Raw genomic sequence first — 113,592 nt, forward strand, 5'->3', positions numbered from 1 at the left:
CACTGAAACAGCAATGTGATAGATTGTGAGCAGACTTATAGCGCAATGGCTTACATGTGATTGGCTAGGAGTTACCTAGCTAATGGTGCGATGATGTGCAGCTGCTAGTCTTCCCGCTAGAACTATGTTGTGCTTACATTTCTGAAACGTCATGTAAACAAGAACACAGATATCCTTATGCCTTTTAAGCAACTAAGAAAAAGCAGTTTAACACATCCAGGTTTTTCCTGGAGAACACAGCTTATTTGGTCATGTAAACACACAAGCGGCAGGCTAAAAGGTTTTTGAGGTGTGCGCAACTGTGCATGTGCATGAACAGACCGAATATAACAGATATCACATAATGGTTGACACACAACAATTCAACAAAGCAGAAAAAATTCTACATTTCTGGGAGTACAGTGGGAGAAGAATGCACACTATAATTGTTCGATTCCCAAACATATGACTCATATGACATATGAGTCGGTTCTTTTGAATCTACACCACAAATCATACAGCGCTTCATACATTTAGCAGATGCTGTTATCCAAAGCGACTTACAAATGAGGAGTACAATAGAAGCTATTAATCCTGAGGAGGCAGTAATAAGAGAAGTGCTGTGATATAAGGTTGCAAATTGCTGAGAGAAGAAACAGAATACTCAACGAATGACTGTAATCAGCCAGTTATTTTAAATGAATCAAAAACTTACTAAATAGCAAGTTATTCATTTCATCATGTCCATCTTGAAATTAACCAAGAATGTAGAGTAATACTGGATGGTTGTTGATATGACAATGTGTAGTAAAAAATACACATTATGAGTTGTAGTAATTAGTAGGATTATATATAAATGAATGAATTAATAAAATATCTGTGTAAACACACCATTTGCAAAAATCTGTTCTGTTATTAGACCACACTGAAAATCTAGGGATTTTTTATTATTATTATTTAAACCTTGAAATAAACAAAGTTTTTGAATTGTGAAAAATGTAAAACAAAGCAAAGAGAGTTATGGCATAAAATTCTGACATTAACATTTTGCATTATTTCTTGATCTCTAATCAAATTTAAGAAAATATGTGATTTTGATAATCAAGGGATCCTTTCATTTAAACCTGGAAATAAGTTTTAGGAATGTGAAAAAATCAAAACAAAGAAAAGATAGGACATAAAATGAAGAAATATTTAAGATTATGCACTATTTCTAGGTCACTAATCAAATGTAATAAAAATTGTGACACTGACCATGTTAACTCCTTTGTACAAAAGGTCAGATTTCCTTGCTTCCTTTGAAGCACTGTTCTCAAATCATGCTGTAATAACATGAATCAGGTTTTGTACAAACTTATGGAGTTATTCCAGCTCAAGTGCATGCTGTCATAAAGCATAAGGGTGACGTATGAAATACTAAGAAATTCATGTAAATTATTCAATTCTTTACACTCAAATTCTTATGCCACATATTGGGTTTGGATTGGTGAAAATCCAGTCTGAATGACTCAGGGAGCAAAAACATTCTCAGCGGAGAGGAGAGGAGAGTCCGTTCGGCAAGCCATGAGTATTTTTTGAGAAGCAGTCATACAATATCAATGTCAAACCACAAGCTCCCTCTCTCGCTTTGACACACTGAAGACAGCTGCAAGTGTCTCAAATGCAATATTTCTCAGTTCTCAGTTACATTATTTGATCTAATACATAAGCTTAAATTCAAAAACAGGGTTTCACACTCTGTCATCCCTGTGCTGTCCTTGCAGGACCGCTCTAATTATTCAAGAGAGGGGAGTTCAAGCTAGCACTACTACCTACAGCGTAATTCAAAATTGCAGCCGTTTGACTGCTGATTTAGAGCAAAAACTCTATTGAAACATTATGCAGCAGGTGATTAGGTCTCAATTGAATTACAACCATAACTGCAAACTGAAGTTTTACCTAGCAAGCTAGAAGCCAGACGGCATGAAATGTGTTTTGCTGAAGCCCACATCTCTCGTCTTTCGCAAAGTTTAACAAAACATTCCAAACTTTTCTTACTTTGGAAAAGCAGTGAAAGCAATTTATTGTGTAATGTAATGTGTAATGTACTGTATACCGTAGATGCTGTAATATTCATACCATTTTGATGAGGGGGAAGGGCTTTTCTTGAATGGCTGCTTTGGAATGGCCTTGCTGAGTTTTGTCTCCAATCCCAAGGTTCATCAGCTATGTTCACACACAGTCATTTTTAAAATCTTAATTAACCAACAGCGGCTTTGAATACTTTTTTTATTATTATTTATTAGTTTTAGCAGAGTGTAAAAATATGTACCTTTATAGTACCATATGAATTATATACATTTTCGTGATTGTTTTGCATACCGCACGGTTGAATGTAGCACACAAACAGACATAAAAAATACATTAATGTGTGGAAAGGATAACATATGTAATACCACATTGTGAAAAAATTTGCCAGAGAGATTATTTACAGTAACAAATACTTTGGTAACACTTTACAATAAGGTTCTATTCGTTAACATTATTAAATGTGTTAGATATCATGAACTAATGATGAACAATGTATTTGTACAGCATTTGTTAATATTTATTCATGTTAATTTATGAAAATACAGTTGTTTATTGTTAATGTTCATAATGTATCAACAAATGTTAACACATACAACTTTTAATTTAAAAATGTATGTTGAAATTAAAATGAACCAATATTAACATGTGCTGTAAATGTATTGTTCATTGTTAGTTTTTGTTAATAAATGTTAACTAACGTTAACAAATACAACCTCATTGTAAAGTGTTACCAATACTTTTAATTCTTTCAAAAATACAATCAAATCAAGCAAAGACACCTGAAAATAGCCTAGGGTTAATGTAATTCTCTAAAAGAAGTTTTGAGGATAACCAGGGTCCGGATTCATGAAACATTTTTTATAAATACAATTATTATTATTATTATTATTATTATTATTATTTTTATGTACTTTTTTATTATTATTTTCCATAAAACAAATACATTTAAAAAAAAAAGTATATTTTCCATTTAATAATTTATCCTAAGAACTATAATTTTTTCTTACGATTTTCACGAATCCAGGCTGATGGCTTTACGGAATCCTCTTAAATGAGGTAAAATGTTACCATAGCGAAGTTTTAAAGGTTTAGTTAATCAATAGTTGATGTTTTCTTGTGAGGGTGTGTTAATCATGCCAGTTTCCAGCTCAACCTGACTAGTCTTGCCACTGATAGGCCCTGATGAAATGCTGTTATAATTAAAACCACTCATGTGTTCAAAACGAAATGTCGGCCCATGTCTCTTGGCTGGGTACCGACACCACTGGGAGGTGATGGCAATTATAGTCAATATTTCTCATTTCCACTAAGCTATAGCGGCAGGATAGACTCCTCTATGTTTCCCAATGGGCTATCGGTAATTTGGTACAATGAAATACATTTCCAACACACACATACCAGAGCATCACTGTTTTCAGCAATGCTGTGACTAACCGTTATTATATGATAAAAGCCGTGATCTAAAGGGAATCACCAACAAAATATGTTACAATCAGGGTGTAGCAACGAAGATTTTTTGAAAAATATCTCAGCTCTCTTCAATGCAAGTGAATAGTGTCCAGAAATTTGAAGGTCCAAAATGCACATAAAGGCAGCATAAAAGTACTTCATACAACTCCAGGGGTTAAATCCATATCTTCAGAAGAGATATGATAGGCTTAGATAAGAAAAAAATCAATATTTAAGTATTTTTTTACTATAAATTCTCCTCCCTGCCCAGCCCAGTAGGTGGCGATGTGCTCGAAGAATGCGAATCGCCAAAAATAATAAACAAAAGAAGAAGAATGTGGAAGTGAAAATGAAAGTGGAGAATTATTGTAAATATATAAATATTGTTATTATTAAAATATAATTGTTATTAAATATTGATCTGTTTCTCACTCACACCCATCATATTACTTCTGAAGATGTTAATTTAACCACTGGAGTCGTATCGATTACTTTAAGGCTGCCTTTTATATGCTTTTTGGACATTCAAAGTTCTGGCCACCATTCACTTGCATTGTATGGACCTACATAGCTGAGATATTCTTCTAAGAATCTTCATTTGTGTTCTTCAGAAGAAAGTAAGTCATATACATCTGAAATGTCGTGCGTAAATGATGAGAGAATTTTTATTTTTGAACTGTTAAAAGTTAAAGGTGAACTATCCCTTTAAGGTTTAGGTTAGGGAGGCTGGTTTTGTTGATTTAAAACTTGACAGAGCACTAACTTTTAAAAACTCATGATTGGGAGAAAATGTACCTGCTTTTAGCACCACACAGTGGACATTTTACCTTGGAACTTCCATGATACAGTGCATGTAAAGAGCCATGTAATGTAATTTTGCAAAAATGCCACCACAGTCATGTAAGTGTCATGAGATCAGGCTGGAAATCTCATTGGATTCTACTATTCCACATAACTGTGTATTAAATATCAAATACACCACTTGGCCCAAACAAAAGTTGCATACACTAATATTGCGTAGGACCACCTTTAGCTTTGATTACAGCTCGCATTAGTTGCGGCATTGTTTTGAAAACCTTATGCAATGTCACAACATTTATTTCTGTCCAAGGTTGCATGTATTTTTGGGAGAGATGAATCATTCTGTAAAGTCATCTTCAGCACATCTCAAAGACTTTCAATGGGGTTAAGTTCAAGACTCTATGGTGACCAATTTATGTGTGAAAATGATTCCTCATGCTCCCTGAACCACTCTTTCACAATTAGAGCCTGATGAATCTTGGCATTGTCATCCTTGAAAAAATCAATTTATGGGATAACCTGGTCATTCAGTACATTCAGATAGTCAGCTGAATTAATTTTATTGTCACATAATGTTGCTGAGCCTAGACCTGACCAATTGAAGCAACCCCAGCTCATAACGCTGTCTCCAGAGGCTTGTACAGTGGACATTATGCATGACGGGTGCATCGCTTCATGCTCTTCCCTTCTTACCCTGACGCACCCAACACTTTGGAATAGGGTAAATAAGGACTCATCAGACCATATGACCTTTTTCCATTGCTCCACAGTCCAATTTTTATGCTCCCTTGCAAACTGAAGTAGTTTTTTCCCCGATTAGCCTCACTACCAAGTGGCTTTCTTGTGGCCACACGGCTGTTTAGTCCCAATTCTGTTAAGTTCTCTTCGCACTGTGCATGTGGAAATGCTCTTACTTTCACTATTAAACATAGCCGTGTGTTCTACTGTCAATATTTTTATGATGTGACTTCAAGCGTTTTAGTGATCTCCGATCACGATCATTCAAGATTTTTTTCTGAATACATGTCTTCTGTGAAGCTGACTGTTCACCACTAACCTTCCAGGTTTTAATAATGCGTTGGACAGTTCTTAACCTAATTCCAATGAATTCAGCAATCTCCTTAGTTATTTTCTTTGCTTAATGCAGGGCAGTGGTGGCTCAGTGGTTAAGGCTCTGGGTTACTGATCAGAAGGTTGGGGGTTCAAGCCCCAGCACTGCCAAGATGCCACTGTTGGGCCCTTGAGCAAGGCCCTTGACCCTATCTGCTCCAGGGACACTGTATCATGGCTGACTCTGACCCCAGCTTAGCTGGAATATGTGTAAAAAAAGAATTTCGCTGTATATGTGCTAATGTGTGATAAATAAATATAATTATATAAATTATAATTTGCCCCTTCTGAAACACAGTAACATCTTTTCCACAACCACGGGATACATATTCCAACATGGTTGTTTAAGAAATGAGAAGCTACACACTGCATCAGTTAGGGTTAAAATAATTGCTGCCAGCTGAAACATATTAATTACTGCAATAATGATCTAATCACAGGCTCTTATGTATCTGCTTAAATCCAAATGGCGACTTTTTTTTTGGCCAGGCAGTGTATGTTCTGAATGGCTGTGATGGTGTGGCATTGTGCAGCAGTTTTACATTTGTTGCGGAGAGACTAATTGCTTGTCATTTTGTGTCTGTTATCAAGCACTGCCAAAATCAATATGATTCAGAAATATATCCATTCACAGGCTAGAAAACACATTTCATAAATACACATTGCCCTTTAAATTGCAGATAAACAAGATGCTGAATTAGGGCAGGCGTTATAATCCCCTGTGGCGCGCCTTGACTCTGTGATCGTCTAATTAGGCCTTAATACATAATGAGGAGAGGTACTAATAACACCACACTTTTGCATATTTTCTGCCTCGTCTCACCATCTTTGGCTTCGGGCGTCTCTGAGGAGGGTGTACTGTAAGGACACAAGGAATGTAGGTGAATTATATAATCATTTGGCTTTCATGAGTTTATTCAATATTAATTGCAGAGATTTTTTCTTTTTCTCAATGGATACGGGACTGTTAATAAAACAAGAGTCCAGACAGATGCAGACACAATGAGAAAGAGAGAGAGACTCCATTTAATGATTCTCTGAATTGTGAAACTCCAGCGGATCGCTCTTGTGCAGAATCCAGGTCAAAGCTACAGAGTTCTCTGGCTGGCACACGGAAAACTGGGGCAAACTCAGACTTTCCCTACTTTTTTTTTTCCAGTGAGTAAGCAGTATGACACACTCCCTCACAAAACACTTCACTACCAATCATACCGAAACGAGAAGCAAGAGGGGAAGTAAACATTTAAGAGAGAAATAAACAGGAAAAGTTGTTAATGAGGCAAGAAGGAAAGCAGGAAAATGGGGAAGAAATGAATAAATGATGAAACTGAGCAATGAAAAACAGAAACAGGCAGTTAGGGAAACTTTTCTGTCCCCTAGGGTGATTTAAAAAAAATTATTTTGTTTTTAAAGACCCCATGAAATGGCTTGATGAGCCCAGTTTCCTGTGTTGGTACTGTACCAAAGGGCTTGTCCCTTTTATTAAAAATGAATGACTCATTCATGAAACTTTCCTAAATACATGAATAAATTCAGAGTAATTTGTTCGTAAAATGGACCTTTCCGAAAACTTTCTGCCGGATTTACAAATGCTTCGTACTCCCCAGATTTGTTAGTAAAATTTGTGTATGTTAGTGAATTCCAAACATTCGTAAATATGTGGCGTGTGCACGTTCATTCACAATTAACATAATCCATGCCCAAGAAAACGCCATATAAGGAAGGCACCAGACTCGCTAGTAAATGCTTTTAACATGTATGAGGAACGGTAATTCAATTTTATGAATGAAGTGCATTCACATCGTAAAATTTTGATTTAGCCATCACAATAGCGTGTTAAAGAAAGTGAGGACTTACTGTCGTCGCATGTTTTTGCTGTCACAGGAGGCTCTTTTGTGAATAAAACAGTTTAAGAAATCAATACAAATGGTTTTACATGAATGTAAAAAATGTTCAGTTCATGCCAGAAGGAGGATGTCAAACATCATTAAACTTCTCCCGTTCAGCTGAGCGCATGGCCAGCACCATTATTGAAACTTCTCGGGTAAATCATGATGGTAACAGTGATATACTTGCAACTGGAAGAATTTTCAGAGAAATTAATAGAATGCCTGAAGAAGATCTTTGAACGAAACACTGTAAGATATTACAGATTTGCAAGCTATATATATAACAATGTGCAGGCTTTTTCAATTTTTCCCCCATTGTATTGTATATGCAAATGACCGCGATGTACTTTTTTATATGTTTTTAACAGAATGAGCACTGACCTTACGTTATCAACTGAACGCAATTTACAGATTTACCAACCTATACTGAATTATGAAATCTAAATTATAGAGCTCAAATCAAATAAAGAAAAACTGTCCAACCACTCGCAGTGGTGGCTCAGCGGTTAAGGTTCTGGGTTACTGATCAGAAGGTTGGGGGTTCAAGCCCCAGCACTGTTGGGCCCTTGAGCAAGGCCCTTGACCCTATCTGCTCCAGGGCTGTATCATGGCTGACCCTGCACTCTGACCCCAGCTTAGCTGGGATATGTGAAAAAAAAAAAAAGAATTTCACTGTATATGTGCAAACATATAATGTGTGATAAATAATTATAATTCATTTGTTCTAAAAAAATCAAATGTAAACTATGTCTTTCCATTAACTTTTCACCCCATGTCAAGTACTTCTGCTGTAAAAATAACAAGCAGGGTTGGGAAAAAATATTCTTTGAAAAAATAAATGCAATCAGCAAAGAAACATTTCTAAATAAGCAGTGTTTAATTTGTAAATGAAGAATTGCCGGATCAAAAGCAATGACATCACTAAACGCTGACCCATGAACCACATAGGGATGCCGTGGTGTGAGTTTTTGACGGTTAGATTACAGTCTGAGAAAACACATTTGCAATTTACATTTTCTTATTATGTAACAGAACTGAGGCAAAAAAAAAGTAATTTCATATCACAATTGAACATGTTAGTGGATGCATTTCTTAGGGATATATGGACTCTAAATTCAGCCATACAATAGAAAAACTGATAAATATACAAAATATAAATAGGAGGTATATAATAATAGATGCTCCAACATAGGGCACAACACCACTTCTATGCATCCCGGGCATGCTTGAACATTATAAAAAGTTGCATCTCTTAATTTATCCTTTTTAGGGACCAGAGTAAAAATATTAAACTCACTAATTTGTTGTGAGATGACTTGTGAAACATCCTGTCCCATTTGTAGGATGTGCATCTTTATATGATTTCTGTCCTTTGATTTCTTTACGTCCGTTGTCTTCAGTAACCCTCGGTCATTCAGATGCTCCTAAACAGATGATTAAAGTCACTTTTTTAACGGATATGAGTCTGGTAAGATGGATAAAATTCTTCTGTTATATTTTGGAGTTTGTGTGTTTAAGCCTATATATATAAAATTTTCATTGGCTTTTTGACATTTTCGCTGAAATTAGCCTACTTTTATAAGAACATTTCGCCAGTTAGACGCGCTCGCTCACCACTTTCCTGTGCTCACTGTGCATGCAAATGTAAGCACCAACCAATAAGAGAGATCTTGTACTAATTAAGAAAGCTGGCACACCTGCTCTCTCTCTCTCTCTCACTCTCCCTCAGAAACACACACACACATGTTGGTGCGGCTATCCTTATGAGGACTCTCCATAGACATAATGATTTTTATACTGTGCAAACTATAGATTCTATTCCCTAAACCTAACACTCACAAAAAACTTTCTGCATTTTTACATTTTCAAAAAAACATTGTTTAGTATGTTTAAGCGATTTGAATTATGGGGACACTAGAAATGTCCTCATCAACTACATTTATAGCATAATACCCTAATAATTACCTGTTTGTAACCTAAAAAAAAAATGTCCTCGTAAACCACCCAAACCCAACAACACACACACACACACACACACAGAGGGAGAGACTGTCGCAATTTGACAACGCTCTGGTTAATGCCGGATCGTCTAAAACAAATACCGGAAAGCAAGTATCCCAAATCGTACATTTTCCAGAACAGGATCCGGTAGGATCCGGCTCAAATTAAGCACTGTAAATAAGTATAGGCTATGGTTTAAAAGTTTTTTTTGTTTGTTTTTTTTTTTGACTAATTTGTTATTTTTTTAAAGTCACACTGAAGTGCCTTGACGAGCGCTGTTCAATTAGCTGTTTTGACCTATTTCCTACTGAAACAGGAATTGGGGGCGGGCAGAGTTGGGGAGTAACGGAATACACAAAAATTAGTAACTGTATTCTACTACAGTTACAATTTAAATCATTGGTAATTAGAATACAGTTACATTCAAAAAGTATTTTGATTACTGAAGAGATTACTTTGCATTTTATTGTCATTTGTTTTATTTCATATTTAATCCTTTCAGATGGAAAACATTTATACATATAAATGATGCGATCCAAAGTGCATTTGAACAGCAGTGAAACACTTTCTTATGATGTGTTACATTCATACAAGCAGACAGAGAAATAAGTTTGAAGTAAGTTTGGAGCAGAAGAAATAGAAATAAACCTTGTGTAAATTGTCAGCTTTACGCTAAGCTAAAATGCTATTTCTAGCCATTTTACATGCACGTTACCAGGCACGGTCATATTTTTTTTTATCAAGAAAATTCACATTGGATCATAGTTTCTTTTTTTCTAGTAAGACATTTGATATTAGGGCAAAAATAATTTTGTATTGTTTTCCTGTAAAAATATAAAAAAATTCTTAAACCAAGATCAGTTTGATTTATCTTGTTTTAGAAACAACACTGCATAAGATATTTAGGTTTTTCAGAGAATGTATTTTTAACATGTGTATTTTGTCTTACTGTACTGGCAGAGTTTTTATAGTCAAAACAAGTGAAAAAATCTACCAGTGCTGAAGAAGTAATCCAAAGTATTTAGAATACATTACTGACCTTGAGTAATGTAACGGAATACATTACAAATTACATTTTACAGCATGTATTCTGTAATCTGTTGTGGAATACGTATCAAAAATAACCCTCCCAACCCTGGGGGCGGGACATGTCGAACGACGACTCCCATTTTTAAAAATAGCCAACAGGGGGGCCTGGGTAGCTCAGCAAGTAAAGACGCTGACTACTATACCTGGAGTAGCAAGTTCAGGGTGTGCTGAGTGACTCCAGTCAGGCTTCCTAAGCAACCAATTGGCCTGGTTGCTAAGGTGGGTAAAGTCATGTTGGTCACTATAATGTGGTTCTCACTCTCGGTGGGGCGCATGGTGAGTTGTGCTTGGATGCCGTGGAGAATAGTGTGAGCCTCCACACACACTAGGTCTAAGTGGTAACGCGCTCAACAAGCCACGTGATAAGATGCGCGGATTGACTGTCTCAGACTCGGAGGCAACTGAGATTCGTCCTCCACCACCCGGATTGAGGTGAGTCACTACGCCACCACGAGAACCTAGAGAGCATTGGGAATTGGACATGCCAAATTGGGGAGAAAAGGGGAGAAAATCCAAAAAAAATAACAAATTAGCCAAATGGATTAAGTTTACAGCCACACACACACAACAACCCCCCCCCCCCCCCTTCCACTGCGGGAAATGGATAAATCATTTTTAATAACAACAGCAACATCCAATAAGAAAATAAGAGGAGTCAATTTTGAATTCATGGTGACTTTAAGGTTATTTTCATTCATTTCATTTTTAGATAATTTTTTCAACTTATCAAAATTTAGTCATGTTAGTTTGCCTGAAAGAACACAGCAGGTTCTGATGTCTTATGCACGATTTAGACGTGGTCCGGAGCTCTCATTATGTTCATACCAACTTACTATTTGAAAATATGAAAACTTTTTTTAATATTTACGTCAGTATGGCTTTACAAACTATTTACACAAAAACTGGTTCTGCTCGTGTTTCATGAATGAGGCCCAGTGAGTGCAAGATCAGTCATCAATATTTTTGGCAGACTTATCTTGGAATTCAGAAATAGTAGGTTGACATTTCTTGAGCAAACTTGATCTGTGCTTAATGAAATTTGAAGCTCTGCCCCCAGTGGCCAAAGCGGGAAGTGTTTTTTTAAAACCTAAAGTCACCTGTGAGCTCCAGTTTCTGGGTGAAGTGCCCACAGAGGTGCGACAAAAGCATGTTGTAAAGCGAGATGTTTTTAGCTGTAAAGGATGTAATACAGTAAAGAGGAATGTATATTTTATTCACACTACCCCAAACCTGAAACCTAACCATCATTTGAGTAAAAATGCATTCTTAGTGGGAAAATGGAACCCGCTGAATCATGGTCATCACTAATTATGCAAACAGGATTACCTCCTGGTTTTAACATGGGGAATGAGATCTCTGGTCTCTCACACGGCTGAAACAACACGTTTGCGGTCATTATAACATTTACTGGCCAGAATTGCAAATTATTTGACCTCTAAGGATTGATATTTTATGTGTGGATCGATCCTCTCAATACAAAATCATACTTTCGGATCGATCTGCCCACCCCTAACTAGAAGATAGATGGACTCACAGCTAATAAACACGGACTATAACTCACAAAAGTGGTGGTGGCGTAGTGGACTACAGCACATAACTGGTAATCAGAAGACTGCTGGTTCAATCCCCACAGCCACCACCATTGTGTCTTTGAGCAAGGCACGTTGCTCCAGGGGGATTGTCCCTGTAATAAGTATACTGTAAGTCGCTTAGGATAAAAGCGTCTGCCAAATGCATAAATGTAAATTATACTAGTTTTAAAGTTAGATTTTTAGACTGCCAAGCAAAGGCAAAACGCAGTAACTACAGAGGTTGTCAAACTGAATTATGACAGGTCTCTTAGACTACGATCTGTTCTTTGACAGAAAGGTTTGGCTAAGCTATGCTCAGATTCAGAGAAATTTGAGTGTCAAAAAATGCATCTACAAAATCCACACTAAAACCAAAAAAACTTTTTTCAAAAACCAGTTTCAGTTAGTGTAGCTTTAAACTTTGTCTCTTTAATGACTTATTCCCAATTTTTAATACTGTTGAAATGTTAAAGGTCAAGAGTGTCATTGCTGCACTACTAGCATCATCAAAATGAATCTACTTGAACATTGATCAAGGTCATGATCAGATCTTTATTACAGATCATGTGACTAATATTTTGTTTAATTGAAATACTGCTTTATTTTTCAAGATTTCAAGTAGTCACAAGTGTCCCTAATTGAAGAATCACCGAAATACAGAAAAGAAAATGACACTCTTCCCTCAACATGGTTTGAAGGAAGTCAAGGAGTCATGGTGAACACAGACGGACAAAAGAAGGGTGGGAACAGACAGAGAGAGAGGGAACACAAGGGACAAAAGAAAAAAATGTGACAGAAAACAGGTTAGCTGAGGTTGAAAGGAGGGACTGAGAAGGGAGAGAGAAGCTTTTGAAGAAAATAAGACAGTGCCGAAAAGAGCAGGAGAGACTCTCAGTGGATTTTTTAAAACTTGCTGTTGGTTTCTCTAAAAATAGAGAGGTGAAAATACTGACAAGTAGTGACACCATGAGCTCTGTTTCATGCATTGATGAGACAAGTGCATATGTGGTGGACAAACCACCTTTTGGGGCTGTTCAGAGAGAGAGAGTGAAACAGAAACAATAGCTTGCAATTTTGATTAGCCTTCTTTTCTACATGCTTATCTATTGATCAGGCAGCCATGGTTTTGGACATGTGAATTCTGGAAGACAAAATTAAGACTATAAACTGACTGGAAATCAAACATGGGCCTTTCAGTGTCCCACTTTTCAAAAAGCAACTACACATTATCAGTGTAAAGAAAGAAATCACGGCATGTCAAACATTTCAAAGTTTTGTTTAGGGCAGTGATTGTCAACTGACGGGTCGTGACCAAAAAATGAGTTGCAGGTCTGTTCTGATAGGCTCACGCACAGCACGGAAAAAACAATGCTAAATGCAGATAAGAAAATGCAACATATCATAAGCGTGTGGTCTAGTCAAAAAAGAGTTAATAATGTTGACAAATTATACAGATGTATAATTTGTCAACATTATGAACAATTTTGAACAACACACTATATAGTATATGTGAACTTGTTTAAGTAAAGTCATACCCATGGGTGGGGTCAATGAGCATCAACAGGTTAAACCCTCCAACAATTGGCCCCATTGACTTCCATTGCAAGTGCCTTATTGTGACCTCAATTTTTGCTTTTTTAAAGGGTAATCAATATTATGCCACAAATGCTGTCGAATGAATGTTTGTATTTTGCAGCAAACTCAACATGATCACAGGAAATCGACATGCTGCTTCTGAAAGTTCATATACCCTGTAATCAACCCCATTCTGCAGAATTACTGACAAGCGCCATTCCCCATCAGACATTTTTGCATCAATTCATATGTGATCTCCTTTCCTTGTGGCGCGACTAATAGCACATTGTGCGAGTAACCACTGATACACAGGTCGTTATTGCGTTTACCAAAAAAATTCAGAGGGTGCATTTTTGCTCAAAATGTACATTTCACTGACGGTTAAATTTAAGGTTTGGGTTTGGGTAAGGGGGTATAGGGATTATAGGGTTTATAAAATATGCATTCCTTTTGACTGTATAACATCCTTAACAACTAAAAATACAACTCACTTTTGGCGCCACTCTGTGAACATTTCACCCGAAAACTGGAGCTCATGGGGCGATAGGTTCAACAACACTTCCATCTTCAAAGTGTGATTGCCAAATTAGGCAGATACCAAGATGGACAGGTCACGTGACATGGCGTCATCCTCGAAAACAAGAATGAAACTACACACGGTAAATAGTACCACCCCGCCCTCAGACTACATTAAAGCACTCAGTAATTTTTTATGCATATAGTCTTGGACTTACACTGACACCTAGGGGCATGGATGCAGCATCATTCAAACGCAAACGTTTTCAGTTACCGACGCCATTGTATAAATTCACTATTAACAGTAAGCCATGATTAATTTAATCCACAAGTGAAAGTGTCCAATATCAGAGCGGTTACTGAGATTAAGCTAGCAGTATTCAGCTGGTCATGTGATCCTAAGATGGCGGCCCCCATGAGGGGACCCTCTCCATGTACATATTTTTTAAGGTTACTGATATGACTGGAGTCTTCGTCTCATGTGAGTGGTCATGATTTTATACACATTTCAAAATTGCTGTTTATTTCTTAGGAGTACAACTTTTTTAATGAGAAAAAAAAATTACTGCGTGCACCTTTAAATACGGCTTCTCTTGCAGTGAGGATAAACATAGGCTATTTTGTGCCAACCACAATGTGTTTTGTGCTGTGAAATATGACTACATAATTCAGATTCATATTTTAATTGTATGATAGAAATGCTGGTACTGTGTTGGGTCGCCACTTGATGTCAAATATAAAAACTGTGTCCTAATGCAAAACAGGTTGAAAACCACTGATTTAGGGCATTGCATCTGTTTGCACTTATTAGCCAGGAAAATCATTAGACTAAAGAATAAGACACTGGACCAAACCCTCTGGGTAAACACTAATACCCAAACTATGTAATCTCTTTCTTTGCCTCTAACAATGTCACGGAAGGTTGCACATGCTGACATATATTCCAGCACGAATGTTACAAAGGGCTGACCGTTTTTTTAAGCTTCTGAAATGCAGTCTTCAGAGCTGTTCTGCAAAAAACAAGTTGACCTTTACAGTGATCTGTGACCCAGTGTAGTTTGCTGTGCTAATGTAAAAATAATAATTTAAAAGGGTTAAGCTCACCTAAAAGGAATGTTACAGGTTCAATACAAGCAATAGTAAATCGACAACACTTGTGATACAATGTTGTTTTGTACACACAATTTTTTGACTCGTCTCTCGGTTATTTTTATAAAATTGCGATTACAGTAAGGAACTTCCAATGGAAGTGAATGGGGCCAGTCCATTAAAATTTAAAATATACACTGTTTCAAAAGTATAGCCACAAGACATAAAAATTATGTGTTAAAATGTTTTTAGTGTGATAAAAATCAGAGATTTCCCGGCATTTATAGTGTTAACCAGATTACAGGGTTTACTGGCGTTGCGTCGTTTTCACAAAGTTGTAATACTGGATGTACCTTTACATAGATAAAGTTAGTAAGCAAATATTTATTTAAGAACAATTTGAAATAGACGCACAGAGAACATGAACTAATACAGATATCAGCTTAAAGGGATAGTTAGCCCCGAAATGAAAATTCTGTCATCGTTTTCTCACCCTCATGCCATCCCAGATGTGTATGACTTTCTTTCTTCTGCTGAACACAAAGAAAGATTTTTAGAAGAATATTTCAGCTCTGTAGGTCGATACAATGGAAGTGAATGGTGGCCAGAATGAAGAAGGTCCAAAAACCACATAACGGCAGCATAAAAGTAATCCATAGTGGTTAAATCCATGTCTTCAGAAGTGATATGATAGTTGTGGGTAGGAAACAGATACATTTTTAAGTCCTTTTTTACTATAAATTCTCCTCGCCGCCCAGTAGGTGGCGATATGCAGAAGAATGTGAATCGCAAAAAACAAAAGAAGAAGAATGTGAAAGTGAAAGTGGAGCTTTATCATGATTACATTTTTTTACTGAAACTCAGATTCTAAACCATAATTTCTTATGGTTTCTAGTAGTAACAATTACTTTAGTAACTATGTTTCATTCCGGATCCAACATAACTTCCTTTTGTAACTATTTTCATTGGAAGAAAATAATAATAAACAGCAGGCCATATTGTGTTTGAAATGTCAGTTATTTTATATTAAAACTAATGTGCGTAACTTTTTCGGTGTTAAACTACTTTCTCCTACGCAGCTTCTTATGCAGGAACAACCATAAGTAAGCCATTTGTAGGTTACTTTTCATGAAAACAGTAAACACTGTCTCTGTGGTGTAATAAAAATGTTTGCTTTGAGCGACCCGTCTAGCTTGACACAACAACATTGAGTCAGCGAATGGCGTGAGTTTGGGGCAGGACTATCTGTTTACTCAATCAATGCTTTCTTATTAAACTGCAGCCTTGTGCCTATGGCTGGATCACAGCCATGCTTATAATCAGTCCAAAAAGCACTTTTGCTATTGATTGAATTATTTTATTTTTTTAAAACTGCAGGAACCTTACTGAGCTAAATAGTGTGCCTGATATTTTAAGTTCTCCTTTGCAAAATGAAATCATTTGTTTTATGCTGATAAACTAGCAGATCCTACAAAGTTAAAGTTGATGAGACTGTCAATGTGCTTCATTCTAATTCATGTCACTTCTCAAGTTTCAGTAAAAATGCCTGCATGAGCCACGTCCACGTTTGACTGATGGCCTGGAATGCAAAACTACGGGCTAAAAAAGACTGGTTGAATGGCAACCCTGCTGTGATTGGACAGTCTAATGAGTGCAGTGTGATTTCGCTCAGGTATTTCTCCCCCTGGTCCAACACCCATCTGCGGATAGACACTAATCTAGGTGGGAAGGACAAGACAAAAGGGGAACAAAGAAACTTTTATAATACTTAGCTTGTGTGTGATTGCTTCACTGATTGGATGCTGTCAAAGTGTTTCAAATGCTCGTTTATACTCTCACACTCATTTAAACACACAGCAGTCCTGGGTTAAATCCAATCACATGGAATCTCTGAGAACTCATTTCTTAAGATCAGCTGTTCTAAAAGGGATGAGCTCACGCAGGTTCCAAAAAACATCTGAATTCGCACACAAACACACACTGCATATTAATACGGGAGTGACAACATTCCAGAAATATTCTGAATGTACTCCTGAAAATCGGAAAAATAATAATTTATTATAACAAAGTGTTTCTTGGAGGCAACATTGTGCAACAGCAGAAAGAAAAAATCAAGACAGGTTTTTTTCTATTTAAAAAATTTTAAAGTGAAAATTAGAGACTAAACATTTGTCCCTAAAGCACTTGTTTGTAAAACTACATTCTCAAATAGTCACTGGATTAAGTTCTGTGAGAGTCAATTTAAAATGGATTTTTGATGATCAGTTGGGATTTTGGTAAGAGTTTTGAAGATTACTTGTTAAAATGGTATACCAGAGCAAAAAAATTAATAAATATATATATTTTTTAATTATTATTATTATTATTTTTGCTGTGATTAGGCATTATGGCTTTTTAAATACATTTGAAGCAGTTCAGAAAGATTGCGGCAAAGTCAAATAGAACTGTATTTTGGCCAACGAACCTGGAAATACTTCATAGTCATGCAGTTATCAAAAATAACACCTTGGAACATCTGTCAACCAATCAGAATCAAGTATTTAACCATGCCATGGTATAATGGTAAAACAAACAGGAAGAGAGAGAGCGAGGAAATGAGAAAGACAGAACAAAAGAGTCCAACTGATTATACACCCCCTGACATTTCAGCACACACGCCACATTCAAACATATTCTGTCACACTCATAAATGTATGGAGTGTGTGAGTGTATGCGCCTGAGCTTGATGCTCTCCATTGATCACCATCTGAGAGGCTCACAGTGATTTCAGTAGGCAGTCCTTTGAGATAACAGTTCCCTACTGTTATGTCCGATGACGCAAATACAGAAAGAAAGAAAAAAGCAGAAGTTGTATGGACGTGAGGGCAAAGCATAATTAAAGTAGAGTGTGAAGTTCTACCACACACACACACACACAAACTCCCCCAGAGCAGTCTTTCTTCCTGTCAAGGGGTATTTGTAAGTCACCTGAAGCTTATTAAAACAATTGAAGCAGAGAAACAACTGACTGAACTCAATGTCAAGCATTAGTGTCTCAGGTAAGGAGGAGAACTTAACGAGCTATGTGAAAACAAGCGCTGGCATCCAATCAGCAAACCATCCAGCATCAGCGTACAGCATTTCACCGCTTGTCATTGAGGTTTCAGCTTGTTTGTTGACTGACTGTTTGAAGTGGCTATTTGTTCACTAACATGTATTTTTTGTGAGGATTCAAGGTGAAGTGTGTAATTACGGCACCACTAGCAGCCTCAGATGGAATTGCAAAAATAACTATGGTTTTAAAAATCATACATGTACCACAAATTAACCATGGTGTTACTATAGTAAAACTGTAATAACCATGTAATGTTGGTTGTTTTTGGCAGAATTGTCATATTACCATAGTTTTGGTTTTCCTGTGTAATTACTATGGTTTTACTACAAATACCATGGTTAAAATACAGTTGTGCTCAAAAGTTTGCATACCCTTGGAGAATTGGATATATATGTACCATTTTTAAAGAAAACATGAGTGAGCAGGCAAAACACATTTCTTTTATTTCTTATGGGATTCATATTCAACTGTAAGTTATAACAGAATGGCACAATCATAAAACAAAGCATGGCAACAGAGAAAAAAATGAAGTGACCCCTGTTCAAAAGTCTGCATACCCTTAGTTCTTAATACTGTGTATTGCCCCCTTTAGCATCAATGACAGTGTGCAGTCTTTTGTAATAGTTGTCTATGAGGCCCCAAATTCTTGCAGGTGGTATAGCTGCCCATTCGTCTTGGCAAAATGCCTCCAGGTCATGCAGAGTCTTTGTTCATCTTGCATGAACCGCATGTTTGAGATCTCCCCAGAGTGGCTCGATGATATTAAGGTCAGGAGACTGTGATGGCCACTCAGAATCTTCACCTTTTTCTGCTGTAACCATTGGAGGGTCAACTTGGCCTTGTGCTTAGGGTCATTGTCATGCTGGAAAGTCCAAGAGCGTCCCATGCGCAGCTTTCGTGCAGAAGAATGCAAATTGTCTGCCAGTATTTTCTGATAACATGCTGCATTCATCTTGCCATCAATTTTCACAAGATTCCCCGTGCCTTTAGAACTCACACACCCCCAAAACATCAGTGAGCCACAACTATACGTCACACTGAGGATGGTATTCTTTTCACTATAGGCCTTGTTGACCCCTCTCCAAACACAGCACTTATGGTTGTGACCATAAAGCTCTATTTTGGTCTCGTCACTCCATATTACAGTGTGCCAGAAGCTGAGGCGTGTCAAGGTGTTGTCGAGCATTTTATAACCGGGCTTTTTTGTGGCATTGGCGCAGTAAAGGCTTCTTTCTGGCAACGCGACCATGCAGCTAATTTTTGTTTGAGTATCGTCATATTGTGCTGCTTTAAACAACCACACTGTCTTTTTCCAGAGCAGCCTGTATTTCTCCTGAAGTTACCTGTGAGTTTTTCTTTGTATCCCGAACAATTCTTCTGGCAGTTGTGGCTGAAATCTTTCTTGGTCTACCTGACCTTGGCTTGGTATCAAGAGATCCCCGAATTTTCCACTTCTTAATAAGTGACTGAACAGTACTGACTGGTATTTTCAAGGCTTTGGATATCTTTTGATATCCTTTTCCATCTTTATAAAGTTCCATTACCTTGTTACGCAGGTCTTTTGACAGTTCTTTTCTGCTCCACATGGCTCAGTATCTAGCCTGCTCGGTGCATCCACGTGAGAGCTAACAAACTCATTGACTATTTTTATACAGACACTAATTACAATTTAAAAAGCCACAGGTGTGGGAAATGTGTGTGTCACCTTGTGTGTCTGTAACAAGGCCAAATATTCAAGGGTATGTATACTTTTGATCAGGGCCATTTGGGCCTGTTATCATTATGATTTAAAAAGGAGCCAAACAACTATGTGATAATAAATGGCTTCATATGATCACTATCCTTAAACAAAACTTCTTTTGCATGATCAGTCATATTTTCAAAATCAGTGTCAAAATTGCCAGGGTATGCAAACTTTTGAGCACAACTGTTTGGTTATTGTAGAAAACCCATGGTAAATTGTGTGGTTATTATGGTTAGTGTACTAAAACCATAAGCTATTGCAAGGGACTGCAAAACTTTGTGAGAGAACACAAAACTATTGTGAGGGAAAGCAAAACTTATTGCAAAGTAACGCAAACTATTGCAAGTGAACACAAACTATTGCAAGGGAACAAACTCTTATGAGGCAACGCAACATTTTCTGTGAGAAAACGAAAAACTATTGTAAGGGAATGCAAACTATTGTGAGGCAACACAAAACTTTTTGTAAGAGAATGCAAAACTATTGCGAGGGAACGCAAAACTTATTGCGAGGGAACACAAACTATTATGAGGGAATGCAAAATGTTTCTTGAGAGAACTCAAAACTTTTTGTAAGAGAATGCAAAACTATTGCAAGGGAATGCAAAAATGATTGCGATGGAACGGCAACTATTGTGAGGTAACAAAACTTACTGCGAAGGTACAAACTATTGTGAGGGAACACAAAACTTATTGTGAAGATACACACACTATTAAGAAGGAACACAAAACTTTCTGTGAGACAACAAAAAAACTATTGTGAGGGAACAAAAAACGAATTGTGTAGGAACACAAACTATTAAGGAACGCAAAACTTTCTGTGAGAGAACAAAAAAACTATTGTGAGGGAACACAAAACTAATTGCGAAGGAAGACAAACTATTAAGAAGGAACGTAAAACTTTCTATGAGAGAACAAAAAACTATTGTGAGGGAACACAAAACTAATTGTGAAGGAACACAAACTATTAAGGAATGCAAAACTTTCTGTGAGAGAACAAAAAACTATTGTGAGGGAACACAAAACTAATTGTGAAAGAAGACAAACTATTATGAAGGAACGTAAAACGTTCCATGAGAGAATAAAAAACTATTGTGAGGGAACATAAAACTAATTGTGAAGGGACACAAACTACTAAGAAGGAACGCAAAACGTTGCGAGAGAACAAAAAACTATTGTGAGGGAACATAAAACTAATTGTGAAAGAACACAAACTATTAAGAAGGAACGTAAAACTTTCTATGAGAGAACAAAAAACTATTGTGAGGGAACACAAAACTAATTGTGAAGGAACACAAACTATTAAGGAATGCAAAACTTTGTGAGAGAACACAAAACGAATTGTGAAGGAACACAAACTATTAAGAAGGAACGTAAAACTTTCTATGAGAGAACAAAAAACTATTGTGAGGGAACACAAAACGAATTGTGAAGGAACACAAACTATTAAGAAGGAACGTAAAACTCTATGAGAGAACAAAAAAACTATTGTGAGGGAACACAAAACTAATTGTGTAGGAACACAAACTATTAAGGAATGCAAAACTTTCTGTGAGAGAACAAAAAACTATTGTGAGGGAACAAAACTAATTGTGAAGGAAGACAAACTATTAAGAAGGAACGTAAAACTTTCTATGAGAGAACAAAAAACTATTGTGAGGGAACACAAAACTAATTGTGAAGGGACACAAACTACTAAGAAGGAATGCAAAACGTTGTGAGAGAACAAAAAACTATTGTGAGGGAACACAAAACTAATTGTGAAAGAACAAACTATTAAGAAGGAACGTAAAACTTTCTATGAGAGAACAAAAAACTATTGTGAGGGAACACAAAACTAATTGTGAAGGAACACAAACTATTAAGGAACGCAAAACTTTCTGTGAGAGAACAAAAAACTCTTGTGAGGGAACACAAAACTAATTGTGAAAGAAGACAAACTATTATGAAGGAACGTAAAACGTTCCATGAGAGAATAAAAAACTATTGTGAGGGAAAACAAAACTAATTGTGAAGGAACACAAACTACTAAGAAGGAACGCAAAACGTTGTGAGAGAAAAAACTATTGTGAGGGAACATAAAACTAATTGTGAAAGAACACAAACTATTAAGGAACACAAAACTTTCTGTGAGAGAACACAAAACGAATTGTGAAGGAACACAAACTATTAAGAAGGAATGTAAAACTTTCTATGAGAGAACAAAAAACTATTGTGAGGGAACAAAACGAATTGTGAAGGAACACAAAACTAATTGTGAAGGAACACAAACTATTAAGAAGGAACGTAAAACTTTTGCAAGGGAACACATACTATTGTGAGACAACACAAACCATTACAAGGGAACACAATACTTTCTTTGAGAGAACGCAAACCTGTTGCAAAAGAATGTAAAACTTTCAGAAAATAATTTCCCTCACTTTCCTCTAAGGGGCTCTGTACATATTCCATAGTTCGGCAAAAAGTTAGTCTTGCCACAAACTCACGCCACTATATCACTCAACAGAACAATGTTTTTTAAAAGAGCCACAGAATTTACACTCTTCAGGAAGTCAGCTCACAAATGGCTTTCATATACAGGTGCATCTCAATAAATTAGAATGTCGTGGAAAAGTTCATTTATTTCAGTAATTCAACTCAAATTGTGAAACTCGTGTATTAAATAAATTCAGTGCACACAGACTGAAGTAGTTTAAGTCTTTGGTTCTTTTAATTGTGATGATTTTGCTCACATTTAACAAAAACCCACCAATTCACTATCTCAAAAAATTAGAATATGGTGACATGCCAATCAGCTAATCAACTCAAAACACCTGCAAAGGTTTCCTGAGCCTTCAAAATGGTCTCTCAGTTTGGTTCACTAGGCTACACAATCATGGGGAAGACTGCTGATCTGACAGTTGTCCAGAAGACAATAATTGACAACCTTCACAAGGAGGGTAAGCCACAAACATTCATTGCCAAAGAAGCTGGCTGTTCACAGAGTGCTGTATCCAAGCATGTTAACAGAAAGTTGAGTGGAAGGAAAAAGTGTGGAAGAAAAAGATGCACAACCAACCGAGAGAACCGCAGCCTTATGATTGTCAAGCAAAATCGATTCAAGAATTTGGGTGAACTTCACAAGGAATGGACTGAGGCTGGGGTCAAGGCATCAAGAGCCACCACACACAGACGTGTCAAGGAATTTGGCTACAGTTGTCGTATTCCTCTTGTTAAGCCACTCTTGAACCACAGACAACGTCAGAGGCGTCTTACCTGGGCTAAGGAGTAGAAGAACTGGACTGTTGCCCAGTGGTCCAAAGTCCTCTTTTCAGATGAGAGCAAGTTTTGTATTTCATTTGGAAACCAAGGTCCTAGAGTCTGGAGGAAGGGTGGAGAAGCTCATAGCCCAAGTTGCTTGAAGTCCAGTGTTAAGTTTCCACAGTCTGTGACGATTTGGGGTGCAATGTCATCTGCTGGTGTTGGTCCATTGTGTTTTTTGAAAACCAAAGTCACTGCACTCGTTTACCAAGAAATTTTGGAGCATTTCATGCTTCCTTCTGCTGAAAGATGCTGATTTCATTTTCCAGCAGGATTTGGCACCTGCCCACACTGCCAAAAGCACCAAAAGTTGGTTAAATGACCATGGTGTTGGTGTGCTTGACTGGCCAGCAGACTCACCAGACCTGAACCCCATAGAGAATCTATAGGGTATTGTCAAGAGGAAAATGAGAAACAAGAGACCAAAAAATGCAGATGAGCTGAAGGCCACTGTCAAAGAAACCTGGGCTTCCATACCACCTCAGCAGTGCCACAAACTGATCACCTCCATGCCACGCCAAATTGAGGCAGTAATTAAAGCAAAAGGAGCCCCTATCAAGTATTGAGTACATATACAGTAAATGAACATACTTTCCAGAAGGCCAACAATTCACTAAAAATGTTTTTTTTTTATTGGTCTTATGATGTATTCTAATTTCTTGAGATAGTGAATTGGTGGGTTTTCGTTAAATGTGAGCCAAAATCATCACAATTAAAAGAACCAAAGACTTAAACTACTTCAGTCTGTGTGCATTGAATTTAATACATGAGTTTCACAATTTGAGTTGAATTACTTAAATAAATGAACTTTTCCACGACATTCTAATTTATTGAGATGCACCTGTAGTTACAGTTAGCATTTAAAAAATAAATCAAATCTAAACACTTTGCCTTTAAAGTGCGGGTATCCTTAGATCAAGGACAAAGCTTGCCTGGAGAGAACAGTACGGATAATCAAACAACTTGCAAGCTGTGCTATCTACTACTGTAAGTGAGCTCTAATCAAACTATTTAAATTCCTAAAGTGAAAATCTGACATTAATTATCACTGTCAATGTGTTTCACACACTTAGTAAAGTATGTATTCATCTATTCACCTTGGTTCCTCCTATAGAAGCATTTTTATCTTCCAGGGCCCCTGACTGCCACCCCAAGGATTGATGGGACACATAGTGACACAGTCGCTTCTGAAGGCACATCCCTCACTTGATTGTGACAGCCTGTCAATATGCCTCAAACCAGTTGTCAATCATTCTGCCACTCGTCCAGACGTGTATTGAGGAAGGGCAGAAACTGATGAGTGATGATGGGTGTATGGGTTTCGAGCCGTGATGGAATATCATATGAAAATTATGGGAAGTATGACACTTGAAGATGGCAGTATAGACATCTGCCAACCAAAATTAGCCTTGATTTATATTAAATATAGTAAAATATACAAATATTATGTCAAATACTGTTGAACCAATAAGAATAATTAGGTTTAAATTTACTGCAATTCAGGGCCGTAGCAAGGAATTCTGCACCCCCTGACTGTATATTGCTCTGGCCCCTTTCATATTAAAAAATACTGTTTAAAATATTTTGTGAGCCCCCCTGAACATGTGGGCCCCTAGAATCGTTATCACCTTTCACCCCATTACCAACGGCCCAGCTGCAATTCAAACAAATTTACAGTGGGGTCAAGTCACCCTTTACTGGACCGAAACATTGCGTTGGGTCAAAAGCAAAGTTGGAAACGTCCGTTGCAGTGCATCACATCATGCCGACAGTGGACAGATACCACATTTAATTTCTGACGGACTGCAGTACTTGTCCAGCCACTATAATGATTTTACCAAATATTATAAGTGTGACTCTTTGCCATGTATTTTTATTTTTTGCATATTTAATACATTTTGACTGCCAAGCCATCTTGAGATGTTTCTGGTCTCTGGACTACTAATAGGCCAATTTAAATAATCTTTTGTCTCTAACCAAGTTTACACAGTTTTAGCAACAATAACATTATAATAATAATTATATGAAAAGTAAAAGGTTTATACCAGTGGATTTCCATTAAAAATAGTTTGTTGAGATTAATCTGATGATTGGAATCATAAAATTAATCAAGTAATCCTTCATAGTATAAATTAGAAAGTATTAGCACTCACGTAGCATAATAACTGTTAATTTGTAGCCTCTTTAAGGATGATTAATTTACCTATAGTTTAATATTCTGTCAGGGCAGGAATATAAACATCAATGGACTTCTGTGATCATTGCACTAAATTCACCCCAGTCCTTTTAAACATATCAACACATGAACACTATCACATGCAGTAAATGGATAAAAATTTAATCCATCCAAAGCTGAATAGAGCCAATGCACGTTTAACAGTACTAGCAACTAGATTTTTCGATTTTCTGAAGAAAAAGTTAGTGGTGCTTGCCTGTGCAAAAGAAGCCGCTACGATGTTAGGGTGTTGTGGGTGGTTGCCAGGGCACTTCTATGTGGTTGCTAGGGTGTTCCGGATAGTTGTTTAGTGATTCAAGTCGGTTGTGTAATTGTACACCAGGCTAAAATTTTAAGTACCCTCAAAAAGCTGCATAATTTCATACGAGTTACGTGCGAGTTTACATTAAAGATAAATTCTAGGGTTAGGGGTGTGTTTAAATCTCTAACCTACTAAAAATTATGTCTGCAAGCACTAATCATTTATACAATTAAAACAAACACATAGACAAAGAACATCTTAAGCGAATTTCAATTCCTTTATTCCTCTGCATGAACACACAATTTCAAAAATATATTCAAGTCCTTTAAAACAGTCTACAACATTTCAAGAAAAGTAAACAATTAAAAAAAAAATCAATCCCAAACCTTTCATTTTTAAGTGTTTCAAATGGTATACTTGCTACGGTTTTTTTCTTTCCCTAAAATATCCTGTACTAAATCTATACTTCCACATAAGTATACCAGCTTTTAAACTGTAACACAATGAGGTTTAGTTCAAACTTCACAAAGGCCCAGTCATTTCCAAATTGGACCAAAAAATGAACACCAAACCTAATACCACACAAGGGTGCAATAAGACTACTTTAAGCCAATTATTCGGACACATATTGATTGAGAGAGACAGAGAAATCTGCAGTGCAATTGGGAAGATGCACAGTGGAGATACAGGTAGGCTGTGTTTATACGTTACTTAATGCCCACTTAACCGTAGTGTCTTCGTAATGGGTTTACAACCTCATGCAGGCAAAGGGATACTGGGAAACAGCATGTAGTTTGACTCACAGAATGAGCGAGTGAGTTTGAGTAGTGTGTCTGAGAGAGAAAGACCATGCTCCCTCTTTAGTTTAGTGTTTGCATGAGGCCACACCGAGGCCCTGGTCTTCTAGCTGTAATGTAAACTTTAAATCACATATAAATTCTTCATCAGTGGAATGTGCTAGTGGCAAACAGGAATGGATCACAGCCTGTTAGGAACGTTATGAAATCAAGACATTATTCACAAATACAAACACTATAGTCTAGTCCGTGTGGACGGCTATAGCTCCTGGAAGGCGGCCACTCTGGATTTGGTGCTCTGTAGAGTAAGCTGTGGAGACAGATCGAATAAGATTCAGCGATTGAAACCACAAAGTTTTAAACTGATCATTTCATATTAAATGACAATTACTAAATATGCTTTAATTTGGTCTGTCAATAGATTAAAATATTTAATTGTGATTAAACATTTTTAAGTGAACACAGTTAATCTTATCTTATTAAAATTGTTAAATATTTAATGTGTATGAGACAGATAGACAGACAGACAGACAGATAGATAGAATATACTGTATATATACACATACACACACAAATGCATATAAATCATTATGTTTCTTGGCAAAGTTAATATGTAGGAACAACTATGATCTTACAGCTCTTTAAGATCATGAGAAACAAAATGTAATGCAATCAGTTTTGATGCATTTGCCAAGCTTCAGTGATAATTAAGTTCCACCTTACAAAGAATGCAAATTACATTTATTGCTTTTGTTCACAGAAGAAATTAAATTAATGCATCAACTGTGTGTTAAATTTACGTTGTTAAACATAATTAATCTAACAAGTCAATGTGTTAACTTTGGCAGCCCTAGTATTTAATGCATTTATATTCATAGTAACAAGACATGTATGATAAATTCATGTCCAGTGCCTCCTACTAGGTAAATTATTGTCCGACCTCTTCCGAATTAGCGCATAAATGGCACTGTCACATGGCACCTGTTACTTTTCTTAGCGCTGTTTTGGATGCACCAATTACAGTCGTTTGTCATTACTGCAGAATACGGCATAAACATTTTTCAAACTAATTTTCTGGAGGTTTCATGGGCAGATTTTGTTGGGCCTGATGTATTCAGACAGAAGACAAAGGCAGGCCTGATACAGTCGTAAAAACTTAACTCAAGCCCCCACCTTCCAAGTCGTAAATCTTACTGATAAAAATCGCACCAAAATCAAACAAAGGGAGTCCAAAACAGACTACAAATCCATGAAGCCTTGCTCACTAAAGGATCGAACTCTCAACTCCTATTGGATGAGGCACACAACAGAAAGTCCCTCAAACATGACATCATCAGGAGTTGAAATACCTCTGAAATGCTTCCAGAATTCGCTTCCAGCGACTTTGTTTGCAGCGTGTGGACGCAGCTCTTCGCTGCTCTCCGGTGCAACCTCGTGGCACAAGGAAGTAACGTCCGACTTGAAACTGTGGCCATACAATCTCCATCTCGCTGGACGAGTTGAGATTACTATGTTCAACCAAACACTCTAATGGATCCGAAGGAGACCGCCGAGCAATTCGCATCTTCATCCGTTTGCCTACAGAAGTGAAGAGATTAAAGATTTCTCTTCCATCTTCAATCAAGTAGACATTTCTGAGTTCTCCGCCAGCCCGCCGAGAATCAACAGCCGTACCGCCCGCCGACAGAGCGAGGAAACGGCCTCCCGTCATCACCCGAGCCTCAAGGAACCGGGTCAGAGTTAAAGGACAGAGGAAAACACATTCTACCTGTGTCTTCATGCGATTCAAGTAAGAGGTTTACATCTGGGCAGAGATAGAATATTATTGTGTGTTATTCTTGTGTTTCAAGGTTTTTGCTTGTACAGTTTACGGACCGCCATGTCCGCTCATTATTAATACTCGGGGTATTAATGATCACGAATTTGTTTTGCTGTATTGTGGTCCAACCAAATTGGATTGCAATTTCGCCATCACGGGTGAGACAGCAACTGAGTTCATCCATTAAAGAGTCAAATAACGCGGGACTTTTACGAGCCGTCCACCGCGTCTCTGAGTGATAAACTGACAGCTGTTTTCTCTCCCACTATCGCGAAATCGGCTCTAGGGCTGTCACTTAATCATCTCTCTCTCTCTCTCTCATACTAACCACACACCCACACACCCACACACCCACACACACACACACACCTTATGTGTTATAGGATTATTTTATTTCCATATCTAATCATATCACTGTTTAGTTTGTAGTTGTAAGTCGGAAGTTTATTGACTGCATTTTATTAATTATTAATTGATATTACTGCATAAATAAACTTTGTTTATATTACAAAGAGAAGTGTTTTGGTTTGTTTTGCATACACCTGTGTCATGCTGACGGGATGTCAGTGCTCGGATTCAAACCTTCATTCATTGTTTTTTTTTCCGGAAAATCGATATTCTTCGGATGTCGATTTTCCTAAGAAAACAATCTAACATTGAGACTGTTTTACTATCTGGTTATTAGTCCCTAATTCCAGGGTGGTGCCCCATCAATGTTAATCCTTATTAATATTCTATTGATTTTTGATAATTGATAATTATCTTTGATGATTGAATTTTAATGATCAATAAGCTAGTGTTAATTTTAATTAATGTTTCATCGATGTTAACAATTAACGATTATCTTTGATAACTGTTGATTTAAAGGATTTTAAAAAGCTAACATTGATTCTCATCAATGTTCTATTGATTTTAATAATTAATAATTAACTTTGATAATTATTAATTATTGCTAATAACCAAACTTGCTCCTAAACGTAGCACACTACATTTACTGGAGCCCCATATGAGGTTTTAATGAGTTAGATCCAATTAATTAATTTAAATATTAATTAATAACTACATAAATAATTATTAATTATTTCTGACAGTAACACTGATCTAAACAACCAGTAAAGCCCTACAATTTTCATTTTTTTCCTCAGGTAAAATCCTCAGAATTAATAGATTTAAACTTTGTGTACACACATTATTTTTCTGTGTGAATTAGAAAACTTCTCGAGATTATTATACGAAGCAATTAATGGAGGATTCTGCTTTTATGGCCGGTGAGTGTCCACTTCAAGGAAGACAACTTTGATAGTGAGTAGTGAGGTGAATTTGAGGTGTTAGATGTGATATTAGATTGCCTTTCATCATGTTAGTGATTCCCAGTAGTAATCCTGCACTTGTTTATTATCGCTAAGATGGTCTAAAGAACTCTTCCCATCACGAATAATTTGCATTGGAATGCTGTACTATTCATCTGGTTCTATAAACTTCACCATTTCTCCTTTTTTAGAAACCTTGTAACTCTTAGCCAACACTTAAGGTGAAATTTTACTACACTTAAGGTTTACTTAGGAAAATGGCAATTAAGGGGCTTTATGCAACACTTAAGGGAATATTTAAAGAGCACCTATTATGGTTTTTAAACATGCCTAATTTTGTTTTAAAGGTCTCATACAATAGATTTACAAGCATCCAAGGTCAAAAAACACTTTAATTTGTTCATAATTTAAATTGCAGCATTACCTTTTTTTCTCAGTGTCAAAAACGTTCTAAAGGATTCATTCTAAACTCCTGCTTTCAGAGAGCCTACTCTGCTCTGATTGGTCAAATGTCCCAGTCTGTTGTGGAGTGGTGGTGGCGTAGTGGGCTAAAGCACATAACTGGTAATCAATCCCCACAGCCATCACCATTGTGTCGTTGAGCAAGGCACTTAACTCCAGGTTGCTCCAGGGGGATTGTCCCTGTAATAAGCACATTGAAAGTCGCTTTGGATAAAAGTGTCTGCCAAATGCATAAATGTAAATTTCATGATTGGTCTACCGCATAGTGTTATGTTTGAGGGTGGGTCAAAGCTGTTCGCGAGCAGCCAATGAAGACCAGAGGCGGGTTTTCTGTTACCAAATTACATAGGTTAGTACATGTAGCAAATCTGGAATTACTAACGACTCGTTTCAGGTGTTCAGAATCGGTTCTTTCTTTTGGGAGTCAATAACTCCATTTGTCGTGCACTTAGATTTTTGAAACTTTGCAGAATTTTACATTCACAAACAGCTATATAACACACTACATGAAAGGTAATATTTGAAAAACCATAATAGGTGCTCTTTAAGTAAAAAATAAATATTTGAGGGAAATTGTAGGGGATTATGACATTTTACCTATAAAGTCCCTTAAGTAAAGCTTAAGGCTTGTTTTCTGAAACACCATTAAATTTAAGGGAAACTTTAGGGTGATCTTAAGGGAAAATTTAACTTAAGGTGTTTTATGCAACCAGGCACAAGCTTATACTTTACTGAAAGTTGCTTTTAGTGTCTTCATAAAAAGCTCCTACTCTCCAATGCTCCTAAGCTCCAACTTTTTGCTAAGAATTTTTTAACACTTCAGTCAAAGTTTAAGACTATTCTGAAGAGCATTTCTGAGAAGATTTATGCATACGGCCCCTGATTTGTCTGCAAATTTCAAAGCACTTTATCAGTTTTGGTCATAATGCCTACATGCATTGTAAAGTAGAGCTTCTAAGCTTTCAAATGATACCTATTTTGTGTTGGTCAAGACTGTAGTTATTAATATTTTGATTAAAAAAAAATTCACACGGGCCTGCCGGCAGAGCTTAAGGGGTTAACAAGCAGCAAAATAGCCATAAATAGCTAATAACCAATAGCTACCAACACCTCACATAACCAATATTAAAGAAAGAAATATGAAGTCTTAATGTAGCTTAATAACTTCGTAGTTGTGACCAAGTGTGGCACACATGGATGGTGCAAGATCGAATCCAGCTTGCAACATTTTCCAAAACCCCCTGCAGTTGTATTGATAAAGGTCTTGCTAAATGCACTGTTTCTCTACGAAATATGTCACATTACAATGTTGACTTTTGACAAAAACTGTTTAGTCCACGGACAACCTATTTTAAAATGAATTGGAGAAATTGGAATGTCCAATATGGTGGATGCAGAAAAGAAAGTCCTGCTTTACAGGTAAAAGAGACTATCACCTTTTAGATACAGATATCGCCTGTAAATCAACTCCAGAACACGCATGTGCATTAGCTAGACCAGCCGGGAAAATAGCATTTATTTTAGCAAGATCCGAGGTAAAGAAGCACAATGTATTATACCACAATTGTTAGATTTTGTTGCCGATATAAAAATGTTCTTTGATCGTAATCTTGGCCAACCGTTTTAGAGATTTCATTCTTTCTGCATTCAAATAGATAGGAGCTGTACATTCATGCCTCTTGTATCCATACAAAATAGCTGCCCAGGAGCTATCCCAAAGATGGCCACCAAGTGGACTGACTTGCCTTGAAAATGACTTTGCTTGTGACCATAACAGTGGTGAAATTTCATAACGTGAAAAAGCAACATATGCATAACTATCATACATTTTATAACAAGTGGCTTCCTAAAAATACTTACAAGGAGAAAAAAGAAAATACATCAATATCAGTGTTTGGGTCTCTGAGGGTTCATTGACTTTTTACTTCTTATTACCTACAATTCAATTCAATAAACAAAAGGAACACTTTGACATTTTAGGACACTCCATGCAACTTCTTTGATGTGGATTTTGATAGATTACCACATAAACACGTTCAGGGAACAGGTGAGACTGTCAGTGTATTAAGAGACTTCCACTACATCTCCAACCTCAGGCTATAGCTAGCAGCAGGACACACCATGGTATGAAGAAAGCACAGACACGGATATTAATCATTCCACCGACATGACCTGAAAAGCCATTGACCCATGTCACTTTGCTCCAAGGTCCAGTGCTTAACTTACCTGGCCAATAGTGATTTACAAGGAGTCAGACAGTGTCCCAATACAGGCTTCCAAGATGCCCAATGGGGGCTCAACATCGGCTAGGAAAACATTTGCTGTCAAAGAATCGAAACAGAGTGGATTTTCTTGGTGCTGCTGAGGTTTGCTCAAGCTCTACTTCAATTACACAATCACATCAAGACAGACTGACTGAACACAGAGAGGACACTCCATCTATCCAAACAACCAATCACAAGACAGGAATCAATTAGCGTGGCCCTAATGAGACAATTTCACACAGAGGCTGAGGCAAGGGATTCTACGGCTAAATGCAGCTTTTAATCTACCATTTCATAAGGTTTGATGAAAACCTTTCAGAAAGAAGATAAATGAATTCATTTTGGCTTATCGGTGCACGGCAGTATGACTAACCGTATGATTAGAATCATATTTCAAAGGATCAAGTCTTTTTGAGAAATTGCATTACAATGCACAGACATTCAGAAGTGTTTTAAGTGCTTAGTGTTTAAGAGTTTAGGGAGTCTGTACTACTACTGTATTTGCAATCTGAAACATCCCTGCAGGTCACTTCCTACATTATTCAGCATGGATATGGAATAAAAACATTAAACAATGGGTTTGACTATCTATGATCATCTGTGGTAAACTGCAATCAAAACCAGCTTGATTCCCTCAATAGGGTGTAATAAAAATGAGCAACTAGGCTGCTTCTTCATTACTTGATTTAATAGAATGGTATTTATGAATAGAATGATGCTTTAATGGTATTTGTTATTTAGGAGCTTTTATCTAAAGCAACTAACACCACAAAATCTACAGCAGGGGTGTCAAACCCTGCTTCTTTTATTTATTTGGCAAGTCGGGGTCCTGATAACCGTGTGAGGGTTTATTTTGTCATAAAGGTTCAATCTGTGTCAGCTCATACAGGCTCAAAGTAGTTTTTGATCTTTTTTTAACTGGTGAAATAAACACATTAATGATGATCAAAGGCAAAATATTACATGCCATGATCAATATTTCCGGAGTAATCCATTATTTTGTAGAGGGGGGTCAAAATTACAATCTTTACCTATGATTTCAGCAAAACTACAGATGAAAAGCTAACATCAGAAAGGTTAATTATTCAATTTTTACACACAGATGAGTAGGAATTTTACTAAAAATCAACTGACTTCAGCACCCTCGTTGCATTATATGCCAGTGGCATTAGTCCAAAAATTGGAGAGAGAATTTTTATTATATATATATATATATATATATATACGTATATATATCTTAATATCCTTTTATTTTCTGGTTCAGACCAAACCTTCCTTTTGGAATCTTCATATTTAAGGCCCTACATGTTTAAATCTCAGATTTGAGGCTGGCTCTACATTAGCAAAACAACTAGTTTCAGCTGGCTTTCACAAGGTTATATTTAAAAATGCACCAAAACTGTAAAATGTCCATCAAGGTTATTTTGTATCTGTCATAAGTTGCTTTTGCATTATTTCTGCAGAATGACAGAATCACTATGGATTTTAAACAGCATTTCTGATGATATACAGCTGAGTGTGATAAAAACAAAAGTTCCGATCAGCTTGTCATCTTGTCAGTTCTTCTCAGTGACAGAATGATTTTTTCAAACAAAATGTGTTTTTTCAGTGCTTGAAGCTATTAACTCAGGGAGTCCCGATGGCACTCCCGATTAACTCGGAAGTCCCGATGGTCAAGTGATTAACACCTCCCGCTGAGTGGTGCTAATGGGCGCTCTGTCTCCCTCTGCCTGGCCGGTGATTATGTTAATGAAGCTAACACCTGAAAATCATTGGAAAAATCAGCTAGTGTAGAGCCAGCTTTAGTAAATGTTAAATTTGACACATTTTCAATAGCTAAAAACCACATGTGGGTCACATGGTATGAAGCAATTTTTCTTGTCCATCAAAACAAAGTTCTAAACTACAAATTCTGTTGAAACTAGAAATGTCCCTTTATTTATTCACATAAAAACAATAGTTTAACAATATTGTCAAACCCAGCTCCTGGAGTGCCACAGTCCTACAGAGTTTCATTCAAGCCATGCTCCAACAAACCCGTCTGTAATTTTAAAGTTATCCTGAACACCTTGATTGGCTAGATTGTGTTTACTTGGGGTTGGAGCTGAAATGTTAAGCTCCCTTCAGGAGCAGGGTTTGACACCCCAAATCTATAGGGACAGTCCTCCACAAAGGAACTTGGAATTAAGTAAGTGCCTTGCACATTTCAGCTCAAACTCTTTTACTCTCCAGTTTATACAGGTCCCCTTCCAGGATTAAAACCAAAGACCTCTAAAGCACAGTCCTAGATCTACTGTATAACCACTATACTACCATCACCCAATAACCATTGTGAAAAGGAATACTGTACTGTATGTAGTCTTAATGAAGCTTTATAAGGTCAGAGTTATGGCCAAGTGGTTAGCACACATGTAGATGATGTGAGTTCTAATCCAGCAAAAGATGCAAAAAGGCAAAACATAAAGCTCAAAAATACAATACATATTGCATGAGTCAATATATCCCGATGCATTACAATATCATATACATGGATTGCGATTTAACCTGCAGCAAATATGTGAGAGAGAGCCAGCAGCAGATACAGTGAATTTGCGCCTCAGAGTTTATAATTTAGGCGATCTGCTTCTTCGTTATTGAGCTGTTGTTAATGATATGAATACACAAATATATGATTAAAAAGATTGTAAGAAGGGTCTAAAGTTTGATACAATATTGTCAGAAAACTTATCATGATGTATCAATACACGATTGCATCAGCACAGCTCTATTTCTAAGTATTTATTAGTATAAAGCATTTAATTTAATATTTTAAAATACTGCACCATACTTTGTCAGGCTGTGTGCAAGATTTATGAGTTGATTTTAGTCTTGTGGGTCTGAACAACTTCAGTTGCATTTAACCCACCTTTTTAAAGTTGCTCTGCTTGCTGTTGCCTTTCTCAGCGTTCACATTATGCAGGATGTCTAGCTGTGTTTCTCGCTCCTTTAGCTTTAATGATTCAATCTCTGTCTTCAGTTCATTCAGCTGATCCTGTAGGTGTTTGCTCTTTTCCATATACTCTACCCTGACAAACAGGAGACACATTGTGAAGGCTGGTTTCAAGTTCTCCATCATTTTTGAAGCATTTTCATAGCTTTATATGAAACAAAAAGATTAGATTTAGATTTTGTATAATGCACAAAAAGATTAAAACTAAACAAATCCTCTATGAACTCCTTCACACGGAGTTGGAAATATTGAACTGAGATTTACATGAACGTTTTGCAGATGCTTTTATAGAATGCAACTCACAAATGAGGAACATCACAAGCAATTTATCACACAAGAGCTAACAATATTTCAAATGCCAAGTTTTAAAAGTAAGCTGTAGTAGAATGCAGTAAAAGAAAAAAGTGTTTTTTTGTTTTTGTTTTCTGAGCTGGGCCGAAAGCTAAATTGTACGGGTGTCGAACCATTAATTTAAATATTCAAACATTTTCAGAAATTGACGAAACTTCGGCATAAAACTCTGTGTTGATAGTTTTGTTGCAAAAAATGATTAGCAATTATTATAATTAATCAAATAAATATATATATATATATATATAGGTTAAGTTGGGGTCCTGACTACCACGTAAGGTTCCTGATCTACCTTCCAGTATTATTTTGCGATAATGACCTGTTGATTGTACATTATTCATTACATATTTTATGCTTTTGTGTCATTTAGACACTTCTGACAAAGTCTGAACAGGCCCAAAATAATAATAATCATAAATAATAAAACAATATTTGGTGAAACTGAATTGGGTCATGCCACTTCAACTGTCCAAACAAAAGGAAGTATGCCAGGAGGTTTTATCACTGAAGAACAAATCTGTCATTGAGTTGAGCATCAGCAGAGCGGACACGCTCCAGTACAGTTGATGAAACTGCTTCAAAAAGAGTGGACAGAAGTGAAGATAGCAGAGAGACTGTGATGATGAAAAACTGAAGCCTGAAATGGGCTGCACTCACTTCTCCTTTTCGATCTCCATGGACAACCTTTTCATGTCCGTGTCTTTGAAGTCAAAACTCAGGTTTTCCGTGCTGAAGCTGAAGTTCGGGCCGTCAGGAGGAAGAGCGTTGGCAGACAACCGTGCAGGCTAGGGAGCGAAAGAGTACAATTTAGCTATATAAAAGGTCAATGTGCATGAAATATTAAAATAATAATGCTAGATTTATGATGCGATAATTAGACAAATGTGAACGCATACAAAATATACAGTATTTCAACGATCTACATCAGTGTTTCCCAACCTTTTTTCAGTCACGGCACCCTTTGAGAATTCCTGTGGCACCACACTGGGGGGGGTGGGGTGTTGGGGGGAATAATAATCTAATCTAAAATTTACAAGGGACTACTTCTTACCTCAATTCTTACCTCTAGTTTTATTCGAATGGAATGATTTTTATAGTGTACAACCTACATTATAGCCATTCTCTTCAGTCATTTGTTTTCCAGCAAGACATGCAACCATGTGCTGACTATAGGCAGAGAATATATCTGTATACGTCAGATGACAGGATGAAGTAGTCTGTTTTAAGCTTATCTCCTCATCCTGCAGCTGTTCTAGTGGTAAAAGCATTTTTGCTATTTCTGCCTTTGTTATCAAAGGAGCTGTGATATGAACGAGCCACATGATGTGACGAGGCAAAACTAGACCGCTCTAATGTTGCGCGTTTGCAATGTAGACAGCTTTGTTGATTATAAACAGGAGCGATTGTTTTTTGTCGCTCACTTGCAGTGATACAGCATAGCAACGTGCTTCCTTGGCTCACTCACTGCGGGCCTGTCAAGCGTCTAATGAGCTGCGGAATGCATTAATATGGCATTCATTCATATGTAATATGTTATTATATATTAATGAAAAATGACAAACATTTTTCTATTTGGTATAATGTGCACTGATGAATCGGGTGCAATAAGACCAGGAACATGTATTAAAGGGATAGTTAACCCAAAAAACGTAACTTCCTTAACCCCATGTTGTTCCAAACCTGTATGCTCTTGTTTTTGGAAGAAAACAAAAGGCAGTATGTTAGTCTCAGTCACCATACACTTTAATTGCATCTTTTTTTCCAACAACAAAAGTGAATGGTGACTGAGACTGTCATTCTGCCTAACATCTCCTTTTGTGTTCCACAAAAGAAAGTCACATCAGTTCGGAACAACATGACCAACAAACCATTTTTGGGATGAAGGTTCTATTTTGATTTCACGTTGACTTTTAAGTCCAATTAAGTATCTGTAGAGGAATGGTACTCACTCAGTGGACTAGTGAGCAAAGTGCTTAGTTCACTTTAATTTATTTGATTGCTAAACTAAACTTGACATGGTCACTGTAGTGACTATGGATTTAAGCACCTAGTATGAGCTTCACAGTGTGTTCTTTTTCCTCAGGCAGGATGGTTTATCTAAACAAATCCAACCTCAGGTTTGCTTTTGCTACCCACAGCAGGAATTTGTCAAAAGAGCAAGTGAGGCTTCAGGGTAAAAAAACACTTCAAAATTCTCTGTAAGACATCAATGCCAGGACAGCGGCAATGCTTTGAATTGCTTTCTGGATTTTTAAGTACTCGAATCGATCTAACATTAACCCACCGTACAGAGAGCTAATGTTTAAAATGATACGCTGACCTCTGGTCACCGCTTAACTCTCCGTGCATGTAAAGTGTGTGGATGAGCTACCCATGGGATTTCAAGAGAATCCAGAATGTTTTTAAAGCAAGAAAAAGCAGAGCTCCCAAGTGCTTAGCAATCAAGAACCTCATTGTAATTTAACTGAAATGCAGTTTCCAGGTTGAAAACTGTCCTCTCTCTCTCTCTCTTTCCAAAAAAAAAAAAAAAGAATTTTCTGACCTCTGTTATGTTTATTATCCCTATACGAGGCTTATTACAATTCCTCAATAGCCGTGCATTTGAATCAGATATGAAGTGCACTCAGTCATCATGTGCATTCGACCCCGGTGAATTTTCACAATGTATTTAATGAAGGTACTCTGACGAGACATTACGCACCTATTTGTTATCCAATTCTGAAAAGCATTAGGATGGTGCCATGCTATTGCTGGCACCCTACATGAAATAGCGAACCATTTTTTAAGCTGGACAGCTAAATATGAATATAAAAATTCCTTCTCGATTGTATTAGGGTGGTTATTGCAAGGCTGAAATACTCTCGATGATTCTCTGGACGAGGAAAAGTTTTTTTGTAATGTAATGGTTGTCCGATGCAACTTTTGTTTAAATAAATTATCCTGACATTGACGAATGGCCAAAAGGCTAAATCAGACCATTGTAAAAACCAATAACTGTGTAGAGTTTAAAGCCTTTTTTTCCACTTGGATATAAAATTGGACTTGCTTCGGAATCTCGGATGATTAAGGAAGACAAGCGCTGATGTAACTTCATTGGTGGAGATGTTCGAATGTTATGGGGCCCTGTGGTGAGAGAGTCGGGCCCCTGCTAAGGTGCGCTATGGTAAAGGATAGGTGAATACCGAGTAGGGCGATTTGCTGGTAATCTCCAGCAGTTTGTTTTTGGCTCTGCGTTCAGATTCTCTCGCCTCCTGCAGGTCCTGTTTCAGTTGGTCAGACTCTTTTGCCCTGCATAGAATAGATACATGAGTTATTTACTTAAGGTTTGAACCTTCTGAAGTGGACACACTACTGAAATCTTCACAGCACAAATTCAGCAAGAAATGGAAAAATGGAATTCTCAGCTCAGCAGAAAATTGTTACTTTCACAGGTATCAAATCAAACAACTATTCCAGCATCACTCTGACACCATCACAGAGTTGCACACTAACTAGGTGCCCAAAGATGGGATTGAGAAGGGCCATCAGCATAGTTCCAACTGTAAGAATATGATTTAAACAGTCTATTATAATGTCTGAAATTGACAGAGTTACTTGCTTTTAGCAATATTGTTTTTTTAATCCAACATGACTTTAAATTGACTTTTTAATCGACTTAAGTGTTAAGAAAATAATGACACTGTAAAAATAAGGCTTAAATATGCACAAGCATGAAGGAGACTTGGGAGCAAACAGATGGCTTAAATTTTGCCTCGCTCCTCACACAACACTATCGTATAGCTTTAAAAGACATAAAATATAGCACACAAATTGTATGGATCACTTTTATGGGACTTTTTGGTGATTATTTGTCCTTTTTGAAGCTTTCTTTGGTAGGGAAAGGGCTTAAAAATTTTCCTTTTTGTTTTTCTCAAAGAAAGTCAAGTTGGGTGAACTACCCCTTTGAAATCAATCATTTTTAAATAAACCTGTTTGAAGCAGCTAAAAGCTCAAATTCAGCTGTAGTCGAAGTTTTGGCTTTATGGCTTTTATATGCAGAAAAGAATGATACACATGAAAAATGTAAAATTCAACATTCCCCATAAGGCGGTTAAAAATGCGAAACAGATGGCAGAAGACATTAGATAATAATAGAGTTTTAACTTTTCAAACTCAATCTAATTCTCTTTCATTATCGGGCCATTGGTCAACCACTAAATCACTAAGTCATCCACTTCATACTGTTAAAATAGCAGCATGCCAAGAAGCCATATGACAAAAGAATGTCCAGACTTTAGCCAGAATGTATGTGTATTTTTTAGGCTTGGCAGTTACAAATTTTTTCTAACCATATTCTATCAATACTTTAGATCCTTGTATCAATATTGTCCAATAGTTAAATAATGAAGCAGCAGATTGTCTTAACCACAAACAGACTTTTCTATGGGCGGTCAGAACTAATTCTATGAGGCACAAGAAAGATGGAAACCTAACTTGAAAGTTCACTCTTTCTATCGTGGACACTCAGGGTCTCTTTTGTGCAGTTTCAGTCGTGATCCAATTATGATACTATGATGAACTGCAATGTATTGAATCATGACATATATATCTCAATATATATTGTATCATAAGGTAGTTGGCGACATCCAGCCCTTGTGTGTTTGTATGTGGTACCTCCTTTCGGACTCTTCTGCCATCTTCAGTGCAAGCATCTCAGCCTCTAACATCTTCTGCTCCATGAGTCTCTTCTCCTCTTCTGTACGAATCGCTGTCACCTTTTAATAACAATTTAGTGCATGATCAGTGCTCAACACGTCTTGAAGAATCTTCTTTGCAAAGCTAGCGAGTCACTAGGTAAATGCCCTATAACCTTAATGCGCTGAATCTCCTTTTCTGCCTCAGCTGCTTTCTGAGCCAACAGCTTGGCCTCCTCCTCAGCAATCTGTGCCTTCTCTGCCAGAAGATCTGCAGTCTCCTCTGAGCATAACTGAGAGCAGAGAGACCACAAAACTAAAATGCAACATTTTTGAAAATAAATAAATAAATCTGGCATAGTTGGAAAAAATTAACTACATTAAAATACATGTCGATGACTTCAAAACTAAAATCAAATAATTTATTTTTTTGTTTACTTTCTGATACAGTATATTATTACATTTGATACATTCAACCTGCCTTAATTCAAAATAAAAATGCCCCTAGATAACGAGAACACTAGACAGACCTGAGATATTTAACGCCGTTAAACATTTGAATTTTAATCAGATGAATTACAACTGAATGACATACTGTACATAATTGTAACACATGATGTCCAAGGAATTGTTATAAAATGTTTGAGTTGTTTTTTGAATTGCTTCTGTTTATGGAGATTGTAATCTTTTTTTAACCTCATATTTAAACTCATGCAGTCTTGTCGTCATTTGGTTAGACCACAAATCATGCTGTGTAAACAATTATGGCACTAAAAATATAAAATTTAAAAATATATATTTCATTTCTGTGTCTGAAATATTAATCACTAATACAATATGCTAAAGTAGATTGTTTTGTTATACTTTTTCCATAAATTTTATGGGTTTAAATGAAAATGTTTTTTTTTTTTTTTTGTTGTTTTTTTTTCATAATACAAATATGCATTTTTTTTTTGTTTGGAAGGTGAGGCACCTGCATCTAAGCATAAACTTTCCCACAGTGGAAAAGGTATACTTTCGTAAATTGGGGTCACTCAGAATTTTTTCTTTGATCTTTGTTCTCGGTGTATGTGTGTGTTCTGCGTTCTCCCTTCTGGCTATGTTAGTCTCACACATTTATTTCTGTGTGTGTGTGTGTGTTCTGTATTGTGGGTGTATGGGGTTATTTTTGTTTCATATTAACATACAAATGGAAAGAGTTTTGCAAAAATGAAATTAATTCACAAATAAATAGAATGAGATCCACAAATATACAGTATGTTAGGCGTTTCACAAAAATAAAAGTGAATTCACAACTTAATAAAATGAGATTTGCAAATAAAAATAAAATTTTTTTTACAAATGATTTTTTTAACTAACAAACACAACACTACCCAGCATTCATTTATGAATTGTGCGCATTCATTTGCGGATCGCAGCACACATTTGTGGATTCTGAAACATTTCTAGCTGCAAGATTTTCACACAAATCCACAAATAGTTGCACTCCACCCACTGTCTACTCAAGCCAATCAGATAATGGCCATATTACTCTGACCAATCATAGCACTTTCTAGCTTCAACAAATCACGTTTTGTTTTAGAATCAGGGCGGGATATAGCCCTCTTTTCAACATGGTCTCTTGACAAGTAAAGAACTTCAAAACAAGCAGACGCAATCAGTGGAATAAATCACACTGCGACTTAAGGTTTGCGTAATGTCTAAACATGTTAAATGTTGAAAGTTGCAAATAGCTCATTTTTATTGTGAAAGTCCTGATAATTAGCTTTCTAGCTAGGTGTGGTGTTCGGTGTTCCAGAGATCAGTTTTCAGAGTCTGCTATTTTAATCTTAACTAAGTTTCTAGACTGAAACTCCTAGCTACATGATGGGAAATATGTTTGTGTCACCAAATCCTTGATTCTTACACATTATGTTAATGTATTTAATAAAGCACATTTTGTTCATAATGGTAATAATTATTTTAAAGGCATTATATTTTGTATTTTTAGCACTTTTATGTGTTATGGCAGACCAGTCCAGTGTTGCTCAGAAGGAATACTTTTGTTAACTCTGTAAATAATGTGTATTCCTCTTATTTACTCAGGAAGTATATGGGGCTGTGAGGTACAGGAGGACCAAAGAGTTGCAAGGATATTGGATACTTGCCCTGACTAGAGGTATCCACCCCAGACAACTGACATGACACCATGCAGTGGCAAAGGGGAAGTTTCAAACTCAAGCAAAATGACAAAGAGCTCCAGCTGTTTTGTCCAATTCCAGCGTTTGTGTGTGCATAAAATATACCTACATTTATTGTCTTTTGTAGTAAAATGCATGACAATTTATCATCTTTTTCACCAAAATAAATAAATATCTTTAGCCAACAGACTTGCTTTGAGTATTTTTTTATTTTTTTTCAAAATAGTTATGCTCCCTAACAATTATTTACCTAAAATGCCTTGATAAAAATGAATAAAACAATATACTGAATAGATATGTCAAATGTCAAATTGTCATTTACTATTCTTCATGTTGTTCCAAACCTGCATGACTTCCGTGGAACAGAAAAGGTGATGTCAGGAATAATGTTAGGGACTGACCTCACTTTCTTTGGATGGGAAAAAGCAGCAGCATCAAAATTTCAATGTACCCTCGTATTCCATTAAATCACTAAATCATGTGGGTTTTGAACAACATGAGGGTGATTAAATGACAGAATTTGTATTGAGTGAGCTAAAGTAGCCAAAAGATGATAGTGTTAATTATTTAGTCATTTTTATTGGACTTTCGTTTGAAGACATTACAATATTACTAAAAAAAAGATTTTAAAAAGACTCATTTTAAAACACATTCTGTATTGGATCTGGAACCCATGAGCTTGTGAGCAGGTGAGTGAAGTGCTCAAATGTGATGGGCATTACACAGAAGAAACATCTGAAAAAGATTGCATCATTGAGTCAAGCATCATTGTCTGAACATGAAATATTATTCCATTAAGAGAATACATTGAACTAGTCTCCTAACAACATTAACACAAACGTGCTAAAAAATGTATGTACGCTTCTGAAATACTACCATATTGAACAAAAATTGTGTCTGCTTCTTTTCAAGTTTTGAAGTTCTTGTCAAGAGACTATTATTCTAAAACAAAACGTGATTGGTTGAAGCTAGAAAGTGCTATGATTGGTCAGAGTAATATGGCCTTAATCTGACTGGCTTGAGTAGACAGTAGGTGGAGTCCACCAATTTGTGGATGTGTGTGAACATCTTGCAGTTAGAAATGTTTCAGAATCCACAAATGTGTGCTGCAACCCACAAATGCACAGGAATCGATCCACAAATAAATGTGCATGATTCACAAATGAATGCTAGGCAGTGATGTTTTTGTGAGTTCAAACTATTATTTGTAAATCTTTTTTTATTTGAAAATCTCATTCAATTTTTTTGTGAATTCATTTCATTTTTGCAAAACTCCTTACATTTATTTGTGGATCTCATTCAATTTATTTGTGAACTAACTTTTTATTTGTAAATCTCTTTCCATTTGTATGTTAATATGAAACAAATATAACCCCATATGGGTGTGTTATTGTCTCACCCCCTCATTTCTGAGTGTTTGTTTAGCATTGTGGCTGATTTAATGGCTTTATTTGACAGATTTTAAAAAAAATGGCTCTGTGTTACAGTCTTTCCCATTCATTTTAAATGGTTGGTCAATTTTGACCGTGAAGACAAAAGGTACAGATAGGATAAAGGAGATAGTTCTTTCTTTCTTACAAGAAACTGTTACATAATACTCAGTCTAGCACATTTGCTCCACAGAAATTGTGTCACTGTGCCATTCTTTCTTCCCAGATATATCTTACAAATAATATTTACTTTCTGAAAGGAAAGTGAACAAAATACATAATTTAGACAAGAGAAAAAAGCAGTTATTTTGGGGAACTACAGCCAGATATGAACTGAACTGTACCATATGGATATGGAATTCTCTGATGGTGGTCCTCAACTGGCTAAAAGCAAGTTAATCGAATCTACAATTTATTGTGAACATGGAGTCTGCAAGTCAAGTTCACTATAAAAGTGCATCTCGATGTATCCCAATGGTAATGCTTATTTTCCAAATCTATCATTATTTGGAATTATTGCTGTAACCTTATACACATTAATGTCACCTTTTAATTGCTGCCTTAAATCGCACAATTTCAGAAGGGCAACATTCCCTAAAACAGTAGCCTAAAACAATACCTGTACAGCTATTTGGTGGCTACACAGAACACGTTTTGCGTTGTTTTTTGCTCTTTTTTTTTTCCATGTAAGCATGCGCTAAATTGATGTATTTGACCGTAACACCACACCTCGCTGTATTTTTAACTTTTACAAAATGAGACTTTAAGCCACAAGACCATTAAATAACTTCTTGAGGCTCACAAGCCGCAAGTACCAAGATCATAGATGCAAAGATACTGAAATGAAGTCTTCCTGCAAGCATGGAAGCTATTATGGGAAGTATATTGCATGTGGGTGATGTTTTAGTTTCTCACCAGTGCTTCACTGGCTATGCGAGCTTCATCCTGTAACTGAATCAGTCGCCTCTCCAGCTCATCACGAGCTCTCTCTACCTCTTCTCGCAACTGTTTCTCTCTCTCCAATCTCTGACGCGCCATCTACAGAGAGAAGGTGCAAAAACCTCATCCATATTTCATTAGAAATGATGCACTGCTAAATGGGTTTAGTGGATCACAAATTCAACACGTGGTTAGAGGATTTCCTAGTGAAGGAGTGAGGACTTGGGCTTGGCACTTCCCAAGCTCTTTAAAGCAAGATGATGGCATTTCAAATGTGCAATCCTTTCTTGGAATACTTGAACACATGTTACTTATTGCAAAGAAAGCCACCATCAGGGTTGTACAAATATAATATGGGTGCTTATTCCTCTATTGTGTTGCACCTTTTGCCATCTAAAATGTTGAAGAAAATAACAAAAACACAATATTCTCTCTTTGTTGCACTTAATCATTGTGCAATCATTCACTTTCTCTCTGACCTGTTTACGAGCTCTCTCTTCTCTAGCTTGTGTCTTCATTTGTTGGACTTCCACCGAGTCCACTCTGCGTCTTCTAATGAAGAGGGCGTGGTTCCCGATGCACAGCTGAAGAATCTTTGAATAAACAGGGATTGTTCCCCCCCAAAAAATTATTTACTTACCCAAATGTTGTTCCAAACCAAAATGATGTTTTTCGTGGTTTGAACCTTCAACCTTCTGGCCCTCATCTTTAACTACTACGTCACACCACAAGTTTGTGGTTAGCAATTTAAAATTGATCCAGGAATTACATCATGAAATGCTCACCAGTTTATTGACTCTGAGTTTCAAAGAGTTGAACTTGAAGATATCTGCCTTCTTATCCAAGGGCTTAATAGTAAACTGAAGACATAGAGAATGAAAAAAGAAATTAGTGAATACACAACTTTAAACCATTCTTTAAGTAAAATAAGGGGTTTAAGAATGTACAGAAATAGTTTCCAAAACGAGTACCTCTTTATCACTGTAAGAGATATTTCTGATCTCATTCCAGGGAAAAGAGATTTTGGGCGTTAGTTTGTTCTCTGGGTCATAAATGTGGAGGCCCAAAGCATCAACACCCAGCAGTAAACTCGTTCCTTTTTTATTCTTAAAAAAAAGAAAAAGGACTTTAATTCCATTTGATTGTTCTGTCATAACACTGTTACGGTCATTTAGAATCAAACAGATGTCACACGGCTGGCAGAAGTGATATTTCAAACAAAAATGCAAAAATAATTAGTCTATGTCTCAAGCGGGGTAGACACAAAAAGAAAAGTGCTATATACACACACACACACACACACACACAGTCTTAATCATTTCTAACTGTGTCATGGTGTGAGAGAAGGGTGATTAGGTCAACATCAATAAAAGGTTCATTCAAGCTTTTGGAAATAATATCTTTAGCTGTCCAAACCCAGAGAGAGTGCTGGCTCATATCATTACTGTCGTACAGCAGCAGATAAATTTCTTACCCTAATGGAAAAGTAATTGACCCCATACATCTCCAGATCCTGAGCTATTTTTAAATACTCCATCTCTGCATCATCTCTGCAGAATACAATAATAAACAGAAAGGCATGAGGGAGAGGGAGAGAGGAGGAGAGGGAGAATAAATTAGACACAAAAATAAAATCTATACCTCTGCAGGGCTTTAATGAGACTTGACTAACTTGCGGAGGTACATGAATTAGAGGTCACGGCTTAAAGTAAGTGATTCTTGCAATGAACACAAACACTCATAGCTACAATTAAAATGACAATAGTAAATGAAATAATAGCACAAGGCTAGATTTACATAAATGCTTATTTAACACTCACTGCTACTGTTACTCATTTCACATGTGAAAAGGTTAGCGAATCATAACAGTCATACTGTAATTTAAATATAGAAAGAAATATTGTATAAAGTAAAATTAGTAGAGCGTTGCATATAGCATAGCTGCATATTTTTATTTCTTATTTTTATTTCTTAAGTGATTTTAAAATTGATTGTATGTACTTTTATTTTATTTGCATCATTACTATGCAAAGCATTTCAAATTTGTATAAAATGTGCTGTCTAAATAATCTTGCATTGCCTAGAATACATACAGTTAGTGCCCGACCGATATATCGGCTGGCCGATATTATCGGCCGATATTAGCCTTTCACCGATTATATCGGTATCTGCATATATATTTACCATTATGCGCCGCTATGAAAACTTTTTTTCAGAACATAATGCAGAAAATAATGCTTTAGAATTGGTGTCATAGCGTAGTTTAATAAATAGTATATTTGCCCTGTATAAATAATAATATATAGGAACTGTATCTAAAATAAATGAGGGGTGATAAATACTAATACAACAGGCTGGAAAAATAGACATTTATTCATTTTTATATTCTATATATATATATATATATATATATTTAGAATGTGTTGAAACTTGACACCGGCGACGCACCCTAAAAACTGCACTGTTAGAAAGGTTTCATGCTGAAGAGCCGCTTAAGTTTTTTTTTTTCTCTCTCTCATAAATGTAAATGAGTGTAAATGCCAACATCATCATATATGTCGAAAGGACTGATGCCTGTTATGCAAACATGAGCTCACTGATGTCATGAAGCGAGTCTGATTTTTTTATTCCATCAGTTACTCCTGGTCAGAGGCTGCCTTAAATATTTAGTTTATACATAGGTTTACGTCCTACATAAATTTAATGGTGCAACCCTCAAATATTTTGTAGAGTGTAAATTGTGACTTAGTGCCCATTTATGCCACAACTAGGCTAAGTTGTAATGTACGTATAGCTGTTGCAACCGGCCCGTGATGTTTATTTAGCCATTTATTTTAATTTATTCTTTATTTAAATGGTCAGCCATTGACTGATACTAAACAGTACTGATGTTAAGCCATTTATAATATTTTTATTTATTCTTTATTTAATGGTCAGCATTTGACTGATACTAAACAGTAATACTGATGTTTATTTATCTATTTATTTTATTGGTCAGCCATTGACTGATACTAAACAGTACTGATGTTAAGCTATTTATTTTATTTTTTCTTTATTTTAATGGTCAGCATTTGACTGATACTAAACATACAGTACTGATTTTTATTTAGCTATTTATTGTATTTTTATTCTTTATTTAAATGGTCAGCAATTGACTGATACTAAACATACAGTACTGATATTTATTTTATTTTATTAATTTTATTTATTCTTTATTTTAATGGGTCAGCAATTGACTTATACTAACAGTTTATTAAGCTATTTATTGTAATTTTATTTATTCTTTATTTTCTAAGTGTTCATTTCTAGAATTTGTTGACAATGTATAATAACGTCAAATGTTCTTTGATAAAAATATTTGTTTAAGAAAGCAGCTTTCTGAGTACCTTTGCATAGTCATATCGGTGCAAAATCGGTGCACAATCCACATAGAAAAGGTCTGTTTTCATTCCAGCTCAAAAATTAGCTATATCGGTCACCATATCGGTAAATTTTCCCTCTCTAAAATTGGTATCAGTCTCAGTAAAGATCCAGTAGCAAAAACAACTTGTTCATTCTAGAGAAGGGTGCCAGTAATATTTGACATTTTTAAACATAGAACTATTTTTAACATAACACAATAGTAGTAGAATTGTAACAATTGTCTTAAAAATGAGATGCTTAAAAAAAGTGAGACTCTCGAATCCAGGGCGTGCCGAGTGATTCAGTCAGGCTTCCTAACCAACCAATTGGCCCGCTTGCTAGTGTGCATAGTCACGTTGGGATAACCTCCTCGTGGTCCCTATAATGTGGTTCTCACTCTCGGTGGGGCGTGTAGGGAGTTGTGCGTGGATGCCACGGAGAATAGCGTGGGCCTCCACACGTGCTAGGTCTCCACGGTAACGTGCTCAAATGCGCGGATTGACGGTCTCAGACATGGAGGCAACATGTCTGAGACCTCTGCCACCCGGACTGAGGCGATGTGATATGACATCAAACTAGATGTGCGTATGGGACTGAGGGAGATAAAAAGACATACACCGATGAGACAAAACAATATGACCACCTGCCTAATATGCTGTTGGTCCTTAGAGTGCCACCAAAACAGCATCGACCTGACAAGGCATGGACTCTATATGACCCCTGAAGTTGTCCTGTGATATCTGGCAATAAGACATTAGCAGCAGATGCTTCAAGTCCTGTAAGATGCGAGGTGGAGCTGCTGTGGGTCGGACTTGTTGGTCCAGCACATCCCACAGATGCTCAATTGGATTGAGATCTGGGGAATTTGGAGGTCAGGGCAACACCTTGAACTCTTCATCATGTTCTTCAAACCATTCCCGAACAATGTGTGCAGTGTGGCAAGCGCATTATCCTTCTGAAAGACGCCACTGCCATCAGGGAATACCATTGCCATGAAGGGGTGTACCTGGTCTGCAACGATGTTTAGGTAGGTGGCACATGTCAAATTAATGTCCACATGAATGGCTGGACCCAGGGTTTCCCAGCAGAACATTGCAAAGAGCATCACACTCCCTTAACCGGCTTGTCGTCTTCCGACAGTGTATCCTGGTGCCATCTTCTCCCCAGGTGTTGTACGGCGCACATGTACAAGGCCGTCCACGTGATGTAAAAGAAAACGGGACTCATCGGACTAGGCGACCTTCTTCCAATGCTCCAAGATCCAGTTCCGACGTTCATGTGCCCATTGTAGGCGCTTTCAGCGGTGGACGGGGATCATCATGGGCACACTGACTGGTCTGCGGCTACGCAGCCTCATACGCAGCAGGGTGTGATGCACCGTGTGTTGTGACACATTCCTCCCGTAACCATGATTAAAATTGTCTGTGACTTGTGCCACAGTAGTCTTTCTGACGGTTCAGACCAGACAGGATAGCCTTTGTTGCCCTTGCACATCGATGAGCCTTGGGTGCCCAACACCCTGTCGCCGGTTTGTGGTTCGTCCCTCCTCAGACCACTGTTGGTAGGTACTCACCACTGCTGACCAGGAGCACCTCACAAGCCTTGCCGTTTAAGAGATGCTCTGACCCAGTCGTCTGGCCATAAAAATTTGTCCCTTGTCAAAGTTATGCAGGTCCTGCCCATTTCTCCTGCATTCAACATGTCGACTACGTAAACTGATTGTTCGCTTACCATTTAAAATACCCAGACCTTGACATGTGACCTGGTTAAGAGATGATCAGTGTAATTTGCTTCACCTGTGAGTGGTCATAATGTTATTGCTCATCAGTGTATGCAGACATTGTATTTGTGTGTTTGATGCATGCATGTAACAGCACTTTAATGTATCAGTAGGTGTTGAATATGAGAATGTCCTACACTCTGAAGCAACACAGTAAGCCAATTAGGTTTGTTGTTTTTTTGCAGAGCAAGGCTGTGCCCGAAGCAGGTCATTTTTTCATCTTCACTTCCCAAAGTAAAGACACACCTGTGTGAGTGTTTGTGTGTATGATTACGCAAAGCAAAACTTATGACTGATAAGAATCCAAATGGATGACTGCTACCTTGGCTTAAAAAAAAAAAAAAACAACTTTTGACTATTGACAAAGTCTGGTCCACTCTGCAGTCAATTCTTGTCAAGAACCGCCCAATTGAACAAGTAAGGCCTGACTGATATGTAAAAGTGACCAACCACAGTTCACTTTATTTAACATTGTGCAGCCAATTATTAGAGTGGAAATGTCTTACCATTTATTATGTACTACAGTTGTGCTCAGAAGTTTGCATACCCTTGGAGAATTGGTAATATATGTACCATTTTTAAAGAAAACATGAGTGAGCAGGCAAAACACATTTCTTTTATTTCTTATGGGATTCATATTCAACTGTAGGTTATAACAGAATGGCACAATCATAAAACAAAACATGGCAACAAAGAAAAAAATTTAAATGACCTCTTTTCAAAAGTCTGCATACCCTTAGTTCTTAATACTGTGTATTGCCCCCTTTAGCATCAATGACAGTGTGCAGTCTTTTGTAATAGTTGTATATGAAGCCCCAAATTCTTGCAGGTGGTATAGCTGCCCATTCGTCTTGGAAAAATGCCTCCAGGTCATGCAAAGTCTTTGGTCGTCTTGCATGAACCGCACGTTTGAGATCTCCCCAGAGTGGCTAGATGATATTAAGGTCAGGAGACTGTGATGGCCACTCCAGAACCTTCACCTTTTTCTGCTGGAACCACTGGAGGGTCTTGTGCTCTTGGCCTTGTGCTTAGGGTCATTGTCATGCTGGAAAGTCCAAGAGCGTCCCATGCGCAGCTTTCGTGCAGAAGAATACAAATTGTCTGCCAGTATTTTCTGATAACATGCTGCATTCATCTTGCCATCAATTTTCACAAGATTCCCCGTGCCTTTAGAGCTCACACACCCCCAAAACATCAGTGAGCCACCACCATGCTTCACAGTGGGGATGGTATTCTTTTCACTATAGGCCTTGTTGACCCCTCTCCAAACATAGCGCTTATGGTTGTGACCATAAAGCTCTATTTTGGTCTCGTCACTCCAAATTACAGTGTGCCAGAAGCTGTGAGGCGTGTCAAGGTGTTGTCGGGCATATTGTAACCAGGATTTTTTGTGGCATTGGCGCAGTAAACGTTTCTTTCTGGCAACTCCACCATGCAGCTCATTTTTGTTCAAGTATCGTCGTATTGTGCTCCTTGAAACAACCACACAGTCTTTTTCCAGAACAGCCTGTATTTCTTCTGAGGTTACCTGTGGGTTTTTCTTTGTATCCCAAACAATTCTTCTGGCAGTTGTGGCTGAAATCTTTCTTGGTCTACCTGGCCTTAGCTTGGTATCAAGAGATCTCCAAATTTTCCACTTCTTAAGAAGTGATTGAACAGTACTGACTGGCATTTTCAAGGCTTTGGATATCTTTTTATATCCTTTTCCATCTTTATAAAGTTCCATTACCTTTTGACAGTTACTCCCATGGCTCAGTATCTAGCCTGCTCAGTGCATCCACGTGAGAGCTAACAAACTCATTGACTATTTATACACAGACACTAATTGCAATATAAAAAGTCACAGGTGTGGGAAATTAACCTTTAATTGCCATTTAAACCTGTGTGTGTGTGTCACCTTGTGTGTCTGTAATAAGGCCAAACATTCAAGGGTATGTAAACTTTTGATCAGGGCCATTTGGGTGATTTCTGTTATCATTATGATTTAAAAAGGAGCCAAACAACTATGTGATAATAAATGGCTTCATATGATCACTATCCTTAAATAAAATACTTTTTTGCATGAGTCATAAAATGCCAAAATGTTACAATTTCTGCCAGGGTATGCAAACTTTTGAGCACAACTGTATGTATCAGGTGGTTAACAGGTTTGTGGGTGTGCTGGCTGAGTCTGGTATGTGTACAATACCTGGTTCTGCCCCTGTGCTCAGCATAGCAGACTGTGATCCTCTCCTCCCACATCTCTGCAGTCATCTGGTACAGATTAATAACCTACGAAACAGAAAGACACACAGAAAGACATTGTTATATTTGCTATGCTGGGTGTAGCTTTTTAGCACAAGAACACGTTTGGTGTGAACAGCCCTGCGGCAGACAGATGAATGCAAGAGTCCTTCTCAAATTAGGTTCTGGCATTAAAACCAAAATAACACAAGTAACGCAAACAAGACTTTCCATTTTTTTTGTCTTCTCCTGAGCCAGTCTAGCGAAAGTCCTAAACAACTGCCATTAATGCTCACAGATGTACTCATTTTGATTTTACAAATATATCACATTTCCAAGCCATATATTACAATTTGAAAAGGGGGTTGAATTACAATAATGTTCGGGCCAAATGAGAATATAGTCTAATATACAGTAAAAAGACAATGGTTAATTCAGCTGAAGGACATTATCTAATTAAGTGAGACTATTTAAATCCTTCAGACGACTTTTGAATGCCAGTGTTGTAAACAAGCTCTGTTTCTCAACACTTACTGACATGTGAGCGGAAGCTTCCAGCAGAGAGCTTTCACTACATCTAACGCCCTACAGGAGTCCCATTGAAACTGTACAGACTCATTACAGAGCTCTCTGCGCTCTAAGAATTTAATCAGCATAATTAGTGTGGAGAGACGCCCATTTTAGCTCACTCTCTTTGGTAGCAGCTCCTCCTGGGACAAGAAGCCCGGCTTGTGGACATTAGGGTCGTAATCTTCATACTGTGGAAACAAAATGAAATCAAAATGAGGTTATTATGGTTTATTTTCTGAATATTGAAAAGGAAAAAAAAAATGGACTCTGACTGTCTAGAGTCCAAAAAAACAGCAATTATATCCACCTGCTCTCACTCAGGCTGGATTTAGTAATACATAGCTGCCTAACACATTAAATGCACTTTCAAATCATTAGATGAAATACAGCTGTGTGTTTTTAAGAGAGGCATAATGGGTAGGATAAGTAGACAGTAGAGAGTTGTTGGAGCGATATCCGTACAATCACATTTACACTAGAGACAAAACACAGCAAAATGGCAGGATTGTACAGTCAACTTGACTTTATTTTTATTTGTAGAGAAAGGATTGAAACAGCTTTGTATTGTTGCAGCCATTTGATTAAGACAAGACTACCTAGATTTTTATATTTTCTGCAGTACAGTCTGCCCATTCAAAATTCAATGGCAGTCATAATATGGTATCTTTCACTGTCTCCGTCTACCTCATTTTTAGTTTTCTCTCGCTCTTTTTTAACTTCTTGACTACCTCGGCTTATGCCCATTTTTCAGCCCTTTGATTCTTCCTCCCTGTCTTTGTAAACCTCTTTCTCTTTGTTCTTTCCTTCCTCAATTTCCTGTCTCTTTGAATAATTCCAAACCTGCATCATCATCATCATCTTCTTCTTTCGGCTGCTCCCATTAGGGGTCGCTACAGCGGACCGTCCGTGATCCGCATATTTGGCTTAGCACAGGTTTTATGCCGGATGCCCTTCCTGACGCAACCCCCAGTGGCTGGGGGACTAACAACTCAGAGCACCTCCTTAGATGGTCTGATTCATTTGCAGTGCTAATATTTAAGACAAAATACTTGCAAACTTTTTTGGACCACTGACACAGAAAGAGAGAGAAATTCTTCATTTGCGCATTCGGTGAAAGTGGTCAACAAACCGCGAATCAAACACTCGCATTGACTGCTTTTCTTTTATTTGTTCTTCACAATAAAAACCTATTTAAATGGGTTTCTTCATGCCAACATCTACGTATGTGTCTAATAAGGACCATCCAGTATAATATGGAATCATCCCTTATTAAAAGGAACAGGTTTCAAAGGAAATTGCCGTTGGATCGGGTCTGTCTTGGTCCGGGTTTTTCTTTTTTTAATTAATTTATGCACGTCGGGTTCGGGTAAGAAGTGATTCAGGTCGGGTACAGATCTGAGGACCCGGGAAGACCTCTACCTCACACCTAAACAGCTAAGAACGTTTCAGTATATATATATATATATATATATATTATATATATAGGTTATTTGCATTTGCATCAGTTTCACATACAATTGTGAATGTTAATAATAACAGATTAGAATGGAAATTGTTTTTTTGGGAAAACAACATTTTGCATGAGTTGTGGAAGAGCCCTTACATCGGCTGTTGCTACTTGACACGAACACAACACTTGACATAAGCAGCAGGGGAAAGATCAAGGAAAATCAGTGACTAACAGCGACGTCTTCTGTCATGTTTTCCATTAAAAACAGGAGAATGTAGCCTAGATGATGGAGCTTTTGATGATTGCTCATCAAGAAGTGGGCAACAAACACTTCTCAGATTCACAAGCAGATATCACCATAAGCTTAATTCACATTGTGAGTCATTACATACAAACATTCAAAGCGTACATATTCAAACAATAATGTAAATATAAAAATTTACTATTTCCTTTATGATATGTACAGTTGTGTTCAAAAGTTTGCATACCCTGGCAGAAATTGTGAAATTTTGGCATTGATTTTGAAAATATGACTGATCATGCAAAAAAAACAACAACTGTCTTTTAAGGATAGTGATCATATGAAGCCATTTATTATCACATAGTTGTTTGGCTCCTTTTTAAATCATAATGATAACAGAAATCACCCAAATGGCCCTGATCAAAAGTTTACATACCCTTGAATGTTTGGCCTTGTTACAGACACACAAGGTGACACACACAGGTTTAACCCTCTGGGGTCTGAGGGTGTTTTGGGCCCTGAAGAAGTTTTGACATGCCTTGACATTTGTGCTTTTTTCAGTTGCTTAAAAACATATTAATGGCTAAAGTCTGATAACACTGTATTCAGCACAAACTGGGCTACAATAATATGTGAGCAACATGTATGTACATGTTTGTATTTTTGAGAAAATTACATTTATTCGTAAGTCACTGAAATAAGGCCATATATCACATACTATACATTTGTTCACAAGACTTTTGAGAACTGGATCTTGTAGCCTAGAGTTTTGCTACAAAAATTATGTAAAACCATTCTGATCACTCATTCATACAAAACAATATAGTCATTTAACTTTTGTAAGACACTTTTAGTGTTAGAAAGGCCATATGCGAGGAGGCGTGGATGATCATGAATATTGATGTGATTCACACCTGAGGAGACAAAGACCCCTCCCCTGAGAGAGAATGAATGTGAGGAGACTTAATGATTGAATGTATTAACTGACTATACATTTTCTTTACATAAAAACGTTAGACCTACACTACCATTTAAAAGTTTACAGATCTGTAAGATGTTTTAATGTTTTTAAAAGAAGTCTCTTCTGCTCACTAAGGCTGCATTTATTTGATCCAAAATACAGCAAAAACAGTGATATTGTGAAATATTTTTACAATTTAAAAGAACTGTTTTCTATTTGAATATATACAAATTAAATACCTGCTTTAGCCGAAACAACATTTAAATGTAACTAAAACTTGCCTATTAGGACATATTTCAAATGTCAATACTCTGAATCCTGGCTGGCAAGTCTAGAAATAGTCCAGCTAGTAAAATATGTACATGTTTATATAAAATAGCATGTCAACTAATCTAAGTAAAACTAAATGACTAACTCATCCAGAATTGTATCCTCGGCTGGATCAAGTCGCTCTTCAAAATGTAAACGTTCATCATCGGAGTCCCGCTCTTATTCTGAGGAAAATGTGAACTCTTCGTCACTATCCAGGACCATCTGTAGAGCTTCCTCACCTGTGTAGCATGCCATCTTCCAAATGCACAGGAAAGTGAATGAATCTGATGATGAAACTTGATGCTTTTTAAAAGGCATTGTTGGGGGCGTTTACCATTTGCATTGATCACCTCAGCACATTACCGTATGAATAGCGCGCTCTGTTGGTGGGTGGGATCACATTAGCGATAATGAGCTGAGCCAGGAGAAACCGTACATCACTTTGTTTCATACAGATTACGTCACAGGAGAATATTTGTTTTAAATTTGAATTGTTTTATTTAAAAAGTAGACATTTTAAGCTTTCTTTAGACATGTTTCATGTTTGTGTGATAAGTATTCGTGGAGTTTCACTTCATTTTTGTGACGTGTTTCAGAAAGATGCTCGCGGAACAGAGACGGCTGAAAGTGCACCCTGTTTATTTTCTTTATTTTACAAAAGCACAAGGTTTTGTTGTTATTGTGAGTCTACACAAATAAAAAGTAGACCCTTTACAGTTTCTAATGATGTCTTACACTTATCTGTAAGCCCAACATAACAGCGGATTGTTTCCGCTGTTATGCAGAAAAAAATCCAGCAGGACGCGTCAGCGCGTCCGTCGACCCCAGAGGGTTAAATTGCAATTAAAGGTTAATTTCCCACACTTGCGGCTTTTTAAATTGCAATTAGTGTCGGTGTATAAATTGTCAAAGAGTTTGTTAGCTCTCACGTGGATGCACTGAGCAGGCTAGATATTTAGACATGGGGAGCAGAAAAGAACTGTCAAAAGACCTGCGTAACAAGGTAATGGAACTTTATAAAGATGGAAAAGGACATAAAAAGATATCCAAAGCCTTGAAAATGCCAGTCAGTACTGTTCAATAACTTAAGAAGTGGAAAATTCGGGGATCTCTTGATGCCAAGCCAAGGTCAGGTAGACCAAGAAAGATTTCTGCCTCAACTGCCAGAAGAATTGTTTGGGATACAAAGAAAAATCCACAGGTAACCTCAGGAGAAATACAGGCTGCTCTGGAAAAAGTTGGTGTGGTTGTTTCAAGGAGCACAATACGACGATACTTGAACAAAAATTAGCTGCATGGTGGAGTTGCCAGAAAGAAGCCTTTACTACGCCAATGCCACAAAAAAACCTGGTTACAATATGCCCGACAACACCTTGCCACGCCTCACAGCTTCTGGCACACTGTAATTTGGAGTGACGAGACCAAAATAGAGCTTTATGGTCACAACCATTAGCGCTATGTTTGGAGAGGGGTCAACAAGGCCTATAGTGAAAAGAATACCATCCCCACTGTGAAACATGGTGGTGGCTCACTGATGATTTGGGGGTATGTGAGCTCTAAAAGGCACAGGGAATCTTGTGAAAATTGATGGCAAGATGAATGCAGCATGTTATCAGAAAATACTGGCAGACAATTTGCATTCTTCTGCACGAAAGCTGCGCATGGAACGCTCTTGGACTTTCCAGCACGACAATGACCCAAAGCACGAGGCCAAGTTGACCCTCCAGTGGTTACAGCAGAAAAAGGTGAAGGTTCTGGAGTGGCCATCACAGTCTCCTGACCTTATTATCATCAAGCCACTCTGGGGAGATCTCAATTGTGCGGTTCATGCAAAACGACCAAAGACTTTGCATGACCTGGAAGCATTTTTCCAAGACGAATGGGCAGCTATACCACCTGTAAGAATTTGGGGCCTCATAAACAACTATTACAAAAGACTGCACGCTGTCATTGATGCTAAAGGGGGCAATACACAGTATTAAGAACTAAGGGTATGCAGACTTTTGAACAGGGGTCATTTAATTTTTTTCTTTGTTGCCATGTTTTGTTTTATGATTGTGCCATTCTGTTATAACCTACAGTTGAATATGAATCCCATAAGAAATAAGACATGTGTTTTGCCTGCTCACTCATGGTTTTTTTTATTTTATTTTTACATATATTACCAATTCTCCAAGGGTATGCAAACTTTTGAGCACAACTGTTTATACTAACCATATGAACTTGAGCAATCATGAGCGAACTTCTCAATCCTTTATGCCTATTGACAACTCAGTTTAAACAACAATGCATTTTGTGTACTTCTCCATACGGGCTCCGAGTAGTACTTATTCTACTTGAAGTATTCTTAGCAAACTTGTATTGCTGAAAATAGTTTGTTAGAAAATTCCATAAATTTTCATTTAAAACATTCAGTGTTAACATTTTTCCATTACATTTCCAGGCCTGGAAAACACAATTTCTATATTCCCTAACTTTCCAGGATTTCCATGACCGCTAGGTAGCTCATCGAGTATTGACGCTGACTACCACCCCTGGAGTCACGAGTCTGAATCCAGGGTGTACTGAGTGAATCCAGCCAGGTCTCCTAAGCAACCAAATTGGCCCAGTTGCTAGAGAGGGTAGAGTCACATGGGGTAACCTCCTCGTGGTCGCAATTAGTGGTTCTCGCTCTCAATGGGGCGCATGGTAAGTTTTGCGTGGATTGCAGAGAATAGCATGAGCCATACAAGTCATATTGTCCCTTGCTTATTTAAAAAAGCAAAAATTGAGGTTACAGTAAGGCACTTACAATGGAAGTGAATGGGGCCAGTCCATAAACATTAAAATACACAGTTTCAAAAATGTAGACACAAGACGTAAACAATATACGTGTTAACATGACTTTAGCGTGATGAAATTGCTTATTAACCTTATTAGTGTAAAGTTATATCCAATATTACAATTTCATTTCTATGATGGTGCAACTCCAGTAAAACCTGCAAGCGATTTTATCATGCTAAAATCATTTATAACGTTTATGGACTGGTCCTGTTCACTTCCATTGCAAGTGCCTTAATTGTAACCACAATTTTCTTTTTAAATAAAGGACAAGTCGAAAATACTTTTTGTGGTAATCAACATTATGCCATAAATACTGTTAGTTAAGCTTGTAATGAAGTCAGAACATTTCTTTAAGAGGTATAACACTTTGCATCGTGGCTAACAACTCCCCTTAACCATGGTAAAATAGCTATAACACCTCTTATGGCTTATTGCTTTATAATTATTGACGGACTCATAAATCAAATATCTATTGATATTTAATAATTTCAAAATCATTGTATCAGGCAATAATTATATTTGATTGGCCGATTAAAAGAAATGCAATTTCAGACTGTACATCTGTGGATAATGCATTGTTTTTTGGGGAAGATTTTGAATAAACAGTATTGAAAATAAATGTTTATGTAAATTAATAAGTATAATTTTCTATAATTAAATGTTATTAAATAATATTAACATAATACCAACAACCCAGCTCGACTTTGTAGTGGATTTTCAAAGCATGTACCCATTATGCAAATCCAGCTGGTCACACTGATAATAACCTGAAACAATACATGGAAATGTTTGCCTGAATGTACTACAAAATCTGAACAAAAATTAAGGAAAAGCCTTGAGAAACCATGAAAATACCCAAGTACAACCAGCACAAGGCTCACCGAACAGCTAAACAAACAAACTGCTTTAACAAAGAAAACAAAAGCTTCAGCTGATTGCCGTCCAGCTTTTAGAGCCATCTAGTGTTCCTCTGAGTCTGACATGAGTGAGAGAGAAACAGAGAGGGATTTCTAAATTGGCTCAAGGTGAGGCGTGCGCAGTTAGCCAAGGCTTTCGGATAAATTGCGTGTTCTTGTTGCCACTGAGCTGTCAATCAAGCTGACACCTGCTTAATAAAATGCATCTCTGTCTGTACAGTGTGTGTAATGGGATAGATGCCGACCTTGAAAGGATGTCCACAGAAGGTTAAGGTTAAGCTCTGACATCTGCGTGTCTATCAAAGAGAAAAGGGTTTTAAAAAAAACCTAGGTGTGTCAGAAAGAGTGCTGACCTTAGAATGGACGGCGTACGAGGCTAACAGCACCGAAGCCTCAGGAGGACAGTAGATCACCTCCTCTAGAATCTGCTTCTTCACCTGTGGGATTTCAGAACAGAGGATAGCATTATTAATAGAACAGAGACGTTATTTACCACATATTCAGAATCTTGCTATATGTTGCATTGGTAGTAGGCGAACTGGGATTCAGATAAATTGCCACTAATGCCACGTCCATACTAATACCTTTTCGGATATCAGTTAAGTACAGTATGTGGTACTAAAGAGCGTTTCGACATTTTGCATTTTAAACTGAAAATGCACTGTAGTAGTGTGGACATGGTCTAAGAATCCTACCATAAGGATCTATTTCTGTTATAGCCAAACAGATCAGCAACAAGTTAACTTTGTTTCCTACAACCTTTAATACTTCATAGAGGACTAGATATTTTGGCAGGTATATTTTTTATATATGGATTGCACACTGCTTTTATTAAAGCTATCTTGGTCACGGCTATCCATTAGTAAGCCTGCAGAGCTTGTATCCTTCCAGCTCTGTGGACTGCAAAGCCAAGACATCATTTATGGCTGGAGATACGAAGCAAAGGCAGAATATTTCAGGGTCATTAAAAAAAACTCTTGAAGCAGCAGATGGCTCAGAGCTTGAGGAAACACATTCGTTGCCGCAAGATTGTTAAGTTGAATCCTAAATGGGGATGTGGGGGAAAACAGGTGGACTGAAATTCTCCTGCTTAGAATCCTAGTGCAGACTCTTTAATCTGGTTGAAATCACTGCATGACTGTTTGTAAAAATGTAATTGTAATGTCCATAATCTAGACAAGATAGAATTAATAAATGAAACAAGATTTGCATTTTGCTGGATATTACAGTGCCTGTAAGACAACAATCATACATCAAGTAGGACTATACAACAAAAATCATATTAAAATAATTTATATTAAAATACTTTATTGTGTGTGCGGCATCAGCATGCCATATTCTTTTGGCTACACATTCAAAATGTGTTCCTGAATTACTTTTATTTTGTTTTATACATCAGTAAATCAATACAGTACCTAAACAGTCACACTACACCTTGACTCTAGAGACTGTTGTCTGGCAAGTACAGTACATGGTACAAATCTTAATTTATACGCTAAAGAATGAATCCATATAATGAAATTAGATCCTGACTTCATGCTATCAAAGGTAGACCCCTGACCTTTACGACCAAAAGAATTGTTCTTTGAGTAACACTACAAAAGGCTGTTTTTCGCACACAGTTTATAAATGCATAAATATGCATTCGCATTTAAAGGTTAAGTATTTAATTGCCAGTCAGGATCCTGTGCCAAATTAAGATGAGGAAACACTAAATCTTTGCCAAATGAGCTGCAGCTAAACACACAACCACATGGGAGATGGCTGGTCACTGTGCCAACCAACAACTTCTAGGCAAAACGGAACTCATTTGAACATAAGAAAATGAATGCCAATAAACTAAGTTTAATAACAAGGCCCAATCACCACAAGGTTGAACACATGAAAAAAAAACCAACAACAAAATCTAATGCCAAGGGACAATTTAACTATCCCTTTAATAATTGCTTTATTCTCCTTTATAAAAAATTCATCATGCTTGCACTTTATCCCTCACACGACTATCAGGCTGAAACATTCACACACAAAACAAAAATAGATTAGAATTCAATGTGTCAGTGACTGGTCAAAAGGGTTCTGGCTATTACAGATGGCTTTTTTCAATCTGCTTTACAAATGTGACAGCAGCCTGGGAAGGGTGGCTGTACATGATAAGAGCTCACCCAAGAGAGCAGTTTTAAACAGGATCTGCACACCCAAATACATGGCTCTATCCCAGCCTACAGATGAGCAGAGGGCAGAGGGTAAGAGAGAACAGACTCACCGTCCTCCAATCTCTCCCCAGAATTCATTAGCATCGAGAGTTCATTGCATTTTTTCACAGAGCACTTTGCCATTCTGAACAAGCAGCTCAGGGGTCTATCTCAAATTATGGGCAAAGATAAGCTACTCATGTTTCTTAGGGAATTTGTATCTTCATCACATGCCCTTTGCGATGCATTAAAGCCATCAGATATAAGCACTAAAATTAAAGGGCAAATAGCCACAATATAACATCAGATCACAATTGTAGTCACAATGCTTAGGTAATATGGGAACTGTCAGCAAAACTGAGCTGAAATGAGTTACAAGAACAGTTTGCCAAAAACAATATTCAGTTAACATCTACTCACCCTCATACACCGATCAGCCACAACATTAAAACCACCTGCCTAATATTGTGTAGGTCCCCCTCCTGCCGACAAAACAGCGCCGACTCGCATCTCAGAATAGCATTTTGAGATGCTATTCCCGGGTTGCTACAGAGTTTTTAAAATCATATTTAAGACTTTAAGACCTTTTTCAAGACCTGCACAAATAAAATTAATACTGTTTCCCCATTCCAAAACAAACCCACACAATCTCAAAATAAATCATGTATCACAGACTCTTAAACAGGCAGGGGGCACACATTCAACATGGCCTTAACATAGCTTATCAGTAAAACAAAGTAGGTGATATGCAAGTTTAAAATACTCAATACATGTTTTCCATATATACAGGTGCATCTCAATAAATTAGAATGTCATGGAAAAGTTCATTTATTTCAGTAATTCAACTCAAATTGTGAAACTCGTGTATTAAATAAATTCAATGCACACAGACTGAAGAAGTTTAAGTCTTTGGTTCTTTTAATTGTGATGATTTTGGCTCACATTTAACAAAAACCCACCAATTCACTATCTCAAAAAATTAGAATATGGTGACATGCCAATCAGCTAATCAACTCAAAACACCTGCAAAGTTTTCCTGAGCCTTCAAAATGGTCTCTCAGTTTGGTTCACTAGGCTACACAATCATGGGGAAGACTGCTGATCTGACAGTTGTCCAGAAGACAATCATTGACACCCTTCACAAGGAGGGTAAGCCACAAACATTCATTGCCAAAGAAGCTGGCTGTTCACAGAGTGCTGTATCCAAGCATGTTAACAGAACGTTGAGTGGAAGGAAAAAGTGTGGAAGAAAAAGATGCACAACCAACCGAGGGAACCGCAGCCTTATGATTGTCAAGCAAAATCGATTCAAGAATTTGGGTGAACTTCACAAGGAATGGACTGAGGCTGGGGTCAAGGCATCAAGAGCCACCACACACAGACGTGTCAAGGAATTTGGCTACAGTTGTCGTATTCCTCTTGTTAAGCCACTCCTGAACCACAGACAACGTCAGAGGCGTCTTACCTGGGCTAAGGAGAAGAAGAACTGGACTGTTGCCCAGTGGTCCAAAGTCCTCTTTTCAGATGAGAGCAAGTTTTGTATTTCATTTGGAAACCAAGGTCCTAGAGTCTTGAGGAAGGGTGGAGAAGCTCAAAGCTCAAGTTGCTTGAAGTCCAGTGTTAAGTTTCCCCAGTCTTTGATGATTTGGGGTGCAATGTCATCTGCTGGTGTTGGTCCATTGTGTTTTTTGAAAACCAAAGTCACTGCACCCGTTTACCAAGAAATTTTGGAGCACTTCATGCTTCCTTCTGCTGACCAGCTTTTTAAAGATGCTGATTTCATTTTCCAGCAGGATTTGGCACCTGCCCACACTGCCAAAAGCACCAAAAGTTGGTTAAATGACCATGGTGTTGGTGTGCTTGACTGGCCAGCAAACTCACCAGACCTGAACCCCATAGAGAATCTATGGGGTATTGGCAAGAGGAAAATGAGAAACAAGAGACCAAAAAATGCAGATGAGCTGAAGGCCACTGTCAAAGAAACCTGGGCTTCCATACCACCTCAGCAGTGCCACAAACTGATCACCTCCATACCACGCCGAATTGAGGCAGTAATTAAAGCAAAAGGAGCCCCTACCAAGTATTGAGTACATATACAGTAAATGAACATACTTTCCAGAAGGCCAACAATTCACTAAAAATGTTTTTTTTTATTGGTCTTATGATGTATTCTAATTTTTTGAGATAGTGAATTGGTGGGTTTTTGTTAAATGTGAGCCAAAATCATCACAATTAAAAGAACCAAAGACTTAAACTACTTCAGTCTGTGTGCATTGAATTTAATACACGAGTTTCACAATTTGAGTTGAATTACTGAAATAAATGAACTTTTCCACGACATTCTAATTTATTGAGATGCACCTGTATATATATATATATATATATATCACTTTAAAATTGGTTTATGTACCATTACAAAAATAAATGCAAATTAGAGGTCGACCGATATCGATATTGGATGGTTGCTGATACAATAATGTGTTGAAAGACAATTAATCTGCCAATAGTTTTTAAAATTTGGTAGCCTATATTTAATGTGCTTAGTCTTTCCTTCCTGTGATGAGGGCCAGACAGAAGCTACAAGAGTCCATATTGAATTAAATTCCAGATGCAGTTCATTATGAACCAAAATACTAATAACCAGGAAAAAAAAAAGAAAAAAAAGAAACTATGCGCGAAACTTTTAACTTTAAAGGCACTGGGGAATCTTATTTTGAAATGTTTGACATTCAAACAGATAAGGGAAATAAAATGTGCACTCCTACAATAATCTACAGCATATTTCAATATAAACAATTAAAAGTAAACATTGTCAAATTTCATCAACACTATATCATCATAAACAGTTAATCATTAGTGATAGTTTGTCATAAATTTCCGATATTGCCTAATGATTGTGAACTGCTCTGCAACAGCTAGAAACACTCACAAGCCCCTGCATGCTTGGAGAAAATACAACAGTGCCGCGTTTTCACTTTGAAGGATGCAGCGCATGCATTTATTTAATCAGATCATAATCTTTTGAAGTTTGATAATCACATTAGGTCATATCACGATTCCTCTTTCCATCCCCAAATTTAAGACTTTTGTTGTACCTTTTATGATATTTAAGATTTTTTTATGACTTTAAATTTTGGAAAACTGAATTTAAGACATTAAGACTTTTTAAGGATCTGCAAGAACCCTGTATTCTTCTCACCACAATTGTACAGACCGGTTATCCAAGTTACCGTAGACTTTGTCAGTTCGAACCAGTCTGGCCATTCTGTTGACCTCTCTCATCAACAAGGCATTTCTGTCCACAGATCTGCCGCTCACTGAATTATTATTATTTTTTTAATTTTTTTTTTTAGTAAATTCTAGAGACCATTGTGTGTGAAAATCCCAGGAGATCAGCAGTTACAGAAATACTCAAAGCAGCTCATCTGGCACCTACAATCATGCCACTGTCCAAATCACTGAGATTGCATTTTTTCCCCATTGTGACCATGTGAACATTAACTGAAGCTCTTGACCCATATCTGCATGATTATATGCACTGAACTGCTGCCACACAATTGGCTGATTATGTAACACAATTTTTGTTCCTGGGTAGTAAGTGTTATTTCCTAATTGCTTATGCCTCAAAAGTATAGAAAATGGCTATAATTCCCCACAAACTTTGCTTTTGTGACCAGGACAGTGATATTTTGAAATGTACCTATTTCCAATGAGAAAACGGGCGAATGTGTGTGTTTTCGTTCACATAAAGTCAGAAAAAAACAGCAACATATGAATCCAAATTCACATGTAATTATACTAAAGTAATACAAAAACGACTACAAAAGATTTTGAAGCAAGTAGTTTTTTGAGATTTATGATTATACTGTAAATCACTTTCACGAATCAGCCCCCAAATGTACTCATCATACTTCACGCCATCCAGCAAGGTCTTGATGCGGCTGTAATCCTCTTTGAGGTGCACCGAGTGAGCCAGGGGAAGAGACGGGTACTTGTTACCATTATGGAGCAGCATGGCTTTGAGGCTCTCGGATGAGCTGTCAATGAAGAGGCGCCACTCATTCTGGTTACAGGCAATTCTGATTGCCTCAAACAGACTCAGATTGTGGCAGAAGCAGAGCCCATCTTGACGGGTGAAGAAGCTGGAAAAAGGTTGGTGACGCTTCCTCTGATCTGTAACTTGCACACTTTCATCCAACAAGTTCCACTGTTTGAGCCTAGATGTCAAAAGCTTGGTACTGGACTTGGTGAGACCAAGATCTATAATCAAGTCATTGAGGTCTTTTTGATTGGGGTAGTATGGGTTTCTCTCCTCAGCTCCACCTCTGAACCTGTCATCTGGATCTACAACGTCTTCCTCGCTCTCTGACTTGCTGCTCTCATCTAAAGATGGCTGCTCTCTCTCCGGAGGAGTGGGTACGGGGAGCTCATGGCAGTGTGGCACCGGGGCGATGGATGAAGGAAGGTCTGGATACATGATAGCAGGTGCATTCTTGCCAGTCTGACATTTGGAAGGGCCCACCATGCAGAAGTAGCAGTTGCTTGAGTGGTCAGCAGGTTCCTGCAACATTCTTGGGATAGTGAACTTCATGGCTTTCTTTTCCCCTCTGTACCATCCTACAAAAATACATTTATTTCACCCATGACTAATGTGTAAGAGATTCGTGCAACATTTTTCATATATATTTTTTCAATAACATTGAAAATTGTAAAACATTTTTACAAATTTTATAACATAAAATTCCGAGCAACAATTGTCCATCTTACCTTCGAGAGTTTTTTTGCAGTGCTCGCAGGTGAAATGAGGTGCCCAGGGTTTGTCTTGATCCCCGATAGGCATGCCGAAATATGCCTTGTAGGCCTCACACATCTTAGCAGATGCTTTTTTACTTTGTACTTTTTCGCTCGTCTTGATAATTTGGCCGCAAACATAGCAAAATGCGTCTGCCGGATGCTTGCAGCCTCTTGATACCATCTCTGATGAATGCAGATATGTTTCCATATTACTTGAAAGTTCTAGAAAGTTCTAGAAGTTACTCCAAGTTTACTCAGCACTGAATCTATCTGGAATGTTCCGGAAAATAGGTAAATTTCAAAATATCACTGTCCTGGTCACAAAAGCAAAGTCTGTGGGGAATAATAGCCATTTTCTATACGTTTGAGGCATAAGCAATTAGGAAATAACACTTACTACCCAGGAACCAAAAAAATATATTTTTTGTTACATGATGTAATCACAAGGATGATTGTTGGTGTCAGACGGGCTGGTTTGAGTATTTCTGTAACTGCTGATCTCGATCTCATCACGATCTTCATTCAAATTTTAGCTGAACATTATTTATAGCACCCCGTCTGTCGTGTAGATATTGCAGAGTCAGTGGCGGATCCTAGTACCATCCACCCGCACAGATGAGCACTCCGTTTCTCTCGCTCTGCATCAGTTGGTTGTCATGCTCCCATGCTAAAGTTTGCAACCGTTTGCTCCTCTCCTTCAAAATAAACTGCACTAGTGAATGTATGTGTATTCTGCCCTAATCATCAGCCCATCTCACTTATGCTGCTATCTGTCTATCTGACAAGCCTCCTCACCTTCTACAGGCCAAATGTGCCAGATGGATGGATGTTATGAGGAAAAAAAAAGTCCTGGAATGTGTTTCAGTCACAATGCACACTATGCAGTGTAGAGATGATCAGGCAATATGTAATTAACGAAACATGCCTGTTAACATTGTAACTGACATATTTCCAAATGAATCGACACTGAATTGAATCAAAATTAGAATCTAATTTAACTGAAATAAATTAGGAAGTCAATGCCATTACCCAGCTCTACAAATATTGGTTAATGTTGATTCTCATTTTTCAAACTGAATTCATTGATTAAATTGAAGTATTTGACATAAAAGGAGTCATTTATAAAGTTAGTGAAAAAAGTCCTTGCAAAAGGGGAAAAATGCCCCTGGAAATCAATTCAAATATTGCCCCCTAATGGAAAAGTTAAATTCTGACCGTTTCAGAAACCCATTATGACTTTCTCTCTACTGTGGAACAAGTTGGATATTTGGAAGAATCTTCATGCAGGTCTTTTCCATAAAACAGCCGTTGTGGTGTCGCATCAGCCGATGCATCCAGTGTAGACAGAGTGTCAGACTAATCCGGTACTTGAGTTCAAACCTACCGTGAGCTCTGAGGGTGTTTATCAATGGTATACATTTCTGTTAAAGCCATCAGTCATTAATTTCAATTTCTTATAAAAAAAGAAATAACTACACTACCCATGATCCTGCAGAATCGTGACAAACAGAGCTCTGTAGCCACTGCCCGCAATGCACTGTGTCTCCCTACACTCTCAAACTATGTATGTATTTGTAACAAAATGAGGCTGAGTAAATGGTAACAGAAATAGCATTTTAGTGTGAATAGCATTTAAGGTCCCGTTCGTTAACATTAGTTTGCATGAACATACATTTGAACAATACTTTTACAGCATTTATTCATCTTTGTTAATGTTAGTTAATAAAAATACATAGTGCATTAGTTAATGTTAACATTTTAAAAATGTATTCCTATGTTAAAATTAACATTAACCAAGATTAATAAATGCTGTAAAAGTATTGTTCAAATGTTAGTTCATGCAAACTAATGTTGTTAACAAACATTAACAAAAGGAATCTTATTGTTAAGTGTTATTATTCAATTAATTCAAAACAGGTGCCTATTAACCACCCAATGCCAAGGCAACTACCTGCTCAATAATCAAATGATGGATAATCTGTTCATAATTAATGTGTTTATTGCTTAATGAGTTCTGATCGCTGAGAAAGAATTAATTATGGCAGGAAGATGTTTAATGTGGGAGGTATTCCCCTGGGCTTATAGAACCCGATGTGGAGCACACTGATTCCACATGGCTGAACACAATCACACGGAACAATGGAGGAGAGAACTGAACCTGCAGACAGCACAGCCCACAAACCCACCCTGATAAAAGACTGCACGGAGAAACCCAATACATGAGCCTCAATTCTGCTGCCAACCCCATTCAAATGAAATGGCTTTGAGTTCAGGTTAACAACACATTGTCACCTGCTTTGTGAACCACCAATACTTACAGTTCAACTTTTAATTAAGATTAATAAAGATGAATTAAAACACTTATGCTGAAAGCAAGGGACCAATAAAATGATTTTCTGTGCATTCATGATTTGAGCACTTCTCTACTCCTCCTTTTAAAGCATAGTGGAGTTAAGGCTAGGGTCTACTTTGTTTTTCAGCACGCCATTCAGTCTTGCACACAGTTGAGTACTCAGCCTTACAAAGTATACTATAAAACAAAGGTAACAGGTTCAATTCCAGGTAGAGCTACTGAGATCATCCATCATCATTGGTTCCTTGAGCAAGACATTAGGTTTTCCAGAAAGACAGTCCTCATAATTAAAGCTGCTGTAAGTTTATCTTTTTTTTTTTTTTTTTTTTGGAAAACCACAAAGAAGTCCCTACTACCTGATATCACTGAAATAGGTGTCCTCAGAAATCACACCTATCTCTGTGACAGCCCTAGGCTTTATAAACAGCAAAACCAAATCTGACCGCAGCCCACGCATGTTAGCAAATCTGGTGTGAGGTTGGGACAGGACTTGTTTGATTTCTAGTTATTCACAGTTTTCCTGAGCAACCACTGGGCGGCACCATGATGATTCTACTCACCTGTTTTCTGTTTCTGGTCTCGAGACACTATGTAAAACTAACCGAAACGAGCAATCCAGATGGAGAACAACAACCTTTAAGTGTTGTTTGGTGTCAAAATGTATTTCACGCTCAACTTGTGCAGATGTTGGCTGTCTTAACAACTTAAAGTAGTTAATAATATCAACATAACTAACCTCGGACCATCATGTCATCCCAGAATGCACCGTGATGAGCTCGGTGGAAAAATGTATCCAATATGGTGGACGAGGCGAGAGAAATTTTGATTATAGAATATATTTACTGTATAATCCATTCAATGCCAAAAAGTATAACTAAAACTGACCATTTTAGCCAAAATATTTGTGTGCTATGCAAATTTCTGCTCAGAGTATCGTGTCCATTCCCTCACGTCACCTGTATTGAAAGCACTTGCGTGTCAAGTCTCTCATGTGCTGCGCATGAGGACCGCTATTTAAATGATGCGTGGATTTGCTACCTATGAAGTGTGTTCCAAATCGGTCTCTTATGAGGCTCCATTTCAGTTAGGATGCTGCCACAGAAGACAGCTAGCTATGAATAAAATTAGGTGTTTTAGGAGGCAGCATATTTAAGGTACCTACCTTCTGGAATAGCCTTTGTGAAAGGAGTGCACCTACGATGCCTTTAAATGCTGTCTCTGAAAGCAGCTCACTATTACTCTCTCATTTTTGCTTCTCAGTTCCATTATTTCAGCCATGTAAAGATTGCTCTGTAGTACTTGAAGGCATGTGGGTTAATTCGGTCAGTGCACATGCTCCAACATGGTGAGCCGTCTTGATTATGTGGGAAATGCAAGTCCAACCTCTTCTACCCTTCATTTCCTGTCCCTTTCTCTACTCTCCCATCAATAAGTGGCCAAACGGCAAAAAAATCCAATCAATTCCGCCAACTGACCATTTTGGGATTTGGACTCACCTGTAGGAAGAATAGGTGCTGTGTTATGTCTTGTACCAACTCCTCTTCAGCATTCTCTGGGTAAAACTTGGCCAGGAAATGAAATACTATAGGCCCTTCTTTGGGCATATCATGATCCAAAACCTGTTAAAAACAGTAATTCAGAGACATGATGTGAGACTTGCCAACAGTTGTGGAGGGCATTTCAATTTATTACAAATTGCTATTTTTCTAAATTATTTGATACACATTAACAAAATAGTACTAAAAAGGTACAATGGCACTACCATGTTTTTTTGTGTTTTTTTGGACATGCACAGTAGTTCTATGGTATTCCTGGAAGTACCTTGGAATAGCATGTAATCATTCAGTGTCATAGTATTACCATCTGATATTCTAACTGTACCATGGTGCTTTACAATGAGGTTTGTTTAATCTATATAATTATACATTACATTTTGGTTATAACTATCAAAATGTTTTATAACAGCCCCAGATTATCTTTGAGAGCAATAAAGTTTATGATAAGGGAAAATACCCTCTTGTCCATTTTCAGCCATGCCACAGTGTCTTTGACATCATACTGTAAACCAAAGAACCAGTTTTCCCTGAGTCCCAGCGTCCGGCACACCAATTCAAACAGATCCTTCCCTTTCCACTTCAGCTGCCCAAATGAGATTTAAAAAAAGCAAAAAGATGAGTAACATGAAGGTTTAAAGAAGTGCATGTTAAGCTGCAGGCTGGATGTGTGAATTTTCAACCAATTTAAGGGAAGCAACTTAAAAATTCCCTAAGGACAGCAGTAGACTAATCGAATTCAGATTGACCACAAAAATGAACAGCACCAGTATAATGAACAACAATATTTTCTGAATTCACCCATTTCGACAGACTATGAGGACACAAGGGAGAAGAACTAAGTATCATTACAAAGGCAACAATGTCAGCAAACGCATTCATTCATTTTCGGACATATCAGTCCATCTTTTATCAGCCCGACCTGCAACAAAAGGCTGGAAATGAATTTGCTTATTCAATTGGTGAAGGGCTAAGCAGGCATCTCAGTAGCTAATTTATCATTAAAATGACTTTAATTGTCTTGTGCAAATCCTGTGTACTTCAGCAGAATCAATATTGCGGTAACAAAACAAGAATAAAAATGGAAAATGCACAGTGAGGTCCAAAAGTCTGAGACCACATTGAAAATCTGTGATTCAAAATCTAATTTCAACCAGGAAATAAACAAAGTTTTTGAACCAAAGGATAGCCACAAGAGAACACAACACAGCTGCACACAAAACTGAGAACAAAACTTACTAAACATGCCTGAAGAGTTTGTAGTCGAAGAATTTATTAATTTCTATGCCCAGCCTTAGTTATTTTTGTTTTTTGGACTGATGCCAGTTTACAGTGGACGGAGCTACCCATGTGATGCCGAAAACAGAAAACAAGCGATCAATAGAATGTACCATCACTAGTCACTGCTGGTTAGGACAAAAACTGATTACCTTAGAAAATATACCTTTTATCACGTGCTGTTTGCCATCAGTTTAGGGCATGGTGTGACTGTAGCTGCCTATCCTCTATGTTTCGGTTTGATTTCGTAGTACTCAGTTAAAAAAAAAAAAAAAATAAGGCTGGGCATAGAAATGCATAAATTCTTTAACTACAATCTCTTCAAACATGTTTAGTAAGTTCTGTTCTCTGTTTTGTATGCAGCTGTGTTGCGTTCTGTTGTCGCTATCGCTGTGGAGGACCTGTTTTAAAATAAACAAAACTAGCCCCAATGTCATGAGGGCGCTGTGTGAACTGTTGTTCTCGTGCCTGATCATGAACACACAACGCAGATCAACGGTCAGTGTACTTTTGCATTCTTTTGAAGCTTGAAGAGGTAGTCACCATAAACTGCCATTGTATGACATCACTTAGTACAAGCATTTTTCACAATTTCTCCCTTTGTGTTAAGAAAATGAAATAAAGTCATAAAGGGTTATAACAACACAGGGGTGAGTAAACGATGACGGAATTTTCATTTTTGGGTGAACTACCCCTTTAATTTGTACCAAACACTATGAAATTCAATAAGTTAATAGTGAAAATTTTAAGTTTTAACTCGATGTAATGATGATAATATATTTGGTAAAGAAACATTTTGTATTAAATTAGAAAAGAATATGAAATAGAAGCATTTTCTACAGTGAACTTCACTGTATACTGTGGTACCAAAAGTGCTACAATTTAAAGCAATATTCACATTTTATATTTATACTTTTTAGCATTGAATGGATTATACAGTAAATATATTCTATAATCAAAATTTCTCTCGCCTCGTCCACCATATCGGATACATTTTTCCACCGAGCTCATCATGGTGCATTCTGGGAGATGACATGATGGTCCGAGGTTAGTTATGTTGATATTATTAACTACTTTAAGTTGTTAAGACAGCCAACAACTGCACCAAAAGTCACTTACAATGCAAGTGAAAGTTGTCAGTCAATAAACGTTAAAATGCACACTGTTTCAAAAGTATAGCCACAAGATGCAAACATTACATGTGCTTACATGGTTTTAGTATGATAAAAATCAGGGATTTACTGGCATTACATCATTATCATGACAACAATAATGGACATAACTTTACACATATTAGGTTAGTAAGCAATTTTATTACAATAAAATCATGTTCACATGATTTATGTTTACATTTTGTGACTATACTTTTGAAACAGTGTAATGTTTCAAACTGGCCCCATTCACTTCCATTGTAAGTGTTTTACTGTAGCAAATTTTTTTGCTCTCTTTAAATAAACAACGGACTATTCATCAACTGTATTAAACATTAAGCTGTTGCAACTATACATTTTCTTGGAAAATGAGAAACTAGAGAGATAAACATGGCCAGATTAATTTCAGACATTGGAAAGAGCTGTCCTTTTAATAGACACTTTGAAAAACAGAGCACAGAAAAAAGGAATGCAATCTGCAGGAGTAAATCAGTAGAATAACATTTAGAAAACTCATATACTGAGAACGATTCCCTTGTGTAAGCATCTATGCTCGATTTGGCTTGTCGTTAATAGGGTTTCCTCAAGTATACCAGGAATCAATCTGGACCCAGCCATACTATATGTTGTCTCATCAACAATATACTTCTCTTATGTCATCCTGGATTATTCAAGTTTATAGCATTGAGCAGAACAAACTTGCACCTGTGACAAGTACTTACAACTTCCACTGAGTACTGCAAACATCATTAACAATGCAAACCTTATTAGCATAACATGGACAGGTTCAATGCCCAGTTTCATTTTTCCTAATGTTTTTGTATGAGAACATGTGACAGTATGCTGCCATCCAGAGTCCAACCAATTAAATATGCTGATGCATCCCCTCCAGGCAGCTGACAGGCTGCATTCAAGAATGACTGTCAGCCTGGAGCAAACAATTGCAGAGAGACTGAGCTGTGTGTGTGTGTGTGTGGAAAAGTGAGTGAAGACTTTTCTTAATATTTAGTAGTTGTGGCTCTTAAGGTATAAAAAAAAAAAAAAAAATCCATTAAAAAAAATAATAATAAAAAACAAAATAAATAAAATAAAAAAAAGCCATACTAGCACGATAAATAAACTTCAAAAACAGTTACCTCAAAGTCAAACTCTCTTGTTACCGCTACTGTCTGCTGGCTATTACCCCAAATCAGATTAGATTGACTAAGCTAAAGTAAAAGTGGTCGGTCTTGTTAACAACCCTTTCAAAACAGAGACATGGCTTAAACTAGATATAAGCCTCCAGCAAAAACAAAAATACAGATGCAGTCCTTTGCATGTCTATTTTTGATCCAAGTACAAAAGAGAGTTGCGTCACTAAAATCGCCATCTTTATTTAAATGATCCAGATATTGATAATAACAAATCACAATTTTAATCTTTTACTATGCCAGCAGGGGTGCTCATTCACGTAAATCGTTATTGACCAGTCACACAACCACTGATTGATCACATTAACAGGCCAAAAGAAAAAAAAAAAAAAATTTGACAAAAACTACACAAAAAACGAGAATCTTAAGAACACTTTTTATAGCCCACATGCTATTTGACTGACCCGTAGCTTCTCTACGAGTGTGCTTCTTATTGACATTTATGTTTAAATGTAGGCTACTAGACATGCCTCTGTCTAGTATGTCATCAATATTAATCAAACATGAAAACTAGTTTTTTTTTTTTTTTTTACATTTCATTGCTTTTTTCCATTTCTGAATGTTAACTTAAATATTGATACCGCTGTTTAAAACTTGAGTTGAGCTAAAAAGCACTGTTTTCTTAATTTGTATCATTGTTCTATTGCTTATAATTTGTTGCCATGTTCTTTATTACTGACCGTTTCCTTGTCTTGAATACTTGAGAAGCAATGTTTAGCTTGTGAATCAGAATTGAAAACTCAACAAGCCTTCATATATATTCTATACATTATGATGCTTAAACTGATGTTGTAAGGACAGTTAAGCAGTGGCGGATTTAGGCATGGGCGACATGGGCATTTGCCCAGGGCGGCATCTTGCGGGGGAGCAGCATGAGGCACCCACACAGCCCCGCCCCCCCCCCGTCAACAACTTTTGGGGCGTGTTGAATCGGGTTTCGCCCAGGGCGCCATACAAGCTAGAACCGCTACTGCAGTCAAGGATCAATAAAAATGGCATTCAAGCTTTTTCCACTAGTTTCAGAACTCACTTAGATCTTGGTTTTGTTACTCAAATGTCTGGGGAACATTTTCTGTCATTTTGAAAGGACATCACTGTATACCCAAGGGTTTAAAAACAGACTGGAAAAACATGAATTATGGTTTAGTTTGATGACTTCAGCATTGGGCTATTATCAGCTATCAATGGTGAGCAATGTCATCTCTACATGTGTGCAAAGAAAGAGCGAGAGAGAAAGAGAGAGCAAGCGAGTGAGCGTGAGCTAGAGAGATAATATAAGAATCTGTATTCTAAATCTATGCTGCCACCAAGTGGAGTTTAAGAAAAAATGGAGAATAACAAAACTGTCAAATAAACTGAAACCAGAATCATGACATATAACAATGGTCCAACATGACATATAACAAAGGTCCAAATTTATCTAATTATTTCGCATTATATTTTGGGGAACAATTTGCAAAAAATTATGGAAGGATCATAAACCTCTATTCTAAATTACCAAGATATTACTTCATAATTATGGTTTGTGACAGCTTTTGCTCTTATTACCTTTATAGGAATGTTTTGGGTTCAATACAACTTAATCTCTACAGTAATGCACTTACAATGGAAATCAATGGGGCAAGGCATTGCACCTGGATAAACGTTACAGTACACAGTTTTGAAAAAAATAAAATACAAGATTCTGCTTTTAAACCATTCAGATTGTTTTACCCATTATACTCCATTGTAAGGACATTTCTTAACTTGTTTTAAAACTGGAAAATCCCTTTAATATTTAGAGCAAATCAGTGTCACAAAACAATTTTTGCAACATGGCAGTGTCATTAAAAAGTCAACCAGAGCAATTCAAACCAAACATTTCGATTAATGTTCTCTTCTCTCCAAGGCCGTTTTGTTATGCATATGAAACCTGAGCCCTAAACCACTACATGTCCAAAATCCCATTAACACCTAAGGAATTACTGTTAATGAGTGTGAAATACCAACACAGCGAGAGAAGAAATAGAAGCAACACAGACAGCATAGGCAGAGAGACAGTAGACAGGGTCTAGTAGACAGGGTCTTGTGGACAGGGACGACCCTGTCCAATGAGATATTAACCGATGGTGCCTAGTCTGTCACACTGTTGTCTTACTATCATCCGTTTACCCTTAATTCATAAACATTCCCTGTGATGGTTTCTATGTAAAAAAATAATAGTGCATTATACTCATGGCACTCCAGGGATGTTATGTCCAGATGAAGCATAGGAGTCATCTGTCTGCCTGCAGACCTCCCACTGGTATCACCATTTGTAGAAAACAACTTTATACATGGAATGAAGAGTACTGTAATCCAAGATGCAGCTTGCTTTGTGAATTTGTAAACTTATATTAGTTTGTTTTCTCCCCAAGCAGTTCTGAGTGCTTTCTGAAAACTTTTTTTGCTGTTTAAAAGTAGTGCACACAAAAATCACAATTCTGTCCTCATTTACTCACCCTTATGTCGTTCTGACTACACTGTAAAAAATGTCTGTAATTTTAACGGTAAACGACTATAAAAATGCTACAGAAATAAAACGTTAATTGATTAACGAATATTAACTAAAATATACAGTAAAAAATTGTCATATTTTAAGACAATACAGTAGTTTTTACAATAATATGTTGTAAAAAAAAATTTAGATGTAAAAAGTATGATTTTCCTGTATAATTAATGGTAAAAAATTTACATTGTTTAACAAGAGAGTACATGTACTTTTTTTACAGTAAATTGTTAAAATTACAGTAAAATCAATAATCGTGCATTCCCACAATTCCCAACATGACCCATCAAATTTCATTATATTTTATGGGAATTATGTTTCTTATTTTTAATATCAGTTACATACATTGGGGTGTTCCATTTTATATATGATGTAGATTTTTTTTATGTTTATTGCATTATTTACATTTCTCATGTGTTACCCTGATGGTGTTTAATGTTTGTGTGAGTGACATTGAGCACTGTCTCTACATGTTTATTCGGCATGCTCCTGGAAGAGCCACTATTGGTGAACTTCATGTCATCATGTGTTCTTCTGTAATTATTACGGTGATTAACAATACCTTATAAAGTAAAAAGCAGATTTTTACAGTTTCAGAAGGCTAATATCAAGTTTATGATGTTTTTTTTTTTTGTAAATTTAACAATTTATTTAATGTTTATAGTGCCATCGTGGTCATGTAAATTACAACAGTTTTAAACTGTAAAATGTACAGGTTCTGTAAAGTTGTTTACATTTTTACTGTATTTATTAAATAATTATTCTGGCAACCACAGCTGCCAGGTTTATTTATTTATTTTTTTTTTTGTAAAAACAACAGGATTTTTTTTTAAAGTGTAGGTATGCACACAACTAACAATTTTCATAATCAACTAGTCGGCCATTTGTTTGAACGACTAGTCGGTGTTAAGGATAAAAATGTATAATTAGGCTCCGTTATGTTCACTTGTTATGACCCTAATTAGACACCTTTTAGAAGGATATACGGATGCAAAGTGCAGCAGATATTCAACAAATAAATAGGCTAATTAACTAATATTTTGTTGCACAAAACTATCAAAATAAGAAAAGTACAAAATAAGAAAGGCTCCAATACAGAGCGCACAAAACCGCTTATGCGCATCCTGCATGCAGAATGACATGCTTTAATGCAACCGGTGTACTTAAAGGCTATCCTCGCTGCGCACTCAAAAGCGCAGAGCTGCAAGATAATATTGCAGGTACATATCTAGCTCACAACATCAAGTAGTTTAAACCTTTTTACTGAAACTATTTAAGCAGTGTCAGACAAAATCATCAGAATACTTTAATCTCTCCACAGCAGATTACTTAAAAATTACTCACAGTAGAGGATTTAACGTATGACAGTGACAGTCTTGAAATGTATTGTTGATTCTGTGCTCTGATTGCTGTAACAGCAGTGCATAAAAAGACTACACCTTAAGCATTAAACAGACGAAACTTCTTGCAGAAGGGTTTTACTGTGCTGACTGTTATTAAGCACAGCAAGCTATCATCATGCAAAAATGCTCTTTAAGAAGTTGCGCCTCTTAATTAGATTATTGCGTCTCCCATTAAAACTACTACTAAAAATATTAATGTCAATGGTCGAACTCTCTAATTGACAAGTCAGTTGTTAGACGACTAGACAATTAGTTGACCACCCTGAGACATCCCTAGTTCTGAACACTTATTATCTTTCTTTTGTGAAACACCAAAAACGATTTTAGATAGAATGCCTGAGCTTATGCTTTCCATACACGAAATGTGTTTGGTGATTTATATTGATTTTATTATGGTGCCAAGCTCCAAAAGGACACAAAATAAACAAAAAAAAAAAAACACCATAAAGGTTTCAAAGAAGCAGTCCATATGACTAATGTGATTTGATTTGATTAGATAATGCACTATATACAAAGTCTTACAAAGACATACAATAGCTTTGTTTGTGGAACAGACCAAAATGCAAGTTGCTGTTTATTGAAAATCGTAACCTCTGCTGTAGCTCTCAAGTCTTGTTTGTGTTCACATTTTCCAAACTTGCTGCGTCACAATCAGTCACGTGACATACAAGAACCAATGCTTTAGGCCTCAATGACATCAAACCTGGCGCGACACTAAAGGTGCAATATTTTAATCAAAAAAGCACGAATGACATTTGAAAGCTTTTGTTCTGCTCCAAACACTGAACTATTCTATGGATTCAGAAGACTTGGAATACAGCCGCAGAGGCATCTCTGCATTAGGGGCTACTGGGGCTAAAACCCACCAGAGGTGGCACTGTTGTAAAAATACATATCATTATTATACATTTAAAGAAATAACCATTTCTGCACCTTAAACTTGTTTTGTGTGCATTATACTGTACAAGACACTACAATAGTTGTTTTTAATAAATTCTATGTTTAAGGTCTGTTGCGTTAAAGCCATTTAATCGTTCTCATTTGCTTTACAAGGGGCTAGCCCATCATCCTCTATGTAAATAAAGGGAGATCTGGAGAACATAATACACATGTACAACAAGCAATCAATGATAGCCTGAGGGGCACGTTTGCCTTTGCCCCTGAGCCAATCAAAAGCTTTGATCAAATGTACGTCAATCTAATACGATTTACGCTCTTATTGTACATGCGGACCTGTGTAGTGAAGATCAGAAAAAAAAAAAAAAAAAACATGAAATCACACTGATAATTTGTTGAAGGAAAAATGTAGTACCTTAACTTTAGAAAGCAATACAGAGATTAAACATTTAGGATCAGCCAGATGATCTGATCATGACTCAGCCTGGAAAGGGCACCGGAATGCAATCTTTTAACCTGGAGTGTTTCAAGAAGAAGATATGGCTAACTGCAAGTATAGCAAAAAAAAAAAAATCATTGTTTTACTTCCTGTGTGCTCTTTGGTGGGGACACCACATGGACCACAACCGAATTTAAGGATCTGAATCATCTGTCGGGATGACTGTCAAAGCATAAAGTAGTGGAATTCATGTTGAAAATGCTTGGGAAGGCCAATGTTGCCGCTCAGCTTGATGCAGGCCACAAATGTGCCATTAAGCGCCACAATCAGCAGACTGAGGAGAACAGGTATGTTCTTGGAAGAATAATAACATCATGCCTAAAACTTTGTGGCAAATGTGAAATTGCTTCGTGAGGCCAAAATGAAGCATCATCTTCTTCAAACCCTGGCATTTTAAAATGCATATTTAACACAATGTTAACACCATTTTTCCAATTCACTCAAAAGAACAGCTGCTCTGGCCGAGACTTCAGCTTGACGAATCCAGAGGCCACCAGCTTTGTGCTGGAATTTCAAAAGCAGAACAGTGAGTGCTGTTTGAGAAAACAGCGATGATATAAAGGAGTGACTGGACCAAATTCGAAAAGAGGACGGGTGGGACAGAGTGACCATAAGTAAGGCATACGGTCTGTCCATGCATCTAGAGGATGAGAGATTCCTACAGCTGTTGCAGTTTTTTCTGAGTTGATGCCTGAAGTGGACATTCTTCACAGCGTTCTGCAAAAACGAAGTGTAGATGCAGTAGTAACTGAAACACTTAAAGATAGAGTCTGTCAGTTAAGAGAGAAAGCAGATGTCATCACCCAAGAGAGAGAAAACGTTGGGAATAAGCAGAGAAGAGCATGTAGGCCCACCACAACCATAATGATAGAGGCATGTGACAGTATTAGCGCAGGTGGATGAGAGATTCTGTCATTGCAAGCATCTTGTCGCAGCTCAGCTTGTCGACTGCACACTCTTCAAGAAAAACACAAAAACCTTTCCCAGAGCTGAACTACAATGTGCTGTCACCATTTGGCCAGCCCTAAATGCAGGTAAATTAGAAACTGAACTGAAATCGCTGTACAATCAACATGAATTGTACACACGAAATGCACCGTCTCTGTTGAAGTTGATTTATGAGAATAACATTCAGGATGCTTTATCTGAAACTGTGATTTTGCTGAAGATTGTCACTACCACGGCTGAGTCAGAACGAAACGTTTCAACTTTGAAATGGATAAAAATGTTTAAAAGAAATGCCATAGGCCAACAGACATTAAATGCCCCTTGCCATGCTTTCCAACGAGAATGAATTTATTCATGGATTGAGAGATTTTGACAGAACAGTAACTGACAAGTTTGCCCAGCTGAAAGATCATCATGCATCATTTCTTTTCAAATGACCTTAAATGGTATGTCAAGCTGATTTTATTCTAATATGTTGCTGGTAGGCGTAAAGTTGAAGCGCACCACTCATCGTGTTAATGAATTGCATTTTGTTGCTTTGTGTTGTTGTTGATGCATTTGTGTGTATTAGATTACAATAACTGCAAAATATTCAGTGTCTTTCAATTTGATTCATTTTGTTATGCTGTTCATGTGGGTTGGTGAGATAATATCCATGCCTTTGACGATTTGCCTATATAGTTTCCTTTCACAGTCACTTGAGCTTTTTGACTTGGATGTGTAAGTTTTATTGGTGTTTTGTGCCGAGATGAAATTATTAGCAATGGTTGGTTAGGCAAGTGATTGTGTGTGCCCCACCAGAAATAATAAGCCTGAGATGCCACTGAGCATATGGACTAGGGAAGTGCTACGTCGGTCGACTGATCAAACAACAACTGACTTGTCGATTAGTGACGTGGAATACTAACATTCATATTTTTAGTGGTGGTGGTTAGATACACAATTCTCAAATTAATGGAGAGAAGCAACTTCTCGGAGAGTGTTTTTGCGTGATGATAGCTTGCTGTGCTTAAAAGTGAATAATAGTCAGCACAGTAAAACCCTCTGCAAGAACTTTAATCTCTTTAATGCTTTAAGTTTTGTCCATTTATGCACCGCTGCTGTTACAGCCATCAAAGCATCACATCACACATTACAAGACAATCACATTTGGATGTTAAATCTTCTGCTACGAGTAATTTTCCTGTATCTGTAAGGTGTTGTGGAGAGATTAAAGTATTTTGCTGATTCTTTCTGACACTGCTTGAATAAACAGATGCAGTAAAAAAAGGTTTAAACTGCTTGATGTCGTGAACTAGGGGTCAATCTCAATTCAAAGAACGTGGAGAACGGGCTTGCATTCTTATTAAGACCGGTCTTGCCAAGCATCCTTAGAAGAACAAACTCGGAAAGACAGGAGGACATAGAACGCATCTATTGCGAGCTTTAAGGTGTGCTGCGGTCTTCCTGTTGTGCAATTAACTGCCACAGCACATTTGAATCCATTGAGAGTACTACTGGCATTATCACACAAGTGAGGTTTTGCAGGACTAGTGACACATTAAAAAAATAAAGTCTATAAACACTCATTTTCTCCATGTTTATTACTGTATTAAAATGATGCCCCACCCAAAAAAACAAAACAAATGTTGATGGAGTCAGACTTTCGCAAGCTTACGACGGGGAACTCTTGAGGAAAAACAAAATGATAAATATCCTTTGTCTGCCACCATAGTACCGAGTTCTTGCCCACAAGTCACCATCCGATGCATCCTCGATGCGCGTATGCGGTTTTGTGCCGTTCTGTATTGAAGCCTTTCTTATTTTTTCTCTTACATTGATAGTTTTGTGCAATAAGCTGTTATAGTTATTTATGCAATATTTTTAGTTCAATATCCCTGAGTCACCATGTTGAAGTGCTGCACTTAGCATCGTATTTTCCTCTGAAATATGTCTGATCGGGGTCACGTGACCAAAACGGAGCCTAATTATACATTATTATCCTTAACACCGACTAGTTCAAACAAACGATAGACTAGTAAATTATGAAAATTGGTAGTTTTGCACATCCCTAATATGGACTACTTTATGATACTTTTATGGTGCTTTTCGTCCATTTTGAAGCTTGGACAAATAATCATCCAATTTAGTTGTATTCAAAAGAACAGTTCAAACATTTTGCCTAACCCAATTTGTGTGTAACGTAAGAAATTAGAACTTGGTTGGAAGTACATGAGGGCGAATTTGATAAATGATAACAACATTTTCACTTTTCGGAGAACTTTTTTTTTTAAGCCCACTGAACTGTCTCTGTTTTTATGTAAAGCTGCTAGAGGAGACAGCCTTGATGCGGCTCACCTGGAAAAACAGGTCAAGCCAAGTGCCTTTCTCAAGGGCAAAATGACAGTGAGCTGAGAGTGGAACACAAATATTAAACCACCAACAGTGTGGTGCCTTCAAGTTAAAGGAATTGTTCATCCAGAAATGAAAATTCTTTCATCATTTACTTACTCATGCCATCCCAGATGTGAATGTCTTTCTTTTGCAGAACACACACACACAAAAAAAAGATTTTTAGATGAATATCTCATCTCTGTAGGTCCATACAATGCAAATTAATGGTGACCAAAACATTGCAGCTCCAAAATGCTCATTAAGGCAGCATAAAATAATTCATAAAACTCTAGTGGTTTAATCCATGTCTTTTGAAGCAATCTATTCATTTTTGGGTGAACTATTCCTTTAAGCTTACATGCCCAAATTTTCACTGATTGTTAGTCTTGGCGCCCCATCTAGTGGACAATATTGGTAAATCAAACCTCTTCTTACAAACAACATAAACCTGTTGACTAACTAACTATCTGATGCATTTCTTAGGGTGAACTCACCAGCTTGGGCTGACCTTCCTGGTTAAAAGCTACAAACTGACATTACTGGAAACAAATGTAACAAAACTGTACTGAAAGTGCATCTCTAATGGCAGGAAGTTCTCAAACCACCTGTTAACTGATAACTAGAGGCTAGATACACACTGTCCCCCTTTACTTCCTCCGAAAATCCATTGTGCATGTAAAGAAACAGAGGGAAAACAAAAACCAGTTTACGAAGGGAAAAATATAATCTTTTAACCCCATCTTTTAGTATACAAAGTACATAAGCTATAACAACTTAAGTTTAATGACAAACCAGTTAATGATAAACTACAATTTGCATTGTTTGCTAATAAGTGAAAGACATCTGCTAACATACATTATCTTATTAAGTAACACTTAAATACAACTTATAAGTTATTAGCAAAAATGCAAATGAGCTAATTATAGTGCCACCTTGAGGACGATTTCACCAAATTTGGTATACTGCCTAATTTTGGCAACCTGTAAGTGCACCATAAATTCCGTAACGATCAGCCATTCGCAATGCAAGTTATTAGCTGCTTAAATTTGACTGGCTGGTGGCACCATTTTTGGTGATTTGTCAAATTGTTTTTGTAAGGATATGTTAGCGTGTGACCCAGAGATGATGCATGCCAATTTTAAACATTTTCACTCAAACAATTGCAGAATTATAAGGAATTTTTAGCTGTAGTGCCCCCTATTTGTGAAATAGGACGAAACTTTGCATGCATCTTCAAAATGTTCTGATATCAAAGTATTCAAAGTTTCATAAAGTTTGGACTTTGCGTTCAGAAGATATAGGTCATTAAGTCAATTTGGGCCACACCCAAATAATTAATTAGCTAATATCTTCGAAACGATCTGACAAATCACAAATCCGAAAATCGGACAAACGGCCTAGGAGGAGTTCACAAAAGTAGGTTTTTCAGAAAATCCAAATTGCTGGAAAATTTTTCCGGGCGGAAAGGAAATCGGAGATATACGTATTGTTTGTCTTGAACCAAGGTATCAGAGGAAATTCTAGCCCTTACAGTTGCGAAGATATGAGCCAAAAAGTGAAGGTGCTTATTATAGAGACATCTTGAGGTCGATGGGGGGGGTGTGCGCGCCTGAGTAGTGGGGGGGATTTAGGACCATCCTGCCAATTTTGGTGTCTCTAGGACTTACGATTTTGACTGCCCATACACTTTTAGGGCAGGAAAAAAATAAGAAAATCAGTACAAATACAATAGGGTTCCAGCACCTTTGGTGCATGGACCCCTAATAAGAAAATCAGTACAAATACAATAGGGTTCCAGCACCTTTGGTGCATGGACCCCTAATAAGAAAATCAGTACAAATACAATAGGGTTCCAGCACCTTTGGTGCATGGACCCCTAATTATCAGTTGAATTGAAACATTTACATTTTAGAATTTCTCCCTTTTCCTTTCATTACTGCATGCATTTGAGCTGGCACTGACTCCCCAAATTTGTGTGAAACCAGTTGATTCATGCCCAGTATGATTTGAGAATGTTCCAAAGAGCATCTTGTGTGTTTTAATGGAAACAAGAAAATCTGACCCTTCATACACAGGTGTTAAAATGGTCAGTGTCACAAAATCATTCGTGACCTAAAGTGCAGAGTATTTAATGTCTCAATCACTTTAAGTCATATCATTTCTTTGTTTAACCATTTTTCAAAATTCTAATCGCAGATTTTCAATGTGGTCACAAGAGTTTTGAAAAAAACGCTATAGGTTTTTTTTTTTGGTTTTTTTTAAAATAGCAATCACATACATGCAAAGCACTCACCTCACAACTGAACTCCAAGTCTGCATCCATTGTAACAATTTTGACATTGAAAGTCTTGGCTTGCTTCTTCCGGAGGGAACTGAGCCCCATTTTTGATGCTAGCACACTTGCCATAACATGGGAAACCTTCCTCCTCTTCTTACAAACAACATAAACCTGTTGACTAACTAACTATCTAATGAATTTCTTAGGGTGAACTCACCAGCTTGGGCTGACCTTCCTGGTTAAAAGCTACAAACTGACATTACTGGAAACAAATGTAACAAAACTGTACTGAAAGTGCATCTCTAATGGCAGGAAGTTCTCAAACCACCTGTTAACTGATAACTAGTGGCTGGATACACACTGTCCCCCTTTACTTCCTCCGAAAATCCATTGTGCATGTAAAGAAACAGAGGGAAAACAAAAACCAGTTTACGAAGGGAAAAATATAATCTTTTAACCCCATCTTTTAGTATTCAAAGTACATAAGCTATAACAACTTAAGTTTATTGACAAACCAGTTAATGATAAACTACAATTTGCATTGTTCGCTAATAAGTGAAAGACATCTGCTAACATACATTATCTTATTAAGTAACACTTAAATACACACATCTGTGTCAAAATACAGGCTTTTTTTTTTTTTTTTTTTTTGCGATTTGACGACATTTAAAGTCGTTAAAAACTTTTTTTTTTACTATTTGTTGGTTTCATGCCTTACTAAAACTCTCTGTCTGAGAACATTTAATGTAGTAGACCAGAGATGAAAAAGCTAACTTTCTGAGCCGATGTATGATAGGTCATGAAGAAACTGAAAATAAATCTTTAAAAAATCTTTTTTTTTTTTTTTTTCTCTCTAAATTCAAGCACCATTAACTGGTGGATACTGGGTGTATATGTGGTGCACTATGTGATGTCATTGATTGGCCCTCCTGAAGTACCTCTTTCTTTCTCCTCCCATTTTTCCTCTCTAAAGCATCACCTTTTCTCATACCATTCTGGTCATGTCTACAAGAGGTACTGTATGTCCTTTCCTCCCATCTAGATGGCAGCATTGGGGTCCTGCTGGCACAGTATGTTTTCATTTTTTTCGTTCGCTTTTTATAACATCTTTATGTTCTGTATAACATCTGTTTTGTTTTTGCTTTGATAGTTGTGACGGAATCGCGCTGACAGCTAGTAAACTGGTTGCTAACTCACCTGGCGACCTGTAAACACAGCTGAATTCCTGTTTAAACACCTGACACATACAGCTGCTGACTATTTCAGGACAAAACTGCAGCTGAAACGTCGTGTACGCGCGCTCAGCTGGCGCGTGCACGCGGAGGCGGGCGGACACATGCGCACTGGCGCTTCATTGAGCTTTACTGATGTTACAATAAAAGACTCTTGAACAATAATAAGTACAGGGGGAAATTACATTCAAAAGGAAATGATTGCAAATGAAATATGAAATATGAAATAAAAAAAATAGTAACAATTCAATTAAAAATAAATTAAATAACAAAAGAATGAATATTAGACACAAAAAGAAGCACAAAAAGGAGTTTAAATGTGCACTCAGTATTTTTTCCACATTTAAAAAATGTAACTCCTAAAGACATGAATTGTAATTTTGCAATATATGTAGGAAATCATGACCACTCATATTAAAATGAAGACTCCAGTCATATCAGTAACCTTATAAAAGCTGTTTTATTCTACATGGAGAGGGTCCCCTCATGGGGGCTGCCATGTTAAAATCACATGACCAGCCAAATACTGCTGGCTTAATCTCAGTAACTGTCCTGCTATTTGACACTTTCACTCATTGATTAAAGTAATCATGGCTGACTGTGAATACTAAATTTCTGCAATGGCATCTGGAACTGAAAACTATTGATTTTAAATTATGCTGCATCCAAGCCGCTAGGTGCCAGTCCAAGATGACACTAAGACAAAAGTTATTAAGTGTACATTTAATTTCCCATTTTTAATCATAATAATAATAAAAATATCCCTGACACATAGGCCAACAGATGTAAAATAATCTAAAACTTTTTAAATGAAAATTCCTAAATTTACTTTTAGAAAATTTACTTGTGCATCTAGGGTAAAGTTTCTATATAATTAATGTTTGATGTTCTTTATTGATTACTTTCAAGTATGATGCTGTTATAATGATTTGTTTGTTTTAAATTGTTTAAAAATACAATCTGGCATGACACTAGGCACAGCATTCAACGACAGTGGGCGAAAAGATAATGCTAAAATAAAAATGGTCACAAACTAGTGCTACAAGAGACATGTATTGATTTATTAACTGATTTAATGATTAATTGAATAATTGTATAGATTCGTAACAATTTCATTGTGTTTAATAATTTAATTTTGAGTAATTTGGCCTTCCATATGACACAATAAGATAATGTTAAATGAAGAAACACACATACAAAAAGCAATGAATGAGTGAATAAAAAATAAAAATAAAAGCAACAACACATATGCTGTTTAATTAATAAATTAACTAAGTGATACCTTTAATAACTATCAGTCAAATGAAATTATGAGTTGTACATTTTAAAGTCATTTTAAATGTTACATTTAGATCTTTGAACAACAGATCTTTGAATATATATATATATATATATATATATATATATATATATATATATATATATATATATATATATATATATATATTAATCTTTGAACAAATAAATAAGCACATGGGATATTAAAATACTGAACATCTTGTAATGAAAATAAAAACAAATAATATATATTTTTTTTAAAAAAAAAACAATGCTTGTATATTTGCCATAAGGTTTCTACATAAAACAGAAATAATAATAATGTTTCAAGGTTGATAATATTTATTAATTATATTTACGTTTGACAATGTCAGTTAATTTGTTTTTGTTGTTGTTTTAACAAACACAAAACAATCTGACATGACAGAATCATGCATACAGAAAAAAAAAAAGATGCTGATAAGCGAAGAAACACATATACAAAAAGTAATTAATTAAATAAATGAAAATAAAAAATAAAAACAACAACACAGGTGCTGTTTATTAATTGGTGACTTTATAAATTACAAACAAACAAAACAAAATCTGAATTGTACATCTTGAAGTCATTTTAAATGTAAAATGTATGTTAAATGTTCAATGTTTTCTAGTTAAAGGTTGAATTCAAAGAAAAATGTCAAATCCAAAGGTAATTCACAGAGATATATTGAGCTTATTTCACGCTGCTCTCAAAGTTCAGCCCTTTGCACCACTAAGGGGCGTGGTTTAGTTGCACAACTGGGCGGAGTTTCGGCGATGAGGTCATCGGAGTAAACAGAAAAGATGGCGACGCCATACACTGGAGCTCGAACTCTAGGAGGGAATGCGGTTGTTTTCGAGAGTTTCGAGAAGCAGTTAAACGATTTACCCGCTGAATTGTTAGAGCATATATTGTGCTTTCCCGTTCTAAACCATATCGACATTAGCAACGTGTCCTGCACGTGCAAGAGGCTGCATGACGTGTGCCATGGCAGAGGGAAGGTCTGGGCGCACCAGTACAAACTCAGGTGGCATGACTTTTCTAAATCTTTATACCTCTATTTACTGACAGCTTTTACAGATATAAGCTTGATGGTTGCGTAAAACGTGCCGGATCCCTTTCAGGTTGTTTAGATGTGCCCTTAATGTTTTATTTGAGAGCTGTCATGTCGCGTACCCATTCTGCTGATGCACCAAATTCTATTGCCTGCTTTCTGCACATGCAGAAAGATTCATATGTGTGATGTTTAACATGAGTTCACATCCTATACTCCTATGTTAAACGCAATAGATATATTTTTTATAACTCTGGGTGACATATATTCTGAGATCCTCTGTAATGAGTCCTCTTATTTATCATATATTTAATCTTAAAATATGGTATGCTTTAATAAATATGCAATATTTACCATTGTAAGTATGCTTTTAGTTATTCACTACTGTAAAATAATTATTAACATGAAATCTCCTTCAAACAGTCTAATATGTTTTCCAAAATATATATGTATTTTTTAATAATAAATAATTGTATTATTATCATTACAGACTAAACATACAAATTATAGAAATAAAAAGTTTTTTTTAGGGTCCACGTTGCATAGCAAATCAGTTTGCAAGGTACATTTTAGAGCTTTTATGGGGCCTATGGGCATACAATTGTCTTCTTTGCCCAACCACAGCACACACAAAATGATTGTTCTATAGAATATGACATACAGCAATATCCTGGCAACATTTAAGGAATATGTTTAGCATCACTTTTATAATCCCTTATTGTGTCGTGAGGTGAAATGTCACTGATGTGCCATTCATGTTTTAGGTGGCCAAGGCTTCAGAGACTGTATCGGCAGAACGAGTCATATGATTGGCTGAAGGAATTCAAGACCCGTCACATGGTTGGTCAACAGATAAGAAGAACAGTGGAGTCTATTTCCAAGAGGTTCTTCACAGAAGTTGTAAGTTACTATGACAGAGACCAACCTACAATGCTGTCACAATTTGCAGTTGTGAAATATACAGTTTCTCAAAAATGTGTCTTTTTGCTATTATCATTACGCAAAAGATCGGAGGTAGATTTACAAGGTAAGCTGGATATAGTTGGTTGCTGTCGTCACTAACCCAGAGATCTGTAACTCAGCCTTGCGTTGGCCAGGTTCTTGGAGACAGCTTTGCAGAAATTGAGTCTCTTGGTGCCCCAGATCACTTCTGTGAGGATGAGCTGCTCACCATTTTGAACTCGGACAAAAGGTTAGAGATGTGCTTTCTCGTTCATGTAGTTTTACCCTTACCAGGTATTGATTTGACAGAATTAAAGATTCGTTCTCTTTCCCTGTATTCCTATTATGCCTTTAGGAGAAGTTTGACATTGAAGTACTATGCAAAGAAAATCCTATACTTCCTCCGCCAGCAGAACATTTTGCGGAGTTTGAAGATGTTCCTTGAGCGACCACCAGAACAACAAACAGCTCTAGAGGGTGAGTTTCACACAAGCACAAGTAATGTTTTATTTCTTATAAATCATAAATTAGTAAATTGCTTCAAAATGTAATAGTGCGATAAGGCATTACCATACCAGTGACAAGACAATATAAGGGCCAGTGTGACACCGGTCTACTTCGTCATATCTGTCAGAATATAATGGTTTTGAAGCTTAAAGCTGACATGTGTAACATTTTCAATGTTAAAATTAATTCTCATATCCCAGCTTAATCAGAGTCAACTATAAGTAAGCGATTTGTAGGTTGATTTCATCTAAAAGTGTAACACTGTGACTCTGTGGCAGTATCAAAACATTACCCCGTTTGATTGGCCCGTCCAGCCTGATACAGCTACGTTGGCTCAACCAATGGCATGAGTTGTGGACAATCTGTTTGCTTTCTGGTATCTGTTTTGAAACAGCAAAATGTTTGGAATTCCATTTGGTCGCGCTAATGGCGGAGAAATTACACACTTAAGCTTTAACATTTAGGAAGCATCACAGGTTTTACTGGAAAAACACATTCCCTTCTGATTTATCCTTGTTTCCAGGTGCTGTTTTGGTCGACCAGTATTGCAACCCTCTGACTGATGTCACTCTTGAGATCATATCTGCCCAGATAGAGGAAATTGCAGACAAGGTGAAGAAAAATCTTCAAGTAAAAAATGCCACACACCCGAGTCTACGAGCCGGCCAAGGTCAGTCAAGTCATTTTTATTACACAACATATCGTTTCAAAGCAGCTTTTTTAGAAACTTATGCTATAACAGAAAATTAAGCTGTAATATATGTAATATCATTAAAGAGAGATATAAAAAATTTATTTGTTGTTGTAATGAGGTGCATTAGTCAGACCCTAGACCTGTGTAGCCAGTCCTATGTATTCTCATTGTCTAATTAAAAGCTTTGTGCTTGATATCGATGGAATAAATGTCCCTGATGTCTCTTAATTTTCTAATCTACTTTGAACTGCATTGGGCAAGCATATACACTGTATATGCATATACACCATTCTCTGTTGACCTCTCTCATCAACAAGGCATTTCCATCAACAGAACTGCCCCTCACTGGATGTCTTTTGGTTTTGGCTCCATGCTGAGTAAATTTTAGAGACTGTTGTGTGTGAAAATCCCAGGAGATTAGCAGTTACAGAAATACTCAAACCAGCCCATCTGGCACCAACAATCATCCATGCGACTATCTAATCAGCCAATCGTGTGTCAGAAGCGCAGTGCATAAAATCATCCAGATACGGGTCAGGAGCTTCTGTTAATGTTCACATCAACCATCAGAATGGGGAAAAAAATGTAATCTCAGTGATTTTGAGCATGGCATGATTGTTGGTGCCAAATGGGCTGGTTTGAGTATTTCTGTAACTGCTGATCTCCTGGGATTTTCACGCACAACAGTCTCTAGAATTTACTCCGAATGGTGCCAGTAACAAAAAAACATCCAGTGAGGGGCAGTTCTGTGGACGGAAATGAGAGCGAGAGAGAGAGAGAGAGAGAGAGAGAGAGAGGTCAAAAGAGAATGGCCAGACTTTTTTGAACTGACAAAATCTACAGTAACTCAGATAACCACTCTGTACAATTGAGGTGAGAAGAATAACATCTCAGAATGAGATGCGGGTTGGCGCTGTTTTGGCATATATGGTATATATGATCGGTGTGTATATATATATATATATATATATATATATATATATATATATATATATATTATACACCGATCAGCCACAACATTAAAACCACCTGCCTAATATCGTGTCGGTCCCCCTCGTACTGCCAAAACAGCTCTGAGTAGTGGTCGACCGATATGGGTTTTTAATGGTCGATGCCGATATCCAGAGAGCAGGGTGGCCGATAGGCCGATACAATGCCAATATATAACACAATTTAATATAGTAAATAATGTAAACATAAAATTGCCAATTTATCTGTACATGAAGAAATTGTTAATATATTAGGAAGGACATAACTGTATACACAGTAGTCCAGCAACCGTAGCATGTCCACGTTAGCAATCGCATTTTCTCCAAAAATACCAAATCAAACCAATTGTACATAAAGTGCATAGAGAATAAGACATTTACTCATAGCACACGTGAAGCGCTTTTACCTTGAAGTTGCACCAGTGACTATTTAGCAGAGATGGGCCACTTCTATTTAAATTAATGGGAAAAATTAGAATGGTCAATGGATGTAGATAGGAAGTCCTGTCTTACAGGTAAAAGAGCCAATCACCTTTTAGATACAGACATTGCCTGTCAGTTAACTCGAGAATGCGTATGCGCATTAACTATAAAAATTGGGAAAATTGCTTTTTTTAATCGTAATCTGAGGTAAAGAAGCACCATTTATGATACCCGTGTTGTCAGATTTTACTGCTGATTTGAAATATGTTCTTTGATCGTAATCTTGACCAATCGTTTTGGACATTTTGGTCTTTCTCCATTCAAGTAAATAGGAGCTGCACTTTCATGACTGGAAATAGTCTCCCGAGAGACTATGGCTGACAGTGGACTGACTTGCTAGAAAGACTTTGGTCGCACTCACGCGCTCGTGTGTATCCAGCGCGAGCCTCAATCTCCTGACAGTTTAAACGGTCTTGATCTCCTGCTTGGATTGTCGTCATGATTTGTGAATCAGAGGAACTTTTGATCCTGATCCTGAAGTTTTGATTCTGGCTCATAGTATATGCACTTCAGAGGAAGGTATTAGATGAGTGCTCGACGGGAAGAAAATGCTGGATTTTCGTGAATTACATCTGTTTAAACGAGATATCTGCATATTTGTAGACAGTATATAATAGAAGTTTTATTATTATTAGTTTTATTTATATTTGCCTTTTTTATCATTAGAAAAGTGACAGGGAACTGTTGAGGAGAGACTGTTAAAATACGTGCTTTAGAGGAAGATAAATGAGCACTCCACAGGATGCTGAAGTTGTGTGAGGTTGGTTTATTACATCTGTTTAAACGAGATATGTGCATATTTGTAGACAGTATATGCTATTAGTTTGATTGATATTTGCCTTTTTATCATTAGACAAGACAGTTAAAAGTTATAGGGAACTGTTGAGGAGAGAGAGGCAGAATGAAACAGACGAGCACTTTAACATTATGAGCTCAAACATGTCTTTCGCGGCTCCGATATGCGGACTGTTTAAATGAGACTGTGTTGCGCACTGGTCTATTATTGTAGTAACACGATGGCACGTAACAACAAAACCAACCGTGACTGGATCTTTACATGTCTCAGTCGTTTCACATGAAAGCAGGTAATTCTCAGCGCCCTCAAGAAACAAAGCGGCCAAAGGGGAAAATTTATCGGCCGATGCCAATAATTAAAAAAGTCAGAATATCAGCAGATTTATCGGCCTTGGTGAAATATCGGTCAACCACTAGCTCTTACCCGTCGAGGCATGGACTCCACAAGACCTCTGAAGGTGTCCTGTGGTATCTGACACCAAGACATTAGCAGCAGATCCTTTAAGTCCTGTAAGTTGCGAGGTGGAGCCTCCATGGATCGGAATTGTTGGTCCAGCATATCCCATAGATGCTCAGTTGGATTGAGATCTGGGGAATTTGGAGGCCAAGTCAACACCTTGAACTCTTGTCATGTTCCTCAAACCATTCCTGAGCAATTTTTGCAGTGTGGCAGGGCGCATTATCCTGCTGAAAGAGGCCACTGCCATCAAGAAATACCGTATACACGGTCATGAAGGGGTGTACGTGGTCTGCAACAATCTTTAGGTAGGTGGTACGTGTCAAAGTAACATCCACATGAATGCCAGGACCCAAGGTTTCCCAGCAGATCATTGCCCAGAGCATCACACTGCCTTTGCCGGCCTGCTTTCTTCCCATAGTGCATCCTGCAGCCCCAGGCAAACGACACACACGCACGCGGCCGTCCACATGATCTAAAAGAAAACGTGATTCATCAGACCAGGCCACCTTCTTCCATTGCTCCATGGTCCAGATCTGACGCTTACGTGCCCATTGTAGGCACTTTCGGCGGTGTACTGGGGTCAGCATGGGCACTCTGACCGGTCTGCGGCTACACAGCCCCATATGAAGCAAGCTGCGATGCACTGTGTGTTCTGACACCTTTCTATCATGGCCAGCATTTAGTTTTTCAGCAATTTGTGCAACAGTAGCTCTTCTGTTGGATAGGACCAGACGGACTAGCCTTCGCTCCCCATGCGCATCAGTAAGCCTTGGGCGCCCATGACCCTGTCGCCGGTTCACTGGTTGTCCTTTCTTGGACCACTTTTGATAGGTACTAACTATTGCATACCGGGAACACCCCAAAAGACCTGCCGTTTTGTAGATGCTCTGTCCCAGTCATCTAGCCATCACAATTTGGCCCTTGTCAATAGATCCATAACACTCTTTTCCAATTATCTGTTGTCCAATGTCTGTGTTTCTTTGCCCACTCTAACCTTTTCTTTTTAATTTTCTGTTTTAAAAGTGGCTTTTTCTTTGCAATTCTTCCCATAAGGCCTGCACCCCTGAGTCTTCTCTTTACTGTTGTACATGAAACTGGTGTTCAGCGGGTAGAATTCAATGAAGCTGTCAGCTGAGGACATGTGAGGCATCTATTTCTCAAACTAGAGACTCTGATGTACTTATCTTCTTGTTTAGTTGTACATCTGGCCTTCCACATTTCTTTCTGTCCTTGTTAGAGCCAGTTGTCCTTTGTCTTTGAAGACTGTAGTGTACACCTTTGTATGAAATCTTCAGTTTTTTTTTTTTTCATTTTCAAGCATTGTTTAGCCTTTCAAGCATTGTATAGGGTAAAGCTGTTTCTTTTTTTTGCCATTTTTGACCTTATATCGACCTTAAGACATGCCAGTCTATTGCAAACTGTGGCAACTCAAAAACAAACACAAAGATAATGTTAAGCTTCATTTAATGAACCAAATAGCTTTCAGCAGTGTTTGATATAATGGCAAGTGATTTTCTAGTACCAAATTAGCAATTTAGTAATGCATGTGTATATATATACAATGGTGGCCAAAAGTTTGGAATAATGTACAGATTTTGCTGTTTTGGAAGGAAATTGGTACTTCAATTCACCAAAGTGGCATTCAACTGATCACAAAGTATAGTCAGGACATTACTGATGTAAAAAAACAGCACCATCACTTTTTGAAAAAAAATCATTTTTGATCAAATCAAGACAGACCCCATTTCCAGCAGCCATCACTCCAACACCTTATCCTTGAGTAAGCATACAAAACCCTTCATCTGGTGAATATATATACAATAGGCTATAAATAGCTTAAATGGACAGTTCACTCAAAAATTAAAATTCTCTCATCATTTACTCGCCATTCCAGATGTATATGACTTTCTTTCTTCTGCTGAACACAAAGATTTTTAGAAGAATATCTCAGCTCTGTAGTTCCATACAATGCAAGTGAATGGTGGCCAGAACTTTGAAGGTCCAAAAAGCACGTAAAGGGAGTATAAAAGTAATCCATATGACTCCAGTGGTTAAATCCATATCTTCAGAAGCTATATGATTGGTGAGGGTGAGAAACGGATCAATATTTGTCCTTTTTTACTATAAATTCTCCTCCCTGCCCAGTAGGTGGCGATATGCACAAAAAATAAAAATAGTCAAAAACAAAAGAGGAGAATGTGAAAGTTGAGGTTTCCTTTAAAAAAGGACTGAAATATTGATCTGTTTCTTACCCACACCTATCAGATCACTTCTGAAGATATGGATTTAACCCCTGGAGTCATGTGGATTACTTGTATGCTGCCTTTATGTGCTTTTTTGACCTTCAAAGTTCTGGAGACCATTAACTTGCATTGTATTGACGTACAGAGATATTCTTATGAAATCTTCATTTGTGTTCAGCAGAAGAAAGTCATACAGGGTGAGTAAATGTTGAAAGCATTTATATTTTGGGGTGAACTATTCCTTTAATTTGGTTAATACTTAAATATAGAGTGTTGTAACAGAGCCAAGTCTCCATCATTTCAAAATAAGTGTCCTTTGTGTGTTTTGGGCTTTTTTATAGTTAAGTCCTGCGTTATTATTGGGATTTTTGTAACGATAAATCACATTTTGTTAACAATAAACTGCATCTAGGAATTTTTTTAATTTTTTTTTTGGACTCTTGTAGCCTCTGTGTCTGTGCCCGTCATAGAAAGACTAAGAATATTTTTAACAATTCTATAAATAGATTTCCTAAACTATCGGCCAGTTACTCAGTTATCGGCCTTTCCACCACCTTAGTTATTGGTATCTGCAAAATCCACTATCGGTCGACTTCAGTTTTAGCATCCGCCCTAAATCTGTCTTCTCTGGTTTGTTTTTCTAGGTGACTGCTTTGTTCTAGAAGACATGGAGTTTCAAAGGCAAGTCATTTGTGCTCTCAACGTGGTGTTGTATGACCAGCTGCAGTACAAGGGCAATGAGCGAGACTACTATAATCCACTAAACTCATACATACATCAGGTACATGATTCACATGACTACCATCTCATGTCGGAAATATTCAAGTTAGACTGCTATTTTCCTGTGGATAACCTTATACATACATAAGCTCTTTTCTAAAACCTAGTTGCATACCTAGATAGCATTTTAAGGCATCATAGGCACGCTTCTGACACGAAGGTAGTTCCAGATATTAGGCAGTAGAGCTGCACGATTAATCGTTAAAAGATCGCGATCTCGATTCAGACACCTACGCGATCTCCTTTCTAAATGACAACGATTCTGCAATGTATATTAATGTTCCCGTGGCATGCCTTTGTAAGTTGGTCAAATTTAAATGAGAAATTCACTTCAAGATGCATTTTTAAATGTTGATCTTTTAAACTTTACATGGCATCTACAAAACACAGCGCTCCTGCACGAGATGCTGAATAAACTAAAACGTTTTTCCAGCATAGTGGTTTACAAACTGCAGGGTGCAGCCATTATTAGCTAAGAGTATGACATAATCTCTGCTCAATTCAATATTTTAATAGCCACCGACACAATATCGGCATTACCCAGATCTGACTAAATTCGCTACCCGTGAGCTGTTTGATTACAGCCGGCTGCTTTCCACAGTCACATGCGTGTGTCTGCCCGTACGCTTGTAATCAAAATACCCCTCTTTAGGCGATATTAATTTAAACACAGCTGTTAATTACCAGTGTAAACAGATGGGATTAAATCTGCACTGTCTTTATGAGATATTAAAGCAAACACAGCCGTTAATGTATAAGCAGACAGGACAAATTCTTCAAAGTGTTAGATCTGTGCGATCTCAAAATGTAAATCAGCTGCAAGCTGTCTGTTATAGGATTTAGGCATTCTTACTGCATCAAATCAGTATTAATGTATATCTAATAACCACACAGTAAAGAGTGTCAAATATTTAAATAGTTTCATTTTGCATTAAATTACTTTTTTTTTAATGTTTTTATATTATAATATTTTAAATGTTTAATTGCTACTGTTGCTAAAAAACTTAAAGCACTGTTTAATCTCTTCTCTATTTACTGGCTCTTGAATAATTCCTTTAAAAGCTTGAAGCAATTGAAGCAAAAAAAATAAATAAATTATATATACAGGTGCATCTCAATAAATTAGAATGTCGTGGAAAAGTTCATTTATTTCAGTAATTCAACTCAAATTGTGAAACTCGTGTATTAAATAAATTCAATGCACACAGACTGAAGTAGTTTAAGTCTTTGGTTCTTTTAATTGTGATGATTTTGGCTCACATTTAACAAAAACCCACCAATTCACTATCTCAAAAAATTAGAATACATCATAAGACCAATAAAAAAAACATTTTTAGTGAATTGTTGGCCTTCTGGAAAGTATGTTCATTTACTGTATATGTACTCAATACTTGGTAGGGGCTCCTTTTGCTTTAATTACTGCCTCAGTTCGGCGTGGCATGGAGGTGATCAGTTTGTGGCACTGCCGAGGTGGTGTGGAAGCCCAGGTTTCTTTGACAGTGGCCTTCAGCTCATCTGCATTTTTTGGTCTCTTGTTTCTCATTTTCCTCTTGACAATACCCCATAGATTCTCTATGGGGTTCAGGTCTGGTGAGTTTGCTGGCCAGTCAAGCACACCAACACCATGGTCATTTAACCAACTTTTGGTGCTTTTGGCAGTGTGGGCAGGTGCCAAATCCTGCTGGAAAATGAAATCAGCATCTTTAAAAAGCTGGTCAGCAGAAGGAAGCATGAAGTGCTCCAAAATGTCTTGGTAAACGGGTGCAGTGACTTTGGTTTTCAAAAAACACAATGGACCAACACCAGCAGATGACATTGCACCCCAAATCATCACAGACTGTGGAAACTTAACACTGGACTTCAAGCAACTTGGGCTATGAGCTTCTCCACCCTTCCTCCAGACTCTAGGACCTTGGTTTCCAAATGAAATACAAAACTTGCTCTCATCTGAAAAGAGGACTTTGGACCACTGGGTAACAGTCCAGTTCTTCTTCTCCTTAGCCCAGGTAAGACGCCTTTGACGATGTCTGTGGTTCAGGAGTGGCTTAACAAGAGGAATACGACAACTGTAGCCAAATTCCTTGACATGTCTGTGTGTGGTGGCTCTTGATGCCTTGACCCCAGCCTCAGTCCATTCCTTCTGAAGTTCACCCAAATTCTTGAATCGATTTTGCTTGACAATCCTCATAAGGCTGTGGTTCTCTCGGTTGGTTGTGCATCTTTTTCTTCCACACTTTTTCCTTCCACTCAACTTTCTGTTAACATGCTTGGATACAGCACTCTGTGAACAGTCAGCTTCTTTGGCAATGAATGTTTGTGGCTTACCCTCCTTGTGAAGGGTGTCAATGATTGTCTTCTGGACAACTGTCAGATCAGCAGTCTTCCCCATGATTGTGTAGCCTAGTGAACCAAACTGAGAGACCATTTTGAAGGCTCAGGAAACCTTTGCAGGTGTTTTGAGTTGATTAGCTGATTGGCATGTCACCATATTCTAATTTTTTGAGATAGTGAATTGGTGGGTTTTTGTTAAATGTGAGCCAAAATCATCACAATTAAAAGAACCAAAGACTTAAACTACTTCAGTCTGTGTGCACTGAATTTATTTAATACACGAGTTTCACAATTTGAGTTGAATTACTGAAATAAATGAACTTTTCCACGACATTCTAATTTATTGAGATGCACCTATATATATATATATATATATATATATATATATATATTTATTTATTTATTTTAAATTAGTAAAATAACAGTGTTTTATTGCTTATTTGCCTACCAGTGCAAAACTAAGTTGACATAAAACTGTTAATGAAGCTTTTTTTCCACTCATTTTGCTTTTTAATTCGCATGTGAGAAACAGGCTAAATCGTTTCATTTATTTTTTTATGCAATTTTTAACAGAATTATTATTTTTTTTTTTATTTCTTTTGAAATAATAACAAGGTGCTGTTTAGTTTGTAATGTATTCGTTGCGCCTTCTTGTGGACTAAGGACATTTTAAATTTATATATATATATATATATATATGATTTACAACTTTATTGCATTTTTGCATAGATTGAAGCAGAGAACATTTTGTCAGAACCTCTAGTACATTACATGTTACTTTTAGTACCCTTATGTCCTGGTTTTGTAAATCACATAAGCATTTTTTTTTCTTCAGAATCGTGAGAGAATCGTGATCTTTATTCTAAGCTACAAAATTGTGATTCTCAATTTATCCAGAATCGTGCAGCTCTACTAGGCAACAAAAGATGCTGCTTAATGAGATACCTCATTTTTTTGAGTTTAAGGCAGCGTTGCATGTGTTTTTAACAGATAAAGCAATGCCAGAATGCAATGCAACAAGCTCAGATGAAGTTGAGTCAGTAAATGTTAATTTCATCAGTTGCTGAAAAGTGTCTTTAAAAAAGTTAGTTTAATTGGCTGTTTTGCTTATTTGTGTATAATAATGCATATTATTTGAGTGAGCTATGCATTTTTAATTCTTATTATAGAATCATGTTGTTAGATTAGCATCATGCTAAGTCAAACTCTACTGTAATTGATTGTGAGTCAAGTCTCTAGTGCTTTTTGTGTTAAGAGGCCTATTTGTGTAGAGTACAGATTTTCTGCCAATGTATAGCATTTCAAATCAGTCACTAATGAGGTTCTGTTTCAGTAAGTATGCTGTTTTAGAGGATGTTCAGACCAAACTTTCTTTTTTAAAGCTAAAGGTAGCGCAATAAATGGAACAGAATTCCAGGTCTTGAGCAGGGTCAGAAATTAACTTTTTTTCTGCGACACTAGCGCCAGCGAACAGAATTGCAAAAATAAACAATGTTTTCAAAACAGCTTTCTAACGACGCACCTCGTCTGCTATTGTTCAAACATTCAGATGTTTGGCTCATGCCATTGGTTGAGTAATGTTGTTGGGGTGGGTCTAAGCAGGTCTCTCAAAACAAACACAGGAATTTTTATAGTGCCACATAGACACAGTGTTTACAGTTTTGAGAAAAATAAACCTATGAATGGCTTACTTATAGTTATCTCTGCATATTAAGCAGGGATTGAGAACAGTATTTTAACACTGAAAAAACAGACCTGCAGCCTAATTGTCCTGGAGGTAAAAAAATTATTTAAAAAAAAGCACTAAATGCATTACATTTTTGTATTGCATGTATAATTGTTTATTTAAAGAACACAATGAGACCTGTAGCGCCCCCTTCTGGTTAGGTGCTGCTCCGTCGGACTGGCATTCCCATCAGTCTCTCGGTGCTCTATATGACTCTGGCCAGGAAGTTAGGAGTCCCTCTGGAACCCGTCAACTTCCCCAACCACTTCCTGCTCCGCTGGTGCCAAGATCAAAGGAGGTGGGTGTTATCTGCATTTCAGTTATTATCTGTTACTATATTTAATTATACAGCAAACTCTTACATGTCTGAGCAAAATTGAAAATTTGTATTTTAGCACTTTTCATGTTGTTGCCTCTAAGTGGATGGTTCACTTTTTGCTGTATTCCTTATTTGTAGGTCACTTTGGATAAAATGTAAATGCAAACACAAATGAGTGTCAAAAGAAGTTCATTACATTTATTTCTGTCATAGTTCATATTTAACTTAGGTTTAAGTCAGCTGATATTAATGGTCTTAAAATGTTAATATGTTCTCTGTTGTATTCACTTGTTCAAGTATTAAAAATATAATGACAGTAATGGGACATGATGACTAATGTGAGCTTGTTTCACAGAAGTGGTGACATCTATGATTATATGTACATTGATGCGTTTGGAAATGGCAAGCAGCTTGCTGCTAAAGAGTGCGAGTATCTGATTAGACACCAGGTGACAGCAGATTACTACGGCGCTATAAGCACCAGCGAGCTGCTACTGCGAATGGTGGGCAACCTGCTTAACATCGGCAAGAGAGGGTAAGACTTGTGCTAGGATTTTATTCCATAGTAAAGGAGTATCCAAACCTATATGACTTTCTTTCTTCTGTGAAACACCAAAGGATATATTTTGAAGAATGTCCATTTTGCACTTTTCCATACAATGAAAGTGCTGTTATATTCTTATAGTCATCTAATTTTGCTGATCAAAGCTTTTTGTACTTTTAAGACGGGTGTGTTGGTTAATTTATTAACAAACCTTTCTTTTATGCACATTTACATATTTACACTCTCAGTTTTGCTGATAATGAAGCAGGTGTTTTAATGAAGCACATTTACACAAAATGTGTTTGTATTTTGTCAAGGGAAGGGAATGAGAAATCGTATCAGCTCCTGCGGGACTCTCTGGATCTCTACCTCACGATTAACCCTGATAACGTTCAGTATCTTCTGCTGCAGGCCCGTCTATACTTCCACCTGGGCATCTGGCCGGAGAAAGTAAGAATACATTTGTATGTCAGTATCAGTAACAATCCACTTGAGAGTAAATAAAAAAAACATTAAAAGCGTTTCAAGCCTTGGTACAGTGGCTAGCATGTATTTTTGCACATATAATACTGTGCAAAAGTTTTAGGCACTTGTGAAAAATGTTGCATAGTGAGGATGTCTTCAAAAATAATGCCATAAATAATTTTCATTTATCAATTTATGTCAAAATAAGTCCAGTTATCATAAAAAAAGCTAAATCAATATTTGGTGTGACCGCCTTTGCCTTCAAAACAGCACCAATTCGGGGGCCTGGGTAGCTCAGCGAGTATTGCTCAAGGATAAGGTGTTGGAGTGATGGCTGCTGGAAATGGGGCCTGTCTAGATTTGATCAAAAGTGACTTTGTGATCAGCTGAATGCCACTTTGGAGACCAAATAGTTTTCCTACAAATGTATGTCCTCATATGTGGACAGTGTGACTAAGTTGTGAAATTTTAAATAATATCCAGCTATAGAAAGTCAGATTTTTTTTAATTCTAAATCCAGGAGTTTCCAGGAGTGTTGGTTATTTATGTTTTATGTTACAGACATTACATCAGAAATAGACATAATTAACACTGATTCAAAGTAATGGCCAGCATCATCCAATCACTGCCAGCCAGGTTAAAATTAAATTATACATTATAAATTATGAATCTATGTACTGATTACCATTGTCCCATGTCTACCAAAAATGTTGAGTGGTCCAAATATCATCTGCAGCCTGAAACTGAACTTTTGTTAGGAAGTTTGAATTGAATGCACTTAGCTGCATAGAGAGCTATAGGATGCTCCCTTGCTCCCTATTTAGTGAATGACTTAACCTCCAGTGTGCTGTCTGTTTGCACTGGTCTCAGAATAGTTTGAAATGCACCTTATTTTCATCCTAACTCCATATACAGCCTCTGCAATCATTGTCAACATTTTCCAGTTTTTGCATGAACCCATTAATTCTCAATGTGATATTGCACAGTAAATATAGAATATTTTAACTGAAACTGAGCATACTGTCCACAAATGTGGTCAATGTGTTTAACAGTGTGCCGTTTTGCGATAAATCGCTCAAATTTACAAAAATTGCATATTGGATGAAAATAAAGACTCTAATCTTTTGAATGAAACAGGTTTCAATGTAAAAACGTAATGAAGTTTCTTACCAGATGTAGTTTTGTTGATGTTTCTCCCAAACACAAACTCCTCTGTGATCAACGCCATATTGATTGATCACATGACTCTGTGCGTCGAAAGTTAAACACTTTACTGACAGCCCAGAGTCTCCTGAACTAAGATCAGTTGATTTAAATTAAATTAAATTATGTGTTGCATATAGCGAAGCCAAAACGTAATGTCCACACATGTGGACGTGGGGTCTCAGGACGTTAAGACAAATGTTTTTGAAGACTTTTGCACAGAACTGTATATCAGTTTTACATTTCTTGGTAGTTGTTTTTAACCAAAGAGGCTTGTAAAGGAAATTCAAATTTTATGTTTGAGATGCTAATTTAGGTAATAAAAAGGTTGATGGTTTGAGCCCTGTAAAGAACAGTCCATGAGCCATCGCCGTTGTGCCATCACGATCCATAATTTAAATTTAGGTCGCTCCATTATATGGTACAGTGATGGTAATACCATGGTACTTTGATATATACCATGGTTCTGAAATTCATGTACCATAGTATTTACATGGTACTCCAAGGTACTTACAAAAACAGGGACTGAAAACATTCCAAGGAATAAAAACAAAAACTGAAAATGAACAAAAAATGTGCTGAAAGTAACCGAAAACAGAAATGAAGTTCCTTTCAGTAGTTCCAGAGTGAAAACTTTTTTTTATAAATGTTAGTAACCGGTTAATAACCGGTTAATTGGGGGCCTGGGTAGCTCAATGGTAAAATACGCTGGCTACCACCCCTGGAATTTGCTAGTTCGCTAGTTCGAATCCCAGGGCGTGCTGAGTGACTCCAGCCAGGTCTCCTAAGCAACCAAATTGGCCCGGTTGCTAGGGAGGGTAGAGTCACATGGGGTAAACTCCTCGTGGTCGCTATAATGTGGTTCGTTCTCGGTGGGGCGCGTGGTGAGTTGAGCGTGGTTGCCGCGGTGGATGGCGTGAAGCCTCCACACGCGCTATGTCTCCGTGGCAACGTGCTTAACAAGCCACGTGATAAGATGCGCAGGTTGATGGTCTCAGACGCGGAGGCAACTGGGATTCGTCCTCCGCCACCCGGATTGAGGTGAATCACTACATGACCATGAGGACTTAAAAAGCACATTGGGAATTGGGCATTCCAAATTGGGAGAAAAAAATAAATAAATAAATAAAATTAAAAAAAATAACCGGTTAATTTTGGTCCGATAATTATTTCCATGAAACCAAAGTCTAAATGGTTTATTACCATACATTTTTTGGGATTACACCACTTCCTGTTCCCCAAAAAATTAGTCTTCTCTCTTTTTAGTTGAGCATGATAAGCACGTGCTTTGATTCTGAAGGAAATTGTTGCATCACACACTTCTTTGCCTTAATGCACATTGTGGATGTAGCCTTCTGTGATATGCTTAAGACCTTTTAGACAACTAGTTACTATGTATACATGCACGGTTAATCTAGAAACAAGGAAAAATATTGAGGTAAGAAGTACATTTCTCAGTTGTTTCGAAGTCCTCACTGAATTATTGTTAGATATGATGCATTGATATAGATTTGATGCTGCCGGGTTCTGACCAAGAAGCAGATCTGTAATTAAAACAAATAATTAAAATAAAAAAAACAATTACATGTTTAAAATAATTCATCCCACAAAATATGACGTTTAGTCCAAACGCACCCAAGCAGTATGTGCATGCATGCAGAAGAGAAAGATTTTGGCTATTAATGAATTTTAGATGGCCAGATGTATTTTTGTATTGTATATTTTTGGGGATATATTTAATATTAAGAATACATTTATTGAAAATAATTTATTTTGTATAGGCTACTGTACTTAATTACTTTGCTTGTTATGATTTCTATGCTGATAATTCCCCCACAAGGGAAAAAAAAAAACATTAATTTATAACTTATTTTGGTTTAGGCAAGTTCCTTATTATGAGCGTGTTTTTTTTAGACCAGGTCCCTTTTTTTTTTCTTGTGAGATCTGGCAACACTGCAACTGGTATATCACCCACCCTTAGTACAGTTTACAAAAATTATCCAGATTTTAACTGTCATTTAAAAAAAGAATGTTATTAACTATTCTTTAATTTCGTTCTAACCTGTTGGAAAGGAGGCAACGGAACGCTAGAAATGAAACGAAAAAATACAGTTTCTGCTCGGAACGAAAGGAAATGAAAAATATTTAGTTTATAGTCCCTGTACAAAAATGCAGTGGTGCTACCATGTCACAAGTGCAAAAACCATGATTGTAACATGCCTCTTTTTGTTACTTTTTTTAAGTGTTATAATACATATACTGTAAGTCACTTTAGACAAAAGTGTCTGCTGAATGATACATTATTTAAGCAGGCATAGAAGTATAAATGTCAAATGCTGTGAATAAACCACAAATGCCATTAAGGATATTGAACCAATACAGTTGCAGTTCTTGATACAAGTCGTATACTAAGACCATTCGAATATGATTAAAAAACAAAATGCTAACTCTATGTCCTCGTATACTCAAGGCTGATAATTGATTTTCATCAATGCCTAATATAACCACTATGTTTATAATGTCTTGTCTTGATATAGGTATTGGATATTCTGCAGCATATTCAGGCTTTGGACCCATCTCAGCATGGTGCTGTGGGGTATCTGGTCCAGCACACACTAGAACACATCCAGCATAAGAGGCATCCAGTAGAACCGGAGGTGAAGAGACGCAGCGCACCTGAGCACAGAGACGTGCAGTACTCCGTAGGCCTTGTCATGAAACACAAAAGGTGCGTTCATGTTTGTTTGTGTGTGATATTAAACTCATTATTGTTTATAGCAGTATTGTTTCAGTAGCACTTTATAATAAGGTTCAATTTGTTAACATTAGATAACTACAATATTTAAGTGGTGGTGGCATAATGGATTAAGCACAGAACTGGTAAGCAGAAGGTTGCTGGTTCGATCCCCACAGCCACCACCATTGTGTCCTTGAGCAAGGCTCTTAACTTCAGGGGGATTGTCCCTGTAATAAATGCACTGTAAGTCGCTTTGGGTAAAAGCATCTGCCAAATGCGTAAATGTAAATTTCGACATATAGTAATACATTTTTAAAATCAAAAGTTGGATATGTTAACATTAGTTAATTACTATGAACTAACAATAACAATTATAATTTTATAATCTGACATTAACAAAGATGAATTAAATGATGTAAAAAATATATTGTTCATTGTTAGATCATGATAACATCAAGGGGAACATACAGTTGAAGTCAGAAGTTTACATACACTTAGGTTGAAGTCATTAAAACTCATTCTTTAACCACTCCACAGATTAAATATTAGCAAACTATAGTTTTGGCAAGTCGTTTAGGACATCTACTTTGTGCATGACACAAGTAATTTTTCCAGAAATTGTTTACAAACAGATTGTTTCACTTTTTATTGACTATATCACAATTCCAGTGGGTCAGACGTTTACATACACTAAGTTAACTGTGCCTTTAAGCAGGAAAATTCCAGAAAATGATGTCAAGCCTTTAAACCAGGGGTGTCAAACTCAGTTCCTGGAGGGCCACAGTCCAGCAGAGTTTAGCTCCAACCCTAATTAAACACACCTGAAGCAGCTAATCAAGGTCTTCAGGAATGCTTGAAGATTACAAGGAGGCATTTTGGAGCAGGGCTGGAACTAAACTCTGCAGGGATGCGGCCCTCCAGGAACTGAGTTTGACACCCCTGCTTTAGACAATTAGCTTCTGATTGGAGGTGTACCTGTGGATGTATTTTAAGGCCTACCTTCAAACTCACTGCCTCTTAGCTTGACATCATGGGAAAATCCTAAGAAATCAGCCAAGACCTCAGAAAATAATTGTGGACCTCCACAAGTCTGGTTCATCCTTGGGAGCAATTTCCAAATGCCTGAAGGTACCACGTTCATCTATACAAACAATAGTACGCAAGTATAAACACCATGGGACCATGCAGCCTTCACACCGCTCAGGAAGGAGACGCATTCTGTCTCCTAGAGATAAATGTAGTTTGATGTGAAAAGTGCAATTCAATCCCAGAACAACAGCAAAGGACCTTGTGAAGATGCTGGAGGAAACAGGTAGACAAGTATCTATATCCACAGTAAAACGAGTCCTATATCGACATAACCTGAAAGGCTGCTCAGCGAGGAACAAGTCAATGCTCCAAAACCATCATAAAAAAGCCAGACTACAGTTTGCAACTGCACATGGGGACAAAGCTCTTACTTTTTGGAGAAATGTCCTCTGGTCTGATGAAACAAAAATTTAAATTTTGGCCATAATGACCATCGTTATGTTTGGAGAAAAAAGGGTGAGCCTTGCAAGCCGAAGAACACCATCCCAACCGTGAAGCATTAGCAGTATCATGTTGTGGGGGTGCTTTGCTGCAGGAGGGACTGGTGCACTTCACAAAATAGATGGCATCATGAGGAAGAAAAATTATGTTGATATACAGGTACTGGTCATATAATTAGAATATCATCAAAAAGTTGATTTATTTCACTAATTCCATTCAAAAAGTGAAACTTGTATATTATATTCATTCATTACACACAGACTGATATATTTCAAATGTTTATTTCTTTTAATTTTGATGATTATAACTGACAACTAAGGAAAATCCCAAATTCAGTATCTCAGAAAATTAGAATATTGTGAAAAGGTTCAATATTGAAGACACCTGGTGCCACACTCTAATCAGCTAATTAACTCAAAACACCTGCAAAGGCCTTTAAATGGTCTCTCAGTCTAGTTCTGTACGCTACACAATCATGGGGAAGACTGCTGACTTGACAGTTGTCCAAAAGACGACCATTGACACGTTGCACAAGGAGGGCAAGACACAAAAGGTCATTGCAAAAGAGGCTGGCTGTTCACAGAGCTCTGTGTCCAAGCACATTAATAGAGAGGTGAAGGGAAGGAAAAGATGTGGTAGAAAAAAAGTGTACAAGCAATAGGGATAACCGCACCCTGGAGAGGATTGTGAAACAAAACCCATTCAAAAATGTGGGGGAGAACCACTACGCACAGACGTATGCAAGACATGGGTTTCAGCTGTCGCATTCCTTGTGTCAAGCCACTCTTGAACAACAGACAGCGTCTGAAGCATCTCGCCTGGGCTAAAGACAAAAAGGACTGGACTGCTGCTGAGTGGTCCAAAGTTATGTTCTCTGATGAAAGTAAATTTTGCATTTCCTTTGGAAATCAGGGTCCCAGAGTCTGGAGGAAGAGAGGAGAGGCACACAATCCACGTTGCTTGAGGTGCAGTATAAAGTTTCCACAGTCAGTGATGGTTTGGGGTGCCATGTCATCTGCTGGTGTTGGTCCACTGTGTTTTCTGAGGTCCAAGGTCAACGCAGCCGTATACCAGGAAGTTTTAGAGCACTTCATGCTTCCTGCTGCTGACCAACTTTGTGGAGATGCAGATTTCATTTTCCAACAGGACTTGGCACCTGCACACAGTGCCAAAGCAACCAGTATCTGGTTTAAGGACCATGGTATCCCTGTTCTTAATTGGCCAGCAAACAATACCCCATAGAAAATCTATGGGGTATTGTGAAGAGGAAGATGCGATATGCCAGACCCAACAATGCAGAAGAGCTGAAGGCCACTATCAGAGCAACCTGGGCTCTCATAACACCTGAGCAGTGCCACAGACTGATCGACTCCATGCCACGCCGCATTGCTGCAGTAATTCAGGCAAAAGGAGCCCCAACTAAGTATTGAGTGCTGTACATGCTCATACTTTTCATGTTCATACTTCTCAGTTGGCCAAGATTTCTAAAAATCCTTTCTTTGTATTGGTCTTAAGTAAAATTCTAATTTTCTGAGATACTGAATTTGGGATTTTCCTTAGTTGTCAGTTATAATCATCAAAATTAAAAGAAATAAACATTTGAAATATATCAGTCTGTGTGTAATGAATGAATATAATATACAAGTTTCACTTTTTGAATGGAATTAGTGAAATAAATCAACTTTTTGATGATATTCTAATTATATGACCAGCACCTGTATTGAAGCAACATCTCAAGACATCAGATATGAAGCTAAAGCTCGATCACAAATGGGTCTTCCAAATGGACAATGACCCCAAGCATACCTCCAGAGTTGTGGCAAAATGGCTTAAGGACAACAAAGTCAAGGTATTGGAGTGGCGTTCACAAAGCCCTGACCTCAATCCAATAGAAAATTTGTGTGCGAGCAAGGAGCTACTAACCTGACTCAGTTACACCAGTTCTGTCTGGTGTTCTGACCCACTGGGAATGTGATGAAAGAAATAAAAGCTGAAATAAATCATTCTCTCTACTATTATTCTGACATTTCACATTCTTAAAATAAAGTAATGACCTAAGACAGCAAATGTTTTCTACAATTAAATGTCAGGAATTGTGAAAAACTGAGTTTAAATGTATTTGGCTAAGGTGTATGTAAACTTCTGACTTTAACTGTATGAACTTCCCTTTTGAGAATTGCACAGCTTTTTATTCACTTGACTAACACGATCAAGTTTTGCACACAAACAAAAAAAGGAATTTTGCTTGTAATTTTAAATATATTTTTGTTTAATAATTTAATAAATAAGGGGGGCCTGGGTAGCTCAGCGAGTATTGACGCTGACTACCACCCCTGGAGTCGTGAGTTCGAATCCAGGGCGTGCTGAGTGACCAATTCCAAATTAGGATTTTAATTTTTTTTAAATAACATTTAAAAGGGTTCAATTTATTTGTATAGCAGTGTTCACAATACATTAGTGACCTGCTCCATCATTTTGAGTCACTTTGACCCAGAAACACATTTTGAGTTTTTCACATGCGTCTAATGATAATTATTTTGTTTCTGCTTCAAACCGTTGCCGAGATACCTGTAATCATTTAAATGCTGATTGAGACTTTCCTTTTTTACTTTAGTTCATAAAACCAAAAATATGTTTCTGTGCCTTACAAACCACCCAGTGAGCAAGCCAAAGGCAACAGTAGCAAGGAAGACTCCCTAAGGGGCCGTTTATACAGAATGCACTTTTGCATCCATCTGCAATTCTATTTTTTAATTATGTTTCTGCATAAACATGCTCTAGATGGTCTGTGACCGTGGTGCCACATCTTGCTGCTTTGTTAGCGTCTCATGTCAAGAGTGAAGTGTTTTTAAGATGCCATGTCAAGTAAAAAAAAAAAACTCATGTCAAGACACCTGCATTCCAATCCATTCGTTGCACTGCGCTTATAGCTTTTTTTTTTAGCACAGGAACGCATCCTGTCTGTTGTCTCTGTAAGATTTTTAAGTAGATGAGGAAGAAACATTTGGGTAAAAATAGTTTACAAAGCTTTTCCCTAAGTATGAGAACAGATCATTTACATAATGCATATTTTGTTGCAAGAGTCCTCAATCTGACTATTTTTCTTGTAGGTCAGGTTATAACTGTGTTATCTACGGATGGGACCCTAAATGCACAATGAGTCAGGAGTGGATTAACACCATGAGGGTCCATCAGCTGTCTAAGGGACCCGATCAGCCCTTCTACAACGTCCTAGTGCAGGATGGGACCTGTCGATATGCTGCACAGGGTGAGTTTTCTCAGGCCTTTCCTTTTTATTTCTTATTGATCAGATTGATTTGTGGATTGGTGTGTACATACACATCTTAATACCAGGTCCATATTATGCATTTTCATTTGAAGGCCCACTGTATAATGTAAGTAGCAGCATTGGGCTGTTGTCACACTAGGCTTTGAGCATGCCAAATTATTTCAGAAACCACAAATGGGCCTGTTGTTAATTGAGTAATTAGATTTATTTCAAGATTAAAAAAGGTTGCAGAACTCATTCTCTTTCCATTGCAGAGAATCTGGAACCTCATTCTGCCCCGCTGGAAATCGCTCACCCCGAGGTCGGACGCTACTTCACCGAGTTCTCTGACACGCATTACGTCGCTAACGAGGAGCTTCAAATGCGTTACCCAGAGGACATGTGCAAGACCCACAGGACTGTAGAAGAGCGTTACCATGGTCTCACCCCCAAATCAGGGCAACCACAGGAGCCCATCGCCAATTTCCAGGACCATGATTTATTAGATCCATAGGCCAGGATGCCACCACCCTTCCCTTTCTCTCCCTTCCCATCACAAATGCTTAGTCACACACTTTTAACATATCCACTTGCTCATGAACTGTTAAAGGACGTTGTTCAACACAACTGATATGGGGCCAGTTCTATTGGTTGTAATTCAACTTTTATCTAAACTGCAAAAAACTGATCTAGTAAGGGCAAAAGCTAGATCAATTGTTTTCCTTAAAACAATTGATGACGAGTGAATGATGAGAGTTTTCATTTTAGGAATAACTTTCACTTTAAAGTCTTTTTTATTTGTCAACATCTTGGTCCTAGATCAGTTTTAACTGTAACTTTGACCCAGAGCTGCAAATGTAGTCAGAGCTGAAACAATGTGATGGAATAACAGTATTTGTATGGATCCTCACAAAATGTACTCTAAGTAATATGTATAAATTATGTTTAATAATAGAATTTACATAAAAGATTATCTGTGTATGTGGTGATCAGCTTCAGGTCCATTTGCCACATTGAAAATTCATTCATTCTGTAGTCTTACACGTCTCACTAAACTAATGCACTAACTCATGTCACATCCGTTAATAGTTCAACAAACATGCACTTGACATGACATGTGATAATATGTCTGAGCTGTCCCTCTAAATGATTTTGTAATGTTTATTTCCAAGTTATAAAAACAAAAGAGAACAAGGGTTCAAGGAATTCTTGGCTTAATGGTTGTAAATACAGAAGTATTGAGAATATATGAGAATGAATCACAATAAAAGGAGAAGCTTGACTTTTTTGTCCAGTTATTTGTTCATTACTTGTCTGTTTATAAGTTTTAAAAGGTATTTAATGTCTTAAATTATATATACTTACTATTATGCATTTTACTTTAAATGAATACCAAAATATTTAAGCCTGCTTCTTTTAACATCAGTTCTCTTTCAGATTTCTGAGGCATATTTATAAAATTATGAATCTGATAGATCTAGCAAAATTTGTGTCTACCTCCTACTTTATGACATTCAATTTTAACTTTGAAATATTTAGGTGGATTTGCCTTGAATAACTGGGATTCCATTTTGAAGTTAACCCCTTTGAAGTGATTGTTTGACATTATTTTCATTTGATTATCTTTACATTCTTAAAAAAAAAATACTCTTAATAGAATGATTTTCATTTAAATTGCCATATATATATATATATATATATATATATATATATATATATATATATATATATATATATATATATATATATAAAAAAACTTTTTCACATTACCATAATAAGAATATTATGCATTATTTGCACTTTAACCCTTAAATGCTAATCAGGACCCGGGACCTCATTCCACTCCCTGTACATTTAGAGTAGTGCCCACACCTCTTTAGTATTCCAAAAGTGCATAGGGTCATTAGAGACCATAGGTATGTAATAGTGTCTGTTTTTTTTTTTTTTTTTTTTTTTTTTTGCACTTTTATAAATTATATTTTTAATGATTATTTCATATCTATATAAGTTTATTATCACAGGATATCTATTTCTTTGTTTATTACAAGATAAATTTGTGCTATATTAATACAAATGGCTACTATATCACGTTGATTTTCTGTGCAACAATGGTGAATTATCAGTATCCCATCTGCGTGTACACATACATATTATACATACATTTTCTTACTCAAGGTGGCGCTGTTGTGTCAATGATTGACTTGATTTATATTTGACGTTGCTATTTGATGAAGAAACAATATGGAAATAAACTATAACAAGTACAACACATGAACAGTTTTATTTGGCTATTGACATTTGGGTATACTACTGAAATTATGTAAGTTGTATGTCTGAGAAGCTTATGTGTATCTTATGTGTTATGTGTAGCTCAATATGTGTTTGACAGCCAGTAGCATCTCATGAAATTTCAGTGTGAAAGTGATGAATCCTGTTCTAGATTTGTCCTGATTTGATGCATTTATTTGATTGATTCATATATATATATATATATATATATATATATATATATATATATATATATATATATAAAAACATAAAAATATATCAATTATATTTTTGTTTTATTATTTTCTAATTGTCTTGAAAATATTTTGAAAATTTGACACTATCTGGGCATTTTGTAGATCCATTCGTGATAAATATACGTGTGAATATGTAAGAGTGTTTTATATACCGTGTATATATATATATATATATATATATATATATATATATATATATATATATATATATATATATGTATGTATGTATGTATGTATGTATGTATGTATGTATATATATATATATATATATATAATATATATAAGTATATATATGTATATATGTATATATATATATATATATATATATATATATATATATATATATATATATGATTAAAAAATAATAATATATTATACCATCATTA

The 113,592-nt window shown here is 37.0% G+C and overlaps 2 protein-coding genes across 4 annotated transcripts; one reads left to right on the forward strand and one right to left on the reverse strand.

Annotated features, from left to right (window-relative positions):
* Positions 1 to 26,043: 26,043 nt before the first annotated feature.
* Positions 26,044 to 86,350, reverse strand: LOC127430264 (merlin-like). Its single transcript, XM_051679962.1, has 18 exons — positions 86,280 to 86,350; positions 85,098 to 85,459; positions 70,999 to 71,124; positions 70,482 to 70,604; positions 60,000 to 60,083; positions 53,062 to 53,130; positions 52,338 to 52,420; positions 46,442 to 46,517; positions 45,939 to 46,073; positions 45,753 to 45,827; positions 45,447 to 45,560; positions 44,944 to 45,066; positions 40,595 to 40,711; positions 40,399 to 40,499; positions 38,928 to 39,033; positions 36,403 to 36,530; positions 35,311 to 35,470; positions 26,044 to 26,860 (listed from the first exon to the last, which is right to left on the reverse strand). Exons 2-18 carry the CDS (start codon positions 85,209 to 85,211, stop codon positions 26,810 to 26,812), a joined length of 1,785 nt encoding a protein of 594 aa, XP_051535922.1. The 5' UTR covers positions 85,212 to 85,459; positions 86,280 to 86,350; the 3' UTR covers positions 26,044 to 26,809.
* A 2,051-nt stretch (positions 86,351 to 88,401) lies between these two features.
* Positions 88,402 to 111,963, forward strand: LOC127430226 (F-box only protein 21-like). 3 transcript variants are annotated; one of them, XM_051679849.1, is made up of 12 exons: positions 88,402 to 88,638; positions 89,430 to 89,565; positions 89,748 to 89,857; positions 89,963 to 90,084; positions 90,638 to 90,784; positions 96,423 to 96,559; positions 100,777 to 100,913; positions 101,290 to 101,469; positions 101,796 to 101,928; positions 105,684 to 105,874; positions 110,524 to 110,681; positions 110,957 to 111,963. In XM_051679849.1, exons 1-12 carry the CDS (start codon positions 88,415 to 88,417, stop codon positions 111,193 to 111,195), a joined length of 1,914 nt encoding a protein of 637 aa, XP_051535809.1. In that variant the 5' UTR covers positions 88,402 to 88,414; the 3' UTR covers positions 111,196 to 111,963. The 3 variants fall into 3 exon arrangements, with proteins under 3 accessions (XP_051535809.1, XP_051535820.1, XP_051535828.1); XM_051679860.1 differs by having other exon boundaries at positions 101,293 to 101,469; XM_051679868.1 differs by having other exon boundaries at positions 89,763 to 89,857.
* Positions 111,964 to 113,592: the final 1,629 nt, after the last annotated feature.

Source organism: Myxocyprinus asiaticus, chromosome 3, assembly GCF_019703515.2.
Source record: "Myxocyprinus asiaticus isolate MX2 ecotype Aquarium Trade chromosome 3, UBuf_Myxa_2, whole genome shotgun sequence".
Taxonomy (NCBI): domain Eukaryota; kingdom Metazoa; phylum Chordata; class Actinopteri; order Cypriniformes; family Catostomidae; genus Myxocyprinus; species Myxocyprinus asiaticus.

Bases quoted from the DNA above. Each gene is read 5' to 3' on its own strand.
- LOC127430264 (XM_051679962.1), bottom strand. From the start codon at position 85,211: ATGGCAAGTGTGCTAGCATCAAAAATGGGGCTCAGTTCCCTCCGGAAG. The intron at 35,471-36,402 runs GTGAGTGCAGCC...CCTGTTTGTCAG, and splicing joins ATGGAGATCGAAAAGGAGAA to GGTAGAGTATATGGAAAAGA. The intron at 26,861-35,310 runs GTGGGTTAAATG...CTGTCTCCACAG, and splicing joins AGCAGAGCAACTTTAAAAAG to CTTACTCTACAGAGCACCAA.
- LOC127430226 (XM_051679849.1), top strand. From the start codon at position 88,415: ATGGCGACGCCATACACTGGAGCTCGAACTCTAGGAGGGAATGCGGTT. The intron at 96,560-100,776 runs GTACATGATTCA...CCTTCTGGTTAG, and splicing joins TAAACTCATACATACATCAG to GTGCTGCTCCGTCGGACTGG. The intron at 110,682-110,956 runs GTGAGTTTTCTC...TTTCCATTGCAG, and splicing joins CTGTCGATATGCTGCACAGG to AGAATCTGGAACCTCATTCT.